At 40.9% G+C, this 144,179-nt stretch overlaps 1 protein-coding gene, 1 long non-coding RNA gene, 1 other non-coding gene and 1 pseudogene across 5 annotated transcripts; 1 reads left to right on the forward strand and 3 right to left on the reverse strand.

The window, feature by feature from the left end:
* Positions 1-17,081: 17,081 nt before the first annotated feature.
* On the reverse strand, positions 17,082-17,212 carry Gm25417. Its single transcript, XR_003948504.1, has one exon. It is a non-coding gene; the product is annotated as a small nucleolar RNA SNORA17 (small nucleolar RNA).
* An 11,092-nt stretch (positions 17,213-28,304) lies between these two features.
* On the reverse strand, positions 28,305-32,373 carry B430319G15Rik (RIKEN cDNA B430319G15 gene). Its single transcript, NR_029474.1, has one exon. It is a non-coding gene; the product is annotated as an RIKEN cDNA B430319G15 gene (long non-coding RNA).
* Plod2 (procollagen lysine, 2-oxoglutarate 5-dioxygenase 2) lies at positions 29,140-97,932 on the forward strand. 3 transcript variants are annotated; one of them, XM_030244393.1, is made up of 20 exons: positions 29,140-32,072; positions 60,759-60,850; positions 62,975-63,111; positions 70,706-70,869; positions 73,995-74,107; positions 76,343-76,406; positions 78,105-78,202; positions 80,804-80,905; positions 82,839-83,374; positions 84,766-84,887; positions 85,840-85,944; positions 88,092-88,217; positions 90,245-90,386; positions 91,489-91,551; positions 92,452-92,565; positions 94,283-94,348; positions 94,877-94,981; positions 96,012-96,158; positions 96,268-96,393; positions 96,579-97,932. In XM_030244393.1, exons 10-20 carry the CDS (start codon positions 84,880-84,882, stop codon positions 96,732-96,734), a joined length of 1,158 nt encoding a protein of 385 aa, XP_030100253.1. In that variant the 5' UTR covers positions 29,140-32,072; positions 60,759-60,850; positions 62,975-63,111; positions 70,706-70,869; positions 73,995-74,107; positions 76,343-76,406; positions 78,105-78,202; positions 80,804-80,905; positions 82,839-83,374; positions 84,766-84,879; the 3' UTR covers positions 96,735-97,932. The 3 variants fall into 3 exon arrangements, with proteins under 3 accessions (XP_030100253.1, NP_001136388.1, NP_036091.2); NM_001142916.1 differs by having other exon boundaries at positions 31,727-32,072; positions 83,249-83,374; NM_011961.3 differs by lacking the exon at positions 91,489-91,551 and having other exon boundaries at positions 31,727-32,072; positions 83,249-83,374.
* Positions 97,933-101,921: 3,989 nt separating this feature from the next.
* Positions 101,922-102,541, reverse strand: Gm2495 (annotated as a pseudogene).
* Positions 102,542-144,179: the final 41,638 nt, after the last annotated feature.

The following is a 144,179-nucleotide window of genomic DNA, read 5'->3' on the forward strand; positions in this document are numbered from 1 at the left end:
AAAACATGCTTACAAGTAACATTATATGGACATAACAGGTTATCATTGTGGAAATATGTGTATGCACAAATACATGTATACATGCAACTACAGTGAATGAAATACGAGGGCCGTGAATTAGAAGGAGAGTGTGAAGGGGGCATATGGGAGGGTTTGGAGGGAGGAAAGAGAAGAAATGTTGTTAAAATATAATCTGGAAATGTAAATGTGCACAAACTAGAGCTGTTAAAAATAAAATAACATTTTCCCTTGTAGCTAGCATTCAAAGTAGCTTAGAGTACTACAGCTCAACTAACAGAAACAGAAAGGTATGTGCTGAGCTCCACTTTGCTTCTGTCTCTTCCAAAAATATCATGTCCCTTTCAGGCTATTCTGTGAACGTTTTAAGTCACCTAAAGTCAGGGTTCAGGTCTACATCAAATACTTGCTCAGGGATGATGGTCAGGCAGAGAGAAGGTGGTGGTGTAGCTCTGGACATGTCATGTGTGCAGGGCACAGGAGGTAACAAACGAGTGATAAGGTCTCATCACAGAGCCAGCCCATCTTGAGCATAAACGTGGCCTCTCAACTACCTCCACCTGGGTTCAGCTTCCAGCACAACCCATGGCAGCTCACAGAACCATTGGTAACTCCAGTTCAAAATATTTTAATGTCTTTTCTTACACCATCGGCACCAGACATATATGCATGCAAAAAGGTTCACATATATAAAAAAATAAACATAAATAAATTATGTTTTAAAAACCTAGAAACTCCACATTACCTTTTTTTATTTTTTTATTTTTTATTTTTTGTCTTTTTATTCATTTTATTATTTTATTTTTGTTTTTCATTTACTTTTGAGGGGGAAGTTGCAAGAACAGAGAGCAGATATGAAAGGTTAATGAGTGAGAATGGGGAGCATGATGAGAAATTCACAATAAATTAATAAAAAAGTTTTAAAAAGGAAAAGGAAAAACTACAAAGCTCCTAATAAGGAAGACTTCACTTAGCAAGACTATATCAGTATCCACATTACCTTTTAATGAGAAATTCTGTGAAGAAAGATTTAAACAATCCACTACACAAAAGCATTTAAATTTTGTTATATAAACCTTACATTTAAATCTTATTAAAAATCACTTAACAATGTTATTATTTAACTAAAAATTTTGTGTTTTAGTTTGTGTGTGTGTGTGTGTGTGTGTGTGTGTGTGTGAAGTTTATTTCTGCTGTGCTCCCAGGGCCTTCTGCTTGAGTCTAAGATATTTTTTCACTACCTATGTTCTGTTTTGCCTTGTTATCTGTAAATGGTCTGGTATGATGAACACAAATTATTTTAAATATGAACAGGATACCATTCTATGACTCATTCTAAGATGTTTTCTTTGGACAACCTCAGCTGCCAGGTGCTGACCTTGGTCTACCCCACTGTTGGCCACACTGATAATCTGCCTCTCCAGGCTTCTAGACATGTCCCTTCACTACACACAGTGGGCTAGAAATACAAGAGGATGATTGACATAAAAGTTCTCCCTGCAAATACCTTTCTGCTGAAATTCATTCAGTACCCTAGATTCATTTAAAGTGTGTCTGGTTTCATGAAAATAATTACCAATACAATTTCATTTGTGATTAAGTATGCTTGTCTGTACCAGACAAAAGTAAACCACATTTAAATGTGTGACAGATACTGCAAATCTATTTTTATTAATCTATAAAACCCCACCATGTGTTCTTTAAAAACTCTCACAACTCAACAGCCTGGGGAAACGTCCACTAGTGTATAATAAGCAAATTACAAGAGGAAACTCTTAAGGCATTCTGCCATTCATCATGCTTATGAGGTACTGTTTGTCATTCACAATATTGCTATGGCTTCTACCAAAGCCAGGAAACACACAGTTTTATAAACATGCCATAATTTTAGAGTTGCTACAGAGCAATTTTATGAGCATCACATCCTCTCCTTTCCTACTGATTTTCTTATTAGATTTGTTATTAGATTATGAAGGTGCTGCCATAGAACACATTTTTATTCTAATTATAGCTTCTTATTTCAAACTTTTCTTTTCATTTTCTATTTTGGATATTTTTTTTAAATCACCAACCATGATGTAAAACTTCAAAATACTAAAAACTTGCAATGTTTCAGGAAACAAAAGCGGGGTCAAGTTGAACTCCAGGGGTACAAAAACGCACAGTGTGTAGAAGCCAGTTCTCTCTAAAAGACTTTATTATCTGCTTAACTCTAGATTCCCAGCACTGCAAGCAAAGAGAAGTGAAGTCACGGAGATTCATACAAAAAGACATTTAAAAAAAAAACATGAAACAGGGAGGTGCTACTACAGTAACATCAATATTATGGATTAGCTTTCAACATTACATGTGTTGAGTCTTGTTCTATTAGCTACCACACAGGAAGTAAAACAGATATGTCTTAATTACTGAAAGCCTGGTCAGAAGAAGAAATCAATGAATTGGGTCTTTATATATGGCAAAAGAGAGAGAAGAAAATGTATCCATTCATTCATCAGGTGGTTATTACAGGCCTGCAGTTTCAAGGCACTGTGCCAGGGCTGTAGGGGAAGAAAACCGTACGTAAGTCAGGCATGTCCCTGTCTCAGAGGAAAAGACAAGCCTTGTGTGAGGACCTTAGTGCAGTCAGAAGCTTGGCCATTCCTCCCTCGTGTAAGAAAACTAGAGAAAGTTTGAGAATTGTTTACACATTTGCCGATTTTCTTTCTGTGCAGATAATTAGATCTTGTGAACCTCTGGCTATAATCATACATGTGACAATTATAAGCAATTGCCCTTGTAGAGAGACAAGAATTTAAAAAGGATCAGATGCATGGAGATACCAGAGCAGGGAGAGGAGAAGGGAGCTTTCTTAGAGATCTACAAAACCCTTTAAGTGATAAAATTGTTTACCGCTTTCCTTTTTCTCATGTAGATTTGGTAATATCGTTCTTCAGTGGCTAAACACATGCCAATAATAAGGTTTTTTAAAGAATGTCTGTTAAATATGTTGGTCACTAAGAGTTAATTCACAGGTTTCCAAAAGCTAAAACCTGGTTAACTATAAGTTAAAATTCCACTGTGAAGCAAAGCAATTCATGCCAGAAAAAAAGTTGACACTTTAGGCTATTGAGTTTAAGGTATCGGGTTATGCAATGGAGACACAGTGGAAAAGTTGTTTTGCCCTCTGTACAGAACATGTGGGCCAGAAAAGTGGACAAGCTTTAAATGTATCTCAGTACAGTAGAGACATACTCCCTACAGACTGCGGAGTACAAGAACCCAAGTTAGATCAACCTAACAAAGGACAGAACATCAGTGAGCCACTGTGTACTGAAAAAAGCACCCTGCCTTACCTTCTTATCCTTGTTAGGAACTACAATATAACAGCCAAGCTTAAAAGCTGTAACCTAACACCAGGCTTCAAAGCTACACCACTCCTGTTTTCAGAATGAAGGTTTTATCTGGATATGCTACATCTTCAGAAAACCTGGTGCTGTCCCTAACAAAAGTCTTGACTTCTCATCCCATTAAAATTGTCTACCCAATTCTGGTGCTCACACGGCTCTCTCTGGTCTTTTGAGCATTTTATTATTGTATATGAAGGATAACTGGGAAATTTGCAGTAAATATTCACATGAATACGGTGCCTAAAACAAACAAAGAAGCTAGAATATTAAAAAAGTGCAGGCACATAAGGGAATTACAAGAATTGTCAACAAGTGACACACAAACATATTTGTAGCAATTAAAAGGAAACAATTGTTATTTAATGATGAGCATTCAGAACAAAAAGAAAGAGTCTTAAATTTACAATTATGAAACCAAACTTTTGAGAGTAAATAAATAATAATAAACAAACAAATAAATAAATTTACGGGATTTTCTAAGAAGCAAAAACATGAAGGCAAAGAAATCCAACAGAGCAGCAGGGGAAGATAAGGAAATCAGAGGAACAGTTTAGAAAAACATGAGAACAGCATTAAGAACATGACTTAGAGGAAACAGAGCAGTAGGCAGCAAACACTTACCTGTGTGAACCGTCTCTGTGACTGCTAGTGAACTAGTGAATTCTGCTATATAGGAGCTTGTAACCTCCCCGCCTCAGCCTGAAATCTGGCTGATCAGGTTTGACTGTTAGCACTAAGAGAGCATCTGGGGTGGAGCCTGCCACCCTATCGTTCTGCCACTCCCACTGCTACTACCTGCCGCCTAGGTGTTCCAGCACCAACACGTGGTCACCTGAAACTGGACTCCAAGGATGATTTGGCGGGAATGGGCCCCTCCCCCTTCTTCATAACCCCTTGTCTCCGAATAGTAAAATTGAACCTCGATCAGACTAATGTCTTGGTTCCATCCTTTCTTGCGCCGCCTAGTCCCCTCTTTTCTTCTAGATTCCAAGATGCTTTCCAGACATATGAGCCTCTGATCGGACTCAACCAACGCGGGACTGGGAAATGGCAGAGGACATTAGGAAGAAGCACTGCAGGTTTGGAGCTCCATGAAAGAAGAAAATAATTAAGGAAAATTCGTACTGGAGAAGGTTGATACGAACTAAGCTAGAACAGCGCTAAACCTGAGCGCTGGATTCACTTAGGTTCAGCAGTGAAATTCTCAGGATCTAGGAACTAACAGGCAGTCAGCCGCAGCTTCCAGAGCTGCTTTTTTAGGCATGAGAAAAGAAAGGGTGAATAAAAGGGATTTAATAATCAGGCGGATGGCTGCAGTCAGAAACTGCATCAGGCGGGAGGAAAATGTTCCAGAAGCAGAGAGAAATTTCAGGGGTGCCCTGCTTTGTTCACTCTGGGCCTTACAGCAGAAGTTCTCTGCCCTCTTTGTGTTTTGGTCTAAGGTCTTGTCTAATGTCTGGTGCACTAATCTGTTCACATGTTCAATTCATGTATGTCCATGTCCAGTCTGAATGAATGAATGTTCTATGTTTCTTGTTTGAAAATAAAGATGGCTAAAACTTTATCTGGTGGTTCATCAAAGCTGAGAGTGGCCACAGGCTTTAATCAGGAAACAGGCACACAGCAGGAGGGCCCCTGCTCTAGAAACTGTTCTTTATAGGAAAAAAAGAGAATCTGCAGCCTCTTAGTTTGGGGGTAAAAAAGCTGATAGATGGTCTTTTCCTGGAGGGTTCTCTGCAATCGTGATTAATGTGTTTGGCAAATGACAAAGTGCCTTTTTTATCTTATAATTATAGCTAGAAAAATTAATATTCTCTGATTGGTCTAAGTGTAACTGCTTCATTTTTTTTTAAATTGGTAATGTGCTCTGTGTGTTTTCACAATCAGCTCATAAGTTATTGGTTAAGATTAAATAATTGTTACATTGGTAACAGAGAGTTAGCCTTAAAATTGGCAACTCAGGAGTCTTTTCAACCATGTGGCGCAGCAGGCCAAATTTCACAATGTAGTAGTGAAGTTTTAATGTTGATTCCTAAAGTGATAAATTGTTTTGAAATTGGGTTTTACTTTCCCAAAGTTAATGTTGCAAAAGAAACTTAGTAATTCTAATATCTGTCCTCATGGCAAGAAGAACTAAGCTCAGAGCAGCTTAGTTTGTGTGACTTTCCTTTGTCTTGCAAACAGTGCCTTGAAAAGCTCTGGAGATTTGCCTCCAGGAGATATTCTTTTAGCTAAAAGAGCACCTTTGCAGATCTAGCCAGATGCTCTTTTTAAAAAGTTCAAATTCATAGTTTATAAAGGGTCAATCAGACTGTAAAATTTATCAAGGCATTACAATCTGGCTTGCCTACCTTTTATATAGTTATTATAGATCCGAAAGTTTGTTTCTTTTTTTTTTCTCTCTCCTTTGCATCTTAATGATTGTAAAGGTTTTGCTTCTAATGAGTTTGTAATAACTGGAATATTTTGCCTCTAGTATGGTTAAATATTGATCTACATTATGTGAGAAATTTTTATCATTTTTGCTTCGATACAAGAAGCCAAGAGTTTTAATCTTTCAGTGTATATTGTTTTCTAAGTAGATGTATTTTATTAGCTAATGCCTCTCAAGGGAAGTTTACTTTAAATCCTTGCTCTCACACAAGGAGCTCTTAGTTCAGACGCAATATCTTTTAATACCTAGATTTTTAGTTATACTAGAAAATCGTGGTCCAGAAAATCTAAGAAGGGAAAATTGATTTGCTTCAAAATTTTATTTTCAAAGGCTTCTAAGAGATGTTAATCGGCTAAGACCTCACCTTAAACTCACCACAAGAAAACTTAAGCCTTTGTCAGATGCTTTTTAGTGAGACACAAATTAATTGGCAAAGAACACAAATTAGTTTACAGAAAATAAAGAAAAGCTTTTATAATTGTTATCAATTATAATCAATGCTAATTAAATCTTAGCTGCCTATTTTAGTTATTGGTTATTAAATGTGCCCACAACAATTCTTTGGCAAGAAAAAAACATTATTGTAAAGTCATTTTTCTCATCCTCCCAGCTGATCGTTGGCCCACATGGAGCCAGTTAGCTGCTGGCTGCTGTGGGGCGGGGCCTTAAGTTTTCTGGCCTACAACATATTGGGTTGCCTTCAGCCTCTTCTGCCTGAGAGAAAGGCTGAGGTGGTGGCGGTGGTGGCAGCGGCAGTGACAAAAGGGGCTGTGACAGCAGGGCGGGTGCTGCCGCCAGTGCTAGGACCTGAGCTGCTGCTTGACATTGCGGCTGCAGGCACAGTGGGGGCGCACTGCCTCCGTTTCAGAGATGCGGGGCTCAGCAGCAGGTTAAAATCCAGAGTCCTTTTCAGAGTGACTCCACATGCCAGGGTGGCAGGTGGCCAGGGCCGAGGAGGACTTAGGGCATATGGGCCCCTCCGAGGTACCCTATGGGTGACAGGCCCAAGAAAGACCTCGGAGCCACAACAAGGTCAAGGGTGGGCTAGGCCGAGGTGGCTTTCACCTCAAAACACAGTTTCAACATCCTATTAGAACCACTGTGGTACTAATAAAGAACTGTAAAGTATATTCGTGTATTTTTAGAAAACCTATAACAAAAACTGTGTCTTAAAAACCTAAGTGTATGTTCCTTGTTCAATACAGCAATTAATTTGGTTATTACAAAATATTAATAATTGACCTATTACATGCCATCATTTTAAATAAATTGACAATCAATATCCCAAAGATAAGATAAAAATTGTTTTTATGCATGCTTTTGTGTCTTCTATAAATTCATGCATGCATACATCCCAATTATTGTGTTTGAAAACAACCCCTCTATGGGAAGTAAGTACATGTGAATTAGATTACATGCTTATTCTTTTGAGTTTCCCCCTGTTTCAGCACAGATAATCTAGTTGTGTGCTGTAGATGGTGTTTTAAAATGCTGAACAATCAAACCTTAATTTGTATATTAATAGTCAATGTTATACCTCAGAGCTCACAATTGCTTAAGATTGTTCGTCCCTTAAAAGCTATTAATTCTCAAATTTGCAATTGCTTATGCGTATACAACTCATAGAAAAAATGCTGTCATTTAAAAAAGACGGTTTTCAGACATTTAATAAATTGTTCTAGATTGCCTGGACATCTTAAAACAATGCCATGCTAAATTTAGATCTCAGGCAGTCTATAGGTCATACATATAAGATAGGTTGGATATGTAACCTCGTTCTTTGTATATTCAAAAGTTATGTTTAAGATAATATTTTAATAATTTTAGAAATTGTACATGTCAATTTCTGCTATTAGCGTCCTCAGTTACTACTTGTTTCCACATAATAGTGTCTATTCATGAGGACTTTTACTTAATAAATTGCTACAAATAAATACTCTTATTTCTAGTTAATAAATAAATAAATTATGAACATGTGACTATTAATAACTTTTCAAGCTTTCTAGTTACAACCGCTCCTTAAGAGACAATTGAAAGTGCAATTAGTCACTGCCCTTGTTACATGAGTTGAGATGTTTTGTCAACAAGTTATTAATTCTAAGGACAAGATATTATGAAACCGTAAAGCTTTAACTTCTTAAAAGACAAAGAAGGGGGAAATTATATCCCTGTGCATATTATTTAGTGCATTCCCGTGCACACTATTTAAATCAAACTTTTATTTTAGAATTTTGAAATTTAGATGTCAAAGAATTTAATAATGCTTTATACTATCTTAAAAGGATCTACTTATTGGCTTATGGTTTGATCCTAAACAGCTACCTTATTAGGGAAGGGAAAAACATAGGTTCTCTCCACAGAACGCGGCAAAAGCATGATGGTTAATTTGTGTGATGAGCTGGCAGGTGAGTTGACTCAGTGCCTTGACTGTAGTGACAAGGAAGCTAAATTGGGTACATGCCTTCAACCTGTCCTTGCTTGCCATTTTTCCAGTTTGGACTAGCTTCAAGCCTTTTAACTTTATGGCAAAAGAATATAAGAGACTGTATATTCTGACTTAGTAAGTTAGTCATTTAATAGAATCATAATGATTTTTCTCTTTTCTTCAATGTGACCAGTTATTCTAACTCAATCTTGGACTGGTCTAAATATTTAGTCTAATATTAGAGATTCCTATTGTAGATAACTAAATTTCTTAATTACCTAGCAAAGTTAATTTAGAGCATAGCCTCCACTTCCAGAGAGTACTCTGGCTTTTTAAGACAAAACAGGGGCAGTTATATCCCTTAAACTCACCAAAGGCACATCTTGCCTTTGCTTTATTTGTTCTAAATTTTTTGCAAACTGATATTAAAGGTTAGTCTGCAGCGGATCGCCACTGGCATCCAGTTACTTCTAATTCTTATGCCATGGTATAGTGGAGGGATCCACTAACTAATGATTGGAAGGTTCCAGATCCGGTTCTATTCTGGGGAAGAGGTTCGGTCTGTGTTTTTTTTTCACAAAGAAGAAAATAGAGCGCAATGGTCCACTAGGAGGCCGGAGACTGAGCTTGAGCCTTGCTAATTTACAACTGAATAAAGTACCTGGAATTCCCCAAAAGAAGCTTTGTAATGTTACTTTTCACTGTCTTAAGATTTTTGTTTTTCAAGCAGGTCAATCAACACCCTTCAGCCTGACTGCAGCAGGCATGCATCCCTGCCCCCAAAAGCATGCAGGTGGCAGCTACTATTTTTCATTCTAAAAGCATTCCACCACTTATTGTGGCTTTTGGTCTGATTTGGGATTAAGGTTTGCTATTAGGGCTAGAAAGGCAGAAATTTCAGCTATTAAAAGAATATGGTTTTTATTCTGATAAGATGTGCTTAGTCCCTTAGCTGGTCTCCAGCTTTCCACCCTTGCTGCTATTGCAAGGTCCCCTTGGTTCCTCAGGCTGTGGAAATATTAGGGATGAGGAGGGTGACCTCCTGCTCCTAATATAGCCTTAGAGCCACAAAGTGTGGTGTTACAAGTGACATAATTCTTGTAGAGGCCTTGCTGAATCTGAGGTTGACAATTCTCCCTTGGGAGCTGCACAGTACTCAGAACTGTGCATGCTGGTTTGTGATAATATGAATACAGTATGGGCACCAGCATGGGTAAGAGGCTAAGCATTGCAGGGGAAGGTCCAACTTGACCATTTCTGAGTTCCCTGAGAGACACACCCGGTTTGGATGGAGGTTGGTATCTAGTTCCAGTTACAACCAAAAGTATCTTTCTAAGACTCTGCCTCCCCTCCCCAAAAGATACCAAGAGCCATGATTGTGGGTCGTGACAACACTCAAGGGAGGAATCTGGTCAATGCTCCCCCAGCCATGGTTAATACCCACTCATCCAAGGATGAGAAGATCATTTGATCACCTCAGTTAAGTGTGGCCTTATTTATTTTAATCCAAAGGGGGGAGAGAGGTTGGAGACCATACCGTGAAAAGGGCAAGCCCTTCACAGCCTCCCACCCTAACAAGCCAAATGGCCTTGTGCTAAGGAGCTAGTCATCACCCCCTCCTCTCTGTTCCCTGCCTGTCACCCAAAGCTGTTGAGGCAGATCCACATACTCTCCTTTAGTGTTATCTTACTATAGTGCCTTTTAAAATTGTATCCTGATACAGTTTAGTCTTGCCAGTGTTCCAACGCCCTAGAAAGACCTTGTAAGCTGACTACTTGGAATTCAATAGGAATTCAACAAGGAAGTTACCTATTCAGTAACTAATTAGCATTATAAAAGACAGAGCCAACAGCTCAGGGCTAGTCTGCAAAATGTTTACTAGGACAGAAAGGACAGTCTTAACCAAATAAAGGTTTACCATGAGAAAAGTTAGGAAATCCCACTGAGACAGGTTTCTTCATTAGGCCCTAAGAATTCAGGCAGAACTATAGAGCATAAATAAATTTTGTGCCTCAGCCCAGCCTTTCTTTTTTATATTAACAACAGGGAGGAGATGTAACCTCCCCCCTCTGCCGTTGATCAGGTTTGACTGTTAGCACAAAGAGAGCATCAGGGGTGGAGCCTGCCACCCTATCGTTCTGCTGCTCCCACTGCTATTACCTGCCGCCTAGCTGTTCCAGAGCCAACACGTGGTCACCTGAAACTGGACTCCAAGGATGATTTGACGGGAATGGGCCCCTCCCCCTTCTTCATAACCCCTCGAATAGTAAAATTGAACCTTGTTCAGACTAATCCTTTCTCGCACCGCCTAGTTCCCTCTTTTCTTCTAGATTCCAAGATGCTTTCCAGGCTTGAACCCAGACATGTGAGCCGCTGGTCGGACTCAACAGGAGCTGCACAGATTTTAGAGAGGAGAGGAGAGGAGAGGAGAGGAGAGGAGAGGAGAGGAGAGGAGGATTGGACATGGAAGAGAAGAGAGACAGTGACAGAGAGAGAGAGAGAGAGAGGGAGAGAGAGAGAGAGAGAGAGAGAGAGAGAGAGAGAGAGAGAGAGAGAGAGTGTAAACACAGGCTTGATCAAAGTCATTGTTTACTGGATTCTTTATTTAAGATTCTGGAGGAAAGGAGTAACCATTCTAGATCTCCCTATTCAAGACAATTGCATTCAGACTATAAGGATGTACAGAATAGAACACTCTCATGTGTTGTGTCTCCAAACATGTTTATTCATCTTTTCTTGTGAAGTAACTAGAAAATGAATACTCCCAAAACAGTAGAATAAACTCAGGATCCAAGATAAGGCTTTATCCACACTCCAGGGAAGAATTACATGAGAAGGTTGCTCCATCTGTCTACCAAGGTCCAGGATAAAGGGTCAGTCTAGGAGCAAGCATTATATCTAAGGAAGGAAAGTAAATAGACATGATTTGACTACCTCAGAGACCTTCCATTTATCCTAAAGACTAAAACTGTTGTAAGGGCACATAGAAAATGAGGTAACAGAATTAAAAAAAAAAAATTACTAGTTCAACAAACTAGCAAAGCAAACAAGCAAGCAAAAACAAACAAAAATAAACAAAAAATATTTATTGATTTCGGAAAAGGAGGAAAGTGTATAAAAATAAAATCAAATCATATAAAATTTCTTAGGCAAACAGTGAATGTTTCTTCAACCATGACCTTGAAAATCCTAGATTTTTATCTACTTATATAAAATAATGACACACTTTGAGCAAATTGGCACGTTGGGTACTTACTGAACTTTCAGTTTCCTCTCTGAGTAGTCAATATTGGCTCTGTAATCATTCATGCATTCTTCCTAATGCAATCTATGCTTTGCTTAAACTACCAAAACCCTTATTTTCCCAAGTGATATAGGTCAAAATGAGTTAACCTGAGCAGAAATTTCTTTAGTTTGGTGTGAATGAATTAGGAATGACGATGGAACCAAATGTTGGACAAGAGCAAGTCTTTTGGCACCTTCTGGACAAAGACAGCAATAATGGCAGTTTCTTTTATTTTACTGTTGAGGGTGTCAAAGAAAAATAGAAATAGAAATTGAACTCACTAGTCTTGGGTGGACAAATTTATACCACTGGGTGCCTTTGTATGCTCAGTGAGACATCTCATATAATAGTAACCCAGTCAAGAAACTTGAGAAATCAGACTATGGATCAGATATTAAGTGGCCAAGTCAGGTTTGGATTTCTGGTTGGCCAGATTTAAGGATTTTGTTCTGTTATTGAGCTTGAGGGTCACAATCTGTTCCCCGGGCTAGGTCCAGTCACTTGTCATCAATAAGCCTATCAAGAGTCAAATTAAAAATAAGAAACAGAACACAGAACTTTTAGTGTGGTCATATTGAGAAGAGAAAAAAAAAAATAGACCAGTAAGTTCTTTCAAGTTCATCTTCAGGGTTCTGAAAAGGATGAAAGTTTAAACAGAGGGCCAAGGGTATGCAGATCTAAGCAGCCCCTTTAAGTTGTGGACCTGCCCAGCATTGACTTGTCTTTGACTGGTCTCTGGTCTTATTCTGTAAAGTGGTCTGACAGGTTTGTTAGAAATTCTCTCAGATAGACAGCTTATTCCTCTGGCTTGTGCCTTTTCCTCCTCCCAGAATGAGATTCCTTGGGGGGGAGGGTTGAAGGGGGAGTCACATCTCTTCAGAGTCCATTGTTTACAACAATCTGATGAATTAAGGGACACAAGCATCTCTTTAGAATATCTTCATGTCTGCCAGGCTGATTACAGTTCTAGTTTGCATTCTGTTACTGTTATCAATGACGAAAAGCCTAGAGAGATGGCCTAGCACTTAAGAGCACTTGCTGTTCTTGTAGAAGACTCAGGTTTGGTTCCCAGCACTCACATGGTGGCTCACAAACATCTGTAACTACTGTTACAGGTGATCTGGTGCCCTATTCTGGCATGGTAAAACACACAGTGGTGCATATAGATGCATATAGGCAAAATGCTCAAACACATAAAATAAAATAAGTCAACAATACAAACCAAAGCCAACTTAAGGATAAGAGTTTGTTCGATATTTCAGATTAAAGTCCATTGCTGAGAGAATCCATGACTGCAGCTCAAGAAAGAAACTGGGTCTAGACACTGAGGCAGAGACCACGGAGGTAAATTTCTTACCTGCTTGCTCTGCCACCTTTCTTACAGCACAGTTACACATGCCTACATAATGCCCTGCTCATATTGGGCTTGCCTGTTCTACACTTACAGTGATTCATTAATTAATAGTTAATTAATTATGTACTAATTAAGAAAGTGCCTCACAGATGTGCCAGTGATAGGCCAATCTGATATAGTCAGTTCAGATACAGTTCAACTTTCAACTGAACTTCTCTCTTCTTTAATGTCAAGTTGACACATTATTAGCTATCCCAGACCTGAGGTTGGCATGGTGATATCTACAGAGATGGAATAAACATAAATGTGTAAGCAACTCTGTAATAGGGAATGGAATTATTTGGCTTGAAAAGTCTCCCAAAACTTTATTAATGGCATAAAAATACAGAGAACAGCCTGGCAGGGACTCTGAGGAGTTTTCAGGCCCTATCACCTTAGGCAGACAATCATGGATGGCAGTGAGTTCTGTAAAAAGGGATCTGGGTCCCTGAAGAAGAAGTGGGTCTCTTCTTATAGTTAGTGAGGATAGGAGTGATTTCACAGAACAACCCTGCAGCCAGGCTCTGACTTTCCTTTTAAACAAGAGGCAAGGAGGAAAGTGGGGAAAAGATTATATGGCTGCCGATACCCCTTTTGAAGCCCAAGTGAGAAATCTAGGCAATTGGAAATCTGCTAACTTGAAAATATCACCAGCAGGGCATTTGCTACTGTCTGTGAGGAAGGAAGAGGCTGCTGTAGGTGTCCTGGCCTGACAAGCAGTGGGTTCAGTACTTTAACTTCATATACTCAGACATGGCAAAGCTGAATCCAAAAGTAGTAAATCTGTTTTTAGCCTTTATAAGTCCTTCCTATTGACTTCAGTGGTATGCGAGCATTGCTTGCACTTTGATCAGAAGTGAACAGGGTTCCCTTCTCCTACATCCTCACCATCATTTGATGGAATCTCGGTCCAGTTTTATTCTTCATTTTCTTGATGGCTAAGTATGACTAGAAATTTGGGGGAATCTCAACAGAATTGCTACATGTTATCTTGGAAATTGGAGCCTCTTATCAGAGTTCTAAGTTTCATTAGTAATATAATTAAATAATATATTAAAAGGGAAGCTCATAATTCTATTAGCACGTGAGAGAAAAACACCAGGACAGGCAAACTGAGTCCTGGCAGCTGCCAGAAGGGAGAAAATGAAGCAGAGAAAGAAGAAACTGTGTAGTTGAGTCAAACTGACAGGGGTGCCAGGCACAAGACAGACAAGCTGCTGGGTAAGCAGCTGAGTTTTAGAGGAATCAAAGTCCAAGGTTTTCAAGGAAATCATTTTCGGAAAGGAGGTAGACAGAAGAAAAAAACAAGTTATGCTTTTCGGAGCAACTCAGAACAGACAGACTTACAAAGCTATGTGATTACTGCACTGTGAGTGACTGTGCTAGGGAACAGGACATTCAAGGAAGGAATTACCTGTGATCAACCCTCCGACTTCTTTAGTATGATTTAAGGTGGTTGCCCTTCATGAGGGTGATTCCTTGTTGGATGATTGACATGCACAAGTGGAAAGTTTGTTCTCCACCCAGGTCAGAGATTTTATTCTGTTGACCAAAAGGAATTTTCCCTAAATGAGCTTTTATTGTTCCTGAAAAATAAGGGTGTTGAACACTTTTTCAAATGTTCATTGGCCAGCTGCATTTCTCCTTTTGAGAACAGTCAGTTCATTCCTTAGCCCATTTACTTACTGAAAAACTTGAGTTTTTGGCATTTATATTTGCAGTTCTTTAGATAGTCTAGACATTAGTCTTCCTTTTGAAGCTTCAGTGGCCACAATTTTTTTATCCACTCTTTAGGTTGTCTTTTCATTCTGCTGTTTGTTTCCATTGCTGTATAGAATCTTTATAATTTCATGTAATCCAGTTTGTCATTTCTTAGTAGGATTGTCATCTACACAATATTAATTCTATTTACCTGTAGCATAGAAAATCTTTCCACTTTCTAGTGCCTTCTTTTTTTACTCTGGAGTTTTTCATTATTAGTATATAGAAAGGTTGTGGAATTTAAAAAGCAGATTTGGTATTCTGCTACTTTCCTGAAAGTATTGATCATTTCTCAAGTTTTCTGGTGAAATTTTGGGGGTCTCTTATGTATATTATATCATTTACAAATAGACAAATATTAAGGTCCTACTCATCTTCCTGGGTAGGATGCAGCTCTGAGAGCTACACACACAGCTGCCCACACAGTGGTCAGTTTTCTCAAAGGAAGAAGGCATAGGCCCACCAGCACTTGCATTTGTTACTGGCTCTATTGATAAACAAGGTAATTCACCATTTCCCAAGAATCAAGAACAGTAACGGCCTTCGTGTCTCCAGTTCTGTCTTTCTTCACAGCACACAAATGCTTAGTTTCTCTCCTTTTCCATCTCTGCACCAACTATTTGCTGGCTTTCTTCTCTCTCCCTTCACTCCACCACCTAATTTCTTGCTTCTGCCATATTGAGCCTGCCAAGGGCTAAGCATGGAACATGGTGCTGTATCTCCATGTGACTTCTTAAGTGAAACATTGCCTTTGTTTTGGGAACAAGTAATAGCTAACAACCAGCTTATGTATGGGGATATAATTTTATTTCTCACATGATAAAAATAAAAGTCACAGATTGCAGCCGGGCGTGGTGGCACATGCCTTTAATCCCAGCACTCGGGAGGCAGAGGCAGGCGGATTTCTGAGTTCGAGGCCAGCCTGGTCTACAAAGTGAGCTCCAGGACAGCCAGGGCTATACAGAGAAACCCTGTCTCGAAAAACCAAAAAAAAAAAAAGTCACAGATTGCTAAGGCTCATAATGATAGTAAAAGAGAAACAAAAACTTGCTGCAAAATCTGTAGCATATCACAGGTGTCCCACAGTATATACTTTTGTCTATATGTTCATTGCAATGCATTATCTGGTATGAGGCCTCCGGCTTCTTCTACTCTTATCAATACTGAAACCTCACTGGGACTCCTCTCAGATTATCCTGTTGTTGCCCTGTATCGTGGAGATTCTATTAGCTTCTGATGCACTCTAGCGTTTCATCAATGTTGGTAGATGTTGGGGTGGGCCAACTCAAAATGCTGGGTCTGGGCCTGAGAGGTAACTGAATTGGTCAGCCCACTGCCTCTTCCTCTCTCAAGACCTCGGAGCTCGCTCACCAGCAAACCCTGCAACCATGATTAGCTCTATTCTGCTTCCCAGGTGAGGGTCAGTGCTTGCTTTGCCAAGTGTTACAGTAAGTGAGGAACATGGTCAGTTCACCCTCTCTCAGGACCCAGTGCTAGCTCTTTGCCTGGTAGGTGTTAAGAGACTAGGAAGAGGAGGAGGGCATCTCTCCTTCATTTATATCACTGCCTATCAGACATGAGGCAGGGCCTGCTCTTATAAGCTCATAACCTGGGGGACTGGCTTACCCACAACACACTTAATGTGCGTGGGCTGCTCTCCTGAGTACTGTAGCTGATGTCAGCTCTTCTGCTTTAATTACCCCAGGGCTAGCCTTCCCATGACACTGAGGTGAGGGGTGGGCCAATTCTTCACTATACTCAGACATCAACCTGTCACCAGGTAGCAGTCCAAGCCAGGGGTGACCACTTGGTATTTGGTGGTAACAGACCTCTGCATCTGTGGGTCCATGGACCCAAACATGGCCTCCAGTGGCAACACAGGCCAAGAGCTCACCATAGTCTCAGATGGCATCATTGGTTCCTTACTACCCTTGAGTCTCCAGTTTTGACTCTCTTCATTGTACCCACACCCTTATGTTTCTCTTTCTCTTTCATTTCTCCAACACTTCAACTGCTCCTCTGTGTTGTGCCCAGGGGTCTTTGAGTGTCTGGGATCATCTCAGGAGGGCTATGCCTCACTCATGCATTATGGCACCAGGCAGCAGAATGCCCCCTGCTCCTTGGTTTACACTGCTCTGGACTGGTAGTCCTCTCAGGCTAGCTCCATATCTGGGCTCCATGGCACAGGTCTGGTGGCCACCCTGGGCTTGCTCTTCTCCCAGGACAGCATCTATCTTGGAAGAGTCATCTATCTTGGGCTTACTCCCACCTGGGGCCTGTGGTCCTTTTAGTCTCTAGCTAGCTCCCCTGCCCCAGGAACCTGTCTAGGTGGTCTGTTTGGGTCTGTGTGGTGCTGGACTGATGATCGTCTCAGGGAACTTTGGCTTCTAATCATTCTGATGTTGACAGGTCAGAACACGGAGTGTAGGCATAGTCTCTTTCCTCTCTGCCATCTACTGAAACACATGTGACACAGCAGCCACACCTGCCATGCCTCTAGGGCAGTCGTATCTTATGCTTTAGTCTTGATAATTTATCTTGAACCATTCTGCCTGTAAAGCATTCCACCGAGTTTTCTAAATGTGTTATTGGATTTTTTTTTTCAATTTCATCTTAATGTGGCTTGAGCTCTCTTCAATAATTCTCTCTCTTTATTGAAATCAGTTTGCAAACCCTGAATCGTCATCAGTTCATTTATCTTTATGTTCCTGTTTTCTCGGGCATCACTCAGACATTTATTGTTATTCTCTTTAAGTTTACTAAGATGTTGTGGGTTATAATGGTGTCCCACGTTCCAGTCTGCCACAGAGCTAGGGCTGCTCATAGAGGCTGGATGTGGGAGGTTTGACTGCGTGCACTCCATCCGTCAGCCTAGGCGTGGGGCTGTGAGAAGATGCGGGATCCGTCCAAGGTGGGGAGGTGCAGTCTGAGGTCCCCTCAGAAATGTCACTGGGTTCCTCGGAAGAGCTGAGGGGCTCCCGGGATGAGAGTGCTTAGCTTGCTCTCATTTCAGGTAGGAGACCTTGCCTGAGAATGCAGAGAGGCCTCCTAGGAGAGATTAGAATCTGCTTGTTAGAGGAAGATTTGCTCCATTGTTCCAGCATGGCAGGTCCGGATAAGAGGAGGAAGTCCATGGTTTAAGGCATTTATTGTCATGGGTAGCAGAGGCTGAGAAAGGCAGAGAAAGGGAGAGAGTAGAGAAATAGATGCCTGCTGTCCCTTGCCAGCAGGCGACAGTCACCTGCCAGGTCTTTAAGGTTCTAAGTCTGGGCTCTTCCGGTACAAGACAGAGAGTGAGCCTGCCTCTTGGAAAGAGATTTCACACATTTCTAAGAACTTATCAGACTGCTTTGATGAAAAATGGGAGGTCAGATAAAGACAGGTCAGTGGTGAGTGGGACCATATCTTGACAGGGACTGCTGAGAGGCACAGAACCCTGGCCCTCTAGTCTCATTTCAGATCCTCAAAGATAGACTGGCAGGGGATCACTGGGCCTTTTATCCATCTGTCCAAGGCCTTCACATTGAGTATACACTCTTTCTTCTGCTTTTTACAATTAATTTGGCTGTTTTGATTGGCTCCTCAAAGACAGGTGGCAGAACCAGACTCCTGGAAGTACAGGCTGTGACTCCAGTTTTGGTAACAGTTTTTTACATTTTGCATTTAGGGTCTTTGATACATCTTAATTGATTTTTATTCAGGCTGAGAGTGGTAGGTCGATTTTATTTTTCGATGTGAGTTTTTTTCTCCAGCATTTTTCACAGAATTAAGAAAGGAAACCAGTCTCAATGTTTATCAGCAGAAGAAAGGGTGCAGGAAATTGCTACCCATACACAATTGAATTTCATTCATCTGGAAAGCAAAATAAAATTATCAAGAAAATGGAAGACACTTGGAATCATTCATTGTGCTAAGCTAAGTGTCCCAAACTCAGAAAGGTAAATTCTGAATATTTTGTATCATATACAGATTATGTATTATAATCTTTATATATGTGCACTTGTGTGGAGTTATGTGTGTTATAAAACTGGAAAGGAGATCACAAAAGAGAAAAACAAGTCTCAAGGGAAGGTTAGGAGAGAAAATAAAAAAAATAAGTGAATAAACAGAATAAATGTGATATGAGAACTGAAGGTAGTCTAGTGAGGAAGGGGCTGCAAGAGATGAGAGTATAGGAGAGAAAAATGGGAAAAGAGGACTACCCGAGGAACATGTGTATAAAAACGCCACCAGGAAGCCCACTGCTTAGCATGTTGACACTAAAAGAAGCAATTAAAAATAATAAAAGGAAAACCAGAAAACAACTTCATGTGAAAGAACTTAAGAGCATATTTAAGGAAACACATGATTCATTTTTTGGCGTTTTTGCTTCATGAACAATATAAATGCTATTTGTTTTGAGTAAGGCAATAGATATTCAGTGTTGAAAGGTTGAACAAGTCAAATGAGCCATTAAAGGAATTAATTTCATAGTATTTTCCATTTTATGAGTTTAAAGCTTTCATGGAAAAACTGAACTTTATTTTAAAACATGCTTTAAGTGATCACATGCTTTTTATAGACTATACCTGTGTTTTGGGTAGATGTTGATTATCCTTTGAACTTAGTAGTTTTTACCTTGGGATAAAATTCATGTTAATTATCTCTAAATTGTGATTTTTAACGATCATAGAGGGAAAAATCGAAGAATGACAACACTCTTTAACAAAGTAACACTACAGTTACTTAGAAAACTACTGTGATTACGTGAGAGATAAATTAGAGGGCAGCTTCCAAACGGCAGCCTTTTGATACTGGAGTGGTATGATGATAAAGTCAGAGGACCCTGTAAAATAGGCATCTGTGAGGAGCTCCTGAGCACTCTATGTGCTGCGAGCAAAAGAGCTGCATGCTCATTATGGCGAGGTTCACAAAGTATCAAATGGCTCTGAGCACTGCCATCTGTGCCTGTAATACAGAAAATTATACCTGATGGAAAGTATGGCTTTAGAACCGTGTAATGGAAAGTATTCAAAAGGAGACAGCATGGGCTTCTGAGGTGCTATGTGCAGACTGGGTTGGGAATGGCTACACTACAGCATTTTCTCAAATGACACACCCTTTCAAGTACATACTCCTTTTCAGTTCCATTGCAAAGGCATTCCCTGTAGTGTATGCCCCAGAACTCCTAGTCCAGGCTAGGAATGCTGTTAGTACTTACATGACACACATCAGAATAATGGGCATTTGTCTTAGACCAAAGCTTTATAATTGCCATTATTTCATCTTCTGTTCTTTTCATAGTATCTCATGGTATCATTATCCACAATTACTTTCGTTACTGATGGGTCTCTTTTTTCCATGTTAGGCAGTAATTCATTTCAGGGTGACATTCTTAGAAAGTTTATCAAAGGGCATCAAAATGGAATTACGAACATCTAACTACTCTTGTTGAACCAAACAATACAGTTAATGTATGTAATGTTCAGGTCTGTCAGAATAAGCTCTACAAGAATAAGGGTTAGTAATACCAACAGCAATGACAGGGCATGAAATTAATCAGTCAGCAGCAGCAGGACTATGATTAGTGCCACCCAGAAAGGCCTACAGGAGGCCCATGGTAGAACTCCATCGTTTGGAACTATATACAATGGTAACTCTAGCTTGAGATATCTCAATATAAAACCATAGCTCTTACCTCAAACAGGACAAGATTATTCTGGGGCCAAATATGAATGACCATGGCCTTGTGAACACAGGTTCATGTTACACAACATATCATGTTAGAACAGGGAAGCAGTTTCGTGAAGTTTTCATGGTTACACTAGTTATCAATCAGGGTATTCTAAAAATCTATTTGTGGAAACATCAGGCATGTTAGAGAAATGTGGGGAAATCTCTGCTATAGGCCTTAGATGCTATCTGAAGACATTCTCAGCCTATGGGTCAGTGGAAGCTAGTGCTTTCTTGTACACTGCAAATAGATTTACCTAAGGACAGATATTAAGTCAAACAGTGATGGTCAATGAATGACCATAATGGCAGCTAAAGTTAACCCAAATAAATTGGCTTTTGACCTGAAACACTGAATATTATGTGTCAGACTGGTTCTAAATTCTAGGGGTAAGACAAGAAGCCAATCAAAACTATTAGGACTCTACTGTCTTTAATATTTTAGGGATATTTTCAAGAGAGGAGTATAAAAGCTGTGAAAGTAAATGGAATACAGATGTCATGATGGATGACTACCCCAGCATCAGGGGAGTGACTAGCAACCAGTGAATGGTCCCAGTAGAAGGGAAACAGGTTTACTGAGTCTATTATAATAAGCAGCAGACTAGACTGTAAAGAGTGTAGTATGAGGCACTGGGTTGCAATGTCTCCATTTTAGAGAAATTCCTGTTTTGTTAGGGTGAGCTGCTACTTTGCAGTTTCTTGACATGTAATTCCTGCCATGTGGTTAAAGATAGTCAGGATGGGTCTTAAGAGGTTAGCATGAGTTGCTGGACTAAGCTTGTGAAAATTCCCTAATGGAGACTATAATAACAAACAATTCTGGTTCATGGAGAAGTTGCGACCAATTTCCCTTTAAAAAGATATTCTTTAGGAAAGTTTTAGCCACAGGGCCATGGCCAAGCCTTGAGAAGGGAGATAGCTTAGAAGAGATAGCTTAACACTAAAGATAAGAAAAGATAACATTCAAGAACCGCACGATGGGGAACCTGAGGGAGTAGTCTAACAAAACCACAAACAAAATGGAGCTCTGGCTTTTGTAAGTTTTCTGGAGTAATGGGAAATCTCACTCTACATTAATTAAGTTTGACATAGTGACCGCTGTTACATACAGAGCCAATACTAGATGGTCCCAAGCATCAGCTTGGCACAGCGTTTTCTCAGTACCAGATTGTAGAAGGGCATGGCCTTCCTATGGATGGAAAGTGAAGTTCCCTTTGAGTTCTTAGTCTCAGTAATAAAATTTAAAAACAGACTTAGAAGCAATTATGAGGACAATATTATTAAACATTGGGAGAAAAACAATGAAAGCTAAAAATATCTCAGCAACCACAAAGCACAGGGTGAGTAGGTATAGAGAAAAAGGCATGCGGTTTAGCTAAGCATGGAGGTCAGAGAAAGAGTTAAAGGCCAGAGTGTCAGAGAAACAAGGCTTAGGAATGGTGAGCCATAGGTCTGAATTCAAAGTACACCTTGTTCTAGTCTCTTGAGTCTCACGGCAAAGGGCTACATCAAGGACACATGGTAAGAAATAAAATTAGCATATAAACCCACAAAAGACCCCAGACAACAAAATAATCCTGAGCAAAAGGACGTTAGAGGAACTTCTTTTCTAGACGTCCAAATATTTTACAGTCATAGTAGTAAAAATAATATGATACTGGCATAAAAAGCATACATGTAGATCAATGGAACAAAATGGGAGATAGAAACATGAGTACATATAATTACAGCTATCTAATATTTGACAATGATGTTAAACCCATACACTGGAGAAAAGACAAAAATCTTCAACAAATGGTGCCAGGAAAAGTAGATGTCTACCTGTAGATGAGTAAAATTAGAGCCATATCGATCACTCTACACACACACACACACACACACACACACACACACACACACACACCAAACAACAACAACAAAACCCAAATGGAATTGAAGTCCTAACTGTGAAACCTGAAACACTGAACCTGCTTCAAGAAAGCATGGACTACACTTCGAGGCATAGATGTTGATAGGAGTTTCTGAATACAGTCCGATTTGCCAAGAATTGAGGCCAGCCATTGACAGGTGGGCCTTCTAAAACTAAAAAGCTTCTGAATAGCTAGAGATACAACAGATATAGGTTTTGACCATTCTAACTGCGATAAGATGATATATCAAAGTAGTTTTAGTTGACATTACATTGATGGATGAAGATGTTGAGTATTTTAAAAATTATTTCTAAGGTATTTGTATTTCATCTTTTGAGAAATCTTTGTTTAGATCCATGTCCCATTTTTAAACTGGGCTGTGTGTTTCCTTTATGTATAGTTCTTTATTGAATTATGTGTATATTTTAAAAACGAATCCTTTGCCAGATATAGAATTGGTAGAGATTTCTCACATTCTGTGGGCTCCCTCTTGACTAGGATGATGGTTTCCTTTGATATATTAGGAACTTTTAGCTTCACGCAGTCCCATTATTGATTGTTGGTCTTAATGTCTGTACCATTAAGATTCTGCGCAGAAAGTTCTTTCTCAGGCCTACAAATGCAAATGTATTCCCTATTTTCCTTCCCTATCAGGTTCGGGATATCAGGTCTTAACTGAAAATCTTTGATGCATTTGGAGTTATTTGGTGCAAGGTGAGAGAAAAGGATCTAATTTTATTCTTCTGCATGTAGCTATCCAACTCTAGAGTACCATTTGTTGAAGATCATATCTTCAGTGTGTATTTCTTTTTTAAATTCTTCTTGCCAAAATTCAGGTAGCCATAGTGCATAGACTGGGTGCTCAATTCTATTCTGTTGATCAATATATCTGCTTATCATACCCATATAATTTAATTTATATTCTGTAGTCTAAGTTAAATTCAGAAATGGTTATAGATCTATCTTTTTCATTTATTGTTTAGATTATTTATTTTATTTTTTTATTTGTTTTTAAATAAAGTTTAATTTTTTTCAATTTCTATGAAGAATTATATTGAAAATTTAATAGGGATTGCCTTGAGTCTGTAAATTGCTTTTGGTAGGATGACCTTTTTGTGAAATTTATTCTAATTATTCATGAGCATGAGAAAAATTTCCATCTTCTGGTATTTAAGTGTTTCAATATGTTTAAGTTTTTATTATATGTGTTTTACTTCTTTAGAAATCTTCCACGATATCTTCACTTTTCAAATGAGGTTTCTTCTCTGATTTCTTGTTATGATTGACATTTGTATACGTGTAGGCTAGTGATTATTGTGTGTTTATTCTGTAACCTGTTCCTTTGCTGAAGGCATTTATCAGATGTAGGACTTCCTGGTGGAGTGTTTAGTCTTTTATGCACAGAATCCTATCATCTGCAAATAAGGATGCTTTGATTCTTCTTTTCCTGTTTGCACTTCTTCTATTTCTCCACTTGTATTATTGCTCTCGCTAAGGCTTCAAACACTATTTGAACAAAAATGATGAAGGCAGGCATCCTTGTCTCCATCCTGGTTTAATGGAAATGCTTTGCATTTTTTAAGTTTATTTAACATGGCGTTGATTGTAGGTTCCTTGCATATTGCCTTAATTATGATGATATACGTGAATCCTTATATTCCATACTACGTTTATCATAAAGGGATACTTGCTTCTGTCAAAAGCATTTTCTACATCTAATGAAGTGATCATGTGTTTTCTGGCTTTGAGTCTGTTAATGTGCTGGGTTACATTAACTGATTTATGTACATGGGACCATCCCTACATTCTTGGGATAACGCCATTTGCTTATGGTAGACAATCTTTTTTGATGGGGTTTTAAATTCATCTGTAGGTATTTTATTGAGGATTTTTCATATGTTCATTATTGGTATTGGACATAGTTTTCTTTGTTTTTTCTTTTTCTATTTTATTTACTTATTTCTGAGTTTTGTCTTATTTTGGTTTCAGGTAATACAGGAATCATAAGAGTTTGGAAGTGTTCCTTTCTTTTCTGTTATGTGGAATAACTGACATAGTACTGGTATTAGTTCTTTGAATGTCTGGGAGAATCCCAAGCTGAGCCAGTCTGGCTATGAGCTGTAGAGATACATTTGATTTATGATATCATTTAGCTTCCAGGTTTTTCTACTTAGGTTTTGTCTTAATGATCTATTGGTAAAAGTAGAGTTTTAAAGTCACACACTATCACTGTGTTGGAGTCGATCTATGATTTTTAAATATGATATTGTTCATGATGCTGCTATCCCTGTGTTTGATACATAAATGTTTAGAATTGTAATGTCCTCTCGGTGGTCTTTCCCTTTAATCTCTGCTGACCAGTTTTGGCTTGAGGTTATTTTGTCAAATATTAGAATAGCTATTCTGGTGTTTCTTTGTTATACTTGCTTGAAAAGGTTTTTCTGCCCATTCACTCTAAGGTGTGTCAAGCCTACACTGGAAGGTACATTTTTGGATGCAGCAAAAAGATGGATTCTCTTTTCTAATCCAATCTGTTAATATGTACCTTTTTGTTGGGTAACTGAGACTGTTAATATTGAAGTTATTAACCGGGCGTGGTGGCTCACGCCTTTAATCCCAGCACTCGGGAGGCAGAGGCAGGTGGATTTCTGAGTTCGAGGCCAGCCTGGTCTACAGAGTGAGCTCCAGGACAGCCAGGGCTATACAGAGAAACCCTGTCTCGAAAAACCAAATATATATATATATATATATATATATATATATATATATATATATATATATATATATTGAAGTTATTATTGAACACTATTTATTAATTCCTGTTATTTTCTTGTTCTTACCAAGAGATAGCTCTCTACTTTTGCATACATTAAGGACGAGTCTGTGATCGCTGGGTGGAGCCAGGCAGATGTATCTGTGAAATAAACTGTTATTCTCCTTCATCAAAAGGGACTCAAAAGCTGCTTGTAAAATAGTCTGTCAGGAAAAGACACAGTCTGAAAAGCCACACTTTACATAGTGTAGAGTGACTTATAGCAGGGTTCAGCCTGGTCTCGATGAGAACAACAGAAACAATCCCTTTTAGAGCACAGATTGCTCCATTTCCCTCCTTTCTTCTCTCCTTCCCTACCTGATATCAAAGAAAAATGGGACTACTAGAACAAAAGAGAATATCAAAATCATACTAGGAAAACTGGGCCCAAGAACTTACTGAGAATCAGTAAGTTCTGGGGAAAGGTGAAACTACCTCACTTGGACCCCAAGTGGAGGACACCTGAAACTCCCGTGTTGAGAGTCCCACAGACCAATCATGTGATCACCCAGTGTGTTCATCACAGGGTAGACAGGCACAGAGGTCCTCTCTGTCCCAGGGACTTGGGGTCAGCTTTGTGGACACAGCCTATTTAAACTCCTTCCACTCATCACCCTGTGTCTATCTAGTTGGACTTGTTATCCAGCTGTGCACCCTTTCTTTCATCTGGATCTGGTCCTGCCTTTCACCTCTACAGTCACCAGTCTCCTACCTCACTCCTGCAGCTCTGCTCTGACTTCATCATCTGTCTCAATGGCAACAACAGGAAGAGCAGCAGCATTTCCAGCAGATTCCCAACCTGGCTCCCTAACATCTTCCTGAAGATATGTCCTTACATCTGTCAGCTTCTGACTCTCAAGCTTCTTTGAAACACCCTAAATTCTGCTTCAATGTCTTTAACGGTTTTAGTCATTCTATACCTGACAGAGGATATATTTATATCTACATCTACATCTACATCTCTATCTCTATCTCTCTATCTATCTCTATATATATGATATGTAAAAGTGCAGTTTGAGAGCTAATATAAGTGGTTGAGAATGACAAGAAGAAACGTATTTAATTTGGCTGGTTTCTTAGAATTTCTATTGCTGTGATAAAAAAAAATGCAATGGCCAAAAGCAACTTATGGAGGAAAGGGATTATTCTATTGTATAGGCAAGTGCATCTTCAAAAGACGTCCAGTCAGTAACTAGAGGCCAGAACCGAAACAGAGATTATGGAGGAGTGGGACGTATTGGTTTGCTCTTTGTGGCTTGCTCAGTCAATTTTCTTTTAACATCAGGAATCACTAGTCCAAGGATGATATCATCTACAATGGGCTGCGCTCTCCCACATCAATCACTAACTTACTTTAAAAAATGCATTATAGATGCATTATAGATGTCTACATGCCAATCTTATATAGTTTTCTCAATTGAGAAAGTCCTTCTTCACAAATGACTATAGCTGTGTCGAGTTACTATAAAACTAGACAGTACAGTTGGGTGTCAGAAAAATGGGCCTACCTGCCATCCTTTGTGAATTAATTTTTGTTCAACAAATCCTGATACTGTTGAAGGACACAGACATGTTTTTCTATGTTTTTAACATAGTATGTTCATACATTTGTATTTTATTTGTAACTTTTTTCACAGACTTGAGTACTTATTTGTAATAATATTAATAATAAAGATTCCTAGTACTTCACTGGATAAATGAGACTTAGGGCCTGGGTCACAGAACTGGCTCAGTAAGTGACTGAGTGTCATCCCTGAAACTCATAAAGAGATAACTCACTTCTACAAAGATACTCATTCTTTGACCCAGCACATCTCTAGTAGCACTCAGGCACTCCAATGTCAAAAATAAAATGTTTGTTAAATTTCAGTCCCCCTTTTCTAAAACCTCCATGCAGTGTCTAAAAAAAATGTTCTTAGTGATTCTTTCTGATTATGACATAACTTCCTTCCCAATCAAGACTAAGCTACAATTTCTAGTCCTTAGATGCACAGTACATTCATGACACTTCAGCTTCCTGTGCCTTGGGGTAGTACTTAAGTAAGGAAATGAGAAAATTTCAAAACAAAAGAACCAGAAAGAAATCATTAGAAACTACTGTTGAACAAGAAAAATGTGACACTACCCCACAGCTGATCACAATTAGTAGCATTTTAGTGTTATCTGTGTCAACAGATATGTTGCGGCTCTGGACTTCATTGAAACATACTTGGATGACAAACACAGACACCACAAATGTCTCCTGCTGGGCTTGGGGGATGACTCACAGCACAGACAGACTCGTCGGAAAGCATCTGCTAGAGTCATCTTCTCAGAATGCCATGCACGATTTGGCTTTCTATGTGGTCCTGGCCTCTTTTTGTTATTTTAACTTGGCTGAGTTAGTTTTAAGTATGACATCATTTTCCGATGTACATGGACTTCACAACTTATATCTACCCAGGGAAGATGGCTAAAGCATGTAATCAAGGTTTAAAAAAAAAATGGCGTTTCATCTTAAAGTGTTGGAATGAGAACTGAGATTTCTTATAGAAAATTGTATGTTATTAATCTCTAAGGACACAGACAAATGAGAGTAAATTAAGCAACCAGAACGTGAATCAACATTCCCTGCTATAATTATGTAGCTTTGTTTGCTCATTGTTTCATATGCTAAGCAGCTCATTTTCTGACTGGCTGAAAAGACATTCAGCTCTACACTATGTACACTATGTACGTCACCCGGGGAAATCATCTTTCCTTAGATCACAGCTTGGAATAGCTCTGGAGCTCCTGAACATGTTCCAAACCTTTCATCCTTGAAGAGCAGAGTCAGCATTGTGGTAACGTGGCCATCCGTAAGAGAGGGAAGGCTGCACTCTGACATGACCAGGAAACCCAGGGTTTAGATGAAGTCCGGGGGGGGGGGGTCTGCTGTTTTCTCTCTCTCTCTTCTCCACTGTGTGGCTTCTCCTCCCTTCAGAGGTTAAGTAAGATCTAACATGTGTATGCTAACCACTCGGACCAGTCTCCTTTTCCTAAACGTCTTCTTTTGGATCAGTGTTGTCTGTCTGACTTTATGGTTTCCTTTACTGATTTCTGCCCCTCCCTTTCCAGACGGGCCTGCTTTCTTTCATTTCGTTTCTTGGCTATCTGGTTATTTATTTTTTTCCTAGTTTGTTATAGTGTTCCTCTCCCTGTCCACCCACCATGAAGCATATCCCCAGAGCACAACCTCTAATTCCCCCAACAAATAGTCACTGAATAAATATTCCTTGACATTTTTCCTCTTACACCCACATACAGACCATCACATTTTGTTGGCTGTACAGTAAAACTTATTGAGAAATTGACTTTGATTTAGTAGTACCAATGTGGTTAACACCATGACCTTTTTGCTGGGCTCCAGTCTTTAAATCGGTCTGTAGTGTTGCCTTTCACCCACACCTGCCCCTTGATTCTTCATCCAACATCTGGAATCTCATTCTTTTTTAACTCACCTCAAAGCAAACTTCTGCTCTGTCTACAACATTCACAGGGCTTTTCTGTTCACTTAGATCAAAGGAGGAAGTCAGGCAGGCTCCCTACGTGCTCAGCTGTTTCGTGGGACAAGAGATACAGAATCTCTAAGGTGGTTGAGCTTAACTTGAGCTGGTTGGTTCAATGAAGGAGGGGTGTGTTGTTTGTTAGAAGTCTTTATACAGAAAGATAACATGAACTTGCAAATGCAGGCTTATTCCTGTTTTCTCCTCTGATCTTACCATTTCTGAGCATGCCAACCTAACTTCCTGTAGTCCAGAGTTACACAATCATTAGCAGGTTGCTGTGTCTCTGAGCACAGCATGCTGGGAATGTGTGGAAAACAGGCAGAGTTTCATGGCCCTTCCGTCAAGGAATGTTGGAGTTGAGAATAAAGATAGTGCAGATATCTTGCACCTTGACTATGCTATCTATGAGGGGTAAATTATGCATCTGGTCTGTGGACTAAAGGCCCTATGTACTGGGTTACATTACAAAATGAATGGACTTCTGGTTGTCTTTTTTGGACTTTCTTCAACCTCACCTACTCAGTTTTTTCTGAACACTCTTCCTGTAACCAAGGCTGACATTTGGGAGGAACCCAAATGATGACAATGATTGCTATACAAACTTTCTTTTTCTTTAGAGGTTATATATATATTATTACTGGACAAACTGCACCCCCAATTTAGACATGAGCAAGTCTCCAGGTTAAATGTTGAACTCCATCTGATAGGACTGATCGATGGCCATGGTTCAGTATAAACCTTCAGTCTTGCCATTGTGTGAGTTGTTATAGACCCAGCTTTGTTCTCCTCCAGTGTCTTCTCTAAGAGCTGTACCTGATTTTGTTACCTGTTTTCATCCAGATTCACTGGGGAAGAGGACAATTTTGCTTTTGTTTCTTGGCAGGAACCGCTTGATTCTGAAACTCTTTTGAGAAGGCATGGCAAGAAGCCAAATCAGGTGTAGAGTAGAGGAAAGGAGAAGAGAGTGCTATACAGATTTTGGAGAATAAAAACAAAACATTCATCTTGTGGTGAGAGACAAAGTATGCCAAACCAATCAAGTGTAGGATACAGAATGAGGTGGCTTATATTTTAGTGAAATAATTTGAATTGTAGGCAAATGGGTTAGGATTGTTTCCGGTTCTGTGGAATCTTTGTGTTTAGGGATGAAAACAAAAATCATGAGTATGATGGGTCAAGCCATAATACAGAGTTCCACAGTTTGGGTACAGGAAGCAGCCACAGGAAAGTTGGCCAGTGATAAAAAGCTTGAACCAGGGCATCAAGAGGTATGTTACTTAAGCAGGAAAGAATGAATGGAAGAAGGCAGAGAAAATGTGAAGAAAAATATAACAGTCCTCTAGGTTGGTGCTAGTGAGAGCAGAGATTGACAAAAATCTGGAGCCATGTAAGTAAGAGGATCATTAATGAAGATAAAGAAACTAGGTGTAAGATCTGGATTTGATGAGCTAAAGAAGCTGAGTGTTTGCCATGGGAAGTAGATATTTGTGGAGTAGACAACTCCAGCCTACAGGAGGGCTGGAAACCCGAGAGGGCTGGAAGGATTTGGTTTCAGGTTGTTACTGAAGCGTCTGGCTATTTTGAAAGTCTCAGAGACTATTGCTTTATAGAGGCTCTTAAGTTCTGCCTTTGAGACTCAACAGACTGTCATGGTAACCAATAATTACTGGTAGGCTCTACAGCTAAGCATACATGGAAATTCCATCACTAGCCAGGCAAGTTGAAGACTCCAGAGGTTCGGGGAAGCAAGAAATCAAGTTCAAGGAACTTGGCAGGCCCAAGTCTGGATTTCTGGAAACATATTTAGCCAAATGACCAGCCCTTCTTCTGAGGGCTGATTCTACTTGCCCCTGCTTGGATTCATGACGCTGCACCTGCCACCCACACTGTAAAAGAATCCACTTCTTAGCTGACCCTCTTCAGAGAAAAAAAAGTTTCACTTCATTCTTCCTTACTCCATTCTTCTGCAATCACAGTTTCCATTTCTTTGACTATTTCTACTCATGTCTGAAGTTTCCCCAATTTTCCTTTATTAAAAAGAGGGAGGAGGACAGACACACCAAGACCTTCAAAACAGCAAGGACTGGCTCAGTCTCATGATTATTTTTTCCTTTAAATGTCACACTCCTAATATTTACACATTTTCCCACCTGCTTTCAATCTGCTAGCTAGTATTCCTCTTGAATTTATGCCAATTTTACAAAACCTGTGATCATAAACTTTGAGTAATTTTAACTTTAAAAAATCAGACTTAGAACGAGTATTTCCTTTCTCCTCCCATTGCAGGAAGATTTAACTACGAGCTTCTTGAACGCGGTCAATTTGATTCTTTCTTCATTTTTAAGCATACACGGAGTGTGTGAGACAAAGTTGTCAAAACTTTCACCCCTGCACAACTCAGTTTAAATCCTGGGACTAAAAGTGTAAAAACCAGAGGACAAATGACTTTGCATAGACATACTAATCAAAACCCAAAGCAGTGGAGGTAGCTCCCAGGAGACCAGGAATGGCTCCTCTACATCTTCGGAAGTAATTTTCCATGTGCCTGGCAGGGCGATCTTGTTAAAGCACAGCCTCAGGTTGCCCAAGCTGGGCTTGGACTCCGTCGGGTTTACAAGCTTCATTACTGGAAAGAGTCTATGGCTCTCCTGGCACCAGCAGCGGCAGAGATGTTCACCGGACAATGAAAAGTTTCTGTTTACAGACTAAAATCAAAGCATGGCCTTCCTTGACACGGTGATGGCGAAGTTCAGAAGGAACAGCTGGGAGTGTGACAAGCGCCTACTCAGCCAAGCAGACTGAAGCCCTCGCAGTCACCACTCACCTCCGGGAGCGCCGGGTTCAGTAGAGAAAGAAGGTCTAGCCAGGGCGTGCCGAGGAAGCTTCTGGAACCCCGGGAGAGCAGAGGGGCGCACGTTCCACAAGCAAGCTCCCTGGAGCCCCGGCGTGAGGCGGTGCACGTAGGCGTAGGCGACTCGGAGGGTGGGGGTGCAGCCGGGATAGCCCGGGACGCGGGGTCCCGGAGCAGCGCCCCGCCCCCGGCCCTGGCCCCGCCCTCCTTGGCTGCTCTTAAGCCCGCGCCGCGGGCGCCTCCGGTTCCGTCGTCCGCTCCTTGCGCTCGGACTCCGCCGAAGTCCGCTCAATCCTCTCCGTGCTCTTCGGTACCCACGCAGTCCTCCCAGTCCGCCCTCCGCTCCAGCCCCGGGCTCACGTCTGGTCCTGCGCTCTTCGGGGTCTCAGCGTCTCGCGAGAAGTCCTCGCCACAGGCCTTCGGCTCCCGGGTTCAGGGGCGGATGGGGGACCGCGGAGCGAGGCCGGGGCGGCTGATGCCCATGCTCGCCCTGCTCTCCTGGGCGGCCGGCCTGGGCGTGGCGGAGGAGACGCCCGGGCGCATCCCTGCAGGTGAGCTCTGCTTGCTGGTTTCCACCGGCGGTCTAGAGAGAACTGGGCATGTTTCCTCTTTGCTTGCTCCATCCCTGCGGGACCTAGCCGCGGGGCTCCCTGCTTTGAGATTGGCAGGGACCTCCTTTCCTGCGCCCCGGGAAGCAGCTTGCCATCCTGCCTCTGTCTACACGCAGCGCTCGGGACCCGGCTACGATCGGACCCAGTGTGCTCCCACCCACTCCTCCTTCCGTTACACTTTGGGGCGTCCCTGAGCCCTGGCCCTGGCCGGTGTTCGGAAGCTGAGCTAAAGCTAGTAGTTGGAGGCAAGTTCGTGTGAACAAAACTTTCTGGGTTCAGCCAGAGGAGAGCCCCGCCGCCTATTTGTCTCAACGGGACTTGCAGCGCTGCTGTATCGCGCAGGGGAGTTCTTTGGTCCTTTCTACTTCTGGGCCCTGGGCTCAGCTCCCTGGAACTGAGCCTTGCGTTTAAATGACCCGATGCACTCTGGTGATGAGTGGGTGGATGCGCTAATTTTGCATTCTATAGTAACTAATTAGATTCTTTTCCTCTGGAAACTAAGGCGAGGAGCAAACATTTCTACCTTGGAATTCCAATTCAGAGGGTAACACTTGGCACAAGTCCAGTTGGACCCTGTAACCATCGGTTTTTGTCTTTCTCATGGCGCAATAGGTGAAACTTAAGGACTCAGAAGCACCTGGTTCTGTGGAACAGTGCTCGCTTTGTTGGCTGCAGTCACAGGGAAATCTGAACCTGTATGAGTATTCTGATTTTGAAGTAACTTTTATCTCATATCAAAGGTATTTCTTTCAGCATAGTACTAGAAAAATCACACAGATAAATGAGAATAGAGACAGAATATAAGACTTTACTCTGAAAACGGTCTTTGTTAAAACACCAAAAGCTTTTATTGATAAGTAAAAATAACCGCCAGGATTTGCTAATTTTAGAGTTTGGCTTCAGCTTCTGTCTATTTTATGCCACCTCGATGCGACTTCTCACTTGTTTACAGAGTATATCCATGCCAGGCTGCTACCTTTAAATTTGAGGTTAAAAACAAACAAACAAACAAAACAAAACAAAACAAAAAACCCAAACAAACAAAAAAAACAACAAAAACTTCCCTGTGCAAGCTTTTACATTTCATGGAATTGGATGTTAAATTTTAAGGGATTGTAATATCTAAGGCAGGGGATTTGAGATACGAATGTTTTTCATATAAAGCCTATGGTTAATATCTGAGACATGGTTTCTGTGGTGGTAGGTGGGCCCAGAGTTCAGTTATGAGCTAAATGTTGGAAATGTTTCTGCATTAATGGAGCCAAGTGAGGAGTAGCCATTCTGGTTACACACACAGATAGATGGTTTCACATGTTCTGTGGTAAGCTAATAGATGCAAAAGATGCATTGTTTGGTTATTTGGTCAGATTTATTATCAGCTGTGGTAAGTTTTATCCCTGAAGTAGTATAACTGGAAATTACTACATGGATATTACTACATAAATAATCTTTCAGGTCTAAGTTGTCTAGATGAGTGGGCTTTCAAGAGTGCAGATCACCTGTGACAACCCCCCCCCCCCCCATTATTTGTCAATGTGTTCCAGCTGGTCAGTAAAAAGAATATTCAGAGCTGGGGAGATGGCTCAGTTAGTAAAGTACTTGTACCAAAAGTGTGAGGACCTGAGTTCTGGATCCCCAGGGTCTACTTAATAGCTAGGCCTGGTGGCCTGTGCTTATAACCCCATTGAGGATGAAATAGACTGTAGGCAGATCCCTGGAGCTGACTGGCTACCTAGTGTAGCCTGCTTGGCAAAGCTTGCTTGGCTAATGAGATCCTGTGTCAAAAAGAGGTGGTGGCTGGTACCCGAGGGATGACTCCTGAGACTGTCTTCATGCCTTCACATGCAACCCCCCCCCCACCAGTGTGTGCTCACTCTCCCACATAAAAGGAATGGGCCCTCTTGATAATTTGAGCCATACCCCCTTTGTAGGAATTGCAAGTCTAGCTTTTTCCTTGACCTCTACCTACTAGATGGCAGTGGCGCCCAGCTATGAAAGAGGGAACAAAAGAAGGCTTCAGCAAAAGGCCAGCCTCTTGAGAGGCAGATGATCCAGGCTTGAGAATCACTGCACAAGATAAATAGGTGTCCTAGAGGCAATGTGACATTACAATGCTATCAGCGGGATTATAGGTCCTACTCTGCCCTTCCATTTAGTTTTGAGAGTTTTCTGGAACTTCTGGGCTCACGTGAGCCTCCTACTTCAGCTTCCTGAGTAGTTGGGATGGCAGGTTTTAGTTGTTTAAAAGCCATTTTTCTTCTAGCAGTTTTCCATTGTGACGGTGAGTGTGCTTCTGGAATAAATTTCCTGGCTTTGGCTGTGAGTTCAACACTTGGGAAAGTCCTGCTTGTTACAGCAACTGAAAGGTCTGCTGTGTGCTGCCCTGGATGTCTTTTGGCAGCCCTAGTAGTCCAGGCTCAGAGAGACTATCGAAAAGATTTCGGTTAAAATCATTTGTCCCCATTTGTCCTCGCAGCATTTATCAAACTTTTCTTTCCTGGAGCTTTTCCCAGGCAGAGGTCGTCAGTCAGGTTCTAACGTTGATGCTTCTTTCTGTACTCCATGCCTTCTAGATGAGAGAAGTGGGAGAGGGCTTTCCTGCCAAGTCTTTGCAGTCCGGATGCTAGTCCTGGATCCAAACTAGTGAGTGCTTTTAGAGGTATCTTGACTATTTTATGGACTCCATTGGGCCAAACCCAAGTCTGGAGCAAAATTGAAAGAGATGGTTTCAGACATTTCTGTTAAGACCAGCATTTTTCAATGATGTTCATTTATAAGCTCTTTAATTTGCTATGCTGCGTTCGAGGAAGGAAGAGAAGGCTTGTCCCCTATCTGCTGATGCAAACCAGCAATTTACAGGGCGGAGAGGGAGACAGTGAGTCCCCAGAGAGGCTGTGGGAAGGGAAGGCGGGAAGCACCATCTCGGGACTCTGCCTTTCCTGCTCTTCTCCCCAGTCTGAGACCTGGGAGAGCCCGCACTTGCTCTCTTCTGTGTTTGCTTTCCTTTCTTTTATAATACGGCCAGTTTCTGCAGCTCAAACCTGTTTTGCTTTGTGCTTATAATTTAATGACTTAGACTTTGTGAAGCAGAGTTTCACAGTCTTCAGAATGCACACCTGGCCCATTTACCACAAAAAAGATTCACCGTTTATTTTGTAAAGCTTAAGGTCTCTTTTAAGAATTAGGAAAAGCAGCATGCAGCCATTGAGGTTAGTAGGTGCGCTTCTTCCAGGCCTTCAGCTAACTTGTCTCCGTGTTCTTTCTCACTCGGGGACCCTTGCTACCAAGATTTAAGCGTGCCCTGTCAGCCAGGTCTGTATTTCTGAGCTGTTGTTAGCAGCTCCTTTCCATAGCTTGTGTTCCCCCCCACCCTCCTTGATTTCTCTTGATCCGAGACAGTGCATTCACTATTCTCATCAGGTGCTTGTATGGCACAATCAGCTATAGGACCAGAGTTGAGATTTGGGGTGTTTCATACCCCCCCCACAAGGCCACTGGGAACTATAAGAGGAGCCCGTTCTCCTTCTGCACTCTTTCTGTTTTCTCCATGCCCTACCTGCCCTTGGTATTGTTCTGTTGGACTTTTGGGTATTTGGGAAAGAAATAGCAACTGGGCTTCAGTGACTTAGAGCGATGGTTGTTTACCAGGGAAAGCATGCTGTTCGTAGGTTATGCATATGGTGGCTTACGTGCAAGACTGACTGAAGGCCAATATGCCCCTCAGCCAGGGACAGAATGCAAACCACAGGCCAAACCCACAAGGTCAGACCCAGCTTTGTGCTTCATATGGCCTTTCAGCAACCAGACTCCACAATTTAGGATAGATGGAAAAGATCAGAAGGCGAGTCATATATCATAGCCTGTGAAAACTTTATGAACTCGGAGCTGTATTGGCTGCAGTCGCATTCATGTGCTGACATATTGTCTGTGGTGGCTCGAGCGCTCCCAGGCAGAGCTGAGTCGTTCCCCACAGATGGAATTGACTACGCAGTCTTAAAATGTTTACCGGCTTGCCCTGTGCTGGTCCTTGCCATAGAGGATGACATTCTTACTGAAGCTGTAACACATGCAGATTGCTCCTCTCTTGGAAGGAGCCACATTTGGGACAGTAGCAGCTGGCTGTGGGCATGCCAGAGGCCTGGTTTTCATTTTAGATGTTGCCAGTGATTTCTGCAATTTTTGAAACACAATACTTGCCTCTAACTAGATATATACTTTGGTGTAAATACTGTTTATGTAGTTAAAAACAAAGTATCTTTATTTTGGCCAAATGGAATGGAGACACTTTTTTTTTTTTTTTTTTAGATTTATGTTCTAGAACTTTATTCAAGGGAGGGACTTGGTGATGAGTTTTTGGCTTACTTCCTTGAATGAAATAATTAGTATATTTGTCCATCAGAAGTTTTAGTCCCTTGTAACTGCAGCAGTAAATCAGGTTGAATCTAGAAAGCAGTGAAATTTCAAGCTACTTGAACTGTTTTGTGTGTGTGTGTGTGTGTGTGTGTGTGTGTGTGTTTTTCTTTTTTTCCCCTCTGTGATCACACTATAAAGGAATAATTTTCAAAGCTATTACCATTGCAGTTACCCCACCCCCCACCCTAGTAGTTACTCGGAGTCTTAGAATATGGGCTGTGTGACTGCCCTGAAGTTGCCTTGAAAGGCTGGTTTGTTAAGCAGTTGCTGACAGTCAGTGGAGCACTGTTAAATTATTACCCTGCTCATTGGGTCACAAGGATACTTTTTATACTCGAAAGGCTTCATAATTTTAAACTGTAACTTCAAATGAGTTACTGTTTATGTAAAGAAATGCAGTTTATAATTTAAAATATAGTAACTTTGTGTTCATTTGAATCTGTTTTCATTCAGGATAACTTCTCCCTCCTACAAACATACAGATTTTTTTGGGTTTCTTTTTTTTTTTTTTTTTTTTTTTTTTAAGATTTATTTATTATATGTAAGTACACTGTAGCTGTCTTCAGACACTCCAGAAGAGGGAGTCAGATCTTGTTACAGATGATTGTGAGCCACCATGTGGTTGCTGGGATTTGAACTCCGGACCTTCGGAAGAGCAGTCGGGTGCTCTTACCCACTGAGCCATCTCACCAGCCCTTTTTTGGGTTTCTTAAAGGAGGTACAATTATGTGCTAAGGGACCTGTGACAACCTTGTTGGTTCTGTATACGATTTCTGTACTGCTACGACAACTTTAGCTTAACATCTAGTCTGTAGGCTTAGAAATTGCAGAGCAACCAGTGAGGCGTCTGTAAGGAGGCAGTGCGCAGCCCTTGCTCCCCATGTCGGGAGCAGCCAACGCTGAAATCTCTCCTTTTGCTGTTCTTTTGGATTGCCACTTCTCACAAACCTGCAAGGTTCTGAGTGACAGGACAATCCTCACCTTGCTGAGACAGGGAGACCCTTGCCTTGGCGTAGCCTTCCCTTCTGCCTTGTGGATTTCTGTCAGTGAAGGACAGCTGGATTCAGAGACATCACCAGAGATGAAAACAAAACAGACTAACAGATCACCACATTTCAAATGTTAATGCCACCACCTACAGTACATGTTTTAGTCCCTGCGATGATTCTTAGTGAACACAGGATAATACATGGACCTATTGAGGGCTTGTCCGGAGGTGTTTCTGTCAAACCAGGGTGAGTTTAAGTAGGACAAAGGTAAAGTGACATCTCATTTGTTAGATTATGTGTTGATTTTAGTACTATCTGTCTTAGTGATAGATAGATAAGACATCCATTTATCATGCTAACTTATCTGTGTCATTTTTGTCGCAGGGTTGCAGTGTCAGACGTTGCTCAGGAAGTCCTCCATTTGCTCTTCGGTTTTAAGATTTCTTCCAAAAGCAAAGCGAAAAGAGGCTTTTCAGTAGATTTCAATAGTGTGGTTGTATCCCAGGCAGACAGGTGAAAATTTCTTATTGCATGGAATAAAGGGGCTTTCAAATACTAGTTCGTATGTTTTGAAGAGGAGGGTCTGGCTGTGTAGCTCGCCTGGCTTCATACTCGTACTCCTCCTGCTTCAGCCTCTCTAGGGCTGGCTAGGGTTGTAGATGCAAGCCATCATATTTGCCTCAGCACAGACTGTTCTTACACTCTTGTCGTCCCTGCCTCAGACACTCAGATACAGGGAAGAGATATCCCTGCCAGGTCACACCCTCTCAGGGTGGGCCACCTCCGCCCTGTTTCCGGTGTCCCCTCTCTGGAACTGCCAGGAAGGGCTGACAGACCAACGTGCGTCTTAGATTCCTCACAGCTGAAGGCTCAATTCCCACTGGTCTCTCCCGGCCCTCATGAAGTCTAATCCCGATTAGCACCTGGCATTTACAGATAACTTGGATTGCAGAGGGGTTGTGGAAGACAAAACTGACTCAAGACATCCAACCTTGGCCATTGCTGCACAGATGACCCTTAACCCCACGATTCCCCGGGGCCCTTTAAACTTCCTCAGCCAGAAGTGAAAAGAAAGCATTTCCTTAAGTCTAACTGGGTAATGATAGCTGACCTTGGGCCCATTTTCTTGGGTAGAACACTTTCTCCCTCCTTAAAGAAATGACTATGTACTTTCTGGGCTGGCCGAAGCTTCCCGTTCGTCCCAGTGTCCTGTCCTGTTCTCTAGTAAACTCTGCCTGAAAATTGCTCCTTCTCGGTGTTGTACTCTCCCCATAACTGAACAGTGCCGCATGGTTGACTGTTCTGCAGGCTTAGCAATGCGTGAAAGAACTGCATGGATTCAGCCAGTCGCCAGGTTCCTCTTGCTGCAGCATCCCTGGTTGGTAGGAGACCCAGAAGCCCTCCTCCTTTCCTCTAGAGCCCAGGGCACATGTTTGGTGCTGCCTTTGGTTTAGTTAGCTTGGAGCCAAAGTTTATATGAGGTCTTAGGGGGCTAATTACTTAATATGTAATATCTATGGCCCAGAGGGGATCCAGTTCCTTTAGGTACTTTCCCCCTTTTAATCCACTTAGCACTTATATAGCCTAGCTGGTCCTAATCTCCTGGCCTTTCTCCCTCTGTCGCCTTGGGATTTCAGGCCCATGTCACCAGGTGTGCCTTCTAATTTTGGTATTCTAGATTCAGTTTCTAACAGGTTCCTGGAGCATTTAGAAACTTTTCTTCTTGCTTCTTTAGGTATGGTAAACTCCAGCAGCTATTTTTGTTTTCAACAATTCTGCAAATGGAGAGTTTAAATCACGTCTTTCAAAACCCAAATGATCTGACTAATTCACTCTCCCAGGAAGCCTTGCTAGACCTTGTGCCAAACGGCCGGCTGTCTGGTTGGTTGTTTGGGTTTTTCCAGTCCTGGTCAAGCCAGCTCTGAGACCTCTTGTCTCCAGAGGTCTCGGCTCCTACTTCAGCTGGCATTTCCTGGCTGCCAGCCTGCAGTGTGGCTGTGGCCAGAATGCTCTGCTCATCCAGGCCCTACTAATTCCTGCTGGCCTCTTCTAGAGGACAGTTCTCTTTTTCTTCTTAGTTTAGTTTAGAGAAGGTTGGAATTTTTCAAACAGTGACTTTACCGGGTAACCAAGGGCAAAACAAAACCAAACCCAAATCTGGAAAATCACCAAAGCAAAGAAATGACCAGACCCACGCCGCAGACAGGGTGCTCAGTGTTTTCTGACTCGGTGTCCTTAAAGCCCCCATGCTCCTGGCATGCGACTGGTTTCCAAAAACCTATGCCCAACTTTTGTCTGGCCAATCTTTTATCTTCTTGCTTTTCCCAGCACAATATTTTGCAGAGACAAATGCTTTCCAAGGTAGGAGTCCTTGACATTCAAGATAGAAAAAGAACAGCGAATGGCTGTTTGTAGCCTAGCCTCTCGGAGACTTGTTAGCATAACCCTACCCATTTAATAGCTTTCCATTTTCTTCAGTAGGAGATAGATTTTGTGTTTTTCTTTATCTACTTTTTAATTTTTGTGCATATAATTCCTTTTCCCCTTTATTAGTTATTCGAGAGCTTCAAGTCTGTACATGTTTTGATCATATTTACATCCTGTTCCAATTCTTTCCAGGTATATGCATCCCTCCTCCCTTCACACCCAGCTTTGCTCTCTTTAAAAAACCCTTCAGGGCCCGTTTGTGCTGCCCAGGTGTGTGTGTGTGTGTGGTGGTGGCCCAGTGGAGCTGGGAAACTCCTTTGTATTGTTATAATTCTTGGTTTTGAGTAGGCTTTTGTGATTCTGTAGTTTATTAAATACTGATTTGAGTAACTAAACTTTATTTTTTTCTCTAGTGAGGGTTTTTGTTGATAGCTAACAGCACCACCGTTCCCATTGTTTGATACTCTGGATATGACAATATTTCGGGGTTCCAATGTTTTATCGAATGCCTTAAGTTTTGTTGCTTTATGTAGAGAGAAGATAAAACTAACACAAACAAAATCACAGTAGACTCAGTTCCTTTGTACACTGAAATTGTAGGAGTCATGATAGGACAATAATTCATATGCAAGGTTGAAGAAATCCAAAATCCTTTAGAGTGAAGAGCCAGGAAGACAGCTGGCGCCAGGAGGCAGGGACCTGAGGTCCCTTCATTCTGTAAGCTGAGCCCTCACCATGCCAGCAAACCTGATTGGCAGTGTAAGAGCTTTTCCCCTGAGTCCTTGGGAAAACTGCTATTATTTTATTCGACCAAAGAGAACAGAGATAAACAGTGGTCTTGTATTTTTGAAGTTCCTAGTTATTGTATCTCTCATGAGATTTTACTGAAATTTGATGTGGCTTTTTTTCCTAATGAGCTTTTGATTTAGAGGTAAGGTAATGCTAACAATAACTAGAATTAAATTTACATTTTAAAATATTCCAAATGTTTCATATGAGGGAGAAAAACAGTCTAGTGTTGATATGAAGTTATTTTTTTTTTTTGTCTTCTCAGAGGAATTAGATAATCCAGTGCATTTAAATACTGTAAACATTTTTTAAGGAACTGTATTCTGTTGTTTCCTTCCTATTTAAAATTTATAAGTTAATAAAGATGCTGCTGATAACCCTGGAATGGCTAAAACTCAACCTATGAAGTATGTGCTATTTAAAAATGTACTCTCTTTAGTTTCTTTACTGAAATAGTTAGATTTATCCCATAATTTTAAAATATGATGACATTTATTGTGCTACAACCATAAGTTCAAAAGAAGTCACTTTGTAGGAGAAGAGCTCATGAGTGTGTGTGTTCTGGAGAGTGTACGTGCATGCTCGCATGTGCTCTGCTAGATACAGAGATCACCCGTAGGCCTTTAGAATGGAATGCCTTCTGGCTGGGTTGCTGTCTCAATGGTATTTGTTCTTGGTGTTTGCATATCCACAATTGAATGTTATCTAGTGAGCAGCAGCCTTATCGATAATGCTTGCAGGATTGCTTTGCCTTTTCTTTTTCTTTTCTTCTTCTCTTTTCCTTTTTTTTTTTTTATCTACTCTTTCCACAAGGACCACACCCTACATCCAGCACTCGGGGATCAAATTTTCTCTTGCTAGGTAAGTGGTTTAGTTGAGCTAAACCCCCAGCTCTCCAAAATGACTTTAGGTAAATTAAAGAAAGAAGTTCAAACAGGATAATCAGAAGGAAAGTGTGTACATTTTGTAAAAGCAAAATGACTCTTGTGTTATGATACTGTAACATTGCAGAAGCGCTCACCTTGATTACTGGGGGATTAACCATGAGTTGTTGACTAACCAGGTAAACCTTAACAGTTATTCGTCCCAACATATTACGTATTAAAGAAATATCTGGTTTATTAAAATGGTAAATGCGTTAGTTGTGTGGGTAGACTTTTTAGTGCATAGGTGTACATGCTCATTTGCACATGTGTGCATACACATGAACATGTATGTGTGTGTTCGTGCCTGAAGGGCCGGGGTTGAAGCTGGGGATCATGCTAGAACTCTCTACTTTATTTATTGAGATCTCTCCCTGAATCCTGTGCTCGGAGATTTTTATTTTATTCTATTTTAGCCAGCCAGCTTGCCCAGGGGATTTTCCTGTCTTCTTTCAAGTACTGGGATTATCAATGGTCCATACCCACTCAGTTTTTAATATGGATGCCATGTAACCAAATTCTGGCCCTTGAGTTTGGGAGCTTGCATTTTATAGAGCCTAGCTACAAGTTAACAAAGTTATTTATTACTAGGTGTTACATATTTGATGTTTTTATGTTCTTCAAGTACAAGCATTTCCCCCTACTCGGTGTCAGGTCCTAAATAGCTAAGCCCACCACATTGGTCAGTCAATGGCTTTTCCCTGACTGAGGCTTTTGTAGTGCTTATGATGAGTGGCTTATGATGATGGGGGTGGGATCCTGGCTGAAGTGTGCAGGATCAAGTAAGAAGTTTATGTTTTAAAACGTGCTCAAGATAAGAAAGAGCCATCATGGATAGTGCATTCCCTTTCCTGTAGCTAGGCTCGGATTCTGATGGGCCTGTGTGAGCAGCTCAGTACTAGATTGCTTGACTAGCATGTTCAAGGACCAGTGTCAATCCTCAGCACTGATAATGAAAGTAAACCAATTCATCATAGGTGGAAGACATGCATTTTTCTCAGTAGTCATAATCTCCCACATGGGAATGAAGTGAAGAGTCCATTTGCACTGTAGGGAAACCTGGAAAACACTCATGTGAGGAGGTGACAAGAAGCCGAGTGGCAGAGAAATCTTCATATGTGAAAGACAAGGGCCCAGACAACTAAGAAAAACATTGATCAGAATCCACTGATGGGGTTTTGTAATCCATTTTGATGACATAAGTTGAACCTTTAATTCTGTTCAAAGTAGAAATATGGATTGGTCAGTTTCACTGTAGGACTTTATCTAGGTTATGCTAATTGATGCCATGGCATTTTACATTGACCATAATGAATGTACTGTTCCAGATGTTCTTGCTCGACCATGGCATTTAGCTTGTGGTCTCCTGTGGGTGGACCTGGTAGTATTCTCTCTCCCCCGTCTCTCCCTCTCACTTTTTCTCTCTCCCTTCTCCTCCTCCCTCTGTCTAGACACACACTCTCTCTTGCGCTAATGCGCGCGCGCGCGCACGCACACACACACACACACACACACACACACACACACACACACATAGTGTCTGTTTCTCTCTCTCTCTCTCTCTCTCTCTCTCTCTCTCTCACACACACACACACACACACACACACACACACCACACATTCTCCCTGTATTTGTATCTCTCTCTTTCCATCTGTCTGTGTCTGTGTCTGTGTCTTTGTCTGTCTATGTCTGTCTGCCTGTCTCTGTCTGTCTGTCTGTCTGTCTGTCTCTGTCTGTCTGTCTGTCTCTCTCTCTCTCACACACACACACACACACACATTCTCCCTGTATCTGTATCTTTCTTTCCATCTGTCTGTGTCTCTCTCTGTCTCTCTGTCTCTGTCTGTCTGTCTGTCTGTCTCTCTCTCTCTCTCTCTCTCTCTCTCTCTCTCACACACACACACACACACACACACACACACACACACACACACAGGAAATTATCTGGCTGCTTCCATGATCAGCAGAGATGGAGAAAGGTAGACATTATCAACTATATGGATGTTCGACAGTGAACAGGGTCACGGTGCACATGTCTCTTGGTACTTCTGATGAATTGAGGTGTAAGTCTCCCGTGCTGTGAATGACATGAATTGTTGTATTAATTTCACCTTCATCCTGTTTAACATTACCACGAGTTTAAGGATGATATTCATTTATTTTGACATACAAAGAGAAATACAGGAGGAATACAGAAGAGTGTGCTTGCTTTCTGAGAATAGCCAGTGAAGGTTCACTGTAGAACACTGATAGAACCCTAACTGTGAATTTAAAGTACTCATGCTGTTGTCTTTGATGCTGGGCTATGTAATGTATTTGAAAGCTAAGGGCTTACAAACTGCTTACAAAGTAACGGAAAGATAAACGGTGTGGAAACAGTGTAGGGCAATAGTTAAGAGGCTAGAGCTTTCCAATGAGCAGATGAGCCATTAAGGTGTCACACATGAGCAGATTATCCCCTGCACAAGCTTCTTAACCTCTCTGAACTCTCACAGTTCCCTAACAGTAATGCTGCTTCCTCGGCAATAGAGGAAGCGTGCCTACAAATGGAAATTGCCCGATTTGTGCTATTACTCTTGTACCATTGTAAGGAATATAATTCTAGTTAGCAGTTTTTCTAAGGTGGAAGCTAAATATAGTGGAATTATTCTTACGTTCACATAATGGAATATATACAGGATCTCATCAGGCTTTAACAAGCTAAGCTATAAAGGCAGCATTTTGGGAAGACCTCAAAGGAAATAAAAGATAAATTTAACTGTGCAGATGTCATCTTTTTGATGATGCTGATTACTTTAGTTTCAAAACTTAAATTTTTTGCCATTCTTCTTATATATGATTTTTTTCCTCCTTTTTTTTCTTTAAGCCCAGATTTCCTTGGAATTTATGATAATAAACCTGTGATTCGCTTGTCTCCTCCTGAGTCTTGTCCAGGGTTTGATTAGTCCAGGCACTCAGATCTGCTGTGTGCACCATTATTTCCTTGGTGCCTGCTTTATTCATCTTCAGTAGAAGTATATGCACACATTAGTCAATGTCTCAGACAGCCACCCCCTTTAAATACACAATCTGAAACTACGATGATCTGAATTCATCTCTGCTGCTGGTTCTCAGAAATTCCTTCACTAGGAGGTTTGTGTGATCAGATCCATTAATCTCTGTTTCTAAACTCCCTCACAGCTGTCTCCATCTGACACCAGGTTGCAGAGTCAAATCTCTTCTGTTTATAGGATTTCAGAAAGGTCAGAGAGTGTTGGGTTTTCAGGGTCAGGGAATTTAACCTGAAATCTCTCTTTATTTATTTTTCTTTTGGTGGGGAGAGAGAAAGAAGGGGGGGGGGTCAGGGATAGATGGGAGAGAGGGACAGACTGGCAGGCAGAGACACCCCAGAGCCGCCTTGCCCATAGATAGGGCTGCAGGGGGCCTGGAGTGAGGGGTGCATTGCTCCCAGTTCCTTCACTTGGATACTTTGTACTCCTGTCCCTCTCAAGTTCAGTGGCCCTGGAACAGGAGACATTCTCCCAAAGGACAAATGATAATGTGTGCCAGGGCTCTGCTATGAGTAGTAGGTGCTGCTGGGCTTCTGTGGATAGGCACTGATGGATGGGTGATTGGGTGGGGGATCCTGTAAGATCCAGCATGGCTCCCAAGAAAGAATGCTCTGTCCTGATTGGCAGATCTGCTGTGTGACGAAAGATTCCTCATCTCAGCTCATTGCCGAGTCCACTGCCTGCGCCCTGGGCTTCTCCTGGTTCCAGGTGTATCTGTGTTCCCTCAGCCAGTACTCACCGTACTCTTGGTTGTCAGCCAAGCTTGCCTTTACCTGTAGCTACTTTGGGTCACAGTTCAGGACCCTTTGACTTTTAAAATTCAATTTAGTAATTTTAAGTCCTCTGTTAGTGCATCCATGAAACAGTTTTTGATATGCACTTTATCTGTTCTCTAAAAACTGTCGCCCTAGAAGCGGAAGCCTTCGCAGAGAAAGAATATTTTACTATATTCTCACTGGAGTCCTTCATCTGCCAGTGTGAGAAAGCAGTGTTGATTTTTCAGCTGTTTATTTAATTTTTTTTTACTGCATCCATTTTATTCAGTAGCTTTTATGAATTTTTAATAAATAGCGAGTAGAGTTATTTCTCTGTGGCGAAACCAGCAACAGCACCACCACCACCACACCAGAACTGCTTGCTTCTGTCTCACTGTTGCTAAGTAGCCGCTGAGCAACCCCTCCTTTCCCTGTCCTCGGCCTCTGGGAACTAGGATTCTATCCCCCAGGTCTAAGGGAGCAGGTTGTTTAGGTCCGTTAGCGTGAGTGAAGTCACGGGCTCTGTCTTTCTGTGCTAGCTCTTTTCAGTTAACCTAATGATTCCCATTTAATCACAGTTGTTGTAGATGATTCTTTAACTCTTTTGTAGCTGAGTAGTATTTCCTTTTTGGTTTTTCGAGACAGGGTTTCTCTGTATAGCCCTGACTGTCCTGGAACTCACTTTGTAGACCAGGCTGGGCTCGAACTCAGAAATCCGCCTGCCTCTGCCTCCCAAGTGCTGGGATTAAAGGCGTGCGCCACCACTGCCCGCCGCTGAGTAGTATTTTATTGTGTGGATGTATGTGTGTCTTCAGCTGTTTAGTGACTCTGGATTCATTTTGAAGACCTGTGTCCCGAGGGCAGGTCTTTCATGTGTAGCATGTCCTAAAATGCTCCAGTAAGAAATGCCAAAACACCAATAAAATCAGTGAGGACTGGTTAATATACAAACTATGCCATTATTTAAAATTGTGGTTTTGCTTGCAGTGAAATGGGTTTCTGTAACTTAAAATATAGTCACTAGCAAATTGAATTTGTCTGGGATTCCACTGTGAAGTAGTATGTAAAATATTGTGATTTTTTTTTCAAGTTGCTATCCCTTCATGTATTTTCTTTAGAAGATCCAGTACATCCATGTTAACAGGCATGGAAGACAATGTCATATTCTGCCCTGCTTCAGAACGTGGTTCTGTAAGTCTTTCCCACGGTGCTTATTTGTTTTCGGGGCACGTTTTATACTCGTAATATTTAGGTGTCTGTGGAAGGCTTGCTTCAGACTACCTAGGTTCTACTCACTGTTGAACAAATACATCGTTTAGTATGATGCCCTAACTCAAATTATTTTGTAATAGTATTATTGAAAATACACTTTGGACCCATTTTTACTTGTTTGCGTGTGATTTGTAAAAGGAGAATGTCTCACGGAGTGTGGGCTTTTCCTTTCTTGTGTCATGTATCAAAGTGAATAGCGGAAAGTTGTGTGGCTTGTCATCTTGTTCCCATTGAATCATGCCAGCTTTGCCAATACTGCTACTGATTTATTTCTGGAATTCATAATGATTTTTATTTTACTCTCTACTTAGCAAAATAAGAGGGTTTTTTTCCTCCATTTTTTTAAAATCATTTTACTGGAATACACAATCTACTTGAGTGGAGGAAGCACAACAGAGAATTCTATCAGTGAATATCAATAATAAGAAGAAAGAATGTGTGTGTGTGTGTGTGTGTGTGTGTGTGTGTGTGTGTGTGTGTGTTGATGATCCAGTGTAAAAATAATGAGGTTGTAACCTACCATTTCAGGTCTCCTCAGAGCTTTGTTCTGTTTTGTGTTCATGTAAGCCAGGGGTTCTCAGCCTGTTCATTGCAGCCTCTTTTGGGACCTTTCACAGGTAGCCTAAGACCACCAGAAAACATAAGTATTTATTATGATTCATGATGATAGCAAAATTACAATTAAAACATAGTAACAGACATACTTTTATGGGTGGGGGCTCATCATAAGGAGGAACTGTGTTGAAGGGTCACAGCATTAGGTCAGTTGAGAAGCACTGTTGTAAGTGGACTGGGGATGCTTTGTTTCTGAAGGAGGAGGCTTGAAAAAGCAGAGCATGAAAAACAAAACAAAACTTCCTGGAACTGAGCAAGATGTGTCTGTGGATTAGCTAGACTAGTGGGCCTGCCATGATGTTCAGAGTTCAGACCCACAGATGGGTAGGGGACACTGTACCAAAGAGCTGGAACTGTACTTAAACGAAGAGAGACTGCTGAGATCTCCTGAGGTGGAAGGAGCTTTGCAGGCCCCCTCTCCTGATGACAGTGCGAAGAATTGATTGACTAGGTCTGGAGTGGTTGCTGTGAGGTCCTTTAGAGTATGGGACAAGGGGAGGCGATGATGGTGTCTGACATGGGACAGGTGACAAGGAGAGGCTGGGCCACATTACACGGATAGAATTCTTAGACACATTGCACATGCCCAAGAGCGAGGAACATAGGATATAAGACATGCCTACATTTTATACATGCATGTCAGTTAAATGCTTAAATTTGCTTTAATCTTCACAAAGCAAAAATGGACTATGCCTGCTCTACCACTCTGACATGGAGGTAACTAGAGCTGTCTGAGAAGCTTGGTGACCATTTTACCTGTCGAGTGCGAAAACTAGAATTCAGATATCTCATCAGCCACATAAAAGCCAGATGTATTGCACATCTGTAACTCCACCTCTGGCAAGCAGGGACAGGTGGATCCCATGGGCTTGCTGGCCAGTTGGCCAGCCTCACTGAAACAGCCAGTTCTAGGTTCGTCATCAGACCCTGTCTTAAAAAATGAAGAGGAAGACAACAGAGGAAGACCCTTGAACCGATGACTTTTGGCCTCCACACACGAATGCACACACATGCACAGACAGACAGACACACACACAGTTATTTTTCTTATATCAGCATTTGGCCAGTGATACAGTAAGGAAAGTTGTTATCAGTCCTCCAACTATCTAAGAACAAGACTGACAAAGGAAGTCCAGTCCTGGAACATTGATTTATTGCTGGTTTAAGACCATTTTCCTGCAAATGCATTTCTTCACCCGGTAAACTCTTCTTTTCTTTAGGTTTCATTGTTAGTATAAATTTCTCAGAACTAACTATTCCCTAACCTTCTAGTTTAATACAACTTTCTTCTTTAAAAATACCTCATCTCACTATAGTTTTAAAAAGGTATTCTTTGCTCATTTATCACAGTTAGCATGAAACCTTTGTTTTGTGGCAAAACTTACTGTGTGTTGTCTTAACCATTCCCCAAGTTACGTGGAGTCAGGAACCTGTCTTTTGAAGTAAATCCGTGGAGAATATTTCTTTACACTGAGAGTTTGTCAGTCATTAGTTTATGTTCTTCTCAATTTTAGTATTTCTTTGGCTTCCTGTGGCAGGCATCTCTGGAGGAGTTGGCACCTGTTTCAAGGTGGACAATGGTAACTCTTGAAAATAAAAATGAAACAAGTAATATAATTTGTAGGACCTTAGGGCAGAGTGGAGCCTGGAGTTAATTTAAGTCTGTGGTTTAGGAGCCAGACTTGCCTCAAGAATGAAAGCTCCTTTTCCTTAAAATATCCAAGTGTCCTGCTACTCTGGTACTCTCTGGCTACATATGAGGTTTTCGTCTGGCCATAAAGGAAAAAGGACTAAATGTAGCCTTGAGATGCTATTAGTTCTTATCTTAGATTCTGTATTAGTTCCTCTGGGATCTAGTCTAAGCATCTGTGTTCAACACAGTCTTTAGGTGTTCCAACTGCATGAAGGTTTCAAAGTCATATCCCAAAAGAGGATGGCGCTGCTGGAGTGTGTGGGTGGAGCGTTCATATTTCTTCAGTCATTACTTATTTTCCGTTGGCAAGGGACTCTCTAGATAGGTTGTTTGTGTGTTTCTCCAGGAGTCTGGAATGTTTTCCATGCTGTTCTGCTAGTTATCAAAACACAGTTACCATTCACGGGATACCACGGAGGCTTGACATGCTTTGCACTGCTCTGCTGCAGTCTCGAAGTGCGTGGCTCAGTCTGGCGTTTCTTTCAATAAAAGCATAACTTTCCTATGCTTAAATTCTGGATATCATCAGAGGGGGTGTATGCAGTCTGAGCAAGTTTCAAGATACATCTCTTACATGTTGGTAATCAGTTTACTATTGGTGAAAACATGGGCTACAGATATTTTAACAGCTCACTGTATTGTCTGGTTGTAGCTTAAAGTCCAGAGAGTATTTATATTACCTGTGGTTAAGGACTACATACAGAGTGAACAAATGAGCTTTCCACATCTCAGTATTAAATACATTTTAAAAATCATACAGGAATAGCTAGTGAAGAGGCATGCTGGCCGGTGCCATCAGGTACCCTGACCCTTCAGATATTAAACTGGGAACTAAGACATTAAAGACCCAGGACCAGGAACACAGATCAGTGGTGGCACACTTGCCTCCTGTATGCAAAGTCCAGAGTTCAATTCCCAGCATCAGAAAACTAAAAGCAAAGCAAGAACAATGAAATTGAAGTTGAAAGCATGTAAAAAATCGTCCCCCTGGGGCTTTTCTCATGTGGTAATTAGGAGCCACAGAGATGTTATATTTTTTATATGGCTTTTCTAATTATAGGATGATACACAGTCAGTTCTGATCAGTAGTGGGAATGTGGTATAGCAGAAATGCAGAGTAATTTTTGAATTTGAGAAACGTTTTTACTTGAAACACACACACACTCCCACACTCCATAGTTTAACTGGTATAGATTATTTTATTTAGCACTAAATGAAATTATTGTGTTTCGTCTTTGAGAAATCTTGGAATTGAGGGTATGCAAGGCCCTCTGGGAGAGGTCACCGGTTCTGAGGAAATACTGGGAGCTAACAGCACTTCTTGGCTGGGGAGATTAGGTTGGATAAGTATCAGTTTTCTAGCTGTGGACAGGGTGACCCTGTACTGTACAAGATGTTGGCAGAGCTCACAACTCTCAGGATTCCTGTTAGAAGCTGGCCGCATGGGATATTGCTACGCTCTCCAACAAGAGTGACTGATGTCTTCATTTCTGCTCCAAGATTGCTCCACCTTAACTGTTGATTGCCTGAGTACTGCACAGCCTGGCCAGTGCTTGAGGGTGCGGGTGGGGGTGGGGTGGGGGTGGGGGGCATTCTGTTCTGTGTGTACATCCTCTGTGGATTTATACAGATGTTAGATTGCATCCATAGAGCCATTGTGTGAACATCTGTTTTAAATGTGTGTCATCTTTATGACTAATTAATGCCCTGCTGTGCTCTTGTGGAGTCATCTTAGTATTTGAACAACCATGTGGCCTGCCGTTTATTTCTCATGTATTGTAGCAAGAAAGTGATTGAGTAGTTCTACACAGAAGACAGGGGAAATGTGGAGGGAGTAGGGGAAGGAGGGCTAGCTAGATGAAGCCCTTCACCCAGCCCTTCCTCCTCAGCGTCCTCCATCTGCAGGATTTTCCTTGCCAGTGAGCTTCAATGGATATATTCCAATCCTTGTAACAACTGTCTTAGTAATAACTTAAAGTGGTGAATTTACATAATCCACCAGTGGCTTGTTTATTTTACTCTAGTTTAAAATGAAGAAAAGTCTCTGCATACTGATTGCTCAGTCTGGTGAAATTCAAACTAATGGGAAGTCCAGAAAAGCGTTTGGTGTTGAGGTGAACTCAGTCCCCGCCATCACACAGTGTAGTAAAACCCACAGTCACATGTTGCGTTTTCTTGCTAGTTTGTGTCTGAGATTCTCCTGGGAAAAGAAAATATCAACACAAGAAATGCTATCAGGTTACTGTCACATTCTAGCTTTCTTAGGATCTATGTTGTCATTGGAAGGAATTGTAATTTAAACATTTTCTTGCCACTTTCTGGGCAAGTCACCTTAAATAATTTGGAATTCCTTCTTCTCTTCCTTCCTCACATACTTAATTTAATATATCAGTTAACTTGTTGAATTATTCAAAACACACCCAAATGAGTTGCTTTTCACATTCTTCATTGCTACTCCTTGGTTCCAATCATGATCTTTAGCCTAGAGTGTTGTAACTCACCCCCCGACCCCAACACTCCCTCCTGCCCCAGCCAGCAGTGCCTGAATTTATTTTGTTTCTTTCAGAGAAGCCAGGCAGTCCTGATAAACAGTAGTCATAATGATTGAGAAAGCTCCATTATATCGCACTAAGCATTTTCTTTGGCCTCAAATCTGGGATCCTGTCACATCAAACATATTTTATTCAGGGCAGCATATTTGATATAAAGTAGAATGTTTAGAAATTAGATTTAATGAGTAATAGGTGAATGTTGCTTGCTATTAGCAAATCCTAATCTTGGCTTTGTATTTTATCCCTGTCCTCAACCTTCTGAAAGCATCTGAGGTCAAGATTAAAATCTGCAGTGATCTGTGAGGCCCTCTGTAGTTTACAAGCAGTTCTGAGGTTTGCGTGTGCCACATCTTGTCTTGCTTGATATCTTCTGCCCATGGATCTGCCTGCCTTGTCCTTTCCCAAGGCAGATTCCATGACATACTTTGAATTGATTGTTGCTTCTTACTAGAGAGCTTCCAGCATATTATCTGCATGGTTCACAGCCTCTGCATTAGACTCTCCTCTCACCGTGCTATGTGTGTGACTCAGAATTGCAGCATTACAGAGGCCACGACTCCCAGTGTTTCCTGTCCAGGCGCCTCAGCAGAAAGTATCAGAAGTATTGTCCTTCGTATTTGCCCCATGGCAACAAAGATTGATTTCTTTTATCTTTTATTCCCTCTGGACTACTGAGGCTTTAGGACACTGTCTGGCACATGGTCCTAACATGCAGTGAAGAGGCTGAGGATATTCTGGCATCTATAGAATGTTTATTCCTCACTTGGAAACTGTACAGGACAGCATCTTCCCCTGTCTGGGCCTGGTACTTCTCAGAGCTGTGCATGGTCTTTTTCATCTTGGCTTCCAGATACCTTTTCTCTCAGTGAGTGCATTTAACCACTTCTTCTTATTTTCGAATGCAGAAGATGGGAATCTCTTGCCTCTATTTCTTATTATTTAAATCTTACCCTTCCTTCAGGAACCACCTACAGTTTATTTCTTCTGTGGAATAATCCCTATTACTCTTGTTCTTCCTCCTCCTCCTATGTCTTGTTGCACGTTATTGTGGATTTTTGCTGGCATACCTAGGTTAACTAGTTTATAATGTGATCCCCATTTCAACTTTTATCAGTATCTCCTGATGCAGAGAAATTCATTCCTCAGCAGTCCATTATACACTGTAAGTGAGGAGAAATGTTTAATCTATGTTTAAATGAGACCTTGGGTAATTCTGACCCATGTTCATGTCTGAGAACCAGTGGTCAAGGACAGAGTATGAATGGAACAGACGGGTGATACCTGAGATTTGGGCACCAGTTGGTAAATTATTACTACTAGCACTGAATTGTCAGGGTTCAGTAATCCCTAGGAATAGAAAATCAAAAGTGGAAATGGGGGCGCAGAGCTTCAGTGTTCCAAGAATGAATAATATGGTTATTTCTCTGAGTGTATCATTAACTGCACAATGTCCTGTAGGACAGAGAACCGTCAATGAGATGAAAATAGGTCAGTGTTTACGTCTGTGGTTTCAAAAGACTTTGGTCTTTTGAGCACATTTTGGATAATAGATGGTTAGCTTTCTCGCTTCCTGTGGGCTTCACTGTTGGTCGATTTGAGACTGGTAAGCCATACAAAGGCTAAATGTGGCACACATGGCTTCTTGGGATGGCTGAGAACCTTAGGGTCCAGCTTCATGACTGGAATATGACAAAGGGACTGGTGACTTGGTGGGAGGCAGTAAAAGGACCAACCTCATAGAAAAACTTAGAATTGTCAGGCACAGACACTAAGCAAGGGTGCTGTGCTTTTCAGGATAAGGTTAAGTGGTCTCGAGTGTAGGGGTTGCTTCTGAGGGACAAGTTAAATATTTATCACTAAGGTCAACAAAGTGTCTTCTGGGAGGTGTACATCAAATTACTCCAAGTGTTTTACTTGGAGACAGGCCATACATTCTCTTATCTCTTTGGTACCTGAAGAATGAATTGAAATAAAGTACTTTGGTTACCTACTGTTTGTGAGCAGCCATTACTATACATGTGTATTTACTGTATGGTGCTAAACGCTTTGATTTCCCTACTGTAAGTTGAGATGGGCACTTCCTATACCATATTAGTCCCTCCTCATGGACTCAGGAGAGGTATGGCATCCTTTCCCTTCCAAGATACATATAATTTTGCTCCTTTTGCTTCGCACACTCATTATAAGCCTGACCAAAAGCAGCCAGTCACAGTCATGCCACAGATTGAATGCTAGGCTGTCATGAAATTTACCCTGTCAAATAAATAAGTTAATTACTTTAGAGTTCAGCTTCATTCCTGTTTCCAGGAGACTGGGAGAATGTGGTCAGAATTAACCTGAGGCTCCTCCAGCCCAGCATCAGGAGTCATTGTTGCTGCTTGAAACCTCATAAACAGTCTTTACGGCCCATGTTTCTGCCAGCATCCCTTGCTTACAGCACTCATGGGTTTCTGTGTCTGCTGGAAATCCTTCCAGAAAGCAGGTCCTAAGGGCTGTGAACTACAGGGTCAGGTTTCTCACACTCTGAGAACCCTGGACCTCTCTCTTCTGAACTTACTGATTCTCTCATTGCTGTAACAGCATTCCTGATACAGGCAACTTGGGGGAGGACTGACTTATGCTAGCTGTGCTGCCAGAGGACTTCAGTCCATAATGGCAGAGAAGAAATAGCAGCAGGAGCTACTCCATCTGCGGTGGAGAGCAGGACACCATGACTGTTGACAGTAGGAGGCTGACCAAGAAGCAGAGAATGGCTCAGAATCAGGGCCCAACCGTAATGCTCACAAGGTCACTTTCTAAGTTTGGCTTTTCCCAGACTGACCTAACCACTTAAAGTCCCCCAAATCCAGACCAACAGGTAAAAAACAGCTGCTATGTGCCTTTGGGGGACAGTGCAGATTCAGATCATAATAGAATTGAACTTGGAATTTGTTGTATAGATATAGCCTTCTTGTAGAACTATACGTACATCACAGTCAACTGTATCTTCTTCAGTGCTCTTAAGGATAGCAGTGTTTTAAAATAGCTTAACTAAGTCCACAACATAATGGTTAAATAAGTTATAGTTCATGTAAACCAAATTATACTGTTGTTCCATTTGGAAACAGCTCAAATATATGCAAAACCTATAAATGGAAAACCTGGATTAGCATGTAAAATGTGCTTATGTATAATAATATATGAAATACCCACTTGTGTGGCATTAAGGTTTCTTTAGAAGCAAGCAGCAGAACCAGTTTTCTTTAAATCTCTTGAGTGGGAACCACTCTGATGTCTGAAAATATATTTTAAATTCATTATTTAATCCAAAAGCTAAATTATAAAGAAGGAAATATCGACCATCTCTATCTATCTATCTATCTATCTATCTATCTAATCTATTTATCTATCTATAAAACGTTATTTTAGAAAATTTTGTGCATAAGTGTTTTGCCTGAATGGATGTCTGGGCATCAGTTGTGAGCCTGATATCCACAGAGGCTGGAAGAGGGTGTCGGATCTGCTGAAACTGGAGTTACAACAGGTTATGAGCCCCACTGTGTGAGTGTTGGGAATCAAAGCTGAGTGCTGGAAGAATAGACAGTGCGCTTAATCACTGAACCATTGCTCCAGTCCTATGTATATATTTTAAAAATATTTGACTTGGCACAATGGAGCTAGACTTTTACTATCATACTTTCTGAAACTTCCCCCAGAACTGTTAACTTTTCAGCAAGATGCAAGTGTGACAGTTGGTAGTAGAGCATACAGATGATTTTTTGTAACGACTGTAGTCATTCCACAGAGGCCCAGTCTGGAAAGGTGGCATTGTAAGTCATTTGAGGGTTACCTTTATAGCCTCAGATTATCGTGCAATATCCTAGGCCCTATTTTTAGTAATCTCTTACATGGCAACTTCTTATGAATAACATGAAAGGAACCAGCAGGAAGGTGTTTTAAAGATTCTCACTTCCTTGAGTAGGTGCTGTAAAAACCTTAAAGACAGAATGGGGCTGGGCTGCTGCTGCTTAATCGAATCCATTCTACTGTACACAAGAGGCAGACAGAGTGGGCAAGGTCACCTTTTCTATTTCTTACATTATGCTGTGAATCAAGCCAGGCCCTGAGCATGCTAAGGAAGCACTCCAAGAATCAAGAATCAACACTGCAAGATTGAAAATAATTCTGTAGTGTTCTCTTAGAAATGCGGGATAGAGGAAACAACTGTTCCCTTGTAACTGAAGATGATAAGTGAAGTTTGTTTTCATTAAGTTTCCACAGCACATGTTTCTGGGTCTTCTTTAATCAGACCATTCTCTTAGAGCATGGTCTCTTAATCCCAGCACAGCTGCATGTGGCCCCTGCTGCAGGGCAGCTCTTACACGTGTGTGAGCTCGTGGGAATGTATGTTATCTTCATCTGTGGGTATTTTTTTTTTTTTTGGTCCTGGTTCCTAAATGGTGACCCCTGTGTATGAACATAGGGGATATTTTTACTGCCTGTGTAAACTATGGAATAGACAGCAACATCTCAAATGTGTTTCAACAAGCTCCATAATGCGCTTGCAGATTTCAGAAAGGCAGTTCCCAGTCTCTGATAAAGCATTTGGCCAGCAGATGTGTTGGGTGTACTCCACTCTGAACCGAGAAAGTTCTCACTGACACAGCTTTCTATTTTTTAACTGTTCATGTCTCTGAAGCCCTGGAGTTCATTAATGTATACTCTTTCTTTCGGGCGGGTGGTTGGCAGCATTTTGTGTCTTTGATATTAGAATTATGACAAGTGTTCATGTTTTGTGATGTGTGGAGGTATCAAATATGCTGTTATAAATTCTGGGAAGTTGCACTGCTTTTGTTGGATCTAAGGGATAGACTGCACATTAATTTTCTCATGTAGCTCGTTTATTTTGGATACATCTTATTGTTTTTACTGTTAACACATCATCCTCAATTAATTACTCTTTCTCTCATGACCAACTCTCTAAAGTTATGCAGAAAAACCTAGGTATTTTTCCCCTCTTAAATGAAATGAGTTAGTGCAAAAGGTGGTTGAGTCCTTTCTTATTTTTCTTTTTCCTTTTTATCAGAGTAGAAAAACATCTCAGTCCATCAACTGTGATTACATGGTATGATTTCCAGATCTCTTGCCACCCTGGTCAAACTGCACACAGTCAACCCTTCCTGACATAGCTCACGAGTGTCCTGTAATTTCACACCTGGGAAGGTGCTGGCACATGCCACCTGCCTGGTAAAGATGGCTGTTTTTTGAGCCTATGTCAGCCTTGTGAGTTTTGTTTTTTAATGCAGAATTTATATTTATTATTAAATACCATGTAGGAGATGATCATAGTGAATGCTTTTCCCTATCTGTTTTGTTGATGTATTTCAAATTTAACTTTGGTTTTGCTTGCTTGTATTGCGAGTCCTTTAGCTTGCTCGTTCTTTGGTGTTTGAACTTCGTTTTCACATTCTAAACTCAAGAAAAAACTTCTTGGATCTCCATGTATAGTTTATGGCTGCCATCCAGGCTTGTGTAATTTTTATTTCTATGTTTCTGGGAAGGGATTACTCTGAATGTGGGGGAGTGGATCCTCTTCATAGTCTCATTTTTCTTCCTGTCACTTATGACATTGACCTTGGGGGCTTTTCACATTCAAGTCTGAGTAAGTGAAGTTACTCGCACAAGTGTGGCTCTGTGGAGAGGTGCGAGCGTGTTGGATGTGAGTGGGGCAGTCTTACAAAGTGTTTCTGAATGGGGTGCATTTTGTACAGATTAGATAAGTTACGTGGCCCGAGTCTTATTAATCTTAAGCATGTAACTATTGCTACAACAAGGACGTGAACTTATCTAAACTAGTAATTGTGTTATGGCCAACTAATCTCATTTTATTTTCTGTGTTCACTCATTGTTTTCATCAACATAAAGCATGTAGCCAACAATATATTAAAAAATACAGCTTATAGTAGGATAGAGTTTTATCATTTCAGTCTTTATCTAATAATCACTTTTACTATAAAATTTACTAATTTTGTTTTTATTTCCAATATAAGTAATGTAACTGCATACTTGGAAAATGTCTTTAAGCACCTATAACTCTGTGAGAGTTACTTTGTCTTCCAATCACTATGTGACTACCTACAAAATAACATGCAAGACAAATGGGTATATATAAATATACATTATCAGAAAATAGTATGGAAGGGAAACAGAGTGAATCTAATACACATTTTTAAGTTTTAATTCTAGTTCATGTTCAATTTTATTTGAAGTGAGTGTGCAGAAGTGTGTTGCTTGGCAGTGTTTGGGAAGAACCATCGTAATGGCCTTAGTGATGTTTAGCGTTTCTTAAAGGTATGGTCAGTTTGCCTCAATCTGGTTCCAGAAGAGTTTGCCTAGAACATAGTGCCTTCATGTAGAACAGATGATCATCTAGCCTTCCTGCCAGTAGCTCACCACCCCACAGTGTGCACACTGCTGTGGTGATCAGTGTATCCCAGTTTGTCCATGGATTGTTTTCTACTCTAACTACAAGCAGGATGTGGGAAGGGGAATGTGTGAACAGCCAGCCCATATTCCCACTACACGCACAGCTCCCGATGTCCTGTTTGTCTTACCTCATGCAGTTTAGTGTGGAAGTGCAGATGAAAACGTTCCCCTGTCTCCCATTGTTCTCGCTGAAATGACGATGGGAATTGCTCCTGAGGCACATTTACCTTGAGTTCCTTCCAACCATTTCACAAAATCAAATGTTCTCCCCTCGCCACCTACAGTGCAGTTAGGCTGTTGTTTGTAGCTCGGTACTTAGTCACAAAATGGTGCTATAAGATCTGGGAAAACACATTTTTAAGATTTATTGGCCATTTCTATGTATGTGTTCTTGTGAGTATATGCCCTTGCGCAAGTGCTCCTGGGGCCAGAAGAGGGTATCATATCACTTGGAGCTGGAGTTGTATCCTTTTAACCACTGAGTCATCTCTCCAGCCCCAGCCACCAGAAAAACTTATTTTTATGTAATTTGTATCCCAAATTTAGTTTTAAATTGACTGGTATCTAGCTACAGGATCTTAGGCAAGTCTTATTTTCTCTTTAGACCATCAATTTTTTCCTCTTTATAAGAAGTGGGTTTACTCTTCTGTTGCTGAGGTAATTTACATTAATAGGAAATGACTGTTAGTGGAAGACTTCAGCATGCCCGCCCTCTGCATGAATTCTGCTTCTCGCATCTGTCTACAGTCTTCTCTGTCTGTCCACCTTGCATTCTGAGTCTTGAAATGATGAACAGTCATAACATGTAACGAACCGGTTGGCCTTGTTGAGGCATCAGGTTCCTTCCTACACCCAGTTGTCAGGGATGCACCCAGAGGACTGAGGGTTCAGCCCAACTTACAGAGACAGACGGATAACTTGGCCTGGATCCTCAGAGTGTTACAAAGCAAGGGCAGCCTTGGAGACTCCGGAGAGCCATGCAGGGCTCACCTAGTCTTCCCTGGTATAGTCAAACAAGATGGGTTCAGTTTCCAAGCAGCCAGTATGCATGAGATGTTGGTAACATGGAAAGCTCATTAGTGACCTAGTACCCCAATGAGGACTTCTGACATACTCAAGCTCCTTCCCACCATTCCAAAACCTGGCAGAAAATCAGGTTGTTGAGCTTTACAACCTAATCTTCAGGCAGCAGGCAAAGGGGGCTGTAGGGGACTGGGGAGAGACAGACAGAGCCACAGAGAGACGGAGGCAGATAGTGGGCCTGGAGTAGGTTTTTAAAACTTCAAAGCCCACCCCAGTAACATCTCCTCTAGCAAGGTACCACTCCTAATCCATTTAGACAGTCCAGGCCCTAATGACTAAGCATTCAAGTATATGATCCTGTGGTGGCCAATCCTATTCAAATAACCATACTCAGATCTTCATAACATACATTAATTGATGGCTTTATTTTATTTGGAACATGTATGCAACCAAAAATTTTGTAAGGTGATACTTCATTTGTAACAGAAATCTAAAAATACATTATTTATCTTCATGGGAATGTTTTTCCTTTTGGTTTGAATAATGAATGCTTAGCTTACCTACATTACTTATACTTACTATAGTAAAATATTTTCAGAATTTGATAGGAAAAATTACCCTAGTTTTTAAACTGATTTCTGTGATCCAGTAATCCTATGACTAAAGGTTATTTATGACTAAGGGGCCATGCAGGACCTTCTTAGCCTCTTGTTTCCCTAGGCCATGGAGAATTAAGTGGGATAGCTTGGTGCTTACAGTGTTGAGTTATTAGCTCAGCTGCCTTACTCCCTGACTCCTAATTCTGGGAACAGGAATGCCCCACTCCTTAGTGCGTGCTGGGGAGGATGCAATTTTTATGAATTTTCCAGCATGCTTTTGCCTGATAAATATTGTCCCATCTGTCTACAGCAGCTTTTATGGGTATTTGTAAACAGATCCTGAGTCCACCTGCCTCTGGGAAGAAGAGAACCTATATTAAACTCCAGAGCCATTATAAAAGGCAACTAAAAGCTATGTATTTACTGATAGTGTTATTAGTATCTCTGACTTTTGATCCAATTTCTGTTTACAAAACCAAGAATACATAAAGAATATAAATGCAATGTCTTTTAAGACTTTTAGTATAAGACCTTTTGTGTAGGTGGAAAATTGGACTTTTTAAATAGTCTCTTTTCAATTTGTTCAGCTTATTTTTAGAGACTAAGAATTAATTAGTCTTGTAGTCAGGTCCTCCTTTGTGAGTGTCGATGTGGAGTGAGTAGAACTTACTAAGGAAATAACATGATTATATGCCTCAAATCTGGGACGGTTTGTAGGGAACAGTGCAGATGGCTGATGGAGTGATATCTACAGAAGTCATAACCCATAGAGATAAAGTAGGCATTTTGTGAAAGCTCATCTCCTATAATTGAAGTACTCGATTCAGGACCTGTTTTCCTTGAGCCACTAATAAACTTTCTTCTACCAGTAAAATAATTTCTCACTACATGAGTTAGTCATTGCCGTGTAATACAGCCCATTGTACATGCCTGTTTTTCAGTAGCTCTTTGTGTAACTAATCAGAGGCTTTCCCATGTGATAATGAAGTGTTTAATCACCATAATGTTATGGAGAAACAGCATTTAATGTTTGGCTAAACCTTCTTTCTTTATCTTTTCAGATAAATTATTAGTCATAACTGTCGCAACAAAAGAAAATGATGGATTCCACAGATTTATGAATTCAGCCAAGTATTTCAATTACACTGTGAAGGTATGATATGTCTTTCAGTCTTTGGACTTGTTGGAATATGTGCCTAAAATATATTAACTAGTGGTTTATTTAAACATGTTCTATAAGCAACAGAAATGTGTATATATGTAACTTTCCTGACTTCCTTTGGAGGGTCATGTCCACATACATTGTAATCAAGGTTTGACGGTAACTATTTTCACTGACTAAAGGGATGGCCTGCTGTGGTGTCAGTTGAAAACATGATGGGACGGGGCTTTGGGGGTGCGCTATTGACAGTGTTTTTCCTGTTTTGTTTGGTTTGGGTTCATTGGTTGGAACATTGGCAAGTGTTTTAGATGTTTTGTCTACATGGCACGGTTCATGGATATGATCAGAGGTGACTTGGAGCCCCTGATAGAGTCTTAAACTGCCTTATGTGATATGTGCTCCTTGGATCTGATTATTATTATTATTTTTTTGATAGAAAGCATATGACAGGCATATCTTTTCTAGAAAGAGGAGCATAGGGAAGTATCTGAGAGACTGAAAAAAAATTAAAAACAAAAAGAAGGAAAACATTGCTCCTACCTTGGGAAAAACTGGGCTGTTTTAGCCTATAATATAGAGAACAGTAGCCTCTAGATGACAAGGTGTGGATTTTCATGCAGAGTATTAATGTTGCTGAACTTTGTTGGAAAGAGATCTAGTGATAACATGTACGTGCTTAAAGAGGATAAGTGAGAAAGTAAATGAGAAATATCATTAGCTTGCCTTGATGGAAAACAGTATATACATGCAAACAAATAAGGTATGATTTGCCTGGAATTCAGAGAAAGAGCCAATAATGGAGGGTTCGATGTGAAGAGAGAATAGGTAGTCTCTCATGTTCAAGTATTAGGAAAATTGTATGTGGTATGCAGTTGATCAGTTGCATGACCAAAGTGAGATAAACATGTTTATGAACAAAATTTATTTTATTTTTGAGGAAAACTTGTCCCAGAGTACATAGCTCTAACCTGTCATACCTGAGACTCCAGTCCCATTTGAATAGTAGAGATTTGGGCCCTGTCTTCATCGTCCTGTTCTGTAGTCCAGAAGTTTCTAAAACATATTTTATACCAAGGAGATCTTCATTACTTGAAGGAGTTAGACAGGAAAATTCTCCCACACATGTCAGATCAGTGAGTCACAGAGTGGACCTAGGAGTCTTGCTTTCACCATTTGTCCATGTGACTGGTGTGCCTCAAAGCCTGCCTCCTCCCTGTGCATGGCTGGGATGGGCCTCAGATGTTGTTGGCTCAGTGGGCTCAGTATTGGAGACTCCACAGGATCGTGGGAGGAATCTCAGCTGGAGCACTGATCATTCAGCAGATTGAATCCATTTCCACGCTAACTTCAGTTTGTTTGGATGTCTTTACCCCAGACATCCCTGTAAGCAGTAAAACGTCTGAGGTTGGGTTCACTGAGTTTATTTTCATTGCATTTCATTTAAATTCCATTCCTCTTTCGTTCGTTCTCCCGATCTACTTGTATGTCAGGAGGTGGGGCACGTGTTGGTTACATCTCTTTCTCTCCTTCAAAGCCAGGGGTCAGTTACCACTTACAGTTCAGGGTGAAGTGGCTGAGGCTGAGGCAGATGTTGGAAAGTCAGGGCCTGCTTAGCCCAGACTAGCTAAACTTCATCCCTTGCCTTGGGTAATTCTTATTTAACTTTTGAGGCTAATACAAATGTAAGATTTGCCAAAGAAATGAGGGTTCTTTACACTGGATGCTTTCAGTGTGTCCTTAGGTGATAGGCCAGGCTAGGAGCCTTTGAGCAGAGGAATTTCCTTGTAGATTTCCTATCACATTAGACAGGTGAACTACAGGGGTTTCTTCATTTTCATTTAAGTCTGAAAACAAGAATGAGATGAGAAATACTTCCTGAGTCCACTTCTATAGGTTAAAATCAACCTTTGAAATATTCGGAATGTGTTTTAGTGGTAGATCTCACTGTAGAATTATGACCCTCCCGTGCGTTAATTTCCATTCCTTCCTAGCATTGTGATTTAATTATAAATAAGTAGTGGCTTTCAAGGACTGGGGCACATCTTCTGTTGACATTTTTATGCTGCTATCGCCATTGGCATTTTCCTCAGGATGAGCTCTTGATTTCATTTCTAGGTTCTTGGTCAAGGTCAGGAGTGGAGAGGCGGTGATGGAATGAACAGTATCGGAGGGGGCCAGAAGGTGAGATTACTGAAAGAAGCTATGGAGCACTACGCCAGTCAGGAAGATCTGGTCATCTTGTTTACCGAGTGGTAAGGAAAATGTCCTGTGGGCTTCCCAGTCTGTATTATAGTACCTTTAAAGACTGAATTTTATAATTGAAGCTTAAATGTTGAAATATTTTACTAACAATGACTCATTGTATAAAGTGTATTTTCCTCACATATAACTGAAGTTTTTCCAGTGAGCAGTTCCTGCTTCTGAGCCCCAACTTAAAAGCAAGATTGTTTTATACTAATTTTTTTCATTAGCAGGAATTTTTCTTCTATGTAAAATAAAGTGTCTATGCGAGAAAAGTCACAATCTGCACCGATCTTGTAATATTAAAGATGATGAGTTATAAGCACTAATGCGAAAACAAGGAATAGTCTAACATTTTTGGGAAATTCATTTTAATCTTGGATTAAAAGCACAGTAGAGGTCATGCTTGAGTGTGCAATTGAGGGAGACAACAAAATGAGCTCTGTTCAAACATCAAAAATGCTTCATAAAGTTGCAAATATAAGGCAGACATATGAGGCCCCGCGCTGTCAAGAACAAAGAGCCTTTTGGTTCATAAATTTCTTTGCGTTTATTTACTTTTGTGCTTGGCTAAAATCCAAAGGGATACATACCCAAAGCATATATTATACCATAGCGCCATCTCCCTAGCCCACAGATGCCATTTTGCATACTGCCTTATTCTCTTGAAATATTTAACATCTTCTCAAAGCTTACATATTTTAAAAACACCATGTTGCCCCATATACTGCCTTGTATCTTTTTCATTTTCATAATGCTGTTACTGATCTTTCATTTTTAAATCTTGTTGAATTTCTCTCATTGGTGTAGTGAAGTCATATTAAATCCTTTTCTTTTCAATTTCTAAGTGCAAAACCACACTATTTGCAGATGAAACTAGAGATGATCATTCTTAGGCAGGAGTATATGTGAGGATGGCCTGAACTCTGACGTAAAATCAGAAACAGTGATGCCTCCGCCCTGCCAACACTCAGCACTTTGGTGCTTCCAGGTTTCTGAGATCCTCCAAGCACCAGCTTTATTTTCTTGTATGCACCTTTTCTTGCAAGATGAACTGTGATATGGCAGGTAGGGTATAGCTTATGAACTGTGAAGTTTTGTACATTGTCTAATATATCCATGCCATATATAATATACATCATCTAACGTCTAGATTAAATGCTAAATATGATTTCAAATGTTCACATCCCTGAGTTTGAACCTGGCATGAGCAAATGTGGATTTTGATTGTGAGGCAGATAGTCTGCGAACAAGCATCTGTGAAGAACCTAGTAATGACCTCTATGGTCCCCAGCCTTTGCTTTGCTCTGCGCTTCCCTTCCCAGCCTCTGTTCTCCCCTACTCATACTCTTCATCCTGGGGAGTTGGCAGTTTGAGGATCCCAGTTGTTTCTGACAGACAGAAGAGGGCATTATAAGACACCCATACCCGAGACAAGTCAGCCTGATTCATTTGGATTGTATTTAAGACTCAGCTTGCAGAAAGAATAGGGTTTGAAAAATGTCCGATGGCTCTAGGTATTGTCAGGGTCAGCTATGTGTCAGTGGATCAGATAGATTTTTTTGAGAACAAAGTTTTAAAAGCAAATCTACCCTTTTATCAAAGAAAGCAGGCTTATTTGGTGAAGCCTCCTCCCTGGCAGTAGTGGCAGCTTACATGTGCAGACACAAAGGATCTCACCATTAGTGATGGACAGTGCTTCACGTATATATAATAGCAGCCACTGCTCTCTCTCTCTCTCTCTCTCTCTCTCTCTCTCTCTCTCTCTCCTCTCTCCTCTCTCTCCCCCTATCTCCTCTCCTCTCCTCTTCTCTCTCTCTCTCTCTCTGCTTTCTTTCTCTCTCTCTCTCTCTCTCTCCTCTCTCCTCTCTCTCCCCCTATCTCCTCTCCTCTCCTCTTCTCTCTCTCTCTCTCTCTCTCTCTCTCTCTCTCTCCTCTCTCTCCCCCTATCTCCTCTCCTCTCCTCTTCTCTCTCTCTCTCTCTCTCTCTCTCTCTCTCTCTCTCTCTCACACACACACACACACACACACATACACACACAGAAACATGCATGCATCCTTGCATGTGTATTCCCAAGCCAAATTGTCTACTTGAAATTTTTTGTTCTTTAGTGAACAAGTATTAGATATCTCTATATTCAAAATAAGATAGTAGTTATGGGTACTGACAGCTGACTGGGACAGACCTTCTGCTTCTGAATATTTTTTCTCTTTTATATATGTTTTATATATGTTGTAACTGACACAAGGGATCTGGAAGGTTACTTATTTCTTTATTGAGTGAATACATTCTCATTTTTACAGATTATCATATGCCAACTTTTCCAGTTCTTATATTCAGAGGAAACCCCTATTATTTTAAAAAAGAGATGGGGACTCTCATCGAATTCATTGTATCATTTTAAAATTTAAGGGACTGATGGAGAAACAAGGAGAGATCCTGGTCTGGCACTTAGCTGGGCTGAGGAGCATGCGGCTTTGAGATTTGCCACATTCTCCTCTGGCTGCCATCTGTGCACTGTGGCTCCTGCTCTTGGGCCCCTCTGAAAACCATCTGGGTGCAGTGACCTTCTAGAAAGAGGTCTTCACTGATTCTGACTCTGTTCAGCATCAGTAATAATTTCATACCCTGCACGTGTAACTTCATTTGGGGACATATTCATCAAGTAATGCTCGGCTTTTAAGATAGAACCAACTTTAGCCCACCAACTCCCCTTTCCTCTATCGCATATTGCTAATATTTATTTGATTGTTTTCAATATGGTATGTACTTTATTCTGAAAATTCACTTGAGTGGGCATTTTCAGTTAGATAAAATGGTGTGTGTGTGTGTGTGTGTGTGTGTGTGTGTGTGTGTGTGTGTTATGTATGTGTCCCGTATATTTGTGTGTCTGTGTCATCAGTGTATGTTGCAGGTATTAAAGGCTCCATACTGTGGCATCATGGTTTTATCTCTGGAAATACCAAAACTTATTTGAGGGAAGGCTTAAGATACATAGTTTTCAGGGATGGGCTGTTTCAATTTCATTAGACTTTATTTTAACCTGTGCATTATGGTTTCAAATTATAATTTGTGTTTAACTGTGTGCATATAATGATCAGTAAAATCTTGGATTAGGGAAGAGTAAGAGAGTTCGGGGAGACTTCTGTGGCTTTTTTCCTTGGCAACCCAGTAGCTTTTACCTCTTGGGTAGATATAGTTGAATTCATTTATTGGTTGATTCACTCATTTGTTCAACCAACAATTACTGAATGTCTTCAAAATACTAAGCTAAGGACTAACAAAGAAGTTAAAGACGTGAGCCCAGCTTGTAAGGTAGAAGATGCAGCCTGGAATAAGAGGGGTTTTGATTAGATGCATAAAATAGAATGGATATCTGGGTGGGTACAGAGAATTGAAGGCTAGTGAGAGGTAAGTGGAAGGAAATGCTATTTTCCTGCTGTGCCTTGTCTAGTGGAGTTGACACTGGAAATAAGCCTTGAAAGCAAATCAATGGGTGGGGCCCAGGTTAAGTAGATTCATATTAGCTTCTGAATAGGATAGTGAATCAAGGTTATTGTTGTGAGCCTGATCTATTTAGATTTTAATCTACAGGGCAGGTATCTATAAATGGGTCTTGTGTGACCAAGCATTGTTCTGTAACTGAGAACTCTCCATTTACTTATGAAGACATATGTGACTGCTTTTGTACCAGCCTGGCAGAATTACGTTGTTTGACAGAAACTGTGTGGCCTTAGAGTCCAGACTGTCTTCTGGTGGCCAGTGTAAATATTTGGTGACTTATTTTAAGCCATAGCTAGAAACTACTGGTAGACTCTGATGTGTGGTACCTTCAGGAGAGTCTCAGACTCCTGAGCCAGGAATGCCTGTGTGGCAGGGTGGCAGATTGCTGGGAAGGTGCATATGGAGCCTGTGGGGGTGTAAATCAATATGGACCATCATCTTCTCGGAGAGAAACTGAGGAGTGGGTGTAAGGTGGAATCAGTAAAACACTGCAAAAGAGTTTCAATGGAAGTTGTCATGGAAACCAATGAGTCCAGGATGAATGACGAATTTTTCATCCAATCTGGGTCACTGTGGTAGAAGTTACCACAAACATAACACAGAAGGACAAACACTCATAAAAGTCTCAATGACCTGTTAGAGACATAACTATGACATGTCTGGGCTCACTCATGGGTTTTGCAGGACTTGTGAATATTTACCATTCTCAAATGTGGAAAAGTTTTATTTTATTTCTCGTATTTTAATGGACTGAGTTCCTGCGAGAATTATTTTTATGATCTCTGTGCATTCGTCTTTTGAAAAAAAATATTTTTATTGGACAATTTTGAGGCTCAAATAATTTTAAGTAGAAAAACTTTCTTCCGTTTGAGAAGTTTTAAATAGGCAGAGAGACCTCTCCCACCCAAGGACCTCAAACAGAACTGACACCTGCTAGAAGGAAATGGGAAAAAAATACCATCAACTTTACCTTTTTTAGCTGAGTGTGGTGGCGCCTGCCTGTAGTGCCAGCCCTCGGGAGGTGAATGCGGAAATGTCAGGGCAAGCCTGGCCTTCAAACCATGTCCCTGGCTTGCCTGAGTTACGTGAGACCCTTTCTCAGAAGAGGAAATATTTTACATTTTTTAGTCAAAATAATATTCTTACTTGAATTATGTGAAAATAATTTCCTTCTCATCTACCTTAAGAGAATTGCATTTTAAAAATAATGTGCATGAAATGCTAAATTAGCAAATTAAACATCATTATCTTCTTCTTTTATAAGCTATTGACTTTATTAATAACCTAAAATACAGTTTTATCTTTGTCCTTCACTAGAGTTCCAAAGAGGAAAACATTCACTTTCCATATGGCATCTACAACTTTTTTGGCCAATCTGGGGATTAAATCCAGGTTTCCTTCACCTGAGGACAAGGCTGTACGTGGAGTTTCACACCCACCACCCAGCTCCTGCCCTCCTTTGTAACATTTGAGTATGTGGTGCTACTTAAATATTTTCTATAAACTATATCTGTCTGTCTGCCTGCCTGCTTGCCTGCCTTTTCATCCATCCGTCTGTCCATCTATCCATCTATCCATCCATTCATCCGTCCATCCACCCAGTGATTATAAATCATGGCTCTTTCATCCACCAAGGAGCATTTTTAACTATTTTCAGAAACTGTCTTGGCCTTTTGAGGCTCTCTCTCCTCCTGACTTCACAGAGTTTGAGCTTCTGCTCTCATCTTTAGTCTTATCCTCTCTCTCTCTCTCTCTCTTTCTCCTTCCCTCCCTCTCTCTCTCTCTCTCTCTCTCTCTCTCTCTCTCTCACACACACACACACACACACACACACACACACACACACACATACACATGCACGCAAAAGCACTTGCATTGTGGGCACATACAAACAAAATTAACAACTAGTATTTTGGAGTAAAGCAACTATGGTAAAAATAGGATTGACAAGGTCAGTTATACAGAAAAGTTTTATAAGTCAGATTAGCTTGCTTATTTAATTTTAAAAACACATCAAAAAAGTTACTTTTGAGATTTCAGAGTACGTTTACTGAGATATAAAACTTGCTTTAAAATAGACATATATCTTTAAAGTTTATTTAAAACCCATACACATAACATGTATATGTGCATGCCTTTTCCCGTGTCCTGCTTTGTAAGCAGCCCCTCCTCCAGTTAATAACCAGCAGCCACCGTGCTTGCTAATGTATGTAGTAACACACTTACAGTGTGTTAGCAACTGTTAACCAACAATTGCTATTTACTGTCACTTTCCCTCTGTTTTATAAATGAGAAAGTAAGCTAGGTTAAATAACTTGTTAATAACTGATAGCCGGCAGCAAAGCTGGAGTCAGACTGTAGCTGGTACACTACACACTGTGATAGACTGTGATTATACTGTTAGTAGTGCCAAGAGCATTTTCCTTATTGATTCCAGAAAGAAAAATCACATATTATAATATGTACCTATCTATCTGCAATCTTTCTCTGACAGTCTCCCTATCTGGATATTCATAAACAGAAATTTAATTTTGAAGTGCAATATTTCATAATAGAAATATAAATCACTGATTAATTTTTCTAGAACAGCATCAAGTGAAAAGAAATTAACTTATTTAAACAGTAGCTTTAGATATTACTTCAAAAAACCTGGGGGATGGTGTGTTGAGTGGTGGATTGTATGAGTAATTCCAGCGCCCATAGGTTGAGCTAGGAGAATTTCAAGTGTAATGGCAGTCTGGGCTATGTAGTGAGAATCTTATCTCAGAATAAATTAGGAAATACCAAATTTGTTTAGCCGAGTTACAGAATTTAGTTATATAATTCTTCATTCAGTTTTTAGCCACGTATTCCATTTTCTAAAGATGTAAGCACTTGTTCCCTATGCAAAGGAAGGAGCAGAGAGACAATGCGGGCAGCTTCATTTTTAAAGGATGAGGTGTGGCGGTTAATGTGTCCTGCTTCTTCATACTGTGCTGGACAGAGTTACTCACATGACATATCTTACTTCCTTTCCTAGTACTTTCTAAGAAGGATGGCCTGTGCTCCACTTACACACGAGTGAGGCCACCATTATAGGATTCGCATGTAGAAGAGGGGCAGGTATTATCTTTGCCAAGAGCATAATGGAAAACATACACTTATGGTATTTTTGCTAAGTTCTTTAACTCAGTAAAGTATACATTACTAACTCTTACATGTGCATATCCAGTCCCTCATAGATACAGCTAAAGAACACCGATGGAGCAGCCCTGTGCTGGGCCATGTGACTCACAGTCAGCCTGCATGTTAGCCATTAGGAAACCCTTTGCAGAACTCAAGAGCTTGTCCTTCGTATTTGCCGCCTACCATAAGCATTAGCTTAGAGCCGGACAGACATTGTCTTTCAGCTGCACTGATGTAAAAACAAGTACTGCTAGATTTAAAGTTGTAATAAGCTAGAACTTTCTGCAGAGATGTTACATTTCTAACAGAGGTTATTACAATTCATTTTCTGTTAAGTTATGATCCTATGAGTTAGTTCTGAAAAATAAAGTCCGGGAAGGATGGTGGGATCAGGAAAACTGAGACTTAAATTATATGGTTAATTTCACCTTGTTTTGAATTTATGGATCTGACTAAGAATAAGAATGTAATTAAGATTCCATATTATAGAGTATATCAACTATTAAGTGTATACTGATAGCAGCGTGAGATATGTTAGTCAAAACCAGTTTATCAGGGATAATAATGAATTGGTCACTGAAACTTCCTGTCTATGAATGTCACTAAAATATTTGACTGTCAAGAGAGAAGCCTTATCAAGTATTTATGCTGGTGTCATTCATTTAAATTAACTGTAACATTTGCCCATTGGCTTATAATTTTTATTTGGAGATAAGTTACTATATATTATCATGAAAAATATCTCATATTTTTATTTCGTTTGTCAAATGTAGTTCCTGTGATGTGAGTTGGGAAGAGGTTGCCTGCTGTGTTCTCTAAACCTGTTTTAATCCTGTATGGATTCTTTTTTTTTTTTAGAGATTTTTTTCTTACTCAAATTGTGCTTAAATTCTGAAACATGCATTTTGAGACTTGTTTGTTTCTTCTAAAAACAGTTTTGATGTTGTATTTGCTGGTGGGCCTGAAGAAGTTCTTAAAAAGTTCCAAAAGACAAATCATAAAATCGTCTTTGCAGCGGACGGGCTGCTGTGGCCAGATAAGCGGCTGGCAGACAAGTACCCTGTTGTGCACATTGGGAAACGCTACCTGAATTCTGGAGGTATGAACAGTGCTGCTATAGACGGAAGTCTCAACCCCATAAGCATGATCTTGCTAGGAAATATTCTGAAAGCTCACTCACAGGTTAGCGCTTGAAAACCATTTCCCTTGGACTACCTGTGTATCTAGGCAGTGTGGATATTCAACTTACCACATTATAAGTGAGAATTAAGTCTTCTCATTACAGTTCATTGAGGTGTTTTTGGCATAGGATATTAAGTTTTAATAAGTTTACTTTGAAAAAGTTTCATGTTTAATCTGTAATTGTGTTATTAAAAATAGTCACTTGTTAATCTGGTCTGTTTTTAAATATATTGTGCTTAATTACTTACTGTGACTATTTTTAGTCAAAACGTTAAATAGTGTCTGAGTGTACAGAAGTGTTGTATTCCCCACATGAACCACCACAGATTAAAAGTGATCACATACACTTTTTTTTTGTATTTTTTTTATTAGGTATTTTCCTCGTTTACATTTTCAATGCTATCCCAAAGGTCCCCCATACCCACCCCCCCAATCCCCTACCCACCCACTGCCCCTTTTTGGCCCTGGTGTTCCCCTGTACTGGGGCATATAAAGTTTGCAAGTCCAATGGGCCTCTCTTTGCAGTGATGACCGACTAGGCCATCTTTTGATACATATGCAGCTAAAGACAAGAGCTCCGGGATACTGGTTAGTTCATATTGTTGTTCCACCTATAGGGTTGCAGTTCCCTTTAGCTCCTTGGGTAATTTCTCTAGCTCCTCCATAAGGGGCCGTGTGACCCATCCAATAGCTGACTGTGATCATCCACTTCTGTGTTTGCTAGGCCCCGGCATAGTCTCACAAGAGAGAGTTATATCTTGGTCCTTTCAGCAAAATCTTGCTAGTGTATGCAATGGTGTCAGCATTTGGAAGCTGATTATGGGATGGATCCCTGCATATGGCAGTCACTAGATGGTCCATCCTTTCGTCACCGCTCCAAATTTTGTCTCTGTAACTCCTTCTATGGGTGTTTTGTTCCCATTTCTAAGAAAGGGTAGAGTGTCCACACTTTGGTCTTCGTTCTTCTTGAATTTCATGCGTTTGGCAAGTTGTATCTTATATCTTGGGTATCCTAAGTTTCTGGGCTAATATCCACTTATCAGTGAGTACATATTGTGCGAGTTCCTTTGTGATTGGGTTACTTCACTCAGGATGATACCCTCCAGGTCCATCCATTTGCCTAGGAATTTCATAAATTCATTTTTTTTAATAGCTGAGTAGTATTCCATTGTGTAAATGTACCACATTTTCTGTATCCATTCCTCTGTTGAGGGGCATCTGGGTTCTTTCCAGCTTCTGGCTATTATAAATAAGGCTGCTATGAACATAGTGGAGCATGTGTTCTTCTTACCGGTTGGGACATCTTCTGGATATATGCCCAGGAGAGGTATTGCGGGATCCTCCGGTAGTACTATGTCCAATTTTCTGAGGAACCGCCAGACTGATTTCCAGAGTGGTTGTACAAGCTTGCAATCCCACCAACAATGGAGGAGTGTTCCCCTTTCTCCACATCCTCGCCAGCATCTGCTGAGAAAAATTGACCTTGGAGACATTATAGACTATGTTCCCCTTGAGCTGAGATTAATGGAAACACACAGACAGAAGGCATGACCTCCTAGATGGAGGACCTGCATTCTGTGAGAGCTTTGGATTAGGTTGTATTTTGTATTCAATTATTTTTTCCTGAAAATGGCATGTATCCTGTGGTACACATTCATCTAGACAGCAAAAAAGCCACTGATGGAAATGTTAGAGGACCTCAAGGTGCTGTGGAGATGACAGATATTAGCATATCAATGCTGGTGGCAGTGATCTAATACAGGGAAGCCCTCGAAGATAGGGGAGGAAGCGTCTACCTGCAGCCAGAATTGTTAGCGAGAAGGCGGGGACCATGAGAGTGTGCAGTCAATGTGTGCTTTCAGAAACAGTCTGTGAGAGGTATTCAAAGGACATGAGTTATGACCTAGTGAGAGTGGATCATTTAGCTTTAAAACACGCCAGTAGAAAAAAATATATCAAGCATGTATATGAATGTAATTCTATTTCACTTATTTAAGGATAGTTGACCTTAGAAGAAGGATAAGAAAATAATTTTTTATAAGACAATATTATAAGTTGCTAAAAATCTTATGTTACTAATTTTTAATTTTAGAACATGACTCATAGTAATTAAACATACATTGTTAGGCTGGAGACGTTCTCTGTGTGAACGGTCTCACTGTTTCCCCAGCTCAGAGCACCAACATCAGATCAGCTAGCTCACACATCCGTAACTCCAGTTCAGGGGGATCTGACACCGTCTTCTGGCCAGTGTGAGCACCTGCACACACTGCACACACTGCACACATACAAACAGGCAGAGGAGCAAACATAAAATAAGTCTTTTATAAACTGTTGTCTCTGTGTGGTGATTCTTGCCTGTCAGTGCAGCAGAGCAGCCAACTGCATGTCTGAACCTCAAAGGAAGACTTAGAAAAGGATCTTGTTGTCTCTGGTCTTTATGATACATGCCATTGGCAGATTCCGTGCATAGGCTCGAAGGCCAAGGGGAACACTCCAATTTTAGAATTCCCTTCTCCAGACAATGACATATAAAAGCTAGCCAGAAAAGCAATCTAGCAGACACAGTAAGACTGGTTCAAGTAATGGAAAAAATTCCCCGCATTCCCTAGATAGAAAATTTCCTCATGATGTTGTAGTTAGTGACAGCCTACATTCTTTGCCTACACTGGAATCCTGGCACAGCAGGAGACGTTCCCTTCATTCAGAAGCAGTGGCTCCTTTTCTTTTCAGTGGGTGCAGGCAGAGCTATTCCCAAGGTCCTGGGGAGTGACATCTTACCCCGCTCCTTCCTTAGTAACCTTTGAAGGTTAGTTCCTATGTGCCACTTAACTTCAGGAATGAAGTGCATTCAAAGCATCTTTGGTTATCTTGCATTGTATGATAGTTGGTATCATCTCTCCGTTAAAGCATACCTACTGATACGTTAGACCTCATGACTTCCCAGCATTGTCAGCTGCCCAACGGCGCTAACATTGACATGTGGATGTGCATTTAGATCCTAGAATCCCGAGCTCTCTGCTGTGTTTTTGTGCATTGCAGGCTTTATTGGCTATGCCCCGTACATCAGCCGTCTGGTCCAGCAGTGGAATCTGCAGGATAATGATGATGATCAGCTCTTTTACACGAAAGTTTACATCGACCCACTGAAGAGGGTGAGCAGTAGCTTGCAATTTCTCATTTGCTGTTTTGGCTGCTTTGATATATATATAGTCCTCAACCAAGTGGTCAGAGAAACAACGGATTTTGGAAGCTGAATTGCAAATTATGTGGGTCCCATCACAGTTAGAAATGCACAAGAAAGTGTAACCAGCATGGAGTGGTGCCCTTGCTCACTCTCCTGCCCTGCCTTGGGTATGAGAACTCTCTGTCTCTATCTCTCAGTGGTCGAGTCAGAAGCCTTGTCCAACCGGGGTTCATCAGCGAGGAAAATAATAGGTGTAAGACCCTGTTATTTGCTGTATTTTGTGGAAGAACACAATGGAACAACTAGAAAATTCAGGGCTGACATCTACCATTGTGTTTGCCACCCACTGTAGCCTCATTACCCGGCCTTCAAATATCACAATGAGGTTAAGGCAGTAACGTTTCTGAGACTGGAGACCAAAGACAATGCCAAACGATCATACCAAATTTGGAGCACATGACTATTATTAAGACAGTGGTTTTAGCAATAACAAAGGAATCTGTCTATCTATCCATCCTTCTGTCTGTCTGTCTGTCTATCTATCTATCTATCTATCTATCTATCTATCTATCTATCTATCTATCTATCTATCTATCTATCTGTGTTTGAGTACTGTCTTTCTGTCTGTCTGTCTGTCTGTCTATTTTCCTGTAAGGTCCCGTGAAGCCCAGGCTTTCCTTGAACTCCTTATCCTGTTTCTGTCTCTGGCGTGCTGTAATTTATAATTATATACAGCTGTGACTGGCAATACTTTGATGACTTTGAAATGGCATATGGATAAGTTCACTTCAGAGACAGTTTTTTTACTTGAAAAATGACATACCTCTTCTCATCTCTGTGAGACTTGTCCCTTCAAGTATGAGGGAGTTTCACCATTGTCCAGTAGCTGGTGTTGTAGATACAGTGTGATGGACAGGGTCCTATGAAGATAAATTTCAGTAGGTTTTATAGCCAGCAGGAAGGCTAAGAATGTTGGCAAAGGGGCTAAACAGATGTCTCAGTGGGTAAAACACTGGCTGTGACAGCCTGAAGACCAAGTTGGGATCCTAAATACCACATAAATGCTAAGCAGACTCACCTGTAATCCCAGTGCGGAGAAGCAGGCTGGCTGTCACTGGGGCAATCGAGCTAGCGGGCTAGCCAAATAAGCTCAGTTGGTGAGCTCCACATTCAAGTGAGAAGCCCTACCTGCCGCCATAGACGGTCGAGAGCAGTAGAGAAAGATAGTCAGTGTAGACCTCTGGCTTCTACATACATGTGTGAGAAAAAGAGTGCTTTGGGATGTATGTAGATTGTGGAATGAATTAATCATGAAATTCCAGAGATAAGGCCTGAGATTCTAGAGAGACAGAGACAGCGTCTTATTTCTTAATTAAAATACTATAATTGTCACAAACAGAATAATTAGAAGTAGTAGTGGGCCTAATGGCATAGGTGTTTTGTTTGTGTATTTATGTTTTCCTTCTAGAACACTAAGGGTTGGGGGGAGATCATGGGCTGTAACACTGGTATTCTGCTTTCTGCTTGTCACTGCTCCATTCCTAGCCTGGAGTGTGTATTATCCATGTGTCCTCTATAGCCTAGATGACTGGTGAATCCCAGTCTTTATAGGCATGCTCTAGGCAGATAAAATTCAGGAGAGTTTACAAAGAATGCCATTGGAATTCATGGGCTGTCCTTAGTGAGCCTTTCTGGAAGGGTTGGCAAGTGCATTTGCATTTCTTTGACAACATATCATGTGACTGCACGTTACACATGAATAAAATTTTGTGCTTCTCAAATACATAGGCCATATTAAAAATCCTGGGTACTGTTACAACTCAGTTTGCCTCATGCTTTATAGAAAACATTCGTAAAATTTATTTAAGCTTTAATTCAGAGTAAAAGCAAATGTAATTTGAAAATATATACATATTTAAATAGTATGAGATAACGTTTTGTGGATTTTCTGTGCACTGTAAATATAATTGTAATTTTCCTTGAATTGGGAGTCCTGCACACTGTCACCAGGGACACAAGATTCATGTGGGTGCAAATGTCAGGTGTGCAGTGGCGTCTGTCTCAGACATTTGAATATTTTCAAATGCATTGAACAAGTATTTTAAAGTGCAAATCCCTGCAAAGATACTTATAGCAATATGACTGCACTGTTGGCTATTTCTGTTGTAATTTTCAGTGTTTTCCTGTTTTCCTGTTTTTTTAGGAAGCTTTTAACATCACACTGGATCACAAATGCAAAATTTTCCAGGCCTTGAATGGAGCTACAGGTACAGACGCCCGTGCTACCTTCTCGTACACGTGAATGCCCGTTTTCAGCATTCTCTCCTGCATTAGACCATTCGGTGCTATAGTCAATGTGGCCATGCTTAAAATGTTCAAAACATCGGGGACTGAATTCAACCCGATGTGTTTCCATATAGTGCAGAACAATTCTCCCCTGAGTAAAAAAGTTAAGTGCTGGCCTTGCATCACTTACATTGGCTGGGCAGCTTTGAGTTTATTACATCCCTACAACACACTGTTTGGTTCAAGCTTTTTGGGTGCTGAGTCTTGTGGAAGGGTTAATGGTCCTCTAGTAAATTGAAAGTCAATTGGTAAAATCTATGAATGGATTGCGGAAGAGTGAGAGGAGATCTGAACACCTGTACACTGGTGCATATGCACAGAGTGTGTGCATGCCTACACATTTAGGAGCACACTCCACAGAGCACCTGTGCTCACAGCACTTATGTGAGTACACTCCCACAGTGTGTATGCATGCACCAACATATGTAAGAGTGCATACACGTACACACCTATACATATGTGAATACCCTCTCAGTGTACACACTTAACACCTGCACCCTTACGACTATATGCACAAGGTGTATCACATGTGTGTATACTCACAGAAAGCATGTGTGTACACTAGTACGTATATGAATACACTTTCACAGAGCATATGAGCATACATGTTTGCGTACTTACTTGAGAGTGCATGTACAGCGTGCTTGTGCACACTCGTGGCGAGCCATACAGAGCATATGCACACCGCATATGCACAGAGCAAATGCACACAGCTGCACATGTATATATACATCTGTGTACACCTGTGCATTTGTCAGTACTTGCTCATACAACATGCAGATATATCTGCACATTTGTGTGTGTGCACACAACTGTATACTTGTGGCTACTCAAACAGTACTTGAGCACACACTTGCATGCCTGTGAGTACACACACAGAATGTGAGCATGCCTGCATTTTTGAATACATCTGTGCACATGTACATACTTGTGAACATCCTTGATTGTATTATTTTTCTAGTGATACATACACCCCAGTAGGACATGTCAGTGCATTAATTTGTGAATTGAAAGTCAAAAGATTTTATCTATGAATGCATTATTACTTTAAAAATTAAGAATGTGCTAGAGTTCAACATAGTTTACAGTGCTGTCGATACAGTGCCTAGGTTCTTGGGATAGAAAGTGTGTAGTGTTTAGAACTGTGAGGAGAGAAGCCTAAAATGCAAATGCAATGCCTCTCACGTCCCTTATGTCTTTTGGGACCGTCATAGAAGGTCAACTGAGAATTGTCCACCTTATCAGGTACCCAGTCAGCTGTGGAGTCTTGCTTATATCTGGGATCGCATGCTTACCACACACACACACACACACACACACACACACATTTCTTGCTGTTTCTAGAACAGCCCTTCAAGGCCAGTCTGGGTCCACTACAGGAGAATAACTTGTGACAGTGTGCTGGCATCACACTGCTAGGAACCAGGTCAGGGACCAGTGTATCACCCTTCTACCACTTCAGCACCCAGCTTAGTGACAAGGCATTTGGTTGGGAGCCAGCTTTGGTTTGCTAACTATGGACTTGGAGAAGATAGTTTCTATGCATTAAAAAATGGGATAGAAACCCATAGACCTACATATGTTTGAAGTTGACAAAGACTTTTCTCTTTTTAACCCAGATGAAGTTGTTTTAAAGTTTGAAAATGGTAAAAGCAGAGTGAAGAATACATTTTATGAAACACTGCCAGTGGCAATTAATGGAAATGGGCCCACCAAGGTGAGTACCTGGGCCCTCAGTTCACTGTCTGTTTCTCAGTGTTGGGCTGTGGAGAAATACACGAGGGTCATCATGTGTTAAAATTTATGTGAGAAACTTTAGTGTGAATAATTTATTTACATTGTCTTTATGCAATATAGCATCTGGTTTACAATAAACAGCATTTTCCCTTAGCAAGATTATGACCTTGTATTCTATAGGTAGACACTTCACTTTAGTGTTCATTTTTATTTTTTTAGGAAGAGTCAAGGCCAGAAGACAGGAGAGCAAACCATATTCCCCAAATTTTTCAGAGACCTTAGGATAATCACCTGTTTTGCACAGGAAAAGAAGTAATTTCTTCAATTCTCTTGATTTATTATAAAATGACCTTAATTCATGTATCCAAATCATAATGCGTAGCCACTGTGACCTTCAAGAATAGCTAGATATGGTTCAGGATATGTCCTTGGCAAGTGCACATGACATCATCCTTGGAAGTGCTTTGAAGAGGAGTCAGGAAAGTGCTAGACCCAGTGCCCAGGAGTCCAGGGCGGCCTCGCCCTGTAAGCGACTTTCCACACCTTCCATGGCAGCCAACAGAAATGTGTCCAGTTATGAGGAAAACAGATGCCCTGGTGTGTGGGAATTGGTAGGAGGTGGAGAGTTTGCCATGGGATGACAAACACGGGGACATTTCCCATCAGAAGGACTGTTTCTCAATATCTTAATCACTCAGGGAACAAAGGGCAGAAGGTGGAAAGTTACAAGATAAATTTTAATTCCGAAAACAGCAAGCAAAAATGTCCCTTTGTGCTTTACCCCTTGGAACTAGTAACCACTTCTCATTCATACAGGGAATCTAGTAGATGAATTCATGGCATAGATATTAAATTTTTATGTTATTTCTAAATTGTCAGTCATATGTTGTGAGGATTTTTTAATGTGTCCAATTTTATATTTCCAACTTTGCAGTTTTCATGTCTTTTAAAAGTGACCTGTATTAAGGTGTCCATTTTTATATAAGCATGTATTATTTTAATAGTCACTTTTATTATTTGACAATCAGAAGTACTTTCTATGTCGGCTTCTGTTATGCATTTAAAATGTTGCCATTGCCTCCTACCCCTTTTCAGTGGTGTCATTGTACACTCCTGGCTAGCCTGAAACCTGCCTCATAGACCAAGTTAGCTTTGAACTCAAAGAGATCCATCTGCTTCTGCCTCTGGAGTGCTGGGATTAAAGGTGTGCACCCACATGCTCAGCCACACTGACCCTTGAAACATCAAAATGACTGCCATGGCCATATGGCTCCTGACTTCTGACATACCATATCATCCAAAGTAAACGCCCCTGTGGTGCTTGTGCATTGTCTTAGGTTTCCAGAGGTTCAGTGTAGCTGCATCTATAGCATCTTAGCGGCACAAAGGCTTCCCTGTCCTAATGCAGAGCTTACTGGTTTCAGCAGCCTGTTATTGAAATTTTCAGTGCAGTGGAAATATGTGGACAGAGCTGTGGAAGGGCTCTGGTCAAGTGGCTAAGTCAACTCCTTCTGCACTGCAGTTTAGAGCCAGGAGAAGCTGGAAAACAATTCTCCTGGGCACTTCCTTATGTCTTTTTACTTCTATCTTTAATACAGGTGACATTCTTTTGATGATCTTACTTATGCCATGATTTTAAAAAATGGTTAGATAAGAATAGTGGGGATTTGAGGAGTGTTCTCACAGTGATAATGTTAGGTTACAACAGATCCTGTGTGGTATCAAGACTGCAAAATATGTAGTGACTTTGTTACTTGTACATCTAGAGAATATCTTCTTCAATGTCCCAATTTCAGAGAGTTTCTAGATATGTTTAGGGCTCAAAGGTAATTGTACTCTGCTTGCTTCTTGTGCCATCTTCCAGTTAATCTCAGTCGATACTTAGAAGGGAGGTGCCTAAATCAGGGAGGAGGAGGCACCTTGTCAGATAGGTATACAGCCTGTATTTTAGCACATCCTTGGTTTGCGGATTGGACAGTTTAGTCCCCTGCTGCATCTGTGCTCTGAGCAGCACCCCAAAGCCTGGCTGACAGATATGTATCCAGAAATTGCTTAATGTTCTTTGGTGATGAAGTTTCCTTGTGGGGGGCGGTAACCTCAGTATTTGTTTTGTGTGATGTGTTAGGGAGAGATCGTATTACTCCTGCCCCATTTTCTGCAGGTGTTGAGCTGTACATTTAAATACATTTATCTCATTACTAAATTACTAACACATGGTTTATGGCGGTTCGTCTCAAATGTCTTATTTGCTCCTTTAACACTTTTCTGTGCGGCATATTTTTGCAATAGTCATTTTGATTACTATTCCTTCCATCAAGTTATATCAATTAGTACAACTCCCATGTTTTATGACAATACAGACATTTCTAGACACGGTTTGCAGCAGGTAGTGATTCGCTGTCTGAAGAAAACTTTTGTTAATGTGTATGTATTGTTGATAAATGTTAGTGTGATTCTGGGGATATACTAGGTACAGACAGAATTCCAGGTACAGACAGAATGCTGTGGAGCTATGGGTATCGGTTGAGGACATGGTTGTGGGTAAGGACTTCCACTTACCTGTTTTTCTTGCACTTACTAGATTCTCCTGAATTACTTTGGAAACTATGTTCCAAACTCATGGACACAGGAAAATGGCTGTGCGCTTTGTGATGTTGACACAATTGACTTGTCTACAGTAGATGTAAGTGGGATTTATTTGTATGAACTTACATTAAAAATCTACATTGTCATAAAATGCAGCGGCTCAGGAAAAAGGCAAATTGTTATGTACTGTCCCTTGGCGATTACTAGTGGACTTACACTGTAAAAGGACGGTGACTGAGAAAGTCTATTAGTTTGTCTTTTTGAATTGTTTTGAAACCACTAACAGCCAAAAGTTGGGGGAATTGAGCATTGACAGCATGCCTGGGAGATAAAGCAGCACAGGGTGAAAATAAAGTCCCTGGGGACTTGTGTGGCGGCAGTCCCTGGGGAGCAGTAAGGTCCCCCACGCAGCACACTGGAACTCCCAGGATGAATGCTTCATTTCTCATTGCTGCCTGAAGGGAGGAGAAAAAGTACATTGTCCGCATTTAGTAACTTCTGAATAGAGCTCTGTGTCACTTGAAAGTAAGGATTTTTCTGGCCAGACTTTCAAGCAACAAACTAAATGTTTCCTATCTGGAAAGCAAGCCAGAACACTTCTGAATGAATCCGCACCACAGAGATGTTTAAACGTTTGTCTTGATGTTTTTTGCAGAAAATGGTGGTGTCCTCTGGAAGGAGAATCAGTTCCTTCTGTTTGGATTTTCCTTTCTAATATAAAATTTCTGGTTGAAGGATAAAATGCTCATGTTGAGTTTTTTTTTTAATTCAACATATAAATAATGTTTTTTCGTATATAAATAATTTCGTTAAGTGTGCTTGACTTACAACTTTATGAAATGTGCTAGAAAAGGAAAACAACTCATTCCTAAATATAATAAAATCTGTAGTCTCAAAATGTAGTCATCATTTAATAGGGACATAGAAATTAAATATTTGTAGGAGTTAAGGTTCCAGATTCAGCATGGGTTTAGATGTGGGTCATAGCACATATTTATTGGGTAAAAGTTTCTGTTGTATTCTAATTCATTCATGCTTTGTTCGGGCATGTGTTTGTGTGCATGCTATTATGTGCTATTAAGCCGTCAGAGGACAGCTTGCAAGAATTTGTTCTCGCCCTTTATTATGAGTCCTATGGGGCATAAACACATTTACTACCTTTACTGCTGGAGTCCTAGTGGCACTACATGTGCCTATTTTAGATACTTTTAGTGTTTCATAGATGTCTAACTATTGTTGCTACTGTTTTAAAGAATTAAAATAAGCACATATAATGGCGCAGAGTTACTCCTGATTCCATCTTGCTCTTGTATAAGGTGGGATGGTTAATAACCATTAGGACATTGAGTGAAACCCGTACAAGACTGGGAGCGACTCTCGAGTCACTTCCTCCACTGAACTGGAAGCTCCTAGAGGCTGGGTGTGCTGCCTCCAGGGTTTTCCCCTTACTTACAGTCTAGCAGGCAGTGTCTGAAGTGACGAGCAAAGCTCAGGCTCACATTCCTGCAAACATGTTCACGTATTCAGGTAACGGAGGGATGTGCGTGAAGAGATGAGGAGAGCCAAGTCAGCACTTCCCATGTGTGGGACTGAAGGTCTGGCTCAGGGGTATTGAGCTTGCTCAGCATGTTTCGGCTCCAAGAAGGTGTCTCGTATCTCTTGCTTAGCACGGCTGCATAGTAGTTGGCTTGTGTCTATATTTTTCCTCCTTAATTGTAACCTTTTAAAACCAGGAGCTTCCATTCCCTTTGGTAAAAGCATCACAAAGACTGCCATAGTCAACGTGTATCCAGGCAGTTGCATATAGAGAGTTAAAGAAGGAAACTACACCTGAGTATGCTTAAGGTAGATTTAAGAAAATGCACAAAATATTTTCATTAAGATAAAATATTAGTGAAAGTAGTGTATATAAAATAATGTGAAGAAAAGAGTAAAAACAAATGAGCCTATTTATAAGGTGAGATTATTCATCTCCATCCTCCTCCTTCTCCTTTTTCCTTTCTTCTCATCTCTCCTATCTCCCTGCCTAGGGATAGTCAGACCATCTACCAGTAAGCAATACCCCTGGCCTGGAACTTACCGAATTTTTCAAAACAGTTCAGCTCTGAAGATATTTTTCTGAGAACAGTCATGAAGGAAGTGGATCACGGAAGAGTAGGCTGTATCCCACATTCATGCGATGAGTAGGATAAAACCTTTCAGGAACATGATATGACTTGATCAAATCACTTTGGCTTCATGGAAATGAACTTGCAGTGTGAGAGGACACCGGCGATTGATGCAAGCTTAGTGATTATGCTGACTGACATGAAAGTCTAGTGTGCTGTTGTTGTAGTTGTCGTTTGTTTGTGGTTGACCCCCACTGTGGTGCTGCTTAAGATTTGAGTAGAATTTAGTCGTGCTGATAGTAATTTGCTTTTGTATTTGCTGGAACATGTAGGTCCCTCCCAAGGTTACACTGGGTGTTTTTATTGAACAACCAACCCCCTTTCTACCTCGATTCCTGAACTTACTGTTAACACTGGATTATCCCAAAGAAGCCCTTCAACTCTTTATTCATAATAAAGTAAGTATTTCCCTCTGAGGGTTGTGGGTGAGAATTCTTTTGAAGTGACTTCCCTGGCATCTAAAACCAAGTGGAAGGTTTTACTTGCATTCTACCTTAAGAATTGAAAATTAAATCTAATATTAGGCTGAGCAGTGTGAAATTGACACTTTCTGTAGACCAAAATGCCTGAGTATTAGTCCTTTTCATACAGCATGTCTGTGAAGGGTGTGTGGAAGAGCTGTGTTCCTTTCCATTGGACAGGGTTTGGGGCTTTCTTTTCAGTGGGTTTCTGACCATTGCTGATTTTCTAGGAATAAAACCATAACATCACAACTAAAACTAGAGAGAGCACTACTTCCAGCCATCTCAAAGTGGCATGTGCTTCACCAGAGGAATTTGATATTTTTATTTCTTGCAAGACATGAAGCATGCTATGTTATACTTTTGTAGTAATAGTGGGGTTTTTTGTTTGTTTGTTTGTTTGTTTTTAACTATTGTCTTTTGAATGTCTCAGAATCTTTTTTTTGGAACTATTTTAAATTTTCAGAAGATCTTTAGTAATTTCAAAGAGTAAATATCAGGAATTTGCTATCAAATTAATCAAATTAATCATAGTAGAGACACTTAAAACAAACCCTTTTTATCTTAAAGGTACTATACTTTTTGTTTACATTTTACCTGCTTTCAGATGGCCTTAAAGTCCTTATTGGTTTCTGTTTGTCATTCTGTTTAAGGTTGTGTCATGCAGCCTCAGGTGACAAGTGACCTTTCTGTGCTGTGAGGGCGCTTTTGAGAAGGCAGGGTAGGATGTGCTACATAAATAGCTCCTCACGGTCTGGTGCTAGCGAGTGAATCCACCTGGACTTCAGTACGGCTGAACCATGCTAAACTGATGGTTTCCACCACAGAACGGCTGTCAATATGAATATGTTGAACAGGCTCCGTTTCACTAAAGACAATCTTGTGTATCATTATTAATTGCTGTCTTTGGCTTCAGAGATTATTGTTAAATTTTATTTTGCACAATGGATATTAATATCCATTATATTTAATAGACCTTCTTTTCTAGATTTTTATGGCAAATGTATAAGAATCTTAGGCAACAAGATTTTGTTTTTCTCCCTTTTGTTCAAATTCTCTTGAATGATCGGAATTCGAGTAGTATTGTAGGACCTAACCAAAGAGCAGATGCTGAAATATTTTTGAAGCCACTTCTCTTTTTGGATATTGATGCAAACTGATTTTATGGTTGTTGTTGTTGTAGTTATGTGTGTGTGTGTGTGTTTAAGTGACAGTTAAGTGCATTTTCTGTAATTGAACAACTGTGAAGCAAATAATTCACGCTTTCAATGTGACACATTGTCTTTATGTATAAAACATGATTGTTTTCTATTTAAAATCTGTTACAGGAAGTTTATCATGAAAAGGACATCAAAGTGTTTGTTGATAAAGCTAAGCATGACATCAGCTCTATAAAAATAGTAGGACCAGAGGAGAACCTAAGTCAAGCAGAAGCCAGGAACATGGGCATGTATGTCTGAACGATGTATGCTGAATAGTATTCTAATAGATGGACTTTATGAAAAAAATTCTCAAAATCATTCTATTAAACGTACAGGGCAGCTGTTTGCTGTGTGTCACAGATCCGGCTGTAGGAGTCAGTTCTGCATGTGTGTGGTTACACAGGACAGCTGTAGAAATTTCTTGTATTTTTCTTTAAGCCGAGTAAAACATTTAACCAGTTTATGAATTGAACTTTAGATAAAGATTGAAACAAAACAACAGATAAAGGAATCTTATGGCTTCAGTAGTGAATGACTTACTTTTAAACTCACCATTAGAAGGCCTTGTATGTAGTGAAGCTCCTGTGGGGAATACAGGTGCTTCTACTTGACAAGGCTAATATTGTATACTCAGAAAAGCATTTGAAGTCTTTTAATATTTCTAATAGAATCCATGTAAAACTCAGCTCATAGAGAAGTGAGGGGTGGCTGGGACTGGCTGGCTTCAAGTCTGCCTCTAGGAAAGTGAGAGACATTGTCTTAAGGGAATAAGGATAAATAAGGATTATCTGTTGTCCTGCTCTGGCTTCTGCACATGATAGGTGCACACACCCCTCCTGTCTATGTCCCTGTAGTCGTGGGCTGCAGGCCTGCGTGTTGGATCATGCTCAGTGTTTTACATGGATTTGGGGCATAAGTTCTTATGCTTGCACAGCAAGAACTATGATCCACTGAGCCATCCCTGTGGCTCCTATATGTTTTTATGCCTTAAAATACACAGTGACTTAAAATTCATTTCTCCCTTGGTCTAAGACGGTGGTGATATATACTCACGCATTGACGAATTAGGGACTTTCAGTATCAAGCAGTGTTGTTTAGAAAATAACGTCAGAGCATCTCTACTTAATGTTTGCTTTTTGCTAATATTTCCAAACAAGAATTTTTATCGAATGCTTATTTTATTTTCCTTCTCAACATCAGGGATTTCTGCCGTCAGGATGAAAAGTGTGATTACTACTTTAGTGTGGATGCAGATGTTGTTTTGACAAACCCAAGAACTTTAAAATTTTTGATTGAACAAAACAGGTATGAATTAATTAGTCATAAGGTAATTGCCCACAGTTGTGAGGGCATACTATCTAACTGTAATAATTCGAGGTAGGTCACATTCAACTTTCTTCTGTACTCTTTAAGTTCCCTGTACTAAATATTCTGTTAGCAGTCGTAGAGCCAAAAGTGTTTAATAGTATTTACAGTCAAAAAGTGGTTGTTTAAAGGCATTTGGTCTATTTTTATATAAGCAACATTTAATTGTGTTATTAAGATATCCAATACTAGTAAATTTTCTAATTTTTATCATTTATAGATATTTTAAATGTAGACTTTCCTAAATCTCATCAGTTATTCCGTAGAGTTGTAGTTCTAAAATCCAAATTTTCCAATACTCCAATCATTCCACAGCGCGCTGTAGTTGCATTTTCTGTTGTACTAATTTCTGCTGACTCGAATTGAAATCGAATAAAGGCATTGCGGATACAAGGGTCTTAATCCTACCTGTTATAATACAGCTACTACTGAGTCTGTTGCTATTTATTCTCTGGTCCTCATGGCGCACATTTGTGCTGTGTGTGTGCGTTAATAATTGTTCCTCACAATAAAATTGAAATGTCAGCATGACTTGACTGTTACACATAGGGAGTCTGCTATGCTGCATCAGCCCATCCTGTATTTGGAGACATGCTCCTTTTGCTGCATAACATGACTCAGCACATGTAGTCATAACTTGAGTCAGCACAAGTCAAGGTTGGAATTTAAATTGTCACATCGACAGTTAAGAGCAGAGAGTATAATTGCTCTTAGATAATTGGTTGCTTATTCTCAGCTAGTTTTTCTCTCTTTTGTTCCTACCCAGGATCCCCTGTGTAGGGAATGGTACCGCCCACAATAGACTGAGTCATCGCACCTCAGTAAACAATTAAAACACCGTGAGAGATGCCCATTGGCCAACCCGATCTAGAAGTTTTTTTTTTTTTTAATTTCCATTTCAATTAGAGTCAGGAACAATCAGCACAACGGGAGGTACAACTACAGCTCGCTGTGGAATGATCAGATTATTGGAAATACCTGATTTTAGAACTATAGTTCTATGAAAATTTTTTTTCTTTAAGACTCTCTCTTCCTTGGTGATGCTAAGTTTTGTTGTGTTGAGAGTTAAAACTAACCAGCACAGATGAGTTAATTTTATGGCAGTTTGTGTAGTGCAAATGCTTGGTACTGTGTTTGTCTCAAAGGTACCACTTTCCAAATAGCTGTTAAGGCAGAATATTGTCACAGTGTCTTACTGTGTTTGCTATGGCTATAACAAAAGGCCACCAACAGGGTAAGCTATAAAGAGTAAGCTTATTATTTGACTCTTGTGGACGTGTACACTGGGTGGTTCAGCGTCAGGAGCAGGGCTTCTTCAGGGCTGCCTGCTGCTTCGTAACATTCTTCGGAATGTTCTGAGGAGAGGAGGGGCAAGAGGAAAAGAGTGTCAAGGTCTCCCTGCTTTTATAACCTTCTCTGAAGTTGATGCATTGCAGGCCACTCAAAGTCCCGTCTCAGCACAACGCGTTAGCAATTACATTTAAACTCTAGTTTCCTAAGGGACTTTGAGTTCCAGGCAAGCGTCTCTGTTTTGTTTTCTGAAGTGAAGGCTGACGTATCCGTTGCTGTTAGGCCAGCTTACAACTATAACCCAGTTTTAAAAGCCCTAAAATCCCGGAGACAGATGGTAAAGTGATTAGGGTTTGTTTTAGGAACCTTGACTCATCAGTGTCTCGGCCCATCTGCGTATTTTGTTTTTTGTTCAACAAATATTCATTGGCTACCTTAATGTTGTAGAGAGTGTTCAGTTTGCCAGTTAAACTAGAATTTAATTTAAACACAAGGAAACAATTTAGTTTTACTCTCTTCAATGTAACTAACATGCTGTTAAAAAGTTATTTTAGTATTTTGTTAGCATTTTCAATAAATGTTCCATTTTTTCTTTTTTAATTAACATAACTGAAAATTTTGTGTATCTATTGAAGAAAAGACGAAGAGACTAATATTTATTTGTGTATTACATATGTGTCTATATGTATGTGTTGTTATAATATGTTAAATGAACTTCACCATGTTATATGTCTTGCAAAATACACAACTCCAATGAATATTTAAAAGTTAATAACACTGTGGGTTTTCTGTCCTAGGAAAATCATTGCTCCTCTTGTGACACGTCATGGAAAGTTGTGGTCCAACTTTTGGGGAGCACTGAGTCCTGATGGGTACTATGCTCGCTCTGAAGATTACGTGGATATTGTTCAGGGGAACAGAGTGTGAGTTGCCTGATGAATCATTTCATATACAATATAGTGACAATATGATCTTACTAATATTACTTTAAAAACATCTTTATCTGTCTTCATTTTGCTTAGGATACATTTGAGAACTTGGAGATCACTTACAGTTACATAAAAACTTTTTTTATTTTTTAAGATCGAAAGGAATCTACATGACTAATAGGACAACTTCATTGTTGTATGATAATACTTGGTTGTCATGTGTACACATCCAGTGGTAGAGAGGAGTAGAACTCTTTCCTAAAGTTGGACAAGAATTTAGTTTATCTAGGTCATTTAATAGCTCTAATAAAACTTGTCTTCATTGTCTTTAAAATTTATAAATACAGAAATAATAATGCAGAAAACCAGAACTTCCACACATTCGCAATTTCATGAGGTGATTTTGTTGGAGCTGGTGGTAGCTTTTAATTTGTCATCTCTGTGTGTAAGATCTAATGTGTACATAAAAAGGTAAGAAACCACTGACATTCAATTGTCATCTTTTAGAGGATTCAAAAAATACAGACGCTATAGAGTACAAATGTACAAGTAATATATACTTTCTAAATGATAGCTGACATTTGCTAAAATTAAAAAAAAATTAGTCTGTCAAGCATCAAAAGAGTTTTTGTTACGGAAATGCTAGGCAAGAATGTCGCTCTTTTTTTCCCCAGATTGTAGGCTAGCATTGCCTGAGTCCTAAGTGCCTCGTCTTAATTATCAAACTCATCAGCTCAGTTTAAATGGGGAATATACTCTGACTTCTAAAAGGAGGTGCCCTTAGATTAAATAACTCATATTTTCCTTGGGAAAATTGTAGCTGTGGCAAGACGTTTTCCTTCTGAAGGTAAAGGTTGACTTAGAAGATTTTCATCTGAAAGATACCAGTGTGATAAAGTTTTTGTTATCTGATAGCATGGTAGGTAAGGGATCAGTACTAAGTCAACTCTGTTTCAGTTACTTTTATTAAGTGTAAAATGACATATAAGTCATATATTTGGTGCTATCCATGGATTTGATGGAAATGAAGGTCATCAAGTGCAGAAGAGTGCCTTCGTGTTGATTGGAGTAAACCATAATTTCTTTGTACACAGTGGCTTCCTGTCTGATTTATCCGTAAGGACCGTGGTCAGTTACTGAGTGCATCTGCATGTGTGCCCTTAGAGGGAAGCATGGTGTATTCCATCACGTTTAGTGTTAGAGTTTACCGGACACATTGTGTAGATCTAAAGGCCTTTTATTGTTTATATTTTTTCATCTAAGTAAGACAAAATGAGGTCTTACACGTCCTTGGTCAGGATTTTTCCTTACTGCTTCCTAAACGTGACAGACGCGGGCCTTGGGGAGCTGATACCAGTCATATAGAGGGAGCCCTGTCAGAATGGGGTGGGGGGGGGCGCAGAGAGAGAAAGGTCTGCAGACACTTACTCTGCAGCTGTGTTTCCTCTCAGCTTTTTCCACAGACGTAAGGAAAGCTCAGGGAATTCCTTGTGAATACCATGTAAGGGTTCTTATTTTTATGTCTACTTATTTATTTATTTATTTTTGCTGTGGTTGGAAGCACGCCCTCAGTCGTAGCCTTTACAAAATCCTGTGGTATAAATACCTCTCTGACCTATATGTCTTGGCTCTGATGTCTGCTCTAGGGAGCTATGCCAGCCAAGGCCAGCACAGCTCTGGTTCTGTGTGAGGGCTTTCGCTCTCGGATGTTCACTGTTAAACAGAAAACAGTCTGTGCGTAGACTGTCGTGACGTAACTGTAACAACCGTGACAGGTAGCAACAGCTACATACAACCTAACTGAAAGTCTATCGAGGGGGAGTAATTTCTCCTAAGCCTCATTAGGATATGTGTATACAATAATTCATATTTGTCAAACACCATCATTATGCTTTACCAGCCAAATAATTTACATATACAAAACCTGAACATTTACAAAGCATTCTTTTTAAAATGTAAGCATGAAGCACATTTTTCTATGTGTGATATTTTTGGAATGTATTTTTTTTTTTAACTTTCAGAGGAATCTGGAATGTCCCATATATGGCTAATGTGTACTTAATTCAAGGAAAGACACTCCGATCTGAGATGAATGAAAGGAACTATTTTGTCCGTGATAAGTTGGATCCCGATATGGCTCTTTGCCGCAATGCTAGAGATATGGTAAGGTCCACCACTGCGGCTCCCGGCAGCGTTCTCATGAGGTGCTTGCTTTTCAGTCCGTGTGTCACTATGTTTGGATGCTCCTTTCTTCCCGATTTGTAAATACTAGCCAATTTTTTTGATCGTAGGGTTTTAAGGAGGATAATTTGTGAACATTTGTAACATAGATTTTGAAATGTTAGACTAGGCTTGTCTCATAAGCAGCCTAAGAAGATTTAATAAAGGCAGAATCCAAAAATAAGCTTTGTTCTTTTAAGAATACTATTTGCTCACATTTGAAAAATTTTAAGTAAAATAATCGAGTTTAGTTAATATTAATTTGAATGAAATTTACTTTACATATTTGATAAGCACATAATCTTCTGACATCAGTAGCTGTTTTTCTGAGTGTACTCTATAATATTATTGATGGTATACTCTTATGAAGCAGGCTCCCTAGACTATAAAGATAGTATATGTAATATATTTGGAGCTGATGGTGTATTAGTGTTTTAGAAATGTACTTTTACAATAAAATGTAAATGCTTATAGAAAATAATTTTTCAAAATGTGCAAATATGTTTTAATTCAGAAAACATATTTATAAGATTTTCTGTTTCAGATATTGTTATTTTGTTCCTGAATTTATATGAGCAGCCATGGCCTTAGGAATATCAGAAAAGTTGGCAAGTGTTTTTCCTTAGTTTAACAAGGCATGTTTTCCAGAATGTTTGTACTGCCTGTGTATCTGTGTGCACCCCCATTGAACACCCTCAGGACCTTTGATTGTATTTGTGTGCTCATGTTTGGCTGATTTCACTCAACAGCGCATCCGGAATGGCCTCTTACTCATTATTTTTTTCTGTTGTCTTAATTATGTGTCTAATGAAGTTTTGCTAAGGAATGAGCTTGGATCTGTGTCTCACCAAACACGTTAAAGTGAAGCAGCAGGGAAGGCTTGAGGCTCTCGTGTGCTCTGTAAGCTTTGCTTGTTCTGCATGCCGTCTAGGAAGGGCATTTCACAGTGTCAGTTTTTATCCAGGCTGCTGTATTTATTTACCAAGATGCCTCCCTCACACATGGGTGTGCAGATCAACTGACCCGATGCTTCTCTTCATTTTAGACCTTACAAAGGGAAAAAGACTCCCCTACTCCGGAAACATTCCAAATGCTCAGCCCCCCAAAGGTGTCATTTTTATTTATTTTTACTAAATTTTTTTTAATGTAATTGTTAGATATGCTGTGTTGAGTGGCAGTAAAGCCACCCCATAATAGCCTCCTTTGCACTGATTGGTAAAATGTTGGTACTCATGGGATCCTTTTCTGCTCGTATGTGTGTTGTGGGATTTTGGAGGACTGTTGCTGGATAGTCAGCTCTTGGTTGATGAAAGTAATTTGCATTTTATAATTAGCAGGTGAGAGAAATAACAGATACTTTCACTTACTGTTGTAAGGTTTGGGCATGCTCTGAAGAGGAGAAGGAAGTAGGCTGAAAGTTCATCTCCATTAGAGATGAGACCTGGCCACTTGCTGATGTGTGTGTTTGCTACTAATCCTTCTTATAAGAAAAACAGGTACAAAGAGACTTCCTTGACCCAGTGGTGTCTGCCACATTGACTGGGTTTAGGGCGAAGACAGAAGACGTCCCTCTTAGACCCTGGCAGGGCCTACAGAGCTGTGGGTGCTGAGTCAGAACAGTAGAGGAGTGCTGCACTGAGCAAGAACTTTGACATCTCGAGCTCCATAAAATGCTTTGAAAGGAAATAAAGAGAAAAAGAAGACACACTTGATTGCCTGTTGATGTCTGGAATGTTTTCTGCTTTCCCCATCTGTGTCTAGGATTATTGAGAGAGTAACAGAGTGGCCCCGAAGCCCAGTCCTCTCTTTCAGTTGACACTTAGTGCTATTTTCTGTGTTGTGTGAATTTATAACACTATTTATTTTAAATAATGCATGTTTTATGAAAATCAAAATGTAGTTACAAATGAAGTATTACAAAAGTTGAAATTAATGCATTTTATATATTTTTCCCATGATTAAATGTTCAGTGCTTTGAGAGTAATACTCCCTTTTTTCTGGTACATAGGGTGTGTTTATGTACATTTCTAACAGACATGAATTTGGACGGCTGATATCAACTGCTAATTACAACACTTCCCATCTTAACAATGACTTCTGGCAGATTTTTGAAAATCCCGTGGTATGTTCGTGTTCAACTCCCTTGTTGTTTATCTTCCTGTCAAATTAAATGGACATAAATCATGCACTAATATCGACACATAAATATTTTTAAATGGGTACAGTTGTGTTTTATGATCTGCGATAGTTCTAAATTTGACCAAGAACTCATTCAAATTAAGACACAGTTATCTTAAAGGAAAGCAATTTATCAATTTCTTTGCTTTCTCCCACTATTAAGCATAATTTTAAAAATATAAATAACAATTTTTAAAGGGGGTGGAGAAAGACCTTAGTGACTTGGGGTTAGAACTCTACGCTAGCATCAAATGTATTAAGTTCATCCCTAGCTGCGCCCCCACCCTCACACACACACACACACACACACACAAAATATCACAAGTTAGCTTGGGGAAACACCCAGTATTTAATTAAAGCTGCTTAGTGTCATAATACTTAGTAAAGTAATCTGACAGTTTTATAAAAATGTTTGCTAAGATAACCAGAGGACAATGTAGAGTAAAACTGTCTCCCATATAAGGTAATATACCCTTAAGTTGAGGAAATTTGAGTCAGATAGTTATGGCGGCTGGTTTTGAACTACAGGGACCTTGTTCACCAGTAGCACTGGCACATAGATCTAAGAAAGCTTTCTTGAATAGTCATTTCCGTTACCTTCTTAAGCTCTCTTCCCCTCCCTCGCCAACAGTAAGCTTTAAATTACAAAGACTCAGACCTCCTGATGGGAGTAGTCTTTGATTTTTTGAAAACTAGCAGGATTCCAGAAAGAGCAACTTTGAGCACTGAGTCCTCTGTTGGATTAAAAAAAAAGAAACATCTTTTTGTTATTGTGGTATTTCAAAGGTGCATTTGTCTTCTTTTCCTTGTGCGTCTTCAGCTTTAATGAGGTCGAACTAGAAATGGTTCTCTTTTCTTATGGAGAGAATAGAGTCTACGGGCTTAACTCTGCTTCTGAATTTTTGAGAGTTTTGAGGGATAGCACTACTTGGTTATAGCTTCCCGGTGAACTTTCGTTCCTGTCCTTCATTGCCTGTATTCCTGTAGGAACTCAGCTCTCCTGAGCAGTATGTGCTGAGCAAGTAGGCTCTGCTAACCTTGGCATGGTCTTGCTCATTCTTTCATACTTCAGTCTGAAGATGTTCAGTGACAGAATACTTAGAGTTTTTCCCATTTTCAGAATTTCTAAAAGATAAGTGAGATTATAATTGACTTGATGACTAGAAGGATGTTTTTACATGAAGAGTTTATGTCACTGCCCAACATAAAACGTTCAGGACGTTAGCATCAACAAATTAAACATGATGGCTCAACCCAACTGGAATTTAAGGTTTTTTTTTCCCTATCCTTAATGCTGTGAGCTACATTCCCAGTTTTGTTTTTTATGTTTACACACCACATGTTAAATATCAGAAAAAAATTGCATGCAGATCTACCTACCCATTATAATATTGTTCAATTTTAATAGCCTGAGAAATGAAACTTTATAAATAAAAGGCTTGATTTCATGGGGTGTACCCATACACAGAACCAGGCCAGGATTAAAATATAAACTGGTTTCTGAAAATTACTATTAATTTTCTATTTCTATTACTATTCTGAAAATAGTAATTTTCAGAAACTTACAAGTTTCTTGAACTTACAAGTTATTAGAGTATTTTTATAAAGTATACTTATTTATGGAACAGTTATTTGTTTAAATGTGTTCTTTTTTTCCTTAGGATTGGAAGGAAAAATATATAAATCGTGATTATTCAAAGATTTTCACTGAAAATATAGTCGAGCAGGTTTGTACTAATAATTCTACTTTATAGAGTGTTCTTCCTCTAATTTCCACAAAATCTTAAGCAACACGGAATGAACAGAAAATTTAAATATGGAGAAAGTATTGGTTAGGCACTATTCATTAGGTTTACTTACAGCTTTTAGTTTTCTTAATGGAATCAACCATGAAGACCTTGCTGCCTTTGAAAGCATGCAGATATGTATCTAGGTGCTGGAGCTGCCTCAAGCCGCAAAGCTGGGGAGCTATGGACAGTGGAACCTTGTATTGGAAAAACACTGGACTCCCGTTCTTAAACAGTCTTTACTCAGATCTGTTAAAAATGTACTGCATTTCAATGTTCAAAACTGTCCTTCAGATGTGTTTCTGAGGAAGTTTCGCCAGGTCTGATACCCCATTGTTTTATGGAGCAAGAAGGCACACTAGAAGAAGGCGATGATAAAACTTATTTTCTAGCAAAGAATTTTAAAAAAAGCATACGTATCAAGAGCTAGTGTTACTCCACCTTCTAAAGACATATGCTGTATTGTAGCCTTGTCCAGATGTCTTCTGGTTTCCCATATTTTCTGAACGAGCCTGTGATGAGTTGGTAGAAGAAATGGAGCATTATGGCAAGTGGTCCGGCGGAAAGCATCACGTGAGTTGTCATTTGCAGAAAGTAATAAAATGGGGAGGGGAGGGGTATATATTCAGAGATATTTCAGAGGACGTGTGCCTTATTCGTTACACGTCTCTGGGGCCTTGAGCTAATTGTATTAGCCATCGAGAAACGTGTAAGCCTCATTTTACTGATTGTTAATTGTTTTAACTCACTCCGTACCTGGGTCCCTTTCTCATTTATGACAGTAATTCCACTGTGTGGCCACGAGGGACCCGTGCCCCCAGACTGGAAGTCATGAGGGAATCCATGTCTTCACTCATCAGTGTTCCAAGGACAGTTTTTATTCCCTGTGCCTATTGTTCCAGCACACTGTACTGAAAACTCCAAGACAGTCGTGTGTAAAATAGTGCAGCAGATCTGTAATTCTGCTTTTTATTCACATTCAGTTAGGAAACTTGGCAGGAAGTAACATGGGCATTGATTCCATGCCTGTCTCTTTAAGAAGCCACAGGGACAGCCTGCTCTTTAACATTACAGTGGAATTTTAGTGGGATGATTTGGCCTTAACTGCATTTGCCCAGCGTGGCTCACAGTTATGTAGCTGATCAGGAAGGCGTGCTTTCAAGATATGGTGGCAAAGTCGTAGTCTATCGATGGTGATGTGATGGTGAACAGTTACTGAAAGCCTTGGGTTTCACCAAACACAAGAAGGGCTGCAGGGGCTCTGGTCCAGAGAGCGCTCAGTGGGATCTACTGCAAGGAGGCTTATTGTAAAGTTATTTTAAGGGGTGGTATGAAGACTCAGAAAGCCCACTTTAATACTGAAACTCCGTCTACAATTAATAAGTAGAAAAGCATTTTCCTACCGAAGCTCGCTTCACTGCTGACACATGCATGTCGTGTGCAAAGCTGTGTGTGTTACCTAAAAGAACTTGATCCTCGTGCAACTCAAACAGATGGCACAGCATAATCAAACAGCTGCTTATTTTATTATGATTCTTGATCGAAAACAATACCAAGATACCAATCAGTACAAATTGTCTTAATATATTAATGTCGTTTCCAGGATAGCCGCATATCGGGTGGTTATGAAAATGTCCCGACTGACGATATTCATATGAAGCAGATCGGGCTGGAGAATGTTTGGCTTCATTTCATCCGAGAGTTCATTGCTCCAGTCACACTGAAGGTCTTCGCAGGCTATTATACAAAGGTAGTTGTCCAGTTCTTCCTTCCTGTTCCGAGTCTGCCGACCAGTTTAGGCATGAATATGCTCTGCTGTGTTTTCACTGCTCAGCAAGTCTCCTGCATTGATCTTCTAGGGATTTGCACTGCTGAATTTTGTAGTAAAGTACTCACCTGAAAGACAGCGCTCGCTCCGTCCCCACCACGATGCCTCAACCTTTACCATCAACATTGCTCTGAATAATGTAGGAGAGGATTTTCAGGTAATTATGACAAACATATGAAAAAAAAAAGTTTAGGAACTGTGGTATTATGGAAAAGGCTCTGCTGATATTTGTTTTTTTGTTGTTTGGTTTTTGTTTGTTTGTTTTTTGCTCGCCATTTAGATGGCACAGTTTGAATGTTGCTACTGATTAAAAATGTGCATGTTTGTGTTTAACTTTTTTAGGGAGGTGGATGCAAATTTCTGAGGTATAATTGCTCCATTGAGTCCCCACGAAAAGGCTGGAGCTTCATGCATCCTGGGAGGCTCACACATTTGCACGAAGGACTTCCTGTTAAAAATGGAACACGATACATTGCAGTGTCATTTATAGATCCCTAAGTTATTTACGTAACTCAAACTGAATGGCTCTCTGAGATGGATGACTGGCGTGAACATGTCTCTGAAGTTGTACTTGAGAAGACAAGAAGAATAATGTCAACAGAACAACATCACTTTGGGCCAAGCATTTGAACACTTTTTATATAAAATTGTGTGATGTCTCTTTATGTCTGCTCTGAGCCTTAAAACACAGGTTGAAGAAGAAAAGAAAGGAAAAAAAAGTGAAAGTTGGTATTTATTTCTGTGCTTTAATTGTCTCTGAAAATAATGACAGTTTATAAAATGTTTAGGTACAAAGGCATAAATGATAATAAGTAAGCCTGGTAATATGTTCTTATTTAAGAAGAACCTGAGAAGGTTTTATTTATCGGTGGGGGAAGTATAGCAAACGGTTCTAAATGAAAATCAGCAAACCTGAAAGCCTGGGATTCTGACGCCTACTGGCTCTATGTAATTATTAAGTCACATTGACCTCTGTGTAGGGCTGTTTTCCAGGAATTAGGAAGAAAACCCAAAGAAAATATTGCACAAAGGTTTCCCTCAGGAAACCTAGTGCAGATAGCCATGGAAGCATAGCCACTGGAAAGGAACAGTGCATGAGGCAGATGTTCGTTTCTGGTGGAAATTGGGCCCCTGTGTTCCTCCAGGGCAAGTCTCAGGGGAAGCTCATGTCTTTCTGCTTTACAAAGTGCTTCAAGCGTCAGCTCCAAGTGTCCTTATGTCAGCAGGATTTGTTTCCTTCTAGTCCCCCCCCCCCCCATTATAGAAAATAGTAAGGAAAAATAACAGTTTCATTGAGATCAGTAGTAAATTTTACTATGTTTTTTTTAAAGCTTACGTACTTGAATTTTATATCAGGAAGATGGTTTTTGAGCCTGTTCCTTACCCTTGACTATAGTTGGTAGTTGGTCTCTTTTTTCCCCCTAGGGGAGGGGTTTTTCTTTCCCTCACTGCAATCTATTTTCTCATTCTTAGTCTCCTTAATTACTTTTCCTCTACCCTACTTGTTAAAAGTTCCCACAGCAAAATTTTTTATTTCAATTTTTAATATTTCTCCAAATGAGGTTTAAATATACTATAGCTACTGTTTTTAATTTAAAGGTTAAACTTGAAGAAAGTCTTTATTCACGGTGCCAAAATTCATTTTTCTAACTCTGTGTGTTAGGAAATAATGAAAAATAAAATAATTTAAAATAAACATTGTGCCTCTCTGTCTTATTGGTGTTTCTTTAGAACTGAATGTATCGTAAACTAGCCTGAAAGCATATCTGATATAAAAGCCGTAATTATTTCATTTACCTTGATGGCTTAATAGTATATCAGTTACTACGTACATTTTAAATTCAGCTATATTTTTCTACTCGTACGGTGACAGGTCATCTTACCAGGGAGATGATATAATTCATTCTATAGGAGTGCAAACGAAAGCCATACATTCACTCAGTCTGCATCTTTGTCTAGTTGTAGTTTTGAATATCTGAGGATCCAGGTTCTGTTCCAAGCCATGAGGATATGGTGGTTCCGCTCTCATGCTCACCAGGAAGAAGTGGGATTCCCTCCTTGTGCTCTTCTTGGTGTCCCCAAACATGCAAAGTAGATCAGCCAGATTGAGGACGCGTTTTAGTGATGATTTATTAATCTAATCGCACTCCAGGCAGTGTTCACAATTAGTAGATCTGGTCTGGCGGTGGCACCATCCAGGTCCAGCAGACTAACAGACTTACTCTCTGCAGGCTAGCCTCGGACACATGCTACACTGTCCAGAGGGGGCCAGATGCCAGGCGTTGGCTCCTTCGTGACACGTCAGGCCATGTTTTCAGGAATTGAGTAAACACAGCACATTAGCAAATTTTCGGGTTTCATTTTTCGTCTCCCTTTAATGAAATAATACACAGTGTATCCTAGAATCATAATTAGAGTAAACCTCCCACAAGTAGATGATACAAGTTAAAGATGGGGAGATGTAGGATTGGGTAGGTGGAGAAAATGGACTACTGAGACGCTGATGGGAAGAGTTCCTGGAGCCATGATTCATGTGTTCTTTTCAGGAATAACAAAATGACAGATGTCTCTGCAAGAGAGTGTGTATGAGGTAAACATCATGCTGCTGGAGTGTAAGACCAGCAAGAAAAAAATCCATGTCCTCTCTCTCTCTCTCTCTCTCTCTCTCTCTCTCTCTCTCTCTCTCTCTCTCTCTCTCTCTCTCGGTGTGTGTGTGTGTGTGTGTGTGTGTGTGTGTGTATAAAATTCTAGAGAGGAGCATAAACGTGTGAGACCTTGGAAGAGCAAACGGATTTTGTGCTTTTTCCTTACAACTGCAATATTTCACTATGTGAATGCATTTAGGCATTATTGAAAGAAAACACACACAAAAAATCATTTACATGTCTAAAAGGACAGGCTTGCAAATCCTCATGATAGTTATTTTGCTCCACATTATTTTTCTCCTTTTCTTCTTTCTTCCGCTAATGTTTGAAACCAGAACCTCTTACTCCCGTTCATTATACATGCCTCATGTCTGCTTTTACTAACTATTTATGCACATGGAATCAGTATGAAAGTTGTCCCCTAGAACAGATCATTATATTCTAGTATTTCATTCTCTGTTCTGCTTTACCTTAAAAAATAACTAATATTGGTAATTTCATAGAGTAAAATTTTGGGAAAAGCACACATGAATGTAATAAGCGGAGCTCTGAGTGATAGAAGTAGCCCACTTTCTTGCTAGTTTGCCTGCTGGCTAAACACTAGAGCACACCTTATGTGTTAGTGTTTAGACATGTCATTCATTCAGAGTTTGGGACCACTTACACACCAGATCCCTTTAAATGGCAGACAAATCTAATAGAATTTAAAATTGCTGTTCACGGTGGAGAATCAGTCTGTATAAATAACTTCCTTTCACTAGATGCTGTTTTTGGAAAATTAAATTATTTAGGACATCATGAAAGCAGGCTTTGTCAGCAGTGTTTTTCTGTGGCCTTTCACAGAACAAGTACAGACTTGGAATTGTTATTAAATATACATTGAAGGAAAACATAGAGGCTGTGTGAGTGTGTGTGTAAAAAACAAGCTTTGATTTAAATTAAGAAAGTAGAAAAGTACATGGATGCATGCTTCTAAAATGCAAACTGAGCTGTGGACTGGGCTTGGAGCCCATTGGAAGGGCTCTTGCCATACAGGTACATAACCCTATGTTAAGTTATAAGAGCGTTTTTTGTGCTGTCAAGTTGATGATGTTCATATTTGTTTATTTGTACATTAAGAAACCAATTAGCATGTTTTGTCTTCACTGAAAAATAAGTGGCTTCTTTTGAATATTAATATTCTTTGTAAATTAGGAATTTCTGCCTATATTATATAATAGTAAAAACATGAGTCATTAATTTAAAATTGCCATAGCATGCCGTAAGAGTCACCGTTTCAAAGCCTCATTTTTGTAAATTACGTTGTAATTTTGTAAGTTACGTTGTCACTGAGAATTAAGGGACAGAGAAGTTTCCTGTGAATTTGGGTAGATAGTAAACTGCTCTGTGCATAATTGCACAATAACTTTTTAAGTAATTTAAAAAGGTGTTCCTTAAAGTGTTGTTCAGTGACCTTTGAGACTGTAATAGGATCTCTTGGAAGATCACGGGGTAGTTGAATCTGCTGGAGCTTGTAACAGCCAAGGCAGCATCGAGCCAATGGAAACATAATTGATACTAAGCATTAGTGATACATAATTGATAGTTGGAAAAAAGTATAGAGTTTCGATAAGTTATCTTCTTAGATTGTGTTTTACTAAAGCCTTCTCATCTGGATTTACATGGTTTGTGTTTGCAAACTATGACATCACAGCTCCACCTTGTGGCTAGAATCCACGGATGATAGTCTAATCTAAACATGAGAATCCAAAAACTTGAATTTCCCTTTAGTTATTCCTAAGCGTTTTTTTTTCTTTAGAGCTAGTACTAATGAAGATTGAAGAGATGATTTTTCAAAGGTTCTTTTTAAATGATTTGCTGTGCTCTGTATCAGTGTTTCAAAAGGAGTAATCGCAGCACCTCATTCTCAGAGAATGGGCATGCCTCCAGTTAATGCTAATGAAATGGATTGTCCTCAATTCTAACCTCTATTGTAGGCTTCTCATTTAAGTTTGTCTCACCTAGTAATGCTAGTAACTGCTAGCGTGTGTTACTAATAAAACTTGTATAGAAGATGTCAGACGCAGGTACATTTGATACATTTTGGAGTAGACAAGTTATAGCTATACCACCACAGGAACAGGTCTCGAGGAGTCTACAAAGAAGAAATCTTTTCAATTACTGTATATGAAAAAGAAAGAAATAGTAATTGTGAAATAGTAATTGTGAGTGCTCATTACAAGGCTGATGGCTGGAACATTAAGGACACATTACTGTGGTTAAAAAAAATAGAAACTGTGTGATTGAAACACTGAAAGTTACAATGTGCATTTTTGACATTAATGATGTTTTTATAAATGGAGAGTGGTTGTCAAAATAGTTCTCGGCTATGTCTGCTTTTCGTGTTCACCTGTTCACAACCACCCTTTCCTTGTGCCTTGGCTATTTAACCAAACTAAAGGGACCCAACTCACTCTACAGCACTGGTTCTCAACCTTCCTAACTCTGTGACCCTTTAATATGGTTCCTCACGTGCCGGTTATCCACAACTATAAAATTATTTTTGCTGCTACTTCATAGCTGTAATTTTGATACTGTTGTGAATCATATGATACAAATATTTTTGTTTCCTGGTAGTCTTAAGGTGACCCCTGTGAAAGGGTCTTTGGACCACAAAGGGGCCATGACCCGCAGGTTGAGGACCACTGCTTTAAGCTGCTATCTCTACACTCATCTCTGAACCTCAAGGACAAGGAATGGGAAATACGTGTTATTGTGAGGATTGGATGCTGTGGCAGTGATCATCCAGAGCTGGTCCTAGATGAGGAATGATATGGGCCCTTCACCCCCCAAATCAAATCCATGTGGACACTCTAGACAGGGAAGAAATCCATCCTAAAGTGGTTGTATAGCTTTCAGAATTAATCACAGCTTTTTTTCTTTGCTCAGTGACTCTCAGGGAAATCTCTCCAGACTCCAGGTGCAGTGGTCCGTAGAAGCTCTGGCGGCAAAGCTGAGCACCCACCCAGCCAAGTCACAAGTTAAGAGACAAGGTTCATTGTCGTGCATCTACTAAACATTCAGGCTCAGCACCAAGATCTTCTGGTGAAACAGAGCAAGAAACACAAAATGATAAAAAGCGCTTCTGCTCTTATCTGGCTGGCGGGATCATGCCAGGCCATGTGGCTACCATCATAGGGCAGGCGGGAGGTCTCATCATCGGCGGCCTGAGCATCATGGGCATGTGGCCTCCCATGGGCGGTCTCATCCCAGGAGCTGGTCCCACGGACATCATCCCAGGCGGAGGGAGAGCCCATCACTGGCATCATGGGCGGGCCTCCCATGTGGGGTGCAGGCATACTGTCAGGCGGAGGAGGACCTGGGAGACTGGAGGGAGGTGGGATCATGGTCCCAGCAGGCGAAGGAGCAGAGAATGGAGCCCGGAGGGAATTTCCTTGTTGAAATGCAGCCGTTGTTTCGTCAGCTCTGGCAAGCTCTTCCATCCATTTCTGGGAATAGTCTTTCACATTCTTGTTTCCGACCACTGCGGTGTGTCTTCCTCACAGACAGAGAATCGTGGGTAAGATACATACCACAGTAGTCATAATAAAACGTAGGCAGGTTGCTCCTCAAGCCCTTGTCTATCAGGGTCCCCGCCACAAGGAACTGACGCCGGATTTTTCACTACATATGAGATGAAGGTGTTGAGTCTGTCCCTGAATAGAGCTGTGCACATATTGTCCAAGTTGGAGAGAGTGATGCATTAAGTCTCTATCAAGAACTCAGTGTCTCTGCTTTCATTATTCAGTTTATGAGTGATTTTTCTCATAGGGCGGCATGTGGTAGACTTCCAATAGGCATTTTTAAATCGAATGAATTGGTGTTAAAAAGAAAGTATTATATGTATTTCAAAAACTATCTAAAAAGCTCCCATTTAATCATCTAACTCTGAAGTAAGATATAGTCCTAAAATAGCAACCAGTGAAGAGAGTGGATTCAGATGTGGAGGCTGCGAGTGGCCTTGACGTGTTTACTGGAGTCACACGGTTACCCTGGTTACTGATGGTTTTGCTCATTCCATTTGGCTGGCTGATTTGACCAAACATCGTTTCAACATCTTTTCAGACTGGCCTGCGAAATGGGATAAGTACTGTTTAGGAGAGTTAAAACTCGAGTAATGTCGAAAGAAAAAGGAAAAAAAAAAGGCTAGAACTTAGTAACTCTTTTTAGCTGAAAGGTAGAGATTAGTGGATCATACAAACTTAGAAAATAGTAATTTTTGTAAAAGTATGAACATGTTATTTTTAACTGTACAGTTGCTATAGTAAGTTGGTCATGTGTAAAAGGAACTTGCAGTGAATTCAAGGGTAAAGAAATGATGATCATAGAGTAGGCAGGGCTCAGGAAATATGATTATTTTTATTTGTGTGTGGGTGTGTGTGTTGAGACAGGGTCTCTCTGTAGTTTTGACTGTTTTGAATCTAGCTATGTAAACAAGGCTGGCTTCGAATTCGGCTTGCCTCTGCCTTCTGAGTACTGGGTTTAAAGACATGGGTTACCACTGCTGAGGGAATAATCTGATTTTATTACCTACCAGGTATGGTGGAAAATTGACATGAACACATAGGTAGTCTTTTGCTGGTTAAATAGCCTTCCTCTACTAATTTGGGATGTTTGTCTTGGTAATGTTTTTTGGATAAGAGTGTTTGCAATACATTTTGTAAAAATTTAGTCCATTGTTAATCTCTTTGTGGTCTAAAATGAGGACACAACAATTTAAAAATACACGCTTGTCTCTGTGACATAGGTGATGGCTCTCAGATGCTTGTGGCCTGGATGATGGCTGATAGTTCACCTTTGTGACAGGTACAGGTACTCTTGAGTCCTAATGTGCTTCCGGATTCCCTGCCCTGTCACAGGTGGGTTTATGTGACTCTGTAGATCACTCCAAGACAGGCATGCATTTGGGTTAGCCTCTAAGCCAGGTACACTGAGAGGTCTGATCCTAGAGTCACCCTTGGAAATAAGTAAATGCCTCACTGAGTCAGGCTTTGAGAGTTCAAAATCCTCCCAGTTTGTTCTGTCAATTTCTCTATCTCTATCTCTGTCTCTCTGTTTCTGTTTCTCTCTTCCTCCCTTCCTCCTGCCCTTTCTCCCCCCTCCACCACACTCTGCTTGCTGCCTGCAGTTTCAGATGAGAGCTCTCAGCTGTTCCTGCCTCCCTTGTCTTCCTGCTACCACGCTTCACCACTCTTGAGGCTGATGGACTCTTAGCCCTCTAGAACCCTAAACCCCAAATAAACCTTTTCCTCTCTAAGTTGCCTTCATCATGTTTTACCACAGCAACAGAAAAATATGGCACCATACCAGCCAATGGGAAGAGAAAAGATATAAATGGATAGTCACTGACTTACCAATTGTGTGTTTTTTTTTAACTTTTGATGATTCAAACGTAATGCACATGAAGTATAAAAATGTTGTGATCGTACCTTTTTTAGGTTGTTGATGGGCATAGTACTGCCTCTGTGTTGCAAAGTGTCAATGTGCTGAGCTTCCCAAAAAGCCTGGTGCTCTGCAGTGCTGTGTTAGGATGTTAGGCTTGTGCTAAGGGGACTTGAACGTAAGGGTTTTCAATTTATCGTGTGTTAGGATATAACTCCACTTTATCCAAGGGACACCCAGATTTAGTATGAATTGCATTTCAAATAATGAAGTGGTAGCATCGTCCAAAGACGCAGCGATTTGATTTGACAGCTAAGAAGAGATGTGTGTTGGTGGCCGCAATTCATGCTCTGAGCACTTCCTCTAAGCAAAACCTTTAAACCCTGCCTTGTTGGCCACCCACACTCCCTCCCTTGCAGTCTTCCCTTAGTGAGTGACCCATCGGTGGACTTGCAAGCTGTAAACATGAAGTAGTCACCATCCTGTGCCGCTGATCCACGGGAAACAAGTCACAAGCTTCTTTGAACTGTTGAAATCTGTCATTTGTAAGTTCTACTACGAATATATTTGTATATGGATGAACTATATGAAAGAATGCCCACACACTAATAAAGTTCACAATTTTTAATACTTGTAATCAAAATTACTGCTCAGGTTAAAATGTTTTACAGAATGTAATCGTAACTTAGACTGAACTTTCTGATCAGGTCTGTAATGCCAGAGATGTGACTTTCTCATATTTAGATGACATGAACCAAGGGTAGACTTGAAAAGTTATGTTAGGTAGGGGAAAAAAAAATCACCTTTAACAAAGATGGCAACAACCAAGAACTGCAAACAAAAACCACAAAGAAAAATAGAATTCAATAGCTTCCTATACTTGGCTCAAAAAAAAAAATAGTAAGCAACTCTAAAGTTATAGTGTTGGTTGTGTGGGGAACAAAATGTTGTCGGCTACAAATCGTCTATAATAAAATACAAGTGGAGTGTGCAGCAGTAGGGGTAGCCTGGCTTTTCTGAAGTCTATGAGGGTGTGTTTTCAAAAGAACTCAGCACAAGTGTGAGGTGAAAAGTATGGACTGAAGAATTTCCTCATATTCTACAGCACAGGAGGTGGTTAGAAGTACCACTGTGGTCTTTCCCTCAAGGCTGAAGAGAGCCTTGGCTGTGTTCTCCTTTTTCCAATAGATCAAAGAAGCTGGATTTAGCCCATGTTCCTTTAATTATTAATGTCTAGGAACTCTCAGTGGAAAAATTCTGTAATCAATTCTGAATTTTTAGTTATCAGGTTTAAAGTTTCCTTATAATAGTATACTGTGGATCCCTTTACCAGCCTTTTGACCATATTTTTATAGGATGTTTAACACTTTATAAAGAGATAATGGATGTTTCCTACCAAGGACAAGTCTCAGATGTGGAAGATCTAATGGGAGGGTCTCAGACCAAGGAAGCCGAAGTCTTCAATCAAGTTTAACAATTAGTGTCTCTTGTTCATTCAAATACCAGTGCAGAGGCTGTGGGGCGGGGCTCTGGGTGGGAGCAGCGAGTTATTTACTATTCTTCCTCTTTATAACATGGCCACATCAGAAAGAATCTCCCTTCTGTATCTGTTGTTGTTTGTCTGTCATGTTGCTGCTGGTGGTGTGTATGTGTGTTTGTGTGTTTGTCTGTTTCACTATTATTTGTCGCTTTAGATTGGCCTGTTGAGAATGTGTGGCTGATTCTAGCTTCTCAGACTTGTGGAGCCCAGGCTCTGACCCTAACAATTCCAGGGCCACTAAAAGAACAATAATTTTAAAAAGCTCTATTACCAACAGAAATTCAGCCACTACATCACATCAACATTAAAGCGTTGAACTTTAACCTTGGGAATTTCAATGACTTCTATTATAGTCAATTTAGTCTTAGCATATAATCTATATTTAAATTTTAACTTTTATTGCACTTTTATGATTAACTTTCTAGTTTTGTTTTTATCTTGTATTTTCAACTTTGGAACAATCCTTTATTTTAGGGTGTATCTAATTTATAATCTTATACCCTTTCTTATTTAGAAGCTTTTTATTCTTTCTTTAACCTGCTTCTTTTCCTTTAGCTACATATGTATACCATTTACTTTTCTTTTTCTTATTTGATGATGTTTTTAAATTATTATTCACTGTAACAGTTAGGAAATGTGAGCTGGTGAGCTGACTCAGCAAGTAAGGGTGGTTTCCACTAAGCCTTAAACCATGAAGTTGATCCTTGGGACCCATGGAGTGGTAGGAAAATAACAAGGGAGAAAGACCCCTATCACAATAAAATAACTGTTGCATGAAATCATAAGAATTTCAAACTCGTTGACATGTGAACATCATTCTGAATTCACTGGATTTTCAAGGTATTGATCTGTATACACTCTGTAAGTGGAAACACACAAGGAAAGAAGAAAAGGCTTCGGGACTGGTTGACCAGGAATCAAGGTATAAAGATACTCATACATTTATTACATGATAATCTAGTTGTGACTGTTTCTCAGCTCACTCCTTTAGTGCCCAGTGCTGCAGGCCATGCCACGTGGACAGTCCTTGGGCTTTCTCTCCACAAACCTGACAACATAGCAATATTTCTTGCAATTTTATGTCCCTAGGTTAAACCCAGAACTGAAGCCAGTAATTCAGCTTACCCACAAGAACAGCAAGGTCATATTTGTGCCTGTCTATATCCAGCATCAGCATTCACTGGGCATTGTTAGGGATCAACTGTACTCTCTGGGGAACTTCATGTTATGGACACTCTCGGGCACTCTGCCGACAGACAGCACAGTTTACTCTTTCTTTAGACAGTTTACATAGTTGGCTGTGGTTTTGGCAGGATCTGGAGCTATGAAAACTAACAGTATGAAAAGCTAATACTGTCAATAATTTCACTTCTACATAACAGGCCTGGTCTTTATTTGTTTTATCACCAACTTCTCCAAATAGCAGAGTGTAGAGACGTGTGCTCATGAAGTGAGGATGGAAAGTAGAAAGATCCATTCCCAGCCTGACCAAGGTGGGGATATCACTGGAGGTGAAAAGTCTGTGCTACTAAAAAATGGAATTTTAAATACCTTCAGGAACACCCTGGAGTTTGGCCCTCTGTGCACCATGTACTGTGAGCAAAACGTACAAGGTTTTAGATTGTCAAGATTAAAGCAGGCAAAGATTGAGGAAAGATTTTTTTTTTTAAATTAAAATCATTCCACATTTGTTTGTTAAATTCCATACAATTTTAGTTTGAGATTACCTTCTGAAAGCCATCCTCTGGGGTAAGAAACTCCAGCTATTTCAGAAATGTGGCTGTACCAGAAAGCAAGCTATTGAGAAGTACAGGCTGTTACACACACACACTCATGGGCCAACAACAGAAAATAGCACTGAGATTTAACTGTTCCTTTTAGAAGTTTCTCAAAAGACCAGAATATGAGGCAAGTGTGGTCTGCAGTCAGTTTAGAAAGTAGTAACAGTGTCGTCTGCCTTACAGAAGCTTTTCAGTTCCATGAGGTCCCATTTATCAGTTGTTGATCTTAGAGCCCGAGCCACTGGTGTTCTGTTCAGGAAAAATTCCCCTGTGCCAATGAGTTTGAGGCTCTTTTCCACTTTCCCTTCTATTAGATTCAGTGTATCTGGTTTTTATGTGGAGGTTCTTGATCCACTTGTACTTGAGCTTTGTGCAAGGTGATAAATATGGATCAATTTGCATTCTTCTTCATGCAGACCGCCAGTTAGACCAGCACTATTTGTTGAAGATGCTTTCTTTTTTCCATTGTATGTTTTCAGCTTCTTTGTCCAAGATCAATTGTCCATAACTGTGTTTATTTCTGGGTCGTCAATTCTATTCCATTGATTGGCCTGTCTGTCTCTGTACTAGTATCATTTTTTTTTTTATCATTATTGCTCTATAGTACAGCTTGAAGTCAGGGATGATGATTCCCCAGAAGTTTTTTGTTTTTGAGATTGTTTTGGTTATTCTGGGTTGTCTGTTTTTCCATATGAATTTGAGAATTGCTCTTTCCATGTCTATGAAGAGTTGTGTTGGAATTTTGATGGGGATTCCATTAAATCTCTAGATTGCTTTTGGTAAAATGGCCATTTTTCACTGTGTTAATCCTACCAATCCATGAGCATGGGAAATCTTTCCATTTTGTGAGGTCTTCAAGGAAATGACCTCAGATTACATACAGCCAACAATTGGACTGAGGTTGGGGCCCCAAAAGGAAGAGTTAGCGGAAGGATTGAAAGAGCTGAAGGAGATGGCAGCCTAATAGGGCCACCAGTGTCAACTAACCCAGACCCTTGGGAGCTCTCATAGAATAGGCCACCAACTAAATTGCTTAGATGGGCTGCTCTGAGGCCTCCAGCACATATGTAGCAGAGGACTGGCTGGTCTGGCTTCAGTGGGAGAGGATGTGCCTAATCCTGTAGATACTTGATGCCCCAGGGAAAGGAAATGCCCCAGGGGTTTGGCAGAGGAGCACCCTTTCAGGAGTGAAGGAGAGGGGGATGGGGTGAAGAACTCTGGGAGGGGGAAACATGTGGGCTGTAAATAAATAAAATAATTATTTTTAAAAATTAACAATAAAAAATAAAGTAGTAACAATGGGGTTGGAGAGATGGCTCAGTGCTTGAGAGCACTCATTTCTCTCTCGATGATACTTAATTCAAGTCCCAGAACCCACGTGGCAGTTCACAATTGTCTGATACCATCTTCTAGTATGCAGCTGTACATGCAGACAAAATACTCACATATATATCAATATCTCTATCTATCTATCTATCTATCTGTCTGTCTGTCTGTCTGTCTGTCTGTCTATCTATCTATCTATCTATCTATCTATCTATCTATCTATCTACCTATCTATCTATGTATCTATCTGTCTGTCTGTCTGTCTGTCTGTCTGTCTGTCTGTCGGTGAACCTGCCATCTTGGGCTGGTCCCCAATCATGTTCCTAACCTGCTTCTCTGAGTTTACCCATATGGGAAAAGACAAGGTGGACAGCACGTAGAGGTGGAGTCTGTTCTTAACAAGGGTGTCAGCTGTTCTGCACCATTGTCCTTGTCAGTATTTTTGTATTTTAGCTATCCTAGTGAATGTGAGTTGGTATCCCACCGTGACTTTAAAGGTGTTGGATAGCCATGGATTTTTATAGGTCATGAGTAATTTTTCATTTGGGAAACATCTGTGTAAATCTTGGCCAACTTTGTTATTTTTCTTCTTACTGTTAAGCTGCTGGGGATTTTACTATATATCTAGAAAACATACTAATATTTTAACCTAGCCCAGACATTTCTAACAGTAGCTTTTACTGAACAGGAAGCTTACATTTTTATTTTTTAGAAATTGTGTGTGTGTGTACACACACACACACACACACACACACACACACACATATATGTCTTTTGGGGTGGTGCACGTGAACACAGTGTCAACAGAGTCTAGAAGAGAGTGTCAGTTATCTTGGACATGGAGGTGCAAGTGTTCTTGAACTGTGCAGTGTTGATAGGAACTGAACCTTGGCCAACTGTAAGGGCAGCACATGCTCTTAACTACTGTGCCCTCTCTCTAGCCCAAATGTTGATTGTTGATAAATTTATCAATTATATTCATTTCTAAAGTTTAATAGTTGATATGTTTAAAAGGATTATATTTATATTTTAGAAATTTAATTTAGAATTTCAAACAATGTCAATAGGGAAATCAGGGTTTAAACTTTTTCCTTGAGAGTAATGAGTGTGTAGGAACAGAGGTACCATCAATATTATATGTATGTACTTTCTTTTTATCTGAATATATATTGTACAAAGTCTGCATGCATGGGTTCACTAGCATATTTGTACTTGTGGAGGGCTGAAATCAACTTTGTGTATCATCTGTTGCATATTTCTGTTCACACTGTTTTACCAGATAGGGCTCTTAATGAATATAGAATTCACTGTTTAAGCTAGACTAGTGAGCAATCTCTGGGAATCCAACCCAGTTTATACAGGTTCTGTGGCTATGAACTCTGTTTTTTCTGCTTATACAACAGAAATTTTTACCTCTTGAGGTATACCTCTGGCCCGGCATTTCATTTCTTTATAAGCCTATATAGAAATCAATTTACATAGAAATAATTTCAGCTGAAAATATAGAATGGGTTCAGTAAGGAAGATGTAGTGATAAATGACAATAAATATATGTGACTGTGAAGAAAACTTTACAAAGTAGGCAAATGAGATGGCAAGGAAATAGATGCATACTCACTGAGATGCACATGAGGGGAGGGGATGTGAGAGAGAGAGAGAGAGAGAGAGGCAGAGGGCTAGAAATAGCCAAAACACAACCCTGTTACTGTTTGAGAAACTAACTGGGTCATTGGTAGCCTCTTCTACTTCGAGAAAAGCAGGTTTGCATTCAGGGAAGGTGGCAAGCTAGTTTGGTATGATGAATTCTGGTAGTTAGAGGGTGAGCCGATGCTTCAGGAGCAGGCTTTGCCTATAAAAAGACAGGTGTGGGGATCTGTAATACAACAGTGGTCATTTTCCAACACACAATTGGATGAAGACTTCACCCCCTGACAGAGCATAATGAAGCCTTCTGTGAGGGTTTGTGCTAATGACAGAGCTGGGGAGTTCTTGAATGATGAAGCTTCCCTTTCAGTCATGCAGCAGCTGGCAGGAGGAGGGCCCCACACCCATCAGTTATCCCGGGAGGTCCATTCCTCTGCAACTTCAGCCTTTCTCAGAAGGAAGGATGTTGCAGGGACTTGTGCATTGTCTTCTGTGGTCGTGAATTTTCTGAAATTAGATTTGACTATTGCAAAGCAGAATGTGGCATGATGGAATAGAAAAATCTAATTAAAACTTCATTTCACTGTACTGTTGACCTATTTCTCCCTGGTCAGTTTTAGTAGTGAATGCTGCACACCCACCTTGGCCCACCAGATGCTTTCACTTTTTGACTGAATCTGTGAAAGTATAAAGATTTGGTTAAAAATATAAAATGCTTGAAGCATGATTAATGAAATGCTTGTGGCTAAGAGAACACAAAAGCACTTTGCATTTGTGTATAATTCCTTAGTGACTTTACTGAAATCTCTAAGCAATTGCAGGAAACTGTTGAAAGCAATAGCAATACCAGTTCCCAAGAGTGTACAGTGCCAGTTCCCAAGGGATAGCAGGGCTGTATGATTCAAGAGGTCCAACACTCTCCAGTATCAGCAGCTGTCGCCTCTTCTTTTTCACTATTGGTAGACATCTTTGACTTAAAAACAGATGTAGATGCTATTTATAACCTGCATTAGTCATAAAGACTACTCACGATGTTGAGAGTTCCCTAAACAGCAAACTGAGTGCCATTCAGAAACAACCACTTCTCCAACATCTGCAGACATCTGCACAGCAGGGGACCAAGTTTCCACTTTGAAGTACCTGAGGGTTCTATGTGCTTCTGCTATTTCCTATTTCTGCTGTTAATTTTTTTGTTAGTTCCTGTCTTTTTGTTGACTTGTAGACAGTTCTTTGTCTTATGGTTTGCTCAAGCAATTAATCAGATACTTGTCCCAATACTATCATTCAAAGTGGCTGACCATAACTCCTGCAGCACCACATTCATAGAAAGACTCCCCACAAAAGTGACTGATTATTTATTTATTTATTTATTTAACCATTTTCATGCACCTTAAAGCAATCCAGGCCAACTGTTCTGTTTATTCTTCCTGGGAGTGGTTTAAGATTTCTTCTTTTATGTAGTAGCACCACCACAAGATCTCAGTATGAGATGAGGGCTGGGCTCCTTTCAGATTTCATCAGATAGAGTTCACCTGTCTTCCAGCTGCTTACCAGGACTATCAGCCTTTGCTGAGCAGGAGGAATTCCAGTCTCACCCTTACATCTGAGCCCTTCTATTTTCCATAATGTCTGGTCCAATCTGAAGAGTGATGGTCTTCCTCATAAGAGGCTACACGCCAATTTGTATTTTGGTGGCTTTTTCATTGAGCTCCAAAAAGCCCGAATTTATTCAGAGTACTCCTAAAAATCTAAGGTACTTAACCCATTTTTTATATTTGGGTTGATGCTCATCACCCCGGCATTGGAAATGCTTTGCAAGAAGAAGTGGGCAGAAAGATTATACAGCCTTAGGGTAGTGTAGATCAAAGGCTTATGTTCCGCTCATATAACACCTCAGATTACCATAAAATGGGTAGGCACTCACCTTCTCCAAATTGCCTCCCAAATTGTGCTAGGTCCCTGCGGGCTTTACAGCTGGCAGGAAAAATGATCTGGTCCAAGAAAGAATGAGACATGGTTCAGCCCAATTTAGGTAACTGATGCTGGGCCAAGACTTCTTAGAGCCTGATACCAGCTTGTATATTGTTGCCAAATTTAAGCACAGCAAAATTTTGGAAAAAGTTTTCAGATAACAATTAACTCTGCCCCATGAGTACGACAGAGCTTCAGGATTTGTTATATTGAAGCTCTTTACAGCACTTAAGGCTTTGTGCGCAGGAAAGGCCCTGGTTGACTTAGAAGCAATGCTCAAGATAGAGGTTTAGGGAGAATGGGAGTGGTGAACAAGGTCCCTGTGGGATCTGGTCTGGCCCTAAAATAACACAGAATTAAATCTGTAGCATAACATAGAATTAAACATGTAAAGTACAAATGTCAGCTCTCACAAGGATGTGAGTTTTAGGGCCTCGAAACAATGGCCAAGGTTTTAAGGAGAAAAGGTCTGGAATAAACAAACAGAATATTCTGGTTGATATGGGTGGAGCCTGGCTCAGTAGGTAGCAAAGGATTACCAAGCTAACTACATTTTCCCCAGTACTCCTGGAGAACAGCCGCTTATCTTCTCTCTTTGGAAGGATCAGCTGAGTGCTTAACTTCTCCTGGCTTCTCCAGTTCTTATCTGTGTGCACAGGGACCTTTTGGTCTTCTCCACCAAATCAGGAGAATGGCAACCTTGGCTTCGGGACAGCAGTTAGTGTGGTGGCTTCTTAGCTAAATGGCAACGTCAAGAACTACAAGCAAGGCTCTCTGTGAGCTCAAAAAACTCTGAGTGTTCAGTGTGGATGTCTGGGAACATTGGACTCTACAGAAACTGGCAGACACTGAACAGGTAACAAGGAAGTCTTCATACTCAATGTTGGCCCTGCTATTAACCAATCTGTGAACAGGGCGAAAGCCCGTTCCCATCCCCAGGCAAAACTCCTCATCTGAAATATGTGTATTGGCTTAGAACTGTGGAGCCCATGTAAGTAAATATATATATATTCTACAGAAGTCTCTCACCATCCTTTGTTTCCTCATTTCTCATAGTTAAAAATGTTTAAACACTTAATCACTAAAAGTAATTTTTCTTCAGAATACAAGAAAATTGGATGTGAAATAGTCACTCTTAGAAATGGCTACCTAAACAAGACTGTCACAATGGCATTATCAATGGACATATTCACCTGGAAGGGGGAAATTTTCGCAGGGTGCTGCCCCTAGGCAAAGAACTACAGGCAACCAGCAAGAAAAGAATTAACCGCTCCCAGATATGTCCTGCCTTTGTCCAATGCAGAGATGCCAGTCCTGAACCCATAAACACACAAACAACCTAAATGGACTCCGTAGGTTATATCTCTGTCTCTGTCTCTGTCTCTGTCTCTGGCTCTGTCTACATCTACATTAATATTTACATCATCTGTATCTATATCATCTAATGTACATATCTATATATCATTTATATAGTTTCACATATACACACTTACATACACATAAATGTCTATGTATACAACCATAATAATCAAAGAAAAAGAAGCTACCAACTTAAGAGTGGGAGGGACTGGGAGGGAGTCAAGAAAGGAAAGCTGGGAGGTACTGGGAGGGGAAAAGGGAGGGGAGAACGTGATGTATTTCTATTTTAATTAAAAGGTATAAAATAAATAAAGAAAAATCTAAGCAATTTTACTCATAATCTATGTTTGCTGTTTCAGAAGGGACTTGGCCATGTGGAATCTGAGGAGTCACAGGGTAAGAACAGAGCCGTAGAACCTGGAGTGGCGCTGTCCCTTTACGTGGGTTCAGATTCAGTGTTCCCGCAAATGTCCGCTGTTATTAGACGCGTTCTCACGACCGGCCAGGAAAGACGCAACAGACCAGAATCTTCTGCGGCAAAACTTTATTGCTTACATCTTCAGGAGCAAGAGTGCAAAAAGCAAGAGAGAGAGAAAACGAAACCCCGTCCCTTTTTTAGGAGAGTTATATTTCGCCTAGGACGTGTCACTCCCTGATTGGCTGCAGCCCAACGGCCGAGTTGACGTCACGGGGAAGCAGAGTACAAGTAGTCATAAGATACCCTTGGCACATGCGCAGATTATTTGTTTACCACTTAGAACACAGCTGTCAGCGCCATCTTGTAACGGCGAATGTGGGCGCGGCTCCCAACATCTCCCCCTTTCCTTTTAATAAGAGCAAATAGGCCACCCATATTAATGAGAGTGGAGATAGAGGTCAAATCCCCAGTGTGTAGGTAAAGGAGCCATGTACAGGATTAGCTCTTAGGCTCACAGGCTTTTACCCAGAGCAACCCTGACCTGCTCCCGTGTCGTTTTGCCTGGGGGAAGGGAACTAGGACACTGAACCTTCATGAAAGATGACATGTCTCCCTAGAATAGGCTCATATATGCCGCAGAGCCTTTCCATTGCAGTGCTTAGCCGTGCAACTCTCTCGGGCTGCTGAAGCACACTCACTCTATCCCGTGCAATGAGTCTAGCCTCGTGAGATGTAAGAGCTGAGTGGCCAGCGACCTATTGCCTAAGCATAGATAACCATATATCAGGGGGAGCTCCATGTTCTAGTCCTGCAAGCGCCTGGGCAATAACCACCTTGTCTCTCCTAGTTTAGGCCTTAAGCTTACAGACCAATCAAAGAAGCAACACTAATCCACAGCAAAGTGTATCTCCAAATAATATTAATCCCACCCATTTTTTAAAGAAGGAAAATGCTGAGGAGATCCAATTGGGTAATCCTTTGGTCAGGGACAGGTCCAAGCGCGTGGAGTTGACCTGAAGTCTCAATTCCCGAAGGATCTGTTCAAATTCAGCCATCCAATTCTGTAACATATACTGAAAAAGACTTTTTGACAATTTAGCTGCCCTAGTAAATTTAACATACTGAATGGAAGTAACACACAATCCCGGAAACTTTTGTTTACATCCCAGCTGAGTTATTTGTCATAATACATCTAGTTGTATCTGGACAAGATCTATGAGTTGATTAACCAGCATGAGACCTCTCTGTATCTTGACATTAGCTGAGGCCTGTTTATCTATGACTGTAGTCACTGAGGCTGACAAAGTGTTAATGGTGTCAGTCGTCTGGACCTGTCCAGACAGAGCCAAGGCTGTCTGAATTAAGGCCAAACCCAGTTCCCAGTTAGTGGTAAAAAAGCAGGAGAATACTTGAGCATTATACTTCACCGTCATTGGGAGTGGAAATGTCGACATTATCCCCCAACGCTGCTCTCTTTTTATTATTGACGCCCTGGACATCACCAAGACGAGGGACATTAGTATTCCCTTGGTCAGTCTGGATTTTTCGGGTGAGTCTTTCTGGTATCCAAAATGGGTTGTCTTCATTCTGTGGGAAAACACAGATAGCTCCCCTGGATCTTATCAAAATAGGATCCGGGCCATACCATTTATTATCAAGGACATTTTTCCATTTAACCATCTCATTGGGCCTATCTGGCTCTGAACAATGACGTTCAGCCGCAGTATGGCCATGAGCATCAATATTTAAAAAATTGAGTGTAAAGAGTGCCAAAGACACAGACACTCTTGGTGCTCGGGGTACAGTCTCCTCAAAAGTTCCCCTCTTCTGTTTTATAAGATAGGCTTTGAGGGTGCGATGCGCACGCTCAACAATACCCTGTCCTTGAGGGTTGTATGGAAGTCCAGTCAGGTGGGTTACGTCCATCTGACGGCAGAACTGTTGGAATTTTTGAGACGTATAAGCTGGTCCATTATCAGTCTTAAGGAGTCTGGGTTTCCCCCAAGCACTCCATGCCTCAAGGCAATGTTGAATCACATGTGAGGCTTTTTCTCCGGTTAACGGAGAAGCAAACATGATGCCAGAACATGTGTCAATGGACACATGGAGATATTGAAGTTTTCCAAAGGAAGAAACATGTGTAACATCCATTTGCCAGACCTGTAGAGGTCGAATACCGCGTGGGTTAATTCCCACATGAGGAACTGGCAAGAACTCACAGCAGCTTTGACATTGAGTAACAATGTCACGGGCTTCTTTTCTTGTCAAGGAGAAACGACTGCGTAATGTTTCAGCCGTCACATGAAAATTGTTATGAAAATTTTTTGCAGCCTCTACCGGGGATGATAGGGCAGCAGCCACCACTTTAGTGGCCTTATCTGCCAAATCATTTCCCAGAGCCATGGGGCCAGGTAGGCCTGAATGGGCTCTAACATGAGTAATATAAACAGGAGATCTTCTAGATAACAAAACTAATTGTATCTGCTGAAAAATATTGGCAACTCTACTGGAAGGCTTAATCACTCCAGCCACTTCTAAAAGATTTACTGCATTAACCACATAACAGGAATCTGACACAATATTAAGGGGTTCTAAAAAGGTTTTTAAAACTTCTAAGACCACTAAACATTCTACCACTTGAGGTGAATTTTCATTATATTGTTTGGATACCACTTTACCATTAGCCACATAGGCACCTATGCCAGTTTTTGATCCATCAGTATATACCACAATCCCATTTTTAAGTGGGTTTCTTACTGTTATTTGTGGAAACACAACAGATTGATTTTGGGCAAACTGTAAGATTGGATGCTTTGGATAATGGTTATCTATTTTTCCTGAAAAGGAGGTAACTAAAACTGCCCAATCATTAGATGTGGCTGCCAAGGTTTGAACCTGTGCAGCGGTATAAGGTACAATTAAAAGATATGGACTTCGCCCAAAGTGGGTGATTGCTGCTTTTAGACCTTTAAGGGCAAGCTGTGCAATTGCATCAGGATACCAATCTATTATTTTAGCTGGGGATACGTTTGGATGGATCCACAACAATGGCCCATTCTGCCACAAAACTGCAGTTGGCAATTGTGCTGTCTTAAAGACACACAAACTGAAAGGCTGCGAATCCTCAATACGTTGTAATTGTGCATTCTGTAAGGCTTTTTCCACTTTTTGTAAGGCCTGGTTAGCAGCTAGAGTAAGAGTCCTAGGGGAGGAGATATGAGGATCTCCTTCTAAAATACTAAACAAAGGCCTTAACTCAGCGGAAGGAATCTTTAAAAAAGGTCTAAGCCAATTAATATCTCCCAACAGCTTTTGAAAATCATTTAAGGTATGGAGGTGATCTCTTCTTATCTCTACCTTTTGGGGCACAATCTTATCTGGGGACACCACAGAGCCCAAGAATTGTCCTGTATCAGAAATTTGGACCTTTTCTGTGGCTATCTGTAAACCCCACTGACTTAAAGTTTTAAGTAGAAAAGGATATGCCTTTTGTAGCATGGTAAGGTCTTTATGGCACAGGAGGATGTCATCCATGTAAAGGAGCAAAATTAAAGAGGGGAATTGTTCCCTCACTGGCAAAAGAGCTTCTTGTACATAAAGTTGACACATTGTAGGACTATTGGACATTTCCTGTTCTTGATGTCCTAACCCTTTTCCTTTTTTATAACCCATCTTTGCCATGATATTTTTTGCTTTAGCTGAATACCCTCTCGATGGGGCGTTTTCATTGGACAAAATAAGGCCCAAATGCTGCATAATATCCCTTCCCCAGAGGTTAACCGGGAGTGGGAGCACATAAGGTATGAATTTCCCTTGCTGTCCTTCAGAGGATTCCCACGTCAAGGCAATGGAGCTTATAGTGGGACATGATTGATATCCTAGGCCCTGTAATGAATGAGATGACTCTGTGGTGGGCCATGCTTTGGGCCACCAATGTGTAGAAATTATACTTTTATCTGCTCCGGTATCAAGGATGCCTTCAAACTCTTTTCCGTTGATCTTAAGGCGGAGCTTAGGTCTATCATTTAAAGATACAACCAAATAGGCAGAATCATTTCCTGAGGAGCCCATTTTCTTTATCTCAGGTCCTGCAAATTTCTCCCTGGTATTATCAGGGAGGAGCAGCAGCTGAGCTATCCTATCTCCTTTACTAATAGAAAAAACGCCTTTAGGGCTTGAGCACAGGACCTGTATTTCAGGGGAATGTTGACAATCCATAACTCCAGGGTGGACTACTAAGCCCTGCAAGGTGAGTGAACCCCGGCCGAGAATAAGGCCCATGGTTCCCGGGGGCAAGGATGGTATAGGCTCCACCGGCACCGGCTGAATACTCATTTGAGGCATTAATAGGAAGTCGGAGGCGGCACGCAGGTCCACCCTTGTGGGTCTTCCTGGGTCGCCTCTCTGACTGCTTTCTGGGTCCTGACAAACCGGTTCCCATATCTTTGAGGGCCCTGGGACCGAGGGCCCGATGACCCGTTTTTTGGCACATAAGCTGATTGACTATCAGGTGGGGGAAGAATTCTGCCCTTTATATCCCTCACAGAGCGACACTGGTCGGCTCTATGATAACCCTTGCCACACTTAGAGCAAAGAGTGAGAGTCCCTCCCTGTTTATCTGGAGCTCTGCAATCTTTCTTAAAATGCCCAGGCTTTCCGCAATTAAAACATGTCCTCTGATCATTTCTGCTCATGGAGCGGTTCTGAGATTGGAGGATGGCGGCCGCTAAGCCTGCATTGGTGAGAGGTCCCCCAAGCTCTCGACAGACCCTGAGCCAGTCTTGTAAGCCTTTGTTCTTTCTTGGGGCTATGGCCGCTCGGCACTCCTTTGTGGCTTGCTCATAGATTAGCTGTTCTATCAGAGGCGCAGCTTGCTCTGACTCTCCAAAAATACGCTCTGCTGCCTCTGTCATTCTGGCCACAAAATCTGAGAAGGATTCCTGAGGTCCCTGGATTATCTTTGTTAACTGACCAGTGGTTTCACCTGCTCGGGAGAGCGCCTTCCAGGCCCTAATAGCCGTGGAGGAAACTTGGGCATAAGCTCCCCAATGGTAGTTTGTCTGATCAGCAGAATAAGCTCCCTGACCCGTTAACAAGTCAAAAGTCCAATCTCTCTGCTCTGGAGTCAAAGCAGCTGCGTTTGCTCGGGCCTGCGCTTGTGCAGTTTCATGCCAAAGAGCTCTCCATTCCATATATTTGCCCATACTAGGGAGAGCGGCTTTTACAACCGTTTGCCAGTCAGCAGGAGTTAGTGCCATGCCGGCGAGCCTGTCTAACTGCACCAAGGTAAAATTAGCATTGGTTCCATATTTACGGACCGACTCGGCGAGTTCTTTAATTTGTAAGTATTCTACCGGAGCGTGGACACGCCCACCCTCGGCTCCTTCAAAGACCGGAAATGCCTGTTGTATTTTCCTTTGTTCCTCTCTGGGAATGAATGAGTCTGCGCACTGCCTCTCTGCGCACTGCCTCTCTGCGCAGGGCTGACGCACTACGCAGGGCGGGGACTCCGCATAGGGCGGACCTTGAAGCCGACTGCCCTGAGGCCAATCAGCAAACTGGCCTTCGCCAGCCGCTTTTGGCTTCCTTAACTGATTAGCTAGCACTTTATCTGGCTGGTACCCTTTTTTCTCATAATGAGCTGCTTCTTCCTCCCAGTCTGTTTCTTCAGAGGAGAATTCTTCATCTGCTTCAGAGCTACTAAGAGCTGGCTCCCCGAGCCCATCCAGCGATGAGCACAGGCTCCTTTTCCTAGAGACCTCCGCTAATTGATCTTTCTTCTTTTCCCTTTTTCCTCTTTTTCTTCTAATCTCTCTCCAGGTATTCCTACCTAACCTTAACTTTTCCTCGGGTTCAAGACCCTTGGAAAGGCCTGTATACTTATTTTGTGTACCATATTTCCTCTTTGTTCCTACTCTCTCTCCCCACTTTACTTCTGATAGCTTGTCCTGAATTTCCTCTAGAATTTTCAGCCCTATCTTAATCACTTGATAACATGTGAAAAGGAACAAAAGGGCTCCTAACACCAGAAAAAATTCAAGGCCAAACATATTCCACTTTACTTCTGATAGACTGTCTTGAATTTCCTTAGAAAGTTCAAGGCCAGGCTTACCTCGTAAAGCTGTACTCACTGGTACTCTCGTTCCCCAGCTGAAAAGTTCTGAATTCATACAGTTGAATCCTTCTTAACAGTCTGCTTTACGGGAACCTTTATTACCGCGACCCGCAGTTCTGGTTCTGGAATGAGGGATCTTCCTTGCGCCAGTCCCGAGTTTTTTCTCGTCCCGGAATTCGGCACCAATTGTTATTAGACGCGTTCTCACGACCGGCCAGGAAAGACGCAACAGACCAGAATCTTCTGCGGCAAAACTTTATTGCTTACATCTTCAGGAGCAAGAGTGCAAAAAGCAAGAGAGAGAGAAAACGAAACCCCGTCCCTTTTTTAGGAGAGTTATATTTCGCCTAGGACGTGTCACTCCCTGATTGGCTGCAGCCCAACGGCTGAGTTGACGTCACGGGGAAGCAGAGTACAAGTAGTCATAAGATACCCTTGGCACATGCGCAGATTATTTGTTTACCACTTAGAACACAGCTGTCAGCGCCATCTTGTAACGGCGAATGTGGGCGCGGCTCCCAACAGTCCGCAGCCCCCTCAGCCTTCACTCTGACCTCAGTAGGCCCTTGGGTTTGTGACATCCAGGATTTTAGGCCTGTGATTTTCCTGCCACTTTCCTTTCATCGCAGCAGGACTGTAATTCTCAATGGGCAAACGAGTAATTACATCTTATTTATATTGCCGTTTCAGCAGCCTGGCACGTAGGCTGGAAAACCTTAGTACAAGACCAGACTAAATTAGCATAACCGGAGTTTCTTTCCCCCTACAGATCTTCCTTGGAAGTGGCAGACTTCCTACACCTCACGTCTTTTCCGCATCTTAGGTGCTGGCTGTGACCTTTAAAAAGCATATCCTCAAAATCAGATGTTCATTTAAAAAAAATTAGACTCTTGTCTTCTTTTCAAAGTGAATCATCATTTAAACAAACCAAACGTGCAGCTTCAAGCTCACAGTGCCATAACTTGTATTGTCTGAAAATGACATGGTCGGAAGTCCTAAAATGATTTCCCACAGGTTCACCTACTGTCTTCACTCAGTCTTTCAAAACCACGTTCTCTTTTGTCCCTTTATCTTCCTCTCTTCTGTCTCTGTTGACATCTATTCATCGGCTCCCCTCTGGTCTCTATGGTCTGACTCTGCCCTGCCCGTATGCCTTCTCATCTTTTTAAAAGACAGAAAGAATGAAGGGAAACAGCGAAGCAAAGTATCTGCCTCAGTAGTTTCCCATTTTCTGTTATGTAGCTGTGCTTATACCCAGATCCCACCCTGACCCCGACCAATCCTCACTGGCTTCTCGATATTTCTGAATGGTGGTTCTGTGAAAATTTAAATCATTTCCCTTTCTGAGATAAGAACTGATTTCCCGTGTCCCCCTAAGCAGTGTGCAGGATTTATGCTTTAAAACAAGGACCATTTGGGTCTAACAAAGAAATGTGACATTTGGCATAATCTTCCCCACTGTTTCTGCCTGGTTCTAACCCAGGAAAATGTGAGGGTGCTACCCCCCTCACCCTAGCTACATTTCTGCAGGCACTGGTCTGGCTTCCCTTTGCCAGGACTGGGTAGAGGCACAACTTTTTACATCTCAGAGCTAGCAGAGGGAAATTTGGCTCGAGGAAATATTTGACAAGATTGTAACAGCATCTCTACACCTTGGAGCTAACTGGGAATCAGGACCCCTTGTTCCATGCAGATACCAGAGCTAAGACAACTTCTCACAATCTATGGCATATCCACTACGTTGAAGGTTGATTTTCTCTGAGTCCTTCTCGTGGGTGTGGCATCTTCTAGGCTTCACATCTACAGTGGTTACTAAAGTCTTAACGGTATGCCACTCTCAAGATGGGCTTTTGCCTACACTGCAGAAATTTGTTGTCTTGCCTGACAAGTCTGGATTGCTGTAATTCTGTCAGCCTGTCTATATTTGCAGCCGCTACCATGCTCTCCATCAAGTCTAAACTCCGGTCTCCATATTAGCACAGTGTTTTCTTCTTCCTTGTAATTTCACGGTTGTTTTCTATTACAGTATTGTGTTTACATTTTCACCTTTAGATTGCTTTATTTCCATGTCCTGATCAAACAGGTACTGACTTAACAGCTCATAGTTGAAGTAAAACTTTCATCTGTACACTATTGTGACCCCAGAGCCCTTCCAGAAGAAAGAAATCTTGAAGACTCCAGGAAACTCAGTTGCTTCTAAGAAAAAGTGCTGGGATAAAGTTTGCAGTAACTAACCCCGTTTGGCCTAACCCGAGGTTCTCAAGACGCTAGGTGATATAAAAGTGTGTGAGGAAAAAGAGAGGACTCTACACATCACTACTCCTGACAGCACAGAAAATTCCATTTTTCAGTGAATGTTGACCGCATTTGTCATCATTTTCTGAAATATATTTTGAAAGGAAAAAATAGAATATAGTTGAAGCACCTATAGCAAGACCTATTAAATGTACAGCTAATTCATGCAGAGAAAATTTATATTTATGCTGCTAATGCTTATTGTGAGAAGTGAAAAATATTTTAAGACAATGATGAAAATTTTCATATAATAGCCAAGAAAAAGTTGCAGGAGAAAGAAATAATAAACAGTAAAAACGTAGGAAGCTATATGACACAAAACAAAGTAGAGAAATAAGTGAAACAAAAGTTTATTATTTCAAAAGATCAATAAAATTCATTAAAGTAAGCATAAAAACTTGCAAGTTCTAGGATGATAAAGGGGTTACTATTACATAACTTGAAAACTCAATAACAAAAGTACCCTCACACTGTTATGCTATGAAAATTCAGCAATATACATTGAAGCTATTTGTAAATACAAATTGTAAAACTATGCTTACATGGAAAACCTGTTATCTTTATTTTTTAAAGAGGCATTGAGTTTCAGGAACAGAAACACATAATCACATATTCACACACACACACACACTCATATGCACACATTGCACTCACACAAACACAGACACACACCCACACACGCTCACATACATGCAGAACACATACATGCACATTCACATACAGACACTCACACAGGCTCAGCTAACACAATAAAATTGCAATACAGATTCTAAAGAGGATTTCAGAAAAAGAAATAAGGAAACACTACAAATACATAGTTCTCCCTATCAAAGACTCACAAAAATTTAAAGGAAAAATAGAGGCCTATGTCTTACAAACACAGACCCAGAATATTAGTAAATTCAATCCAGCAATATGTGGAAAGAACAACATATTCAAGTGAGATTTTTTTTCAGGAATGCCAAGTTGATTTAACATTAAAGGAAATAGTAACAGAAGAGTTGTACTTACACAATAGAAGAAAACATGTTCAATTATATAAAATAAACAGTTGAAAAAAATTGAAATGCAGCTTTAATACATTTTTAGTGGATTGAATTTTTCACAACTGGATAAATTTACAGATACTATCACAGTTTATGACAAGTCTGAGTTCTTTCTTCTAAAATCAGAGCAAATGTCAAAGTTTTTTTTTAAAATACTATCTTATGTTAGAGTTCCTAACCAGCTCAAGCAGGCTGTGTGTGTGTGTGTGTGTGTGTGTGTGTGTGTGTGTGTGTGCACGTGCATGTGTGTGTACTCATACATGTGTACATGCTCATATTTATATGTACATAAAAAGCATTTAGAATGCCTAGAGAAAACTGTTTTTAATCTTACAACAGTCAAAATGTAAAAATCTACAAAAAGCTATTCAAATGTGAGAGTGATTTTGGCAAGGCTGACATGCACAGACATATATGAAGCAGAAGTGTAAGATATGATATAATTACATCTACAATAATGAAGTTTAAAGTTTATCCCTAACTTAATATTGGTAGTTCCTACGTGCTGAAAAACACCACCACCAGGGATTTCTAAAGAGAACTATGTCATAGTTACTGATAAGGGGAGCCTTTTCCAGTGAATTATCTCAGCAATTTCCTTGAAAATTAACTGCAGCTGTATGCGTTTGTCATTTCTGGAGTCTGTCCATTAACATTTCAGCAATGCATGCTTATGATATGTACAAATATGTAAATGAGGTAGGGTGGGGCCTTGTAGAATTTCCCCTATCTACATTACCAGGGCTACTGGTTGTTCATTCTGTAGGTCTGGTTGAGTTAATCATATTGTTGCGATTAGTAGGCACAGCATCCCTGTCATGTCTGAAATACACTTGCTCAAAGCTTGTGTGTTGGTCCTTTGCATTTTACAAGTTTTCCTCCAGTCATCAATGAGGTTTTCTGAGCTGGAAGAGTAAGAGTTGTGCTGTAGATGTATTGATTGGTGTTGGCCTCTCTGTATGCTGAATTTTCCCCTGTATTTTGACCAGTTGTGGGTTTCTATAATGATTTCTGATTGTTGCAAAAAGCAGTTTCTTTAATGATTCTTGAGAGTTACACTTATCTGTGGCTGTAAGGGTAAATATTTAGAATGAAAGGAGATATTACACTGGTTTGGGGAAGTGGTGGTAGTAGGTTCAGTTCTATCCTTTTGCCTGCAAATGTCATGAATTCATGTTCCTTTATGAATGTGTGTCAATACAATTCCATGGGGTATATGCAATACAATTTGTTTACCCATGCATCTGTTGAGGGACATTGTGGTGGTTTGTATAGGTTTGGCCCAGAGTGTGGCACTATTAGGAAGTGTGGCCTTGTTGGAGTTGGTGTGTCCCTGTGGACGTGAGCTTAAGACCCTCATCCTATCTGCCTGGAAGTCAGTCTACTTGTAGTGGCCTTCAGATGAAGATGTAGAACCCTCAGCTCTGCCTGCATCATGCCTGCCTGGGTGCTGCCGTGCTCCTGACTTGATGATTATGGACTGGACTTCTGAACCTGTAAGCCAGCCCCAATTAAATGTTATCCTTATAAGAGTTGCCTTGGACATGGTGTCTGTTCACAGCAGTAAAACCCTAACTAAGACAGACATCTAAACTACTATAATTTCCTAGCTCTTGCAATTGTAGTAGCAATGAACATGGATGAGCAAATATTTCTGTATTAGATATCTAGTCCTTTGGACATATGTCAAGGATTGGTATGACTACGTTGTACAGTAGATTTATTTTTAGCTTTTTGAGTATTCTCCACGCTGCTCCCCATACTGCCTGAACCAGTTTGTAATTCCAGCAATTATGAATGTAGGCCCCTCCTTCCCAACAAACTCACTAGCATTGTTGTTACTAGCATTTGCGTTTTCTCCACACTGTGCCCCATACTGCCTGAACCACTTTGTAATTCCAGCAATTATGAATGAAGGTCCCTCCCTCCCAACAAACTCACTAGCATTGCTGTTTTCTCAGTCTTAGTCATTCTGACTAGAGGAAGATGGAATTTGCATTTCCCTGATGGCTAAGGATGCTGAACACTCTTATTTATTAGCTATTTTTATTTCTTCTTTTAAGAACTCACTGTTTAAATCTATAACCCATTTTTTCAATTTATTCACTTGCTTTCTTTGCACTTTTTTTGATTTCTTTGTATATTCTGAATTTTAATCCTCTGTTGGATGTCCTACGCTGTGGGATTCCTCTTCACTCGATTATTTCCTTTGCTGCACAGAAACCTTTAGTTTTATGAGGTTCTGTTTGCCAACTTTTGGCATTATTTCAAGAATGAATGGAACTGCATGCAGAAAATCCTTTCTTGCACCTACATCTTGCAAGGTATGCTTTCTGTCTACAACTTGTCAGTGTTTCAAGTTGTACACTGAAGTCCTTCAGGCATTTGCTGTTGATTTTTGTGCAGGCAATGGGCAGAGGTCTAATTGCATTCTTCTACATGTAAATAGCCAGGTTTTTTTGCACTATTTGTTTAAGACACCTTTTTCCTCCATGTGTATTTTTGGCATTTTTGTCAAATATCAGAGGATTTTAGGTACGCATAGTTTGATTAACGTCTTCCATTTTGGTCCATTTATTTCTATGTCAGTATTTTCTTACTAGCTCTCTATAATGTGGCTTAAAAGCATTCCCTCCAGAATTGGTCTCTGCTCATCAATACTTTGGCTACTTGGGAACTGTATTGTATTTCTCTAGAGTAACAAAACTTATAGGATGAATCTCTCTATATGTATAAAACGGGGACTTATTAGAATGACTTACAGACTGCGGTTTAGCTTATATGACAATTGCTGCCTATGAACAGAAGGTCCAAGAATACAATAGTTGTTCAGTCCATGATTCTGATGTCTCAGCTAGTCTGCAGTATAAGGCAGAATCCAGAGGAAGTGGGTTCTAATGCCACTGAAAGTATTGATTTGCTGGCAAGACAAAGGCAAGCAGGCAAAGAGCATAAACTTCGTTCTTCCAGGTATTTATATAGGTTTCTAGCAGAAGGCCTAGCCCAGATTAGATCTGGATTGAAGGTCAGTCTTCTGACCTCAAGATCTAGATTAAATGTGTGTCGTCCCATTTCAGAGATCCAGATTAGAAGTAGATCTTTCCACTTCAAATTAAGCAGAAACACTTCAGAGGTATGTAAGCTTTGATTTTTTCTTTTTTTGGGGCGTGGGTGGTGGGTGGGTGGGTTCGAGACAGGATTTCTCTGTATAGCCCAGGCTTTTTTGGATCTCACTCTATAGACCAGGTTGATTTTTCCAAACCTCCTATAGTAAGGATTCTCAAACACTTCAACTCCCCTTCTTACCCACTGTCCAAAGGTAGGGGAGAAAAGATGGGTAGTAAAACAATAGGGATGTAGACCTGCTAAGAAGTACTGCTTTGAGGGTAATTCCAATCCTCCTTGTCAGGATACCAGCTGTCCAGTTTAGTAGTGTCAATATTCCAACAGTCCAGTTCAAAAAGTGTCACCAAATACAGAGCAGTATCGGTGGCATGATCCAACAGAAACAGCCAGGCCTCCACCACATTAGCAGATTGAGGAAACAGAACCAGTGGGGACACCAGAATTTCTCTGCTGTGCCTCTCTCAAGTGAAGTTCAGTGAAGACCAATTAAGCATTGCACAGCAAGCTATGCAAGTCCTCTGTCACTGCCTGTTGTCACTGCCTGTTGGGTGCTACTTACACTTTCTCCAACATCATATGCCCTCTCAAGGGTTTGCTTCAGCAGAACATCACATGAGTCTGCATAACGCGACATAGCCAGAAATGTCCACTTCACAGGTATGCCCTCCTTTTGCTTAGTTAATTTGAGATGTAGTCAAGTTGGCAACCAAGAATTGCTATTGCAGAACTTTTGTGTGACATATGAGTTTCAGTATTTTTTTTTCTGTCTCTATTAAAAGAAATTCTGGGTATCTTAATTGGAATTGCATTTAATCTATAACTTGCTTTTGATAAAAATGGCTATTTTTACATTAAATATACCAATCCATGAGAATGGGACATTTTATCATCTTTTAGTGTCCTTCTCAGTGTATTTTTTCAATGACTTAATAATTTAAGTTAATAGTTTTTTCTCCTTAGTTAAACTTTTTCCTAGCCATTCTTTTAGAAAGATGTTATTAGTGGGAATATTTTTATGATACCTTCTTTATCACCCTGTGTGTGTGTGTGTGTGTGTGTGTGTGTATAGGAAGTATACTGAATTTTTTATATGTTGGTTTTATATCTTGACATTTTGATGAACATGTTGATCATTTCTAGTGGTTTTCTGGTAGAATCTTAGGGATCTCTTATGTATAATATATCACTCTTACATATAATATATCATCTACAAATCAGGATAATTTGGCTTCTTTTTATATTTCCTTGTTCTATTTTTATATTTCAGATGTACTGATTTTTATTTTATCTGTGTGGGTGTTTTGCCTACATGATTGTCTGTAGAACATTTGTCGGTATAATTCCTAAGGAATTAGTCCAGAAGAAGGTGTTGGATCCTCTGGAGCTATAATTAAAGGTGATAGTTGCCATGTGGACCCTAGGAATCTAACTTGATCCTCTGAAAAAGTGACAAGTGCTCGCTCTTAGTGACTTTTCTATGGCCCCTCCTTGTCTTCTCTTACTACTCTGGGTAGTTCATTAAGTACTACATTGAAAAAGAGCAGTTATAATAGATAGCCCTGTTTTCTTCCTTATTTTAACAAGATAGCTTCTGGTTTTTCTCCATTTTGGATGATGTTGCCTGTGGGTTTGTTAAATACAGCCTTTATTATGCCAACATCTGCTTCTTTCAGAAGGAAGGTGACATTCTTAAATGTCTTCAAAGCATCAGTTTCCTGCCCCCCAGCTTTTCTTCTTTATTTGTTTAGCTTGATCACTGCCATCCAGTGGCTCATGATCAATTTCTGAGCTGCACACCCAGGAGTCCAGAAGAACTGTTAGCAGAGCATGGTTTAGTTCTTTCTGAAACTCTTGACTGAGTCCTACAAGCCATTCTGCTTTTCTGAAACCATGGAAAGTTTAGTTATTTCGAAGCTTACCACAGTTTCCAGAAAGCGCCCAGTGAAGAAAACCACCGCGAATGTCCTTTAATTATTGCCCAAACTCTAGGAAGCAGCTGTTTTCTTGCTGAGCTGCTGATCACTTTTGTACACTGGCTGATGGCCCACTCAGACTGGAGGGTGTCTGAAGAGGAAGTCTCTTCAGGCACACTCATCTATAAGAGATGCAAGCATGCTGGGGAGCTGGGGACAGGTGTGTGTTTGATATTCAGAATTCCAAGAGCTAATTGCTTCTATTAATATCTGTGCTACAGAACTATACTTTTCCTGTTTGTTTTTAAACATTAGAAATTTTATATTATGGCTTTTAGTCCATAGGAGGGCAATGTTGAGCTGCAGGAAAAAAACTTTCTAGGTTTTTGCAAAAGTGCATATAGAACTGGTTAATTTAAAAATTAATGAATTGAAACAGATTAACTAATTTAAACACAGTACAAGAAAACACTTGTTTAATAATATGCCAGGCATGTGGTGATGGTTCGTGTGTTTGCCATACTGGAAATTGTAAACTAATGCCAGTAATACTTGCCATCGAAGGCCAGACCACGAACTGTCCCTTGGGGGAATGTTGGATTCTCTGTGAAATCTTTTACAGTAGATATTGGGGGAACTTGAATTCCATAGATATAGAATACTATTTATCATTTTTATGTGGCCTGCTGCAGATATCTGCTTACGGAGATAAGGACATCGTAGTTCTGGTTCCCAAGTTCTGCAACACTCCTTGGGGCAGCGTTTTTGTTTGCTTTTAGCCAAATGCTGTCATGGGAGTCTCTAGAGCTAAAAGTCAACCAAACATTATGTCTGAAATGAGTTATAAAATTTGTTTTAAATTTATGTATATATGATCATATTATTACAATTGATATTATTATTATTATTATTGTGTATGTATGTGTATATGCATGCGTGTGTAGCTGAAAGGACTACTTTCAAGAGTCAGTAGTTCTTGGGCTGGAGAGATGGCTCAGTGGTTAAGAGCACTCATTGACTGTTTTTCCAGAGGTCCTGAGTTCAATTCCCAGCAACCACATGGTAACTCACAACCATCTGTAATGGGATATGATGTCCTCTTCTGGTGTGTCTGAAGACAGCTACACACACACACACACACACACACACACACACACATAAAATAAATAAATGAAAATCATAATTTAAAAAAAGTCAGTAATCCTCCCTTTCCACCATGTTGAATCACTGTTTCTTTTTTCTGCTGTCCTGTGTACTGTAGGCTAGCTGGCTTTCAAGACTCTAGGACATTCTCCTGCCTCCACCTTCCATTTCACTGCAGGAGCGCTGGGATGACAGATGCAAGTCAGACATTAAGTTTCTTATGTCAGTTCAGGAGTCTGAACTCAAGACATCCAGCTTCCTGTTCTCAAATGCTTTTCCTCACCGAGCCATCTTGTTGCTAGGACGTGAGCACAGACAAAACAGAATTTCAGCCAAATCTTCAGATGTGGAAGTTGGCCTTATTTAAGTATTATTTTCATAGGACAGTCACAGACTGACATTTAGTCCCACCATTATGATCTGTATCTAAATAAAATCTAATTAAAATTTTACTACAGTTTAAATATAGTTATGGTATGTATAGGGAAGTAGCAGATGCCATACCTCCGTGAAGTGTAGGAAGCCGCCCTCACATTCGCCGTTGCAAGATGGCGCTGACATCCTGTGTTCTAAGTGGTAAACAAATAATCTGCGCATGTGCCAAGGGTAGTTTTCCACCCCATGTGCTTTGCCTTCCCCGTGACGACAACTCGGCCGATGGGCTGCAGCCAATCAGGGAGTAATACGTCCTAGGCGGAGAATAATTCTCCTTAAAAAGGGACGGGGTTTCGCCATTCTCTCTCTTGCTCTGGCTCTTGCGCTCTGGCTCCTAAAGATGTAAGCAATAGAGCTCTTGCTCTTGCGCTCTTGCGCTCTGGCTCCTGAAGATGTAAGCAATAGAGCTCTTGCTCTCTTGCACTCTTGCTCCTAAAGATGTAAGCAATAAAGCTTTTGCCGCAGAAGATTCCGGTTTGTTGCGTTCTTCCTGGCCGGTCGCGAGAACGCGTGTAAGAGTGAAGATCCAATGGTGACAATCTCCATTACCACGAAGTTTGTCCTTCTTTTGAATGGTAAGTCCCTTCCACATTGATTCAGGACTATGTGTTGCTATCCTAGGGCACAATCTAGGTAGTGGAACACCACCTTTTCCCCCAAGTTCCTGAGTACAAGAAGCAGGCAGCCACTGAATAACTTCAGGCCACATTTATCAGATGCTTAATGTACAATAAACACTGTAATATAATATATTGCTTCTAATTCAATTTAATCTTTAGAACAATAGCTTACATTTGTTATTAATATAATTTACTAAGGGAGGAAACAGAGCTGCACAGTGAGTAAATTACTTGCTTAAGGTCACAAATCTTCCTGAGAGATGGAGCCCAGGGCCCTGGGGATCTATCTTCATCAATACTTCTAGTTTAAAAGTGAAGTGGAACATGGGCTAGGGGAGATGTTATTATCGTTGTTGCAGAGAAAAAAGAGGAAGTAAGCTGGGCTGATTCCCCATTAGCCTCTGCTTAGCTGAATGCTTTTCATTCCAACAGAGGAGGTAGAAGTAAACAAGTTGTCAAGAAGGAGTGCCACCAGAGAACTTGATCTTTTAACCACTAGCATGTCTTAATATTCTTTTTTGCCCTAGTGATTCTACATCCAATATTAGAATGTCCTCATGAGTAGACATTGCATTCTTATAATCCAGTTCAGCAGTGTGTGTTGCAGACATGCTAATAGGACTAGCTAGGACACTGGGCAGGCATAGGCACAGTGGCGATGATGCTGTTCACCATCAGACTGTCCATCTTAGCTTCTGGAAATAACGATGTGTTCATACAGAATGTTCCATTCTAGCCAGCATCCCGCATACTAATTTCATAGAAAAATTTTGTCTCAGAATTCTCCACAGGACTTATAGAGGCAGGAATAAGAGTCTATGATTTGAGCAAAAAAAGAGAAGATGACAAATGTGAAAATACCATAGAAGAAAGAATAGACTATGGGCATTCTTATAAAGTTATTAGATTAGAATTTGAATGCACTTCACAAGAAGGTGCAAGGGATTTAAATTAGGGAAAAAAAATCCTAGCCTCATAATATAAATAACTTCATCATACTCTCCACACCCCATTTATACAAATGAGTTAGTGTGAATTAAGTGGAAACACTTCCACTGTTCAATTTATTCTCAGATGTGGGGAGCGGGTGTGGCGGCAGTCCCAAAGGCGCGACAATTGGTGGCCCGTACGGGGAACCGACTCCCCCACCGAGTTCAGAACTTTCAGCAGTCAGTGGTTGCCGGCAGGGTAAGTTCACGGTGAGTGAAACTTGCGACCCCAGGAGTTTGGGAAGGACCTCGGATAAAATAGAGGTGAGCATAAAGTTGCCAGGAAGTAGGCACAAAGTAACCCAGGAGTTTGGGAAGGACCTCGGATAAAATAGAGGTGAGCATAAAGTTGCCAAGAAGTAGGCACAAAGTAACCCAGGAGTTTGGGAAGGACCTCGGATAAAATAGAGGCAAGCATAAAGTTGCCAGGAAGCAGGCACAAGGTAACGAAAGGTTCCCGGCTTTGGGACAAGTTAAGGTTCCCGGTTTGGGGACAAGTTAAGGAACTATGATAAACTCAGTGTAGTGATCAATAGATCCTCGCTGTGTAGTTATGCTTTTTTCTCCCATTGACCCTTTGTGGGTAGGTCTGATAGTTTTGGTCTTGTTTGTTCTGATATATGGACTCTGTTACTGTTTGAATCAAGAGGCAGTCAAGACAGGTCAGAAAATCCTTATAGAGCAACAAGAAAGTATGTCGGAAGAGAAGGGCTTAAAAAGAAAAAGGAAAAAGAAAGGAGACACAGTGTTATCAGGTGAACAGAAAGGACAAAATAAAAGAGTTGAGGCAGAGGAGGAAGGCGAATTAGCTTTTGCTCCCCCTCCCTATGCCTCCTCGTCAGCCATCTATGGGCAGACCTTCTGTCCGGAGGTCTGGAAAGAGGATAGATTCTCCTTGCTGGGATGTCCTATTTTCACTGATCAAGCTGAATTTGCATGGGATAGAGATATGCTGCTTGATCAAGGTAGATTTGCACAACAACAGACAGGATATCCAGTGCAGGTGTTTGAGCAGGTGAATCAGATTCCTATAAGGGCGTGGAAATCATTGCCTAACAGAGGGGAAGTTAGTGAAAACTTGACTCTCATATTGACTCCCCAGATGGACACACAGGTGATTGAGGTTATGGTCTCATCACCACGAGGTATTGTGTCCATCTCCACTGGGGATCGACCAGATCAGGTGTTGATGTGGGCGAGAGGGTCTGTTTGTGTGTTCCCACAGGACCAGACGGAACCTCTTTGGGTGCCGGAGAGATTGGTGAGACGCTACAAGAATGAGGCTCCTGATCCAGTTGCCCCTGTGGATGTGGTGGATGGTCCCACAAGCACAAACGATGGAGCCAAGATGGGAGATCCTTTCAGTGTTCCAGAAGCTGATACCAGTTCAACATGATGTTCAAATTTTTCCATGCCTTTTTGATCCCTAAATTCCCCTTAAAGAGATAGCCCCGCTGGCCATCTATCCCTTGCTTCAGGGAAGATGAGTGGGGATGAGAGCCCTGGGATGTATGCTTGTTATAGTGTGTGTGTTTTTTGTGTTTGGCACATGTGTTAGGTGCAGAGTGTGCGGCCCGCACTTTCGCCATGGTAGCATAGGCTTTTGCTGCAGTGGAGGCGGGACAATCTCCTCAGATTCGGTTTGCGGCTCTAAAAGAAATTATGCTGCGTTATGCCGTGGGGTGCGAGGCTAAGCACTGCACAGAGGATAGCTTGCTGTTGGCATCCTGTGGAAGGCACGTCTGATTGCATGAAGGTTCAGTGTCCTAGTTCCCTTCCCCCAGGAAAAACGACACGGGAGCTGGCCAAGACCTCTCTGGGTGATGAGCCCAAGGAATGGTTTTGTGTAGGGCCCCCATGCTTGCACACTGGGGATCAGACCTCTACCTTCACCCATGAGGCTTGCTTGCAGCAATTAAGATCTGGCCATAGATTAATCAACATCCTGGCCTTTTGATGCACCTGCCACAAGCAAAACACAATCTCCCCAGGTGTGGCTTGGCATAATAGAGAGGTAGTCAGTGATAAGACTCCCTGGGCATGTCACCAACCTAAGACAGGGATCAAACCAATGCTGTTTGTCTCCCAAGGACAGGTAAGGGGCATGGTTGCGGGGGGCTATCTACAGACATTCTCTCTGCCAAAAAAGAAAAAAGGGGGAATTGTGGGGAGCGGGTGTGGCGGCAGTCCCAAAGGCGCCAGGGACTGCAGCTAAGTCATATGACTTGCACCTGACTTCCTCATATAAGACACAAACATCTTGAGTGCTGCGCAGGTGTACCAGGATACAGGTGAATCCAATTTGATGGAGATATGCCCCTGCTGCCCTGATTAGCTGAGGCTGCGTGCCTGGTGAGGTGGCGTGGCCTGCTGTGCGTGGATGGGAACTGAGAGTATAAAAGAGTGAGAGGCCCAGGGTTCGGGGGAGATATAAACAGGGGAGATATAAACAGGGGAGATATAAACAAGGGAGATATAAAGAAAGAAGAAACAGGACTGAATAAACGTGTGCAGAAGGATCCTGTTGCAGCATCGTTCTTCCTGGCGAGTTGGGGGCGCGCTCGAAAGTTGGTGCCGAAACCCGGGAAAAGAAACATCTTCAGGCAAGAGCGAAGACCCCCTGCTACAGGGAGGATTCAGAACTGCATAACGGGGAAGAAGGGGTTAATAAAGGTTCCCGTGAAACAGACTGTTGAGAAGGATCCGGCGTGGATTCAGAACTCTTCAGCTGGGGAACGGTACTGATGAAGAGAAAGAAGAAAGATGAGGACTGAATAAACTGCTGTTAGAAGGACTGGTGGTCGTGTCTTTCTTGCTGGTTGAGAGCGGACTCGACACTCAGACATGTTTGAAAATTCACAGGTAGAAATCAGCCAATCTACCATCCTGAGTAGATGAGATTCAGAACCACTCAAAGCTGACAAGGTCAGCCGAAGTGAAGCAGTGAGGGTATAAACAGTGGTAAGTGACTGCCTTTTAGTGGCTTCAATTCAATTACTAAAGATATAGGCTCTCTCTGACCTTCAAGTCTAATCGCAACGGTAACAGGTGTCAAAGTGCGCACCTGGGGACATCCCAGAGAAGTGCTTTCTATTCTAGTTGAGGCATCTGCCCACAGCCCCTAAGAGGTTTTCCAAAAAGTGGAGGATACAATTCTTAGCTTGGCTCTCCTTCAATTAACGAAGTTTCAAAATAACTAAAATATTTTGTTTTATAGCTAAATAAAATATTTAATTTGAGGTAGCCTTAGACTTATTGGGAGTTCTCAAAGATACCACAATGAGTTCCCATATATACGGTACACAGTTTCGGTATCATTTGGTATCCCTATGGCACACAGGTAATGAAACAATATTGTCATACTATTGTTAAATGAACTTCATATTTTAGTTTTTTCTAATGCTTATTTAAGAACTTCCTGTCTTTTCTTTCTTCCTGTTTTTCTACCTACATATTCGTGTGTGTGTGTGTGTGTGTGTGTGTGCAAACGTGTGCTAAGCTCATTTATTTACTTATTTATTCATTGATTCACTTATATCAGTATAGACAGGCACAGATAGTCTTTAAAGTGTAATGAGTTGCTATTGTTCTGTTGCTCCAATCATTTCAGTGTTAGCCAACTGTAGCCCTGTGCTCATTTGACACATGGTCATCATTTTGTCTTTTTCACTGTTTGTACAACTGTGGTGCCACAAGATGCTCAAGGCTCATCTAGCTCCAGCTACAGAGTCAGACACTTCTTTGAGGAGGAACTTGAAAATAATATTAGAAATCAAGGTCTGAGAACAAATAATAATGTTTAACATCTTTTATTTCTTCTTTCTCTCCCTTTTTTTCTCTCTCCCTTTCTTTCTCCCTTCCTTTCTTTCTTTCCTTTTTTCTTTCTTTCTTTTTTCTTTCTTTCTTTCTTTCTTTCTTTTTTCTTTCTTTCTTTCTCTTTCTTTCTCTCTCTCTCTCTCTCTCCCTCCCTCCCTCCCTCCCTCCCTCCCTTCTTTCTCTCTCTTTCTTTCTTTCTTTCTTTCTTTCTTTCTTTCTTTCTTTCTTTCTTCCCTTTTATTGTTGTTGTTGCTGCTGTTGTTGCTGTTGCTGCTGAAGAAGTACTTACTAAATGTTTAATCCTGCTTTAATATATATATATTGCATGCAAGCGGGAGGACACCCTTCTTAGTAGCCAGGGGAACAAGGGGGAACAAGGGCCACTTTACCCCATTTGCTGGTAAGGAAGATAATAGTCCGCTGGATCTTGAAGTGTCCTCTAGGACAGGAGACATTTTCACATCCCCCAGCTGAAGGATTCTGCTCACGAAACTTACCTTTGGGTAGAGTAAGGGATGGCATGTTACAGGTCCTAAGAGTAGGAAGAGGAGATTTGGTTTGGGCAACATCTTGAATATACTCTGCAGTGTAATTCATGTTTCCCAATATAAATATAAGGGGATTTCTATGCAGACGACTTAAAAAAATGCCTGGTATCCATGTTACAAACACTGAAAGAGGTAGGCTAATCAACACATATAAAGTTAAATATTCAAAATATTATCATTTTAAAAGTCACTATAGTATTATTGTGATATTTTGCATTCATTTTTTTCACACAACAATTTGAAGTCTAAGTAGTGTGTTTCACAAAGCATTTTTCAACTTCATTTGAACTACCAAATTTCAAGTATTTAATAAATACTTGTAATCCAGGAGTAGTGGCATACATTTTGAATTCTAGCACTCTGGAGGCTGGTGGATATCAGAATTCAAGGCCATCTGGGTCTACAGAGTAACTTCCAGGTCAGCCAGGGTTACACAGAGAAACACTATATCAAAAACCATACAAACAGACAAATGCATGTGATTAAATGTTATTAAACGCGTTCTCACGCCCGGCCAGGAAGAACACCACAGACCAGAATCTTCTGCGGCAAAACTTTATTGCTTACATCTTCAGGAGCAAGAGTGTAAGAAGCAAGAGAGCGAGAAAACGAAACCCCGTCCCTATTAAGGAGAATTATCCTTCGCCTAGGACGTGTCACTCCCTGATTGGCTGCAGCCCATCGGCCGAGTTGACGTCACGGGGAAGGCAGAGCACATGGAGTGGAGAACCACCCTCGGCACATGCGCAGATTATTTGTTTACCACTTAGAACACAGCTGTCAGCGCCATCTTGTAACGGCGAATGTGGGCGCGGCTCCCAACATCTCCCCCTTTCCTTTTAATAAGAGCAAATAGGCCACCCATATTAATGAGAGTGGAGATAGAGGTCAAATCCCCAGTGTGTAGGTAAAGGAGCCATGTACAGGATTAGCTCTTAGGCTCACAGGCTTTTACCCAGAGCAACCCTGACCTGCTCCTGTGTCGTTTTGCCTGGAGAGAAGGACACTTGGACACTCAACCTTCTTGAAAGATGACATGTCTCCCTAGAATAGGCTCATATATGCCGCAGAGCCTTTCTACTGCAGTGCGTAGCCGTGCAACTCTCTCGGGCTGCTGAAGCACACTCACTCTATCCCGTGCAATGAGACTAGCCTCGTGAGATGTAAGAGCTGAGTGGCCAGCGACCTATTGCCTAAGCATAGATATATCAGGGGAAGCTCCATGTTCTAGTCCTGCAAGCGCCTGGGCAATAACCACCTTGTCTCTCCTAGTTTGGGCCTTAAGCTTACAGACCAATCAAAGAAGCAACACTAATCCACAGCAAAGTGTATCTCCAAATAATATTAATCCCACCCATTTTTTAAAGAAAGAAAATGCTGAGGAGATCCAATTGGGTAATCCTTTGGTCAGGGACAGGTCCAAGCGCGTGGAGTTGACCTGAAGTCTCAATTCCCGAAGGATCTGTTCAAATTCAGCCATCCAATTCTGTAACATATACTGAAAAAGACTTTTTGACAAATTAGCTGCCCTAGTAAATTTAACATACTGAATGGAAGTAACACACAATCCCGGAAACTTTTGTTCACATCCCTGCTGAGTTATTTGTCATAATACATCTAGTTGTATCTGGACAAGATCTATGAGTTGATTAACCAGCATGAGACCTCTCTGTATCTTGACATTAGCTGAGGCCTGTTCATCTATGACTGTAGTCACTGAGGCTGACAAAGTGTTAATGGTGTCAGTCATCTGGACCTGTCCAGACAGAGCCAAGGCTGTCTGAATTAAGGCCAAACCCAGTTCCCAGTTAGTGGTAAAAAAGCAGGAGAATACTTGAGCATTATACATCACCGTCATTGGGAGTGGAAATGTCGACATTATCCCCCAACGCTGCTCTCTCTTTATTATTGACGCCCTGGACATCACCAAGACGAGGGACATTAGTATTCCCTTGGTCAGTCTGGATTTTTCGGGTGAGTCTTTCTGGTATCCAAAATGGGTTGTCTTCATTCTGTGGGAAAACACAGATAGCTCCCCTGGATCTTATCAAAATAGGATCCGGGCCATACCATTTATTATCAAGGACATTTTTCCATTTAACCATCTCATTGGGCCTATCTGGCTCTGTACAATGACGTTCAGCCGCAGTATGGCCATGAGCATCAATATTTAAAAAATTGAGTGTAAAGAGTGCCAAAGACACAGACACTCTTGGTGCTCGGGGTAAAATCTCTTCAATTCCCCTCTTCTGTTTTATAAGATAGGTTTTGAGGGTGCGATGCGCACGCTCAACAATACCCTGTCCTTGAGGGTTGTATGGAAGTCCAGTCAGGTGGGTTACGTCCATCTGACGGCAGAACTGCTGGAATTTTTGAGACGTATAAGCTGGTCCATTATCAGTCTTAAGGAGTCTGGGTTTCCCCCAAGCACTCCATGCCTCAAGACAATGTTGAATCACATGTGAGGCTTTTTCTCCGGTTAACGGAGAAGCAAACATGATGCCAGAACATGTGTCAATGGACACATGGAGATATTGAAGTTTTCCAAAGGAAGAAACATGTGTAACATCCATTTGCCAGACCTGTAGAGGTCGAATACCGCGTGGGTTAATTCCCACATGAGGAACTGGCAAGAACTCACAGCAGCTTTGACATTGAGTAACAATGTCACGGGCTTCTTTTCTTGTCAAGGAGAAACGACTGCGTAATGTTTCAGCCGTCACATGAAAATTGTTATGAAAATTTCTTGCAGCCTCTACCGGGGATGATAGGGCAGCAGCCACCACTTTAGTGGCCTTATCTGCCAAATCATTTCCCAGAGCCATGGGGCCAGGTAGGCCTGAATGGGCTCTAACATGAGTAATATAAACAGGAAATCTTCTAGATAACAAAACTAATTGTATTTGCTGAAAAATATTGGCAACTCTACTGGAAGGCTTAATCACTCCAGCCACTTCTAAAAGATTTACTGCATTAACCACATAACAGGAATCTGACACAATATTAAGGGGTTCTAAAAAGGTTTTTAAAACTTCTAAAACCACTAAACATTCTACCACTTGAGGTGAATTTTCATTATATTGTTTGGATACCACTTTACCATTAGCCACATAGGCACCTATGCCAGTTTTTGATCCATCAGTATATACCACAATCCCATTTTTAAGTGGGTTTCTTACTGTTATTTGTGGAAAAACAACAGATTGATTTTGGGCAAACTGTAAGATTGGATGTTTTGGATAATGGTTATCTATTTTTCCTGAAAAGGAGGTAACTAAAACTGCCCAATCATTAGATGTGGCTGCCAAGGTTTGAACCTGTGCAGCGGTATAAGGTACAATTAAAAGATATGGACTTCGCCCAAAGTGGGTGATTGCTGCTTTTAGACCTTTAAGGGCAAGCTGTGCAATTGCATCAGGATACCAATCTATTATTTTAGCTGGGGATACGTTTGGATGGATCCACAACAATGGCCCATTCTGCCACAAAACTGCGGTTGGCAATTGTGCTGTCTTAAAGACACACAAACTGAAAGGCTGCGAATCCTCAATACGTTGTAATTGTGCATTCTGTAAGGCTTTTTCCACCTTTTGTAAGGCCTGGTTAGCAGCTAGAGTAAGAGCCCTAGGGGAGGAGATATGAGGATCTCCTTCTAAAATACCAAACAAAGGCCTTAACTCAGCAGAAGGAATCTTTAAAAAAGGTCTGAGCCAATTAATATCTCCCAACAGCTTTTGAAAATCATTTAAGGTATGGAGGTGATCTCTTCTTATCTCTACCTTTTGGGGCACAATCTTATCTGGGGACACCACAGAGCCCAAGAATTGTCCTGTATCAGAAATTTGGACCTTTTCTGTGGCTATCTGTAAACCCCACTGACTTAAAGTTTTAAGTAGAAAAGGATATGCCTTTTGTAGCATGGTAAGGTCTTTATGGCACAGGAGGATGTCATCCATGTAAAGGAGCAAAATTAAAGAGGGGAATTGTTCCCTCACTGGCAAAAGAGCTTCTTGCACATAAAGTTGGCACATTGTAGGACTATTGGACATTCCCTGTGGTAAGACCTTCCATTGATACCTCTTATCAGGTTCCATGTGATTAATAGAGGGGATGGTAAAGGCAAATCTGGGCCTATCCCTTGGACACAAAGGTATAGAAAAGAAACAATCTTTAATATCTATAATAATTAAATTCCAGCCACGTGGTAAGGCGGAAAGTACAGGGAGACCCCTCTGTACTGGGCCAAATAAGTTCATTTGCTCATTAATGGCTCTGAGGTCATGGAGCAGTCTCCACTTTCCTGACTTTTTCTTAATTACAAAAATTGGAGTATTCCAAGGTGAGGTAGAGGGTTCAATATGGCCTAGTTTTAATTGTTCCTCTACCAGTTGAATCACAGCTTCTAGTTTTTCAGAGGATAGGTGCCATTGAGGAACCCACACTGGATTCCCCGTTTTCCATGGTATGGGCCGTGCTGCCCCAATGGCCGCTATGGAAAACCCAGACCCTGTCTGTCTTGGTTTCCATTAGGTAAGATAGGCTCTATCCTTCCCTGTTCTTGATGTCCTAACCCTTTTCCTTCTTTATAACCCATCTTTGCCATGATATTTTTTGCTTTAGTTGAATACCCTCCCGATGGGGCGTTTTCATTGGACAAAATAAGGCCCAAATGCTGCATAATATCCCTTCCCCAGAGGTTAACCGGGAGTGGGAGCACATAAGGTATGAATTTCCCTTGCTGCCCTTCAGAGGATTCCCACGTCAAGGCAACGGAGCTTATAGTGGGACATGATTGATATCCTAGGCCCTGTAATGAATGAGATGACTCTGTGGTGGGCCATGCTTTGGGCCACCAATGTGTAGAGATTATACTTTTATCTGCTCCGGTATCAAGGATGCCTTCAAACTCTTTTCCGTTAATCTTAAGGCGGAGCTTAGGTCTATCATTTAAAGATACAACCAAATAGGCAGAATCATTTCCTGAGGAGCCCATTTTCTTTATCTCAGGTCCTGCAGATTTCTCCCTGGTATTATCAGGGAGGAGCAGCAGCTGAGCTATCCTATCTCCTTTACTAATAGAAAAAACGCCCTTAGGGCTTGAGCACAGGACCTGTATTTCAGGGGAATGTTGACAATCCATAACTCCAGGGTGGACTACTAAGCCCTGCAAGGTGAGTGAACCCCGGCCGAGAATAAGGCCCATGGTTCCCGGGGGCAAGGATGGTATAGGCTCCACTGGCACCGGCTGAATACTCATTTGAGGCATTAGTAGGAAGTCGGAGGCGGCACGCAGGTCCACCCTTGTGGGTCTTCCTGGGTCGCCTCTCTGACTGCTTCCTGGGTCCTGACAAACCGGTTCCCATATCTTTGAGGGCCCTGGGACCGAGGGCCCGATGACCCGTTTTTTGGCACATAAGCTGATTGACTATCAGGTGGGGGAAGAACTCTGCCCTTTATATCCCTCACAGAGCGACACTGGTCAGCTCTATGATAACCCTTGCCACACTTAGAGCAAAGAGTGAGAGTCCCTCCCTGTTTATCTGGAGCTCTGCAATCTTTCTTAAAATGCCCAGGCTTTCCGCAATTAAAACATGTCCTCTGATCATTTCTGCCCATGGAGCGGTTCTGAGATTGAAGGATGGCGGCCGCTAAGCCTGCATTGGTGAGAGGTCCCCCAAGCTCTCGACAGACCCTGAGCCAGTCTTGTAAGCCTTTGTTCTTTCTTGGGGCTATGGCCGCTCGGCACTCCTTTGTGGCTTGCTCATAGATTAGCTGTTCTACCAGAGGCGCGGCTTGCTCTGAATCTCCAAAAATACGCTCTGCTGCCTCTGTCATTCTGGCCACAAAATCTGAGAAGGATTCCTGAGGTCCCTGGACAACTTTTGTTAATTGACCAGTGGTTTCACCTGCTCGGGAGAGCGCCTTCCAGGCCCTAATAGCCGTGGAAGAAATCTGGGCATAAGCTCCCCAATGGTAGTTTGTTTGATCAGCAGAATAAGCTCCCTGACCCGTTAACAAGTCAAAAGTCCAATCTCTCTGCTCTGGAGTCAAAGCAGCTGCGTTTGCTCGGGCCTGCGCTTGTGCAGTTTCATGCCAAAGAGCTCTCCATTCCATATATTTGCCCATACTAGGGAGAGCGGCTTTTACAACCGTTTGCCAGTCAGCAGGAGTTAGTGCCATGCCGGCGAGCCTGTCTAACTGCACCAAGGTAAAATTAGCATTGGTTCCATATTTACGGACCGACTCGGCGAGTTCTTTAATTTGTAAGTATTCTACCGGAGCGTGGACACGCCCACCCTCGGCTCCTTCAAAGACTGGAAATGCCTGTTGTATTTTCCTTTGTTCCTCTCTGGGAATGAATGAGTCTGCGCATTGCCTCTCTGCGCACTGCCTCTCTGCGCACTGCCTCTCTGCGCATCTCTCTGCGCATTGCCTCTCTGCGCATCTCTCTGCGCATTGCCTCTCTGCGCATTGCTGACGCACTACGCAGGGCGGGGACTCCGCATAGGGCGGACCTTGAAGCCGACTGCCCTGAGGCCAATCAGCAAACTGGCCTTCGCCAGCCGCTTTTGGCTTCCTTAACTGATTAGCTAGCACTTTACCTGGCTGGTACCCTTTTTTCTCATAATGAGCTGCTTCTTCCTCCCAGTCTGTTTCCTCAGAGGAGAATTCTTCATCTGCTTCAGAGCTACTAAGAGCTGGCTTCCTGAGCTCATCTAGTGACGAGTATCTCCTAGAGACCTCCGCTAATCGATCTTTTTTCTTTTCTTTTTTCTTTTCCTTCCTTCTAATCTCTCCCCAGGTATTCTTACCTGACCTAAACTTTTCCTCGGGTTCAAGACCCTTGGAAAGGCCTGTATACTTATTTTGTGTACCATATTTTCTCTTTGCTCCTACTCTCTCTCCCCGCTTTACTTCTGATAGATTGTCCTGAATTTCCTCTAGAATTTTCAGCCCTATCTTAATCACTTGATAACATGTGAAAAGGAACAAAAGGGCTCCTAACACCAGAAAAAATTCAAGGCCAAACATATTCCACTTTACTTCTGATAGACTGTCTTGAATTTCCTTAGAAAGTTCAAGACCAGACTTACCTCGTAAAGCTGTACTCACTGGTACTCTCGTTCCCCAGCTGAAAAGTTCTGAATTCATACAGTTGAATCCTTCTTAACAGTCTGCTTTACGGGAACCTTTATTACCGCGACCCGCAGTTCTGGTTCTGGAATGAGGGATCTTCCTTGCGCCAGTCCCGAGTTTTTTCTCGTCCCGGAATTCGGCACCAATTGTTATTAAACGCGTTCTCACGCCCGGCCAGGAAGAACACCACAGACCAGAATCTTCTGCGGCAAAACTTTATTGCTTACATCTTCAGGAGCAAGAGTGTAAGAAGCAAGAGAGCGAGAAAACGAAACCCCGTCCCTATTAAGGAGAATTATCCTTCGCCTAGGACGTGTCACTCCCTGATTGGCTGCAGCCCATCGGCCCAGTTGACGTCACGGGGAAGGCAGAGCACATGGAGTGGAGAACCACCCTCGGCACATGCGCAGATTATTTGTTTACCACTTAGAACACAGCTGTCAGCGCCATCTTGTAACGGCGAATGTGGGCGCGGCTCCCAACAATTAAATATTACTTCCAGGTCAGCCAGGGTTACACAGAGAAACACTATATCAAAAACCATACAAACAGAGAAATACATGTGACTAAATATTACTGTTTTAAGCAATGCATTCAATAAGTATGTATAGAATATTAAATGACCGTAAACCGGGACTGTTTCATAGCTTTACTC

The sequence above is a fragment of the Mus musculus genome, chromosome 9 (assembly GCF_000001635.26).
Source record: "Mus musculus strain C57BL/6J chromosome 9, GRCm38.p6 C57BL/6J".
Taxonomy (NCBI): Eukaryota; Metazoa; Chordata; class Mammalia; order Rodentia; family Muridae; genus Mus; species Mus musculus.

Excerpts from the sequence above, each read along its gene's own strand:
- Plod2 (NM_001142916.1), top strand. The coding sequence starts at position 31,964 with ATGGGGGACCGCGGAGCGAGGCCGGGGCGGCTGATGCCCATGCTCGCC. Across the intron at positions 63,112-70,705 it reads GTCATCTTGTTTACCGAGTG|TTTTGATGTTGTATTTGCTG; the intron begins GTAAGGAAAATG and ends TTCTAAAAACAG. Across the intron at positions 83,375-84,765 it reads AACTCTTTATTCATAATAAA|GAAGTTTATCATGAAAAGGA; the intron begins GTAAGTATTTCC and ends AATCTGTTACAG.